This window comes from Phocoena phocoena, chromosome 3 (assembly GCF_963924675.1).
Source record: "Phocoena phocoena chromosome 3, mPhoPho1.1, whole genome shotgun sequence".
NCBI classification, from domain to species: Eukaryota; Metazoa; Chordata; class Mammalia; order Artiodactyla; family Phocoenidae; genus Phocoena; species Phocoena phocoena.
Genome location: NC_089221.1, coordinates 43,265,387 through 43,377,795, shown reverse-complemented (window position 1 = coordinate 43,377,795; position 112,409 = coordinate 43,265,387). Strand labels below are relative to the sequence as shown.

The following is a 112,409-nucleotide window of genomic DNA, read 5'->3' as shown; positions in this document are numbered from 1 at the left end:
GATAACATTTTCTCACACACAAACCAAGTGAAATACCTAATTGAAAATGCCTAAGGCAAAATAAAGCAGAATGAGAACTTGGATCCATAATAATAAAAATACCATCATGAAACAATAAGAGACTGGTTACATAACAGCAATAGTTAATGCCCGTTATTCAAAAGCTATAGCTAGTCTCTCCAAAAAGAACCATTTTGATTGAAATGAGTATAAAACTTAAAGGGAAAATTTTTTAAGTTTTTCAGTGAAGAATAAATGTGTTCTTTGAAAATTAATTATAACGGTAATAGCATTTTTTTTTTTTGGCCACGCGGCATGTGGGACCTTAGTTCCCCAAGCAGGGATCGAACCCGTGCCCTCTGCAATGGAAGCGCAGAGTCCTAACCACTGGACCGCCAGGGAATTCCCAGTAACAGTATTTTTAACGTCTAACTATTCACAATGTTGTCTTAATTTTCTCTAATTCTTAGCCAAAAGACATGCCTTTACAAGTTCTAAAAGCATATTGGAAAGGTAGGGAGGCCCAACCATGTAGGCTGACATTCTCAGTAATTGAATAAATAAATAATTACGGGTGCTAAAGCTTAAACTGTTATTCCAATACAGGATTTTGCATTTAAAAATCTTATCAATATTAAATATTGAATATTTTATGTATATAAAATATTTTAATTAATTGTAGCTATTGCTTGCTTCCTTTATAGTGAGAACACTCACCTATTATTTGTGAACTTTTTTTAGGCCTTAAGAAAAAGCAACAGGGCTTCCTTGGTGACTCAGTGGTTAAGAATCCACCTGCCAATGCAGGGGACACAGGTCCGAGCCCTGGTCCGGGAAGATCCCATGTGCCAGGGAGCAACTAAGCCCATGCGCCACAACTACTGAGCCTGCGCTCTAGAGCCCACGAGCCACAACTATTGAGCCTACACACCACAACTCCTGAAGCCCATGTGCCACAACTACTGAAGCCCACACACCTAGAGCCCATGCTCCGCAACAAGAGAAGCCACCGCAATGAGAAGCCCGCGCACCACAAGGAAGAGTAGCCCCCGCTCACTGCAACTAGGGAAAGCCCACATGCAGCAACAAAGACCCAATGCAGCCAAAAATAAATAAATAAATAAATTTAAAGGAAAAAAAAAAAAAAGAAAGAAAAAGCAACAGTACTAAGTTATACCCAGAGACAAAGCTGGAAAAATTGCAGAAGAAAAAAGGCTTGAGGACCAGTGATCTACTTGCAGAGACAGCAGCATGGACAGTAATAGAAAATATCACCTGGTAAATGTTGTAATTACAGTAGTACAAGGAGAGCACAGAGCGTCCATGGAGAGGAAAGAGCTGACAACTGGGGAAAGCCAACAAGCGTTGCCAGGATGATGATAATGCCTGTTTGTCCTCCAGTGCCTTTTCCACTTGCCCTCGCACAGCAGAGAACCACCACATGTGATGGCTTGTTGGTAGTAAATGCGAACAAATGTGAGGTGCCTCCCAGGAACTCAGAAATAAGTTCAACTGAGAGTTCAACCAGCAAAATCTGTGCACAAAGGCTATCCTAGTTAACTGTGGGAGTAAATCAAGAATGTATTGGTAAAAGGGTAATTGAAGAACTTGAATTCTCTCCAAACTCCATCCAAGGAAGCCTGGGTATAAACTCAAGAGAGTTGGATCTGGAAAATCAACATTGCCATTTAGCTGCTTGAATCTATTCAACTAATTGTATCCTAAATGGAAGGAGATTTGGGGAACAGAAAAGAGAGGTCACCACAGAATGTAAAACATTGATGGTTAAAGAAGACAAAAGTTGGCAGTGTTCATCCAGTACGATCCGTGGGAGGAAATGATGAAGTTTTCTGTTGCTGGAGCAATATACAGTTGACCTTGAAAAAAGTGGGCTTTAGGGGTGCTGGTTCTCCACACAGTCAGAAATCCACCCACATAACTTCTGTCCATATACGTGGTTCCTCCCCATCCAAGGTTCCACATTCTTGGATTCAACCAACCACGAATAGTGTAGTACTATAGTATTTACCATTGAAAAAAAGTCCACATATAAGTGGACCCACACATTTCAAATCCATGTTGTTCAAGCGTCAGCTATACTCTATAAGAGGGCAACTTTATAGACCTCAGACTTCACCACAGCCTTGATGAAATATACCTCAAAACCCAAAATCTCCATGATTGCTCTGATTCTATGAAGCCCTTTCCGGTTACTAACTTAGCAGAAGGGGAGACCCTGAAAAAAGAATATAAGCCTTCTTCTAGTCATTAGAAAAGACTATCCCGCCTTTGTTTAAATATATCAGTATCATGAAGTCTTACATGAGGTGAATCAACCCTCCCAAATCTGAGCAATTCTGGGTGCAGCCAGACTACGGGCTGTAGAAAATTCACAAAGATTATCCTGTGCTCTTAAGGAGAAACATCAAACCATTTCCTTCATTGCCTGGGTTATCAGCCCTAAACTTTTAAAATGCAGCAGCTGTGAATAACTGGTCTTCACTAAGAGGGCACCTCCTAGAAATATACAGTTTCTCATTAGTGGTGTCTCATTTGAATACAGCATTTAATGGAGTCCTGGAATTCTCAAACAATGCTATGAATATTCCATGCTGAACCAAAGGACTCCTAGAATATAAAGTGATGCCACTTAAGTAATTTGTGGTGTCTTATCTTCAAAGTCGGAGCTACTGTTTGGAGTAGAATGACTGGAAATAAATCCAAGTAATTACTGCTGGCTATAGCAGTGGCTAGAGACAAGGTAAGAGCGAGAAAACAAAGGAAGAGACACTGCCCCTGCCAGCTGACGTTAAATTATCCCTGCCTCCCCACATCCTGTCTCATATGACCGAAGCAAAAGCAATGGCATGGCTGTTCCACTCTCTAGCATGCTCCCATTACACACACAAACACCCCCACCTACCTCAGCTGTCCTTTGGCAATTCAGTTCCCGCTCAAGGCTGTGTCCTGGATGCTGTTTTATCTGATTTCACTTGTATAAAAATGTATCACTATGTGATTTTTCCCAGGGCTGACCTTACTTTCACTCATTCATTCATTCATTTATTCATACATTCACTCAATTAATGTATGTTGATACTCATACTGTGCCACAAACTATGCGGAGTGTGGGATTGGTCTTTAAAGGATGAGCAAAGGAGTAGTAAATTCTAGGGAGAGCAATACACTTTTACGTTGAATCATACAAAACTGCTATTTTCATAAGTCTAAAACAGTCAAATATTGGCAATTTCAACCTAATAAATAATATTATCCTTTCTTTTTGGATTATGTACCTTGCCCAAAATGAGATTAAGAGCTATCAACATGGTGACGATAGTTGGCAATACTGTATCGTATATTTGAAAGTTGCTACAACAGATTTTTTTTTTGATGTGGACCATTTTTAAAGTCTTTATTGAATTTGTTACAATATTGCTTCTGTTTTATGTTTTGGTTTTGGCCGTGAGGCATGTGGGATCTTAGTTCCCTGACCAGGGATCGAACCCACACCCCCCGCCTTAGAAGGTGAAGTCTTAACCACTGGACTGCCAGGGAGGTCCCATGACAGTAGATCTTAAAAGTTCTTATTACAAGAAAAAAATTCTGTAACTATGTATAGTGATGGATGTTAACTAGACTTATTGTGGTGATCATTTCACAATACATACAGATATCAAATTATTATGTTGTACATCTGAAACTAATATAAGTCAATTATATCTCAACTATTTTTTAAAAGAACTGTCAGATAACTACATTCAATTTCAAAGTCTATAAACCCATTTGAGGTTCAGGGTGCTTTCACACAATGAACATTTTGAGACAGCCAACAGCAAGATTGGCAAAAACACAACCATGACAATAGTGAGAGTCTACAAAGTGCTGATTACATTACAAACTACATCTGTCCCTCTTAAAATCTCTGCAGAGCTGGTATTATTACCTCCACTTTACAGATATGGAAGTTGAAGCTCAGTAATATTATGTAATCAGTCCAAAAATCTTATAGTTTGTAAATGGCTTAGCTGGATTTGAACCTATGATTGTCTTATTCCAAAGCCCAGACTCTTTCCACCAAAATTAAGCAGTAACTATTAGTGATTTAGTCTCCCTCAGTCCTCCTGCCACAAAACACCAATACACACAAGGATTTTCCTCTGAACCTCCTAGGTCTAATTTTCTATAGCCTAGAGTTTCCAGAAAGTTAAATCCATTATGTTCATATATTTTCCCCAGCCCCTGACCACTGTCCTCCATGATTTCCCACTCCAGTTCCAGCATTTTAAAATATTTACTGCCAAAAGATTAGATTCCCTGTAACCATCACAACCAGTCTAAGGTTAATTCTGACCCATAATTTTACTGAAGAAAGCAGAAAAACACCCTTACATAATAGAAGAGACCTAATCTGCAAGTGTTTGGGTTATCAAACTCTGCAGCACTCACCTCCCTGTATCAGATGGTGTCCCACAGATGTCCAGCTGGTTCAAAGGATCTGAATCAAACGTCTCTGTCCCCTACAGCACAAGTGAGAACAGGGAGGGTGGTCTGTAATTTATCCACATAGAGCTATGTGAATATTTCCTCTCTGGTTGTCCAGGGGCTTTTCCTTTGCTTTTAAGCCCAGCCCAAGCCAGGGTGGCACTTAACCCACTTATGCTGGGAAGCAGAGTGCATTATTATAACTTAAAAAAAATCACTTCTGGGCTTCCCTGGTGGCGCAGTGGTTGAGAGTCTGCCTGCCGATGCAGGGGACGCGGGTTTGTGCTCCGGTCTGGGAGGATCCCACGTGCCGCAGAGCAGCTAGGCTTGTGAGCGATGGCCGCTGAGCCTGTGCGTCTGGAGCCTGCGCTCAGCAACGGGAGAGGCTACAACAGTGAGAGGCCCGCGTACCACAAAAAAAAAAAAAAAAAAAAAATGCTGGAACCTACCAAAAAAAGATACACTACATCCAAAGACAAAGAAGAAGCCACAACAAGATAGTAGGAAGGGCACAATTATGATAAAATCAAATCCCATATCCACTGGGTTGGCGACCCACAAACTGGAAAGCAATTACACCACAGAAGTTATCCCACAGGAGTGAAAGTTCTGAGACCCACATCAGGCTTCCCAGCCTGGGGGTCCAGCAATGGGAGGAGGAGCCCCTAGAGAATCTGGCTTTGAAAGCCAGCAGGGTTTGATCACAGGACTTCCACAGGACTGGGGGAAACAGAAATTCTCTCCTGGAGGGTGCACACAAAGTCTCGTCTGCACCAGGACCCAGGGGGAAAAAGCAGTGACCCCATAAGAGACTGGGCCAGACGTACCTGACAGTATTGGAGGTTTTCCTGCAGAGGTGAGGGGTGGCTGTGGCTCACTGTGGGGACAAAGACACTGGCAGCAGCAGTTCTGGGAAGTACTCACTTGTGTGAGCCCTCCTGAAGGCCACCATCAGCCCCACCAAACAGCCTGTAGGCTCCAGTGCTGGGTCACCTCAGACCAAACAACCAACAGGGCAGGAACACAACCCCACCCATCAGCAGACAAGCAGATTAAAACTGTACTGATCACAGCCCTGCCCACCAGAGGGACTAGACCCAGCTCCACCCATCACCAGCCCCGCCCACAGGAAACTTGCACAAGCCTCTTAGACAGCTTTATCCACCAGAGGGCACACAGCAGAAGCAAGAAGAACTACAGTCCTGAAGACTGTGGAATGGAAACCACAATCACAGAAAGTTAGACAAAATGAAACAGCAGAGGAATATGTCCCAGATGAAGGAACAAAATAAAACCCCAGAAAAACAACGAAGTGAAGTGAAGGTAGGCAACCTTCCAGAAAAAGAATTCAGAATAATGAGAGTGAAGATGATCCAGAATCGTGGAAGAAGAATGGAGGCAAGGATCAAGAAGATGCAAGAAATGTTTAACAAAGACCCAGAAGAACTAAAGAACAAACAGAGATGAACAAAACAATAACTAAAATGAAAAATACACTAGAAGGAATCAATAGCGGAATGACTGAGGCAGAAGAACAGATAAGTGACCTGAAAAACAGAATAGTGGAAATCACTGCTGCAGAACAGAATAAAGAAAAAAGAATGAAAAGAAATGAAGACAGTTTAAGAGACCTCTGGGACAACATTAAACACATCAACACTTGCATTATAGGGGTCCCAGAAGGAAAATAGAGAGGGGACCTGAGAAAATATTTGAAAAGATAATAGCAGAAAACTTCCCTAACACGGGAAAGGAAACAGTCACTCAAGTCCAGGAAGCACAGAGAGTCCTAGGCAGGATAAACCCAAGGCGGAACATGCCAAGAGACATAGTAATCAAATTGACAAAAATTAAAGACAAAGAAAAAATATTAAAAGCAACAAGGGAAAAATGACAAATAATATACAAGGGAACTCCCATAAGGTTATCAGCTGATTTCTCAGCAAAAACTCTACAGGCCAGAAGGGAGTGGCACAACATATTTAAAGTGATGAAAGGGAAGAACCTACAACCAAGAATACTCTACCCAGTAAGGCTCTCATTCAGATTTGACAGAGAAATCAAGAGCTTTACAGACAAGCAAAAGCTAAGAGAATTCAGCACCACCAGACCAGCTTTGAAACAAATGTTAAAGAAACTTCTCTAGGGGAGAAAGAGACTAGCAACTTAAAACAATATTGCACATATAAAGATTGCTGCATCAAAAGCTCGTGGGAACAGCAAAGCCAAAAGCTACAATAGATACACACACAAAAGAGAAAAAGCAACCCAAACAACACTAAAGGTGGTCATCAAACCACAAGAGAACAAAAGAAGGGAAGAAAAAGGACCTATGAAAACAAACCCAAAACAATTAAGAAAATGTAAATAGGAACATACATATCGATAATTACCTTAAATATAAATGGATTAAATGCTCCAACAAAAAAACACAGACTGGCTGAATGGATACAAAAACAAGACCCACTGTCTACAAGAGACCCACTTCAGACCTAGGGACACATACAGACTGAAAGTGAAGGGATGGAAAAAGGTATTCCATGCAAATGGAAACCAAAAGAAAGCTGGAGTAGCAATACTCATAGCAGACAAATTAAGCTTTAAAATAAAGACTGTTATAAGAGACGAAAAAGGACACTACATAATTATCAAGGGATCAATTCAAAAAGAAGACATAACAATTGTAAATGTATATGTACCCAACATAGGAGCACCTCAATATATAAGGCAAATACTAATAGCCATAAAGGGAGAAATCGACAGTAACACAATCATAGTGAGGGACTTTAACCTTCACTTTCATCAATGGACAGATCATCCAGACAGACAATCAGTAATGAAACACAGACCTCAAATGATACATTAGACCAGATGGACTTAACTGATATTTATATAGCATTCCATCCAAAAGCAGCAGAATACACATTCCTCTTGTGTACATGTGGAACATTTTCCAGGATTGACCACACGCTGGGCCACAAAGCGAGCCATGATAAATTTAAGAAAACTGATATCATATCAAGCATCTTTTCTGACCACAACACTATGAGATTAGAAGTAAACTACAAGAAATAAAAAAAAGAAGTAAACTACAAGAAAAAAACTGTATAACACAAACATGTGGAAGCTAAACAATATGCTACTAAACAACCAATGGATCACTAAAGAAATCAAAAAGGAAATAAAAAAATACCTAGAGACAAATGAAAACAAAGGCACAATGATCCAAAACCTATGGGATGCAGCAAAACCAGTTCTAAGAGGGAAGTTTATAGCAATTCAATCTTACCTCAGGAAGCATGAAAAATCTCAAATAAACAACCTAACCTTACACCTAAAGCAACCAGAGAAAGAAGAACAAGCAAAACCAAAAGTTAGTAGAGGGAAAGAAATTACAAAGATCAGAGCAGAAATAAATGAAATAGAGACGAAGAAAACAATAGCAAAGATGAATGAAACTAAAAGCTGGTTCTTTGAAAAGATAAACAAACTTGATAAAACTTTAGCCAGACTCATGAAGAAAAAAAGGGAGAAGACTCAAATCAATAAAATTAGAAATGAAAAAGGTGAAGTTACAATGGACACCAGAGAAATACAAAGGACCATGAGAGACTACTACAAGCAAGTGTATGCCAATAAAATGGACAACCTAGAAGAAATGGACAAATTCTTAGAAAGGTACAATCTCTGAAGAGTGAACCAGGAAGAAATAGAAAATATGAACAGACCAATCACAAGTACTGAAATTGAAACTGATTTTTAAACTCCCAACAAACAAAAGTCCAGGATCAGATGGCTTCACAGGTGAATTCTATCAAACATTTAGGGAAGAGCTAACTATCCTTCTGAAACTGTTCCAAAATAATTGCAGAGGACAGAAAACTCCCAAATTCATTCTATGAGTCCACTATCACCCTGATACCAAAACCAGACAAAGATACCACAAAAAGAAAATTACAGGCCAATATCACTGATGAACATAGATGCAAAAATCCTCAACAAACTACTACTAAACAGAATCCAAAAACACATTAAAAGGATCATACGCCATGATCAAGTGGGATTTATCCCAGGGATGCAAGGATTTTTCAATATCCACAAATCAATCAGTGAGATACACCACAACAAATTGAGGAATACCTACCATATGATCATCTAATGGATGCAGAAAAAGCTTTTGACAAAATTCAACACCCATTTATGATAAAAACTCTCCAGAAAGTGAGCATAGAGGGAATATACCTCAACATAATAAAGGCCATATATGACAAACCTACAGCTAACATCATACTCAATGGTGAAAAGCTGAAAGTATTTCCTCTAAGATCAGGAACAAGACAAGGATACCCACTCTCACCACTTTTATTCAACATAGTTTTGGAAGTCCTAGCTACAGCAATCAGAGAAGAAAAATAAATAAAAGGACTCCAAATTGGAAAAGAAGAAGTTAAACCATCACTGTTTGCAGAAGACATGATACTATATATAGAAAACCCTAAAGACACTACCAGAAAACTACTAGAGCTCATCAATGAATCTGGTAAAGTTGCAGGCTACAAAATTAATACACAGAAATCTCTTGCATTTCTATACACTAACAATGAAAGATCAGAAAGAGAAATTAAAGAAACAATCCCATTTACCATCACATCAAAAAGAATAAAATACCTAGGAATAAACCTACCTAAGGAAACAAAAGACCTGTACTCTGAAAAGTACAAGATACTGATGAAAGAAATTGAAGATGACACAAACAAATGGAAAGATATACCATGTTCCTGGATTGGCAGAATCAATGACTATACTACCCAAGGCAATCTACAGATTCAATGCAATCCCTATCAAATTACCAATGGCATTTTCCACGGAACTAGAACCAAAAAAATCATAAAATCTGTATGTAGACACAAAAGACCCTGAACACCCAAAGCAACCTAGAGGAAAAAAAAAAAACAAAAATGCAGCAGGAGGAATCAGGATGCCTGGCTTCAGACTATATTACAAAGCTATAGTCAACAAAACAGTATGCTACTGGCACAAAAATAGAAATATAGATCAGTGGAACAGGATACAAAGCCCAGAAATAAACCCATGAATCTACGGTCAATTAATCTACAACAATGGAGGCAAGACTGTACAATGGAGGAAAGACAGCCTCTTCAATAAATGGTGCTGGGAAAACTTGACCGCTACATGTAGAAAAATGAAATTAGAACATTCTTTAACACCATACACAAAAATAATTCAAAATGGATTAAAGACCTAAATTTGAGACTGGACACTATAAAACTCTTACAGTAAAACAGGCAGAACACTCTCTGACATAAATCACAGCAATATCTTTTTCAATCTGTCTCCCAGAGTAATGGAAATAAAAACAAAAATAAACAAATGGGACCTAATTAAACTCAAAAGCTTTTGCACAGCAAAGAAAACCATAAACAAAACGAAAAGAGAATCCACAGAATGGGAGAAAATACTTGCAAATGACGTGAATGACAAGGGATTAGTCTCTAAAATTTACACATAGCTCATGCGGCTTAATATCATCAAAACAAACAACCCAATCAAAACATGGCAGAAGACCTAAATAGACATTTCTCCAAAGAAAACATACAGATGGCCAAGAGGCACATGAAAAGATGTTCAACATCACCAATTGTTAGAGAAACGCTAATCAAAACTACTATGAGATATTACCTCACACCAGTCAGCATGGCTACCATCAAAAAATCCACAAGCAATAAATCCTGGAGAGGGTGTGGAGAGAAGGGAACCCTCCTACACTGTTAGTGGGAATGTAAATTGGTATTGCCACTGTGGAGAACAGCATGGAGGTTCCTTAAAAACTTAAAATAGAGCTATCATATGATCCAGCAATCCCACTCTTGGACATATATTTGGAGAAAAACACGGTCTGAAAGAATACATGCACCTCAATGTTCACTGCAGCACTGTTTACAATACCCAAGACATGGAAGTAACCTAAATGTCTATCGACAGAGGAATGGATAAAGAAGATGTGGTACATATATACAATGGAATATTAGTCAGCCATTAAAAAGAATGAAATAGTGCCATTTGCAGCAACATGGATGGACCTAGAGATTGTCATATTGAGTGAAGTCAGTCAGAGAAACAGAAATACTGTATGATATCACTTATATGCAGAATCTTAAAAAATGATACAAATGAACTTATTTACAAAACAGAAACAGACTCACAGACTTAGAGAATGAACTTATGGTTACCAGGGGGAAAGTGGGGGGAGGGGAGGGGTAGTTAGGGAGTTTGGGATTGACATATACACACTGCTATATTTAAAATGGATAACCAACAAGGACCTACTGTATAGCACAGGGAACTCTGCTCAATATTAGGTAGCAACCTAAATGGGAAAAGAATTTGAAAAAGAATAGATTCAGGTATATGTATAACTGAATCACTTCTCTGTATACCTGAAACTAAAACAACATTGTTAATCAACTATACTCCAATATAAAATAAAAAGATTTAAAAATAACAACCATATTAATAGTTTGGTGAAACAATATTTAAACAGTGTCTAAGAGGTTTCATCTTGTCCAACAGGCTAATTTTGAGATGTTAATGCATCTCTCTTATGTTTCCTTCCTTCCCCATTATAAGCAAGAAGACAGGACCCTTGTTATTTCTTTTACTCGGGAATGTGAACAGGCTGGAAATGTCCACTTGAAGTCAATGACTCTTCCAGTCTTTAGGGAGGGCTCAGATTAATGGGAGAGGTACCTCAAGGAAGGGAGAAGAGAGTGTCTAGAGAGGCAGCAGAGAATAAGAGGAAGAAAACCCCCACCCAACCCCAGACCATGGAGAGGTAAAGGATTTTCTAGGTTTCAAGAGTTTGATCTGAAGGGCTTCCCCAGGACTTTGGTGGTGCTCACGAACCTGGAACCTCAGCATAACTATGAGTTTATGTGTTGGGGTGAAGGTGATCCCTAATAATGCCTGAGATCAAATTTCCTGCCATTCCAACAGGATAGGGACTATCAGATTCAGGCTGAATTTTTAAAGTTGTTATATTACTTTCAAGAGTTATGGAATAGGAGTCACACCCCTATGTGTTCCAATTTCCAAACTGTATATCATTCATGTAATAATTTACATTCTGTGGTAGACAGCTTCTCAAACGTCTCCCATTGGAATTTAAATTGATGCAGCCACTATGGAAAACAGTATGGAGATTCCTCAAAAAACTAAAAATAAAACTACCATATGATCCAGCAATTCCACTTATGAGTATTTATCCAGAGAAAACAAAAACAGTATTTCGAAAGGATACATGCACACCTATGTTCACTGCAGCATTATTTACAATAGCCAAGATACGGAAGCACCCTAAGTGTCCATCAATGGATGAATGGTTAAAGAAGATGTGGTATAAATATACAGTAAAATACTACTCAGCCATAGAAAAAGAATGAAATTCTGTCATTTGAGACAACATGGGTGGACCTTGAGGGTACCATGCTAAGTGAAATATGTCAGACAAAGAAAGATACATACTGCATGATTTCACTTGTATGTGAAATCTAAAAACAAAACAAACAAAATTCACAGATACAGAGAACAGACTGATGGTTGCCAGAGTGGAGAGGAGTTAAGGGGAGGGCAAAATGGGAGAAGGGGATCAAAAGGTACAAACTTCAAGTTATAAAAGAAATGAGTCGGGTTTCCCTGGTGGCGCAGTGGTTGAGAATCTGCCTGCTAATGCAGGGGACATGGGTTCGAGCCCCGGTCTGGGAAGATCCCACATGCCACAGAGCAACTAGGCCCATGAGCCACAACTACTGAGCCTGCGCGTCTGGATCCTGTGCTCCGCAACAAGAGAGGCCACGACAGTGAGAGGCCCACGCACAATGATGAAGAGTGGCCCCTGCTTGCCAGAACTAGAGAAAGCCCTCGCACAGAAACGAAGACCCAACACAGCCAAAAATAAAAATAAATAAATTAAAAGAAGGCTCAACATTTAAAAAAAAAAAAAAGTCATGAGAATGTAATGTACAGCATAGTGACTATAGTCAATATTGTACTGCAAGTCTGAAAGTTGCTAAGAAAATAAATCTTAAAATTTCTCATTACAAGAAAAAATTCTTTTAACTTTGTATGGTGACAGAGCATAACTACACAGATTGTGATAATTTCTTAATGTATACAAATACCGTATCATTATGTTGTACACCTGAAACTAATATACTGTTGTATGTCAATTAGACTTCAATTAAAAAAATAAAAATGTCTGCCAATCATCTTGCCTTTTGTTATTCATGCTCTGTGTAATGCTCTCTTGAGTGTAGGTTGGAATCGGTGAGTCACTTCTAATTAACAGAACACAGCAAAAGTGATGGGATGTCACTTCTGTGATCAGGTTATAAAATTTTAACTTTTTTCTTTCTCAACTCTCTCCTGCCCTCTCACTTGCTCACCCTGATGACACTAGTGGTCACATTGTAAACTGCGCTATGGAGAGGCACATATGGCAAGGAACTCACAGGGCAACCTTTGATAACAGCTCGTGAGAAACTGAGGTCTTAAGTCCAACAACCTGAAAGGAACTAAATCTTGCCAACAACCACTTGAGTGAGCTTGGAAGCAGATCCTTACTAACCAAGTCCTGAGATGACCATCCCAGCCAACACCTTCATTGCTGCTTTGTGAGACACGCAGAACCAGAGGACCCAGCTAAGTCATGCCCAGATTCCTAACCCACAGAAACGGTGAGATAATAAATGTTGATTTATGCCTCTCAGTTTGGGGCTAATTTATTATGCAGCAATAGATAACTAAAACAGATTTCAAGAGAAAAAGTAGAAAAGAGAATGTGCTAATATACATTTACCTATAGGTGATATTTCTATAGAAAGTAAAATCTAGCCAGTGCTTCTTAAGCAGCGGTGCACATCAGAATAACTCAGGGCTAAGAGGAGTGTTAGAAGACAGAAATATACAGAAAAGGTAAAATGGGGTAATAAAAAATAAGGAAAATGAAGTCCATTTTTTTCCAATGAGATTCCACTGCCCAAGCCTCTGGTTCAGTCCATAGCAGGTGAGGCTGTCAGAGCCACTGTCTCAGGATTTCCTCTCCTTGTTACAAAACGGCTTTGGTTCACCACATTTCTTATGTGGTCTTTCAGGATCCTTTGGCTTCCTGCTATCTACCAGTTGAATTTGGTTTCCAAATTGCATTAAAGATAAATGCAGGGGCTTCCCTGGTGGAGCAGTAGTTAAGAATCTGCCTGCCCTTGCAGGGGACAGGGGTTCAATCCCTGGCCTGGGAAGATCCCACATGCCGCGGAGCAACTAAGCCCATGCACCACAACTACTGAGCCTGCACTCTAGAGCCCGCGAGCCACAACTACTGAAGCCTGCATGCCACAACTACTGAAGCCCGCATGCCACAACTACTGAAGCCTGCACGCCTAGAGCCCGTGCTCCGCAGCAAGAGAAGCCACCACAATGAGAAGCCCGAGCACCACTATGAAGAGTAGCCCCTGCTCGCCACAATTAGAGAAAGCCCATGCACAGCAACAAAGACCCAATGCAGCCAAAAATAAATAAATAAATAAAAATTTTTAAAAATTTAAAAAAGATAAATGCAAGTGAAGAGGGACACTGTTGTGATATCATCAGAATCTTATCCCCAGTCCTTATTCCTAGACAGGCTTAGCAGTCAGATTTGGGGAAATGGCTCCAGTTGGATCCTTAAACATTCCACAGTTTAATTAGTTTGTTCTGCCCTGGCAGAGGTTGTGAAACAGCTCATGGCAGTCCTGACACAGAGTAAAGTGAAAGTTTCCTTTCATATGTGTAGTCTCTTCAGGACTCCCTCCAGTTAGTGAGACCCATGAGCTAGTGAAATTAGTAAAGTCTCATTTTCAGTCATATCATGTTTCCCAAAACTACTAAGCAAGATTTCAAGTCATTCCCAGAAAACCTTGGCATGGTTAGAGGTGCTAACAATCCCTAGAAAACACTAGTGAGTGGGGGAAAAAAAGAGGACATAAGACTTGACAGTTAGGTGTTTTACTACTTTGACCTTTACAAGATAAGGACTTTGGGCCAAAAAAAGAAAAAGGAAAACTTACTCTTCTCAGGTGACTGAGAAATAATTTACTTAGCCATGGGAAGCTCTCATAATTAAATACGGAGGAACAATCATCAAAGAAAAATTAGACATTGGCCTCTCTGCTTCAGAATGTCCATTGTATTCCCTTCTGATTCTATACCCTACACCTCAATCTATCTCAACAGAACATGTTAGGACAGTCTAAAACAGAGATGCCAAAGACATAAACTGCCAAATTCAAGATCTTGTGTAGGAAATGTTTAAAAGAAAGATAGGTAAGAAAATATAAAAAGATATTGTATCTCACCAAGATTAAGACTTTTTGATTCTGTACTTGCTTTTTTTTAAAATTGAAGTATAGTTGATTTACACAATTATATTAGTTTCAGGTGTACAACATAGTGATTAACATTTTTATAGATTATACTCCATTTAAAGTTATTACAAAATATTGGCTATGTTCCCTGTGCTGTACAATATAACCTTGTAGCTTATTTTATACATAATAGTTTGTATTTCTTAATCCTCTACCCCTGTCTCTCCCCACTGGTAATCACTAATTTGTTCTCTATAACTGTGAGTCTGTTTTGTTATATTCGTTCATTTATTTTTCAGATTCCACATATAAATGATAACATACAGTATTTATCTTTCTCTGTTTCAATTATTTCACTAAGCATAATATATTCCAGGTGTTAAAGATATGTTGTTGCAAATGGCACAATTTCATTCTTTTTTATGGCCAAGTGATATCCCATTGTATATATATACCACAACTTCTTTATCCACACAGCTGTTGATGGACAATTAGGTTGCTTCCATAACTCGGTTACTGCAAATAATGCTGCTTTGAACACTGGAGTGCATATGTCTTTTCAAATTAGTGTTTTCCTTTTACATACCCAGGAGTGGAATTGCTGGATCATATGGTATCTCTAGTTTTTAGTTTTTTGAGGAACTTACATACTGTTTTCCATAGTGGTTGCACCAATTTACGTTCCCACCAACAGCATAGGAGGGTTCCCTTTTCTCCACATCCTCACCAACACTTGTTATTTGTAGACTTTTTAATGATAGCCATGACATGTGTGAGGTGATATCTCACTGGGTTTTGATTTGCATTTCCCTAATGATTAGCAATGCTGAACATCTTTTCTTGTGCCTGTTGACCATCTGTATGTCTTCTTTGGAAAAATGTCTATTCGGGTCTTCTGCCCATTTTTTAATTGGGCTATTGGGTTTTTCTGATGCTAAGTTGTATGAGCTATTTATATATATTGGATATTAACTCCTTGTTGGTCATATCATTTGCAAATATTTTCTCCCATTCAGTAGGTTGTCTTTTCTTTGTTGATGGGTCCCTTTGCTGTGCAAAAGCTTTTAGTCTAATTAGGCCCCATTTGTTTATTTTTGCTTTTATTTCTTTTGCCTTAGGAAACAGATCCAAAAGAATATTGCTACACTTTATGTCAAATGGTGTTCTGCTTTTGTTTTCCTCTAGGAGTTCTAAGGCTTCAAGTTTTATATTTAGGTCTTTAACCCATTTTGAGTTTATTTTTACATATGGTGTGAGGAAATGTTCTAATCTCATTGTTTTACATGTAGCTGTCCAGTTTTCCCAGCACCACTTGGTGAAGTGATTATCTTTTCTCCATTGTATATTCTTGCCTCCTTTGTCAAAGACTAATTGAACATAAGTGTGTGGGTTTATTTCTGGGCTCTCTGTTCTGTCCCATTGATCTGGGAGTCTGTTTTTGTGCAAGTACCATACTGTTTTGATTACTGTAGATTTGTAGTACAGTCTGAAGTCAGGAAGCGTAACACCTACAGCTTTGTTCTTTTTTTCTCAAGATTGCTTTGGGTATTCAGAGTCTTTTGTGGTCCCATATATATTTTAGGATTATTTGTTCTACTGTGAAAAATGTCATGAGTATTTTAAACAGGGATCGCATTAAATCTGTAGATTGCTTTGGGTAGCATGGGTATGTTAACAAAATTATTCCAATCCATGAACATGGGATACCTTTCCATTTCTTTGTATCATCATCAATTTCCTTCATCAATGTTTCATAGTTTTCAGGGACTTCCCTGGCGGTCCAGTGGTTAAGACTCCATGCTTCCAATGCAGAGGATGCAGCTTCAATTCCTGGTCAGGGAACTAAGATCCCACATGCCCTCACACATGGCCTAAAAAAAAAAGTTTTCAGAGCACAGGTCTTTCACCTCCTTGGTTATGTTTATTATTAGGTATTTTATTCTTCTGATGTGATTTTAAATAGAATTGATTTCTTGCTTTCTCTTTCTGAAAGTTCATTACTAGTGGCTAGAAAAACAACAGATTTCTGTATAGTAATCTTGTATCTTGCAACTTTAATGAATTCATTTATTACTTCTGATAAGAGTTTGGTGGAGGCTTTAGGGTTTTCTACATATATAGTATCACATCATCTGCAAACAGAGACAGTTTTTCTTCTTCCCTTCCAATTTGGATGACTTTTCTTTTTCTTGTTTGCTGTGGCTAGGACTTCCAATACTATGTTAAATTAAAGTGGCGAGAGTGGACATTCTTGTCTTATTCCAGATTTGAGAGGAAAAGCTTTCAGCTTTTCACTATTGAGAATGATGTTAGCTATGAGTTTGTCATAAATGCCCTTTATTATGTTGAGGTATGTTCCCTGTATACCAACTTCAATGAGAGGTTTTTTTATTGTGATTGGATGGTGAATTTTGTCAAATGCTTTTTCTGAGTCTATTGAGATGACCACGTAATTTTTTTATCCTTCCTTTTGTTAAGGTGGTGTATCACACTGATTGATTTGCAAATATTGAACCATCCTTGAAGCCCTGGAATAAATCCTACCTGATCATTGTGTATGATCCTTTTTATATATTGTTGGATTTGGTTTGCTAATATTTTGTTGAGGATTTTTGCATCTATGTTCAGCAGAGATACTGGCTTGTGATTTTGTTTTTTCTCTGTAGTGTCTTTGTCTGGATTTGGTATCAGAGTAATACTAGCCTCATAGAAATGAATTGGGGGGTGTTCCCTCCTCTTCAACTTTTTTGGAATAGTTTGAGAAGTATAGGTATTAGTGTTCTTTATGTGTTTGATAGAATTCCCCTGTGAAGTCTTCCAGTCCTGTACTTTTGTTTGCTGGAAGTTTTTAAAATTACAAATTCAATTTCACTAGTGATTGGTCGGTTCAGATTGTCTATTTCTTCCTGATTCAGTCTTGGAAGACTGTACGCTTAAAGAAATGTGTCCATTTCTTCTAGCTTGTCCAATTTGTTGGTGTATAACTGTTCATAGTATTCTCTTACAATTTTCTGTAGCTCTGTGGTACCAGCTGTTATTTCTCCTCTTTCACTTCTTATTTTATTTGGGTCCTGTTTTTTTCTTGATGGGCCTGGCTAAAGACTTATCAATTTTGTTTTGTTTTGTCTTGTTTTTCAAAAAAACAGGTCTTGGCTTCACTGATCTTTTCCATTGGTTTTTTTTGGGGGGGGAGGGGCTCTTTTTCATTTCCTTGTTGATCTTTTTTTTTTGCGGTACGTGGGCCTCCCACTGTTGTGGCCTCTCCCATTGTGGAGCACAGGCTCCGGACGCGCAGGCTCAGCGGCCATGGTTCACGGGCCTGGCCGCTCCACGGCATGTGGGATCTTCCCGTACCAGGGCACGAACCCGTGTCCTCTGCATTGGCAGGCAGACTCTCAACCACTGCATCACCAGGGAAGCCCTCCTTGTTGATCTTTACTATTTCCTTCCTTCTACTGACTTTGGGCTTTGTTTGTTCTTCTTTTTCTAATTCCTTTAGATGGTAGGTTAGGTTGTTTGAGATTTTTCTTGTTTCCTGAGGTAGACCTGTATCGCCATAAGCTTCCCTTTATAGACCTGTTTTTGCTGTGTCCCATAGATTTTGGAAAGTTGTGCTTTTATTTTCTCTCAAGGTATTTTCTGATTTTCTTTTTATTTCTTCATTGACCCATTGGTTTTTTAGTAGCTTGTTGTTTAGTTTCCATGTGTTTGGGTTTTTTTCCCCATTTTTCTTACTGTAGCTGATTTCTAGTTTCATACTGTTGTGGTCAGAAAAAATGCTTGATATAATTTCTATCCTCTTAAATTTGTTGAGACTTGTGTTGTGGCATAGCATATGATCTACCTTGGAGAACGTTCCATGTGCACTTGAAAAGAACGTGTATTCTGCTGGTTTGGGGTGGAATATCCTATAGATATCTATTAAGTCCAACTGATCTAATGTATCACTTAATACTACTGTTTCCTTGTTGATTTTCTGTCTGGATGATCTGTCCACTGATGTAAGTGGGGTGTTAAAGTCACCTATTATTAATGTTAATTTCTCCCTTTACATCTGTTAACATTTGCTTTATACATTTTGGTGCTCCTATGTAAGGTGCATACATGTTAACAAATGTTATATCCTCTTATTGTATTGATCCATTTATCAATATATAATGACCTTATTTGTCTTTTGTTATAGACTTTGTTTTAAAGTCTATCTTATCTTACAAAAACAGAAACATAGATCAATGGAAGAAGACAGAAAGCCCAGAGATAAACCCACGCACCTATGGTCAACTAATCTATGACAAAGGAGGCAAGGATATACAATGGAGAAAAGACAGTCTCTTCAATAAGTGGTGCTTGGAAAACTGGACAGCTACATGTAAAAGAATGGAATTAGAACACTCCCTAACACCAAACACAAAAATAAACTCAAAATGCATTAGAGACCTAAATGTAAGACCAGACACTATAAAACACTCAGAGGAAAACATAGGAAGAACACCCTTTGACATAAATCACAGCAAGATCTTTTTTGATCTACCTCCTAGAGTAATGGAAATAAAAACAAAAATAAACAAATGGGACCTAATGAAACTCAAAAGCTTTTGCACAGCAAAGGAAACCATAAACAAGACAAAAAGACAACCCTCAGAATGGGAGAAAATATTTGCAAATGAATCAATGGACAAAGGATTAATCTCCAAAATATATAAACAGCTCATGCAGCTCAATATTTAAAAAACAAACAACCCAATCCAAAAATGGGCAGAAGACCTAAATAGACATTTCTCCAAAGAAGACATACAGATGGCCAAGAAGCACATGAAAAGCCGCTCAACATCACTAATTATTAGAGAAATGCAAACCAAAACTACGATGAGATACCACCTCACACCAGTTAGAATGGGCATCATCAGAAAATCTACAAACAACAAATGCTGGAGAGGGTGTGGAGAAAAGGGAACCCTGTTGCACTGTTGGTGGGGGTGTAAATTGATACAGCCACTGTGGAGAACAATACAGAGGTTCCTTTAAAAATAGAATTATCATATGATCCAGCAATCCCACTACTGGGCATATACCCAGAGAAAACCATAATTCAAAAAGACACATGCACCCCAATGTTCATTGCAGCACTATTTACAACAGCCAGGTCATGGAAGCAACCTAAATGCCCACTGACAGACGAATGGATAAAGAAGATGTGGTACATATATATAATGGAATATTACTCAGCCATAAAAAGGAACGAAATTGGGTCATTTGTTGAGACGTGGATGGATCTAGAGACTGTCATACAGAGTGAAGTCAGTCAGAAAGAGAAAAACAAATATCATATATTAACGTATGTATGTGGAACCTAGAAAAATGGTACAGATGAACTGGTTTGCAGGGCAGAACTTAAGACACAGACGTAGAGAACAAACGTATGGGCACCAACGGGGGAAAGCCACAGTGGGGTGGGGATGGTGGTGTGATGAATTGGGCAATTGGGATTGACATGTATACACTAATGTATATAAAATTGATGACTAATAAGAACCTACTGTATAAAAAAGTAAATAAAATAAAATTCAAAAATTAAAGTCTATCTTGTCTTATATGAGTATTGCTACCCCAGCTTTCTTGTCGTTTCTACTTGCATGAAATATTCTTTTCCATACCCTCACTTTAATTCCATGTGTGTCTTTAGCTCTGAAGTGAGTCTCTTGTAAGCAGCATATACATGGGTCTTACTGTTTTATCCAATTAGGCACTCTATGTCTTTTGATTGGAACATTTGGTCCACGGACATTTAAATATACTTATTTCCATTTTGCTACTTGTTTTCTGGTTGTTTTGTAGTTCTGTTTTCTTCTTTTTTAGTTTCTTCCCTTGTGGTTTGATTATTTGCTTTAGTGGTATGCTTGTTCTTTTTTCTCTAGCTTTTGTGTATCTATTGTAGGTTTTTGATTTGCAGTTACCATGGAGTTCATATGTTGACCTATATCTACCTGTTTTAATTAAACTGGTAGTCATTAAGTTCACACACATTCTAAAAGACTTACATTTTTTTACTCCCCATTCCTGCATTTTTGTATTTTTTATGTCATATTTTACATATTCATGTTTATCCCTTTTTTGTAGTTATAGTTGATTTTACAATTTTTTTATCTTTTAATCTTTGTACTAGGTTATTTAAAGTGATTCACAGCCTTTACTATGTATTTGCCTTTACTAATTGGATTTTTCCTTTCCTATAAATTCTTACTTCTTGTTGTAGCCTTCTTTTCCACTTATAGAAAATCCTTCAACATTTCTTTTAGGGTTGGTTTAGTGTTGATGAATTCTTTTCATTTTTTTACTTGTCTAATAAGTTCATCTTCCAATTCTGAATTATAACCTTACTCAGTAGAGTATCCTAAGTTTCAGGCTTTTTCCCTTCAGCACTTTAAATAAATCATGCCACTCCCCTCTGGCCTGCAAAGTTTCTGCAGAAAAATCAGCTGATGGCCTTATGGGAGCTCCCTTTCAAGTGACTCTTGTTTTTCTCTTGCTGCCTTTAGAATTCTAACTTTTTGCCATTTTAATTATGTCTTATTGTGGGTCTCTTTGTGTTCATATCTTTTGGGGGACTCTGTGCTTCCTATATCTGGATATCTATTTCCTTCTTCAGTTTCAGGAATTTTTCAGCCACAGTTTAATCAAGTTACATTTTCAGTACATTTTTCTCTCTCTTCTGAGATGCCTATAATGTGACTATTAGTATACTTGGTGTTTTCCCACAGGTCCCTTAATCTGTTCTCATTTTTTTTCTTTTTGCTGTTCTGATTGGGTGATTTCCCTTATTCTATCTTCCAGATCACTTATGTGTCCTTCTGTATCACTTTAGTCTGCTGTTCATTTCTTCAAGTGTGTTTTTCATTTGTTATTGTATTCTTCAGTTCTGACTGGTTCTTTTTTACATTTCTACTTCCTTATTAAAATTCTCACTGTGTTCATCTACTCTTTTGCCTAATTCAGTTAGCATTTATTACTAATGCTTTTAACTCTTTACCTGATAAATTATCGTTTTCATTAGTTTTTTCAGGGTTTTTTCTTTTTCTTGTTCTTTCATTTGAAAAAAAAAATGCCTCTTTCTCATTTTGCTTAACTTTCTCTTTTGAAATTAGGTGAACCAGTTACCTATCCCAGTCTTGCAAGGGCGTCCTTGTGTGGGAGCATGCCTATACTGTCTGCATGTGCCCGGTGGCTTTCCTGGGAGAGCTGGACCTGAAGTGGTCATGAGTCACGTCTTACCCCAGGGTGTGCTGGCAGCTATCACCTTGGTGGGAGGTGGGGCTGGAGATGGAGGGGTTAGAGTCAGAGCCAGGTGTGAGCCAGGGCATCTCCTCTGCTCAATGCAACATCATTCTATTGGGGTCAGGGGCAGGTCCCAAACTGCTGGAACGAAAGGCCTGAGGGTCAGGTCTGAGCTGGTTCTGTTCCTTCTAAGTCTGTGCTTTCCCCCTCCCAGCATCAGCACCTTTACCCCAGAGGGGAGCAGTGCTGGAGCAAGAGGGACTCAAGTGAGTGATGGGAGTTGGTGACTGGTGCAGGCCAGGGTGCACACTGGGGCAGTCCCAGCACACCAGAGTTCCACACCACTCCCGATCTGTTGCCCCCATAAATGCCAGTAATGCCTGCCCTCACCCCATATGGGTGCTGTGCTGGGTCTGAGCCACTCCATCCCCCACAACTGTGTACTCTCCTCAGAAACAGCAGCCTTCACCCTAGTGGGAAGCTGCACTGCAGAGCAAGAGGAGCTGGAGCAGGTGCTTGGCACCGGCCGGGGCATGCACTGAGTGGTCGAGGGAAACCAGCCTAAGTCCCAGGCAGTTTCAATCTACATCCTCTGCCTTGTTTCAGGAGTAAGCAAGCATGTGCATGCTCTTCGTGAGCCAAGTCTAGTTTCCTAACAGTTCTATTGTTAGTCCCACTGGTTTTCACACCAGCTAAAAGGACTTGTCTTCCCAGTGTCAGACCTCAGGGCTAAGGCACCCAATACACGGTTTGAACTGTTCACTCCCCAGGGAGGATCTGAGCCCACATAATCCTGCTCCTCTTCTGTGTCTCCTCCCAGGGACACAGGTCCTGACCTGACCACTTTTCTTTCCTTCCTACTCTACTCCATGTGGATCTTACAGCCTTGGTTACATAAGTCTGCCAGTCTCCAGTTTGTTTTCTATGAGAATTGCTCCACATGTAGATGTATTTCTATGTGTTCATCAGGGGAGGTGAGCTCCATATTCTCCTTCTTGGCCTTCTTGCTCTCTGTCTGCTGGTACTTTCTTGATTTTTATCCAAAAGCATCAGTTAGATCACAGCTGTTACCTGGATGATGTCAACTGTAAAATGCATTCTGATTTCAAAGATATTAAAACATGAGGAAATGTCCCTCCTAGAATAGATGAGAGTAGTGTCAGGTCCTGAGAATAGAAGTATTTAGATTTCATATGTAAGGAGTCCACCTCCCAGCCCAAAAAACCTGACTTTTCAGGCTGACCATAGGCAATTACAAAGGCTTTCCCTGGCAGGCTTCACAGGAGAAAGAGGCCTTCTCCATATCAGATTTGGTACAAAATCAATACACAATGCATTGCCATTTCTGAAAGTTGTTGCATACAAGGACTCAGGTCCCCATGGATGGCCATGCTCTTACACACATCTGCATTCCTGGCACAGGCGTCTCTATTTGGAAGTCTTCCTATGGTGGAAAACTTGAAGACAATTTTCTTCACCCGACTCAGTACTTTCCCACTCCTAGCTCTTCCTTCTTCCTTCTCCCAGCCCCTAGGTCCATAAATCTCCAGGTGCCTTTTGTTCAGGGCTCCCTGAACAGTGAGACAACCCCCAACATCTGTGCTGATCCACCTGACCCTCAACCAGTAGGCCATTCCATAGGGAAAAGTGGAACAGAGGGAGTCTTTCTTTAGTTTAGACCCTTGTTTATACAAACTCAGTAAGTGATTAACGACTTGACTGTCATTTTCACTTTGGCTTGTTGTTTAATCCAGTACTCCCAATACCTGACAGCTCAGCTCTCTCTCTCCGCCTCAGCCAAGCTGCTGCCACTACTCAAGTCAAACAGAATGCAGTAAAGCAATTTGAACACAAACCATGGGAACAGTCAGGTTCTTAAGAAGTCTATCAGCCAGGATTTCCACTTGTTTTCTGTGTACTCAAGCAAATGTTGAGGAACTACTACTCATTAAACACTGAGAACACTGAGTTGGCATGGCTAGATATGACATGACATGAGTCAAATGGGAAACAATTCACAACACTGTAGATATATATTTGGATGACAAAATATTGGGGTCTATGAGAAAAGAATCCAGGAATGGGAGGAAGCATTATGAACTATAGTAACCAAGGAAGGCTCTGTGGAAGAAGTGTGAGTAGAGCACCAAACTAGTAAAATTTGCGTAATTAGTGGGAAAAAACATAGGGATGTTAAAACATAAAACTCCCATTCTCAAAGAATATAGTCCTTTTTTCACACTATGGAACATTGTGCAAGTTAGATTTTTGTTGTTGTTGTTGTTAAATTAGATGTGTCTGCCCCTGTAACAACAAAATAGTTTCCTCTGCCGAGCAACACAGAATAGGATGTATGATTATTTTTCAGAATTAAAACCTTAATTATTTTGACTTCATTCATCTTCCTTTAGCTTATATTCCCCAAATTCAAACCAATGAAGTACAAAAAGATCAGACTGACTATTTTCCCCCATAGTTGTTTAGCTAATCCACTATGTGGCAATTAATATGAATTTGACCAGAGTTGCCAGCCACTGGAGTGGAAAGAGGCATGCTCCAAAAATGTATAGCCATTCTGGCCTAAATAGCTCCACACTAAATGCTTATTAGGAATAATTAAATTTTGGAAACAAAGACGTAGCTTTGGAAGCCTGGCTTCCCTCCAGCTATTCAATTAAATTAGTTTATTTATTAAGTCTCACTTTCAACTCTACCAACTTTAAAATAGGATATTATTTTCAAACCACAAATATTTCCTGAGCACTTTCTCAGTGCCAGGCAGAAGTCCCTGCCTTCCTAGAGCTTACAGTTAACTTAGTCTAGACTTTAGAGTTGCACTGTCACTAAAGTAGCCATAGCCACTAACCACATATGGCTACTAAGCACTTGAAACATAGCTAGTGCAACTGAAAAACTGAATTTTTAAAAATTTTATTTTACTTAATCTAAATTTAAAACCTGAAACATGATTCAGCTACTGGAAAACTTAAGTATGTCTAGAACAACTTGAGTATGTGAATCTATATTGGGTACATGAATCATAATTTGCTATATTCAGTATAGTTTATAAAATCTAAATATCGATCCTAAGTATTTCCAATTGAAAACAGCATCCAAATTGAGATATGAGGTAATTATAAAATATATACTGGATTTCAAAGATTTAGTACAAAAATGTAAAGTACCTTAATTTTTATATTGATTACATACTGAAATGATATTTGGGATATATTGATCACATATGTGGCTCACAATATACTTCTATCAGACAGTACTGCTCTAGAGCAATGATTTGCCCAAGGAAGGCTTAAAAGCAGGGCTACTTAGGAAGCTCTACTGCACCTCACCTCACACTCATTTTCTTTCTGTTCCCTTCTTTCTTCCCTTGTTTTCTTCTCCCTCTCTTCCTTCTAACAATGATGTGCACTGGACTCAAGAGCTAGAAAGATTGCTGACCCAGGGTTTAAATAATTCAAGGCAACCGCTTATTCGTTGACGATTTTAATTACAAAAGATCAGTGGAATGACTTAGCAACTACAATATATTAGGAGTATCTTAGTAGCTCAAGGGAAAGGTGTGAAAGAAACAACTTTGCATTTCCCCATGGACAGTCTTAGAAGTAGTGTTCTAATAAGTCACTAAAAAATACTTAAACACTTTTTTAAAGTTTTAATATCAAAAAGTCCTGAAATATTAATGAAAGATAAATTTTGTTACCTTATCCTAAATTACATTTCATAAATGTAAGATATTACATAAATAAAATTACACTGGATAAGAGCTTTCACCAAAGCATTTTAAGCCAGCACAAAGTGGGTTTATTAAGTTATCATTATCTTTTATGGTCACTCTCCCAACTCCTACAGCACAGGCAGGTTGCAAAAACACAGAATGGGGAGGTATCTTATTTAATATCTTCTTAGCAGTTTACACAGGATCCTTGCTACTTGAAACAAATCAAGAATTTAGTCTTTGTCCTGAGTTTAGTACAGAAATCCAGTGACTGTTCCTAAGAACATCCCATTTCACCAGTATTGGCAGAGACTGCTAGCTGATTCCCAGTTACCTGGGTGTACAGAAAAGGCTACTTTACCTAGTCTCCCTTACAATTAGATGTGACTAAATTCTCAACAGTGGAATGTGAGAAGAGGTATATATGCCATTTCCTTGCCTAATCCATAAATATCTTCCATATGTGCACCTCTGCCTTCCCCCACCCACCTCTTCCCCTTTTCCTGGTTTGATGAAGAGAAGCATAAAGACCTTGGAAGCCATGTACCAAAGATCGCAGAGCCACATGATGGAAGAAGCCTGAAGTCCTAAGTAACAATTTGAGAGGCCACCTACCTTGCAGGAACACCCCTCCTTGGATAGTTAGGTGAGCAAAAACCTACTTCTATCTTGTTAAGTCACTGAAGTTTTGGGAGTTGTAAAAGCAGCTAGTGTCATCCTAGTAGATATAATCAGTGACTCAAAAAAAGATAAACCATTTCACAATTCTTGGTGTCACCACCAAGCAGCAAGATAGCACCCCACCCCTTGATTCCACCTTTTCTCCACCCCTCTTACCACTCCCAGGTGTACTGTTGCCAAGACTGTGACCAGGTAGACATGTAAACAGGTGAAGAAAGAATGAAATAAATGACCGACACATGAAAAGGTGCTCGACATCACTAATCATCAGGTAAACATAAATTAAAACCACAGTAAATGGTTAGAATTTTAAAAGCCAGCAATACCAAAAAATGGTGAGGATGTGAAGCAAATGGAACACTCTTACAATGCTGGTAGCTATAATAAATGATTCAACCATTTTGGAAAACTCTTTGTCTGTTTCTAATAAAGTTAAACACATACCTACCCCATGATCCAGCAATTGCACTCCTAGGTACATGCCTAAGAGAACTGAGGGCTGTGTTCACCAAAAGACTTGTAGTAGAATACTCATAGAAGCTTTATTTATAGTTTTTAAAAACTGGGAACAACTCAAATGCTCATCAACAAGAAATTGGAAAAACGATTTATAGTATATTCACATGACAGAACACCACACAATAAAAGAGACCTACTGATACACACAACATGGATGAATCTCACAAATACTATCCTAAACAAAACCAAACACAAAAGAGAGCGTACTATATGATTCCATTTATATAGAATTCAGGAACAAATATAATTTATGGTTATAAAAATCAGAATAGTGGTTACCTCTGGGCAAGGGAGTTGAGTGCAAAGGGACAAGAAGGTGATAGAAATGTTACCCATCTTGATTCACACAATGGTTTTAAGTATATGTAAGTAAAAATTTAAGCCATACACTAAATATCTGTGCATTTTATAATATGAAAATCTTATTTCAAATAAAAAGATTAAAAAGTTAACCTGTCCCAAAGCACACAAATAGTAAGATGTTGAGCTTGGGTTCAAACTTAGGTCAATCTGAGTCTTCTGACTTGAGTAGGGTTCACTTTCCTACCCAATTATATACAGAGAAAACTACAAGAAGACTGTTACTACTTATTTTAAATATGTGATTAGCATCATTCCCTCTACATATTTCATTCATAATATCCATATTATGATAAACTGTACTTATTTTGGCACCAAAACGTTCTGTACTTCAAATGCTGGTTTTAACTTTGTTGCACTATAGCAGCAGTAATTCTGTCTACAGAATTGAAATAAATGACTGAATCCAAACTTTCCACCATCCCCCATGACTAGTAATATAGTAAGATAATTCAGCTGAAGAACAAACATGTTAAAATTGTCAGAACCTGCACTGCATTTAACTGGTACAAATGCATTAGTTGATTAGTATCTGTAGATGCTCTGGTGGTGGAGCATCCTATGACTGATGAAACAATCGATAGATGAGATATATAGTAAGATGCAGAAATAGTCAATTAACAAGTGTCACTCATGCCCCTGTGATATTTATAAGCAATTCAAGCACTATAGCTGCAAATGTGATCTCTGACATATTTCTCGAGAATCAACTATTTATTGAACGTTGATATATCAGCTAGGGACTTCCCTGGTGGCACAGTGGTTAAGAATCTGCCTGCCAATGCAGGGGACATGGATTCGATCCCTGGTTTGGGAAGACCCCACATGTGGCAGAGCAAGTAAGCCCATGCGCCACAACTACTGACGTGAGCCACAACTACTGAGCCCGTGCACCACAACTACTGAAGCCCATGCACCTAGAGCCCGTGCTCTGCAACGAGAAGCCACCGCAATAAGAAGCCCGCACACTGCAACAAAGAGTAGCCCACATGCTGCAACGAAGACCCAACGCAGCCAAAAAATAAAATTTTTAAAAAAAATTTTTAAAAAGATGTATCAGCTAATTCAATATTAGAATATGAACATAAAAATACAAGTGCACCAGCATTTGGCTATGATACCCTGCATTCTTACACAAAGCTGCCTCTTTAAAAGTATTTTATTGTAACTGCATACACTGACTGTGTGCATCTTCATTGGGTGAACACCGAATGAAGAAAAATCCAGTTACTGTCTTTCTTTTATATAAAAGCAAACTGAGGCATAAAGCAGATCACTGATAGTGCTAGGCAACACCAAGTCAACATTAAAGCCAGTGTTAAGGTTACTCCAACTAGTTCTTTATAATGAAGCATCATACCTACCTTGTCACACAGGAGCTTCTCATCCTACACATACAAGTTTTTGAGTATTTTAAACTGCTCTTATCTCTGTTGAGAATTTACCCCCCACATGGTAACCCCCTCCCAAAACTAAGGAGAAAATCAGGTTAAATAGATATAGCCAAGACTTTGGGAGAATTAACAAGTTCATATACACAGAAGGGGAGAAAAAGTTGGGTTTTGTTCCTGAATGCTGAAAAAGAATTCTACAAACACATGAGACTCCAAATCCAGAAAATACTGACAGCAGAAAAATATCTTTCAAGGAATTCTCACATGCAAAATCCCCCAGAGAAAAGATTTCAATGTCCTACGCTGATAATTTGGCAGTCTCCTAAATTACAGTAAAATAAGTAATGAGTCGCTTAAAGGATTAACCTGAATCGCCAGACCCCAAGCTCTAAGACAAATCATTTGCTCACCGCAATTTCCAGCCTCCGCAGTGTTTCAGCACGCTAACCCTGCTGTTTCCCCCACTCCAACCCACACCCACCCACCCCCATTCTCTCTTCACGAGGAATTCCTCGGGGCACCACCAACTGTCTCTAAAGCAGGAGTCATTCAATCTTCGGTTCTGGGGCCTTTCGCTGGGTCTACGAATGGGTTTTACATAGGTTGATAAATCCCCCGGGATTTGAAGTAAAACTTGGGTCGATAACCTACGCGGTCCAAAGTGATTAGGAGCTGCGATTCTAAAGGGAAGGCCGGAGGAAAGCCCCGCGGTGCCAGCCCACCACGCGCGAACGCCCCACACTCACCTGGACTTGGTCAGCCGGAGCTCCCGGCGGCAGGGACGCCTTCGTAACAGCTGCTCATCGCCGCAGTCCCTCAGATCCCTTGAGGCCAACCTCCGGCTCCGCCCCGGGGGGGAAGGCTCCTGCCGCCCCACGCCCCCAGTACTAGTTGGCATTCCCCAGCCGAGGCCGCGGAGAGAACGCTGCCAGGTCCGGGAGAGGAAGGACCACCAGGTCAGGGCCGCCCCCGGGGGCCGCCTCCACGAGCTGGAGGCGGGACGCAGACGAAGCTGCTTTCCAGCACTGGCTGCTTCGAGGTGGCCACGGCCGCACACAGCCATCTGGCCGCCAAGGCTTGGCTCTCTGCTGGCCGGATCGTAAAACGAGCGCCTTATCTCACCACCAGCACCGTGGGACATAATACGAGTCCATTCTGGACTTTTACAAAGGAGGTACTAGGTTTCCTGTTCTGCGTGGGGTACAGCGGGGAAATCTAAAGCCTACATTGAACACAGACAACCCCTGTCGACCACAGCATCATGCACGCTGTTGTGTGGCTGAAATTTCAATAGTGCCATCTTAAACATATTTAAAAATCTATAAAGAGCACACAAACCAAACAACATGAAGAGCTGTCTTCTCCCGAATTAGGGGACCAATAAAGAGATTATAAAAACAGCTCAAAGTGTAAAGCTAGGGGAAATGTGGAAGGGTAAACTTATGCTGCTGCCCTATGATGAAATGTTATCAATGCTGAAAAGTTAAATCAGAAAACGAGGACTATTCTACCCCAAGACCCTAACAGACAGATGCAGTAAGTCACGTACCCAGTACGAAATCAGGACCATTCTTCATCTTTATCCCTTCACTGGTACAGCTAATACTTGCTATTCCACATTTTGAGCTTCCCACTTTAGTTTGAGCTTCCCACTTTAGGCCAGAACCTTTGACTCCTTAAAATGCAAAGAATTCAATAGAAGAAAATCTAAGCTTTATTATTCACATCTCAACTTATCCCTTCTCTTGAGAGGAGGCCTTGATGAACAGAGTTAGAGAGAGAGGAGAGGGCACTAGACTCTAGGGGTTGGGGGGAAATGCACAAAAATGAACAGATTACTGAATTTGACTAAAGCCAGCATTCAATATACATACAACTTAGAAGCTGACAAAGGCTTAAGATTTCTGATGCCAAGCAGCAGGAAAACAAATGCTTAATGCAAAAAAAAAAAGATTTCTCAGGTTAAATTACAAGGATTAAACAAGTATTAGTAAAGCAGAACATTCATTATTAAGCAACATTTAGAAAAACAAAGTAAGATTGGAAATAAAATTGCTAAAAATGTTTTAAACGCGTTTAAAGATGGTAAGTATTCTACCACAACATAAGCAAAAAGATGAAAAAACATGAACGATAGGAGATTTAGAGATTAATTTTGCAGTTCTAGCAAAATTAATAGAAGTTCCATAAAGAAAGAACAGAGAAAGCTTAGGAAAAATTATCAAAGAAATACAACACACTCCCAGGGATCTGCAAAGCACACCAAGTACTCGCCAAAATTAAAATGTCCATTCATAAAAGTTAACACCACCAACATATTTGAGGATATAGCTTCCAGACAATACTAACTTTGAACCCAGAAAGGTAATAATATGATGAAAAGGGCATGTTTCTTCTCCCAACAAGAAAAAAGAAAGACAATCAAACTACAGGGTAAATAAATTGCTCTAAGAGTATGGCCCAAGGTTAAAGCAAACTGGTATGTGAAATGGTTTTGATAAATTTTCACTTGACCCTGGCATTTATAATAATTATAATAATTCTCCCTTGAAACACAGAGGTGACAAAATTGGAAAAATAGTAAAGATAATCAGACTATGTTAACTGGCCCATTCAGAGAACAATATTTGTATAATGTAAACCTTGTCTATTGATTTCCAATTTTAGAATCAACCTGTAGATATAACAAGGGAGACTTTTTGTTATAGAATAGAATGCAAATATTAACTTTGGAAATGTAAATGTATAGTTTACAGATGCTGTAATATAAAAACAGAAATAGAGGGAAGGAAAAGGGTGCCTTTATCAATCATCTCACAAAGTGTACTTCTAACTATATTAAAGTTACGATTTTTTTTCTTCTTTTGCTTTCTTATTTTATATACTATATAAGATGATGATTACCGCAGTAATCATTTCACAATACAGTGTAAGCCAAACCATTATGCTCATTATGCACCTTCAGCTTACATAGTGATGTATAACAATTATATCTCAATAAAACTTGAAAAACATAATAAAGTTACCAAGGAAGTAAGAGTGAGGTGAGTGACCTTTATCTATCACACACGAAGTCAATAGAAGTCTGAACTTGGTGAGACAAAAACAAAAGATATGATGGCAACCATTGTAAATGATTAAAGGTATTTGTGGGATGTGGAATAGCAATTTAGAAAGGCAGAGGCGGGCTTCCCTGGTGGTGCAGTGGTTGAGAGTCCGCCTGCCGATGCAGGGGACATGGGTTCATGCCCTGGTCCGGGAAGATCCCACATGCCGTGCAGCAGCTGGGCCCGTGAGCCATGGCCGCTGAGCCTGCACATCCGGAGCCTGTGCTCTGCAACGGGAGAGGCCACAGTGAGAGGCCCGTGTACCGCAAAAAAAAAAAAAAAAGAAAGGGAGAGACAGCAGAATATTGCTTTCTATTATTAGTCTTTCTATAGAATTTTATTTTCTAGTCATATGTGTATCCATTACTCTGATATTTTTAAAAGAACTTATTCAAATCTATACCTAGAAATAAGGAAAGTAACTGAACACTGGAACATTTACAGTTGGTTTATAATGATGGTAGGATCATGTATGATTTTCTTTCTCTTTTTACATTTGTTTCAGTAATGCTATTATGGTAAATCTGACAAATCAAGCAAATTCAAAAAAGTTTTAAGGCAATCAGGCTATGACCAAGAAGCTCTTTGAGGAAATGAAAAAAAAAAAAAAAGAAATGACTTATAAATGCTCTTTGTAAACAAAACAAACTGGAAATTAGCCTTTCCCAGAAGTGAGATTAACAGTACAAGTTAAATATTTCCCCTTTTGTTTCTTTCTTCCAGCTTGTGGGATCTTAGTTCCCCTGACCAGGGATCAAACCCAGGCCCCTGGCAGTGAAAGCACAGAGTCCTAACCACTGGACCACAAGGGAATTCCTGGACCACAAGGGAATTCCTGTCCCATGTTTTTTAAAACTGAACCTCCCTTTTTGAGTTGCCTGTTCTTTGCGCATTGGACTAATAGAATTCCTAAATATCCACATATAAATAACTATACACTGATAATCCACTGTAGTCACAGTAATACTTTTCCTTGTCTACTGTTTAACCCTTTTACATAAGCAACTAATTCTTTTGTGATCAAATCTGTTTGTTGTTTCCATCATGATTTCTGTCCTTTGAGCTTAATGTCAACTCTCATTCCCAATTCAAAGGTTTAATATTTAACTGTATTTTTCTGTAGTTGTAATTTTTTATGTAATTCACATAGGGCTTATTTTTAATATGGCATGGGGTAGGCATCTAACTAGTTATCCCAACAGAATCTGTTGAATATTCCACTCCTCTTTTCATATGTGATGCTTCATTTATTAACCAAATTCCTATAACAAGACATATATGTTGGGGAAATGTTGCTCTGTATTTTAAGCAATAAAAACATACATTTGAAACTGGTTATTTTTGTCCCCCTAAATATTTACATCTCACTTGTTTTATGTCCTAATGTTTTGGCTCACTCATTTAATGATTTATTAAGAATTTCTTACATTCTAGACATAGTAAGTTTAAAATATATAATGGTAAATGAAAAAAACAGAGTACTTTCCCTCAATATTAAAATATCAAAAAATTATAACAGTGAACAGCAGTGTTTTTTATTGATATAGTTTGAGTTCAAAGAATGACATTCATTATTACATCTGTGTATTAATGTATATTATATTCAACTTATATGACTTTTTGTTCACTTCATTGGTTTCACAAGACTCAATAAAATTTCAAAAGACAGGAGTTGAGAACTATGACCTGTAACAAGAAAAATTAAAAGTGCTGTCGGAAAACTTAGGGGGAAAAGAGTTTCATCCTTTATTTTCAAGGAATGTCTATATAGTATAACTACAAACAGTTGTATCATTGAGTACAGAGCTCACATTGCAAACATTTAACTATGTTCATCACGTATCTGATGATATAAAATCAAAATTACTTTTAAAAGCTTGTCTATTTGTCATGAAAATCATGTCATTATATTTCAGTGACTCACTACTGTTTAAAGGCTCCTTTTAAGTAAAAATAGGACTCAATAATTTTTAACCAAAAGTGTATCGTTTGTCCTGTTTGTTATAGGATCAATAAACACTATACTAAGACATGGCATTTAGACATAAAATACGTCTAAAACTCCTGAAGAATACAATAAAAATAAGCAAGACATTTAGAATGCTTTAATCTTTCCAGTTAACACCATTTGTATCAGTAACTGCAACGTTGTAAGTTTTAGCATTTCACATAACTAGTCAGCAAGGATGTCTTTTTAAGGGTGGGAGTAAGAACAGAAGACAGGAGAAACAAGAGTGTCAGGTTTCATACTTCTATTAAAAAAACAAAACTATTTTCTTCTCCGCATCAAAACTGTACCACAAACTTGAAGGTTGTTTTAGCTTTAATCCCATGACTCATCATCTACTGGATTAGGAGCTTGTGAAGAAGAAAACCGTGCTGTGTTCAAAGAGCTCTTGCCCTGGTAATTCTTTAAAAACAAACAAACAAACAAACAAACATTTAATTTTATGTAGCTTTAAAGTTATACTGCCTAGACTGAGATTCAAGCTTTCTACCATGTCTTCCCCAAATATATAAAAAATTTCATTCCAACTGACTCCAATCCATTTGAAAAACGGTACGTATAAACCTGGAAAGTCTAAATGCACAGAGGATTTCAAGAAAACTTTAAGCCAATAGTTTTGGCAAGTGGAAAAACAAAGCTCTTCACTTCAATGAATAAGCATAAATATTTAATGATTAGTATGCTCACTGTTTCTGTATAAAAATGATGTTGCCTATAAACTGACAACAGAAAAGATATGCAACCACACCTCTATTATTTTCTTACTTAATAATGTGGTCAGAATTCAAAAAATAAAGAATTCCTACAAAAATCTCAGAAGATCCCAAATTAGAATTTAAAATGCCAGCAGAATTGGGAAAGGAAGGTGTCTGAGCATAAATCTCAAACTCACCTTTAAGACCAAAACTATATAATATGTATATAAAACTTTTAGAGAACTATTATTTTTCCAGGGATGAAAATAATGGAATAGGTAAATTATTGAATGTTATAGTTACTTCACAATAGCACAACATTTACAAAGAATAACTAAAAGCCAAGTTCTAAATTTTTCCCTTCAACTTACCTTTCTAGTATCAATTGATACAAACATATTTCCTCTTGTACTACCACTGAAGCCAGTAACATATATACTAAAGGCCATTTCTTCCAACCATGCAGGAACATCCTGTTGAGCCTTTAAAAGAAAAAATTAACTTCATATACAACATGCATAAAGTCTCAAAGACTGGCACAGCTTACTTTTCCTTAAAATACATATATATAAAATGTCCGCTTTCAATGACAAGGTAAGAACACTATCTATTAAGTTTTTTTCTTTTTTAAACATCTTTATTGGGGTATAATTGCTTTACAATGGTGTGTTAGTTTCTGCTTTATAACAAAGTGAATCAGCTATACATATACATATGTTCCCATATGTCTTCCCTCTTGCGTCTCCCTCCCTCCCACTCTCCCCATCCCACCCCTCCAGGCTGTCACAAAGCACCGAGCTAATATCTAATATCCCTGTGCCTTGCGGCTGCTTCCCCCTAGCTATCTACCTTACTACGTTTGTTAGTGTGTATATGCCCATGACTCTCTCTCACCCTGTCAAAACTCACCCATCCCCCTCCCCATATCCTCAAGTCCGTTCTCCAGTAGGTCTGCGTCTTTATTCCTGTCTTACCTCTAGGTTCTTCATGACATTTTTTTCCCTTAAATTCCATATATATGTGTTAGCATACGGTATTCGTCTTTTTCTTTCTGACTTACTTCACTCTGTATGACAGACTCTAGGTCTATCCATCTCATTACAAATAGCTCAATTTCATTTCTTTTTAAGGCTGAGTAATATTCCATTGTGTATATGTGCCACATCTTCTTTATCCATTCATCCGATGATGGGCGCTTAGGTTGTTTCCATCTCCGAGCTATTGTAAATAGGGCTGCAATGAACATTTTGGTACATGACTCTTTTTGAATTTTGGTTTTCTCAGGGTATATGCCCAGTAGTGGGATTGCTGGGTCATATGGTAATTCTATTTGTAGGTTTTTAAGGAACCTCCATACTGTTCTCCATAGTGGCTGAACCAATTCACATTCCCACCAGCAGTGCAAGAGTGTCCCCTTTTCTCCACACCCTCTCCAGCATTTATTGTTTCTAGATTTTTTGATGATGGCCATTCTGACTGGTGTGAGATGATATCTCATTGTAGTTTTGATTTGCATTTCTCTAATGATTAATGATGTTGAGCATTCTTTCATGTGTTTGTTGGCATTCTGTATATCTTCTTTGGAGAAATGTCTATTTAGGTCTTCTGCCCATTTTTGGATGGGGTTGTTTGTTTTTTTGTTATTGAGCTGCATGAGCTGCTTGTAAATTTTGGAGATTAATCCTTTGTCAGTTGTTTCATTTGCAAATGTTTTCTCCCATTCTGAGGGTTGTCTTTTGGTCTTGATTATGGTTTCCTTTGCTGTGCAAAAGCTTTGAAGTTTCATTAGGTCCCATTTGTTTATTTTTGTTTTTATTTCCATTACTCTAGGAGGTGGGTCCGAAAGGATCTTGCTGTGATTTATGTCATAGAGTGTTCTGCCTATGTTTTCCTCTAAGAGTTTGATAGTGTCTGGCCTTACACTTAGGTCTTTAATCCATTTTGAGCTTATTTTTGTGTATGGTGTTAGGGAGTGATCTAAACTCATACTTTTACATGTACCTGTCCAGTTTTCCCAGCACCATTTATTGAAGAGGCTGTCCTTTCTCCACTGTACATTCCTGCCTCCTTTATCAAAGATAAGGTGTCCATATGTGCGTGGGTTTATCTCTGGGCTTTCTATCCTGTTCCACTGATCTATCTTTCTGTTTTTGTGCCAGTATTGTACTGTCTTGGTTACTGTTGCTTTGTAGTATAATCTGAAGTCAGGGAACCTGATTCCTCCAGCTCCTTTTTTCGTTCTCAAGATTGCTTTGGCTATTCGGAGTCTTTTGTGTTTCCATACAAATTGCGAAATTTTTTGTTCTAGTTCTGTGAAAAATGCCAGTGGTAGTTTGATAGGGATTGCATTGAATCTGTAGATTGCTTTGGGTAGTAGAGTCATTTTCACAATGTTGATTCTTCCCATCCAAGAACATGGTATCTCTCTCCATCTATTTGTATCATCTTTAATTTCTTTCATCAGTGTCTTATAAGTTTCTGCATACAGGTCTTTCGTCTCCTTAGGTAGGTTTATTCCTAGATATTTTATTCTTTTTGTTGCAATGGTAAATGGGAGTGTTTTCTTGATTTCACTTTCAGATTTTTCATCATTAGTATATAGGAATGCCAGAGATTTCTGAGCATTAATTTTGTATCCTGCTACTTTACCAAATTCATTGATTAGCTCTAGTAGTTTTCTGGTAGCATCTTTAGGATTCTCTATGTATAGTATCATGTCATCTGCAAACAGTGACAGCTTTACTTCTTCTTTTCCCATTTGGATTCCTTTTATTTCCTTTTCTTCTCTGATTGCTGTGGCTAAAACTTCCAAAACTATGTTGAATAAGAGTGGTGAGAGTGGGCAATCTTGTCTTGTTCCTGATCTTAGTGGAAATGCTTTCAGTTTTTCACCATTGAGGATGATGTTTGCTGTGGGCTTGTCATATATGGCCTTTATTATGTTGAGGAAAGTTCCCTCTATGCCTACTTTCTGGAGGGTTTTTATCATAAATGGGTGTTGAATTTTGTCAAAAGCTTTCTCTGCATCTGTTGAGATGATCATATGGTTTTTCTCCTTCAATTTGTTAATATGGTTTATCACATTGATAGATTTGCATATATTGAAGAATCCTTGCATTCCTGGAATAAACCCCACTTGATCATGATGTATGATCCTTTTAATGTGCTGTTGGATTCTGTTTGCTAGTATTTTTTTGAGGATTTTTGCATCTATGTTCATCAGTGATATTGGCCTGTAGTTTTCTTTCTTTGTGACATCCTTGTCTGGTTTTGGTATCAAGGTGATGGTGGCCTCGTAGAAGGATTTTGGGAGTGTTCCTCCCTCTGCTATATTTTGGAAGAGTTCGAGAAGGATAGGTGTTAGCTCTTCTCTGAACGTTTGATAGAATTCACCTGTGAAGCCATCTGGTCCTGGGCTTTTGTTTGTTGGAAGATTTTTAATCACAGTTTCAATTTCAGTGCTTGTGATTGGTCTGTTCATATTTTCTATTTCTTCCTGATTCAGTCTTGGCAGGTTGTGCATTTCTAAGAATTTGTCCATTTCTTCCAGATTGTCATTCAGTTTTAAAAATTAAAAACTGGGGCTTCCCTTGTGGCGCAGTGGTTGAGAATCTGCCTGCCAATGCAGGGGACAAGGTTTTGAGCCCTGGTCTGGGAAGATCCCGCATGCCGCGGAGCAACTAGGTCCGTGAGCCACAAGTACTGAGCCTGCACGTCTGGAGCCTGTGCTCCGCAACAAGAGAGGCCATGATAGTGAGAGGCCCGTGCACCGCGATGAAGAATGTCCCCCACTTGCCGCAACTAGAGAAAGCCCTCGCACAGAAACACAGACCCAACACAGCCATAAATAAATAACATTTTTTAAAGAACTTAAAAACTTACATCTGACAGTACTTTCACTAGAGGCTGTGCTAAATGGCCATCTGATTCAGGATCAAAAAAGGAAATAGCTCTGCCAGTATTTCCACAACGACCAGTACGCCCAATTCGATGAACATATTCATCAATGGTAGAAGGGAGATCAAAATTGATAACATGCTGAACATTTTCAATATCCAGCCCTCGGGCAGCTACTGAAGTAGCAACAAGAGCTAGGCACTTTCCACAGCGGAAATCTCCAAGGGCTTGTTCTCTCTCTCTCTGTTCTCGATCACTTGAAAGAAGATAAAAGTATGTATTAGGACAGCACTTAAGAAAATTATTTAAAAGAAACATTGAAGTTCAACACATAAATTTCTTTTTAATAACAGTAAAAAATAGCAACATTTAACATTAATGTCTACTTCGTACATACCAAGTATTATACTAATTCCTTTCAAGTCATAATTTAATTTGATTCTCATAATAATACTTTGAGGTTAGGACAATTAACCCCATTTGCAGATGAGGTAAGGTGACAGCTAATACACAGAGCCAAGATACAAACTCAAATATGACAAACATCAAACCTTACCTATTAATAATCTCTTTCTAGTCCTGACAAAAAATATACTACTTGATCAGAATGCCACCTCAAAAACTGCTGCTTTTTGAGTGTGGGTGGGGGCCGGGGGCCCGAGAGGTTCCACCACCACAGCGCTGGGAGCCGTAGTGGTTCGAAGCGGGGCTCAACATGGCAGAGAGAGAGGTGGAGTCCAGCCCCCGAAAGAGGACCAAGATGGAGGTGGTGCTCTTACCTGAGAAGAAGTGGGGTCGTTGGCATGCCCTGATGTATGAGAAAGATTTTGGCAACTATGAATGTCATTTTCTAGTCTAGCCCCTTTACCAACATTTAAGAACGTGGAAGAGTGTGACAAGTTTTGTCATATTAAGGATGTACCCAAACAACCTGCAGAGGCAAAGCCAATTCCACATAGTTGTTGAGTGCCTTTTAAAGTTTGTCTTGAAACTTTTCTTATTTAATTGAGTGATTTTTTTTTCAGATGGAGAATAATACAGTACTGTCGATTGAGCAGTAAAAAAAGAAAAAAAAATTGCTGCTTTTTAAAGAGCATAATCTCCGAATTCTATATATTCACTGATTAATCAGAAAGATTAGATTCAGCTGAAGAAACACCTAGCTCTAACTATCAAAGAGCCTTTTAAATAGATGTCTTGAGAAGTTACCAATCCTCATAATAAGAAGTCTAAGACACACCTTTAACTCGCCCATCCCCGCCACTTGGTTCTTATAAAAACTTAAAATGAAGATGAAGAATAACAGTTTAGATCTTGAGATCTTAATTCTAGGATTTTATACTAAATATACTGACATTTCTTAACAAATGACAAACATAGTTACCTCCTTACTAGGAAATCATATCAATCTACTCACCCATGAATACTTGTTGTTGATATTTTTTCTTGACAAAGAAAAGTGGCAATAAAATCTGCTTTTTTCTTGGTTTCAACAAAGACCATAGTTCTTTCATCTCCTACAAGACAATGAAACAATGATTAACATTCAAACTACAAAATTAGGAAAAGAAAAGAAAAGGGTAGGGTGAGTAGGAAACTGTCTCATCCACCACTGTATTCCTAGCACCTAGACTGAGGCCTAATAGGTAATAGTAACTCAAATATTTCCTGAATGGATGAATGTCAAAGATAGAGAGACAAGGACTTTTTCCTACTTTAGGACTAAAAAAAAAAAATCAGCTTGCCCTTTGCCTTCCTAAGCCAACCAAGAAGTAGAGACTTAGGGAAAGATAAATGATATCTACCTGCCAACTCTTAACAGTTCCACAAATTTGTCTCAGGCCCTTCATTTCCCTCTCTATAAATAAATGCCTTTGTTCTTTACTTCCCAAGATCATAGAATCTTTTATTCTACCTTGACTACCAGAGGTATTCATAATAATGGCATCCAACCCAGGGCTGACAAACTCTACAATATTCCATGTTCCAACATTATCTCTTAATTCAAACCCCTTAATCCCCAAAGTATCTTATATATACAGAAAATTATCCCAGGGCCTTAACGCATTAAAGAATATTTACTTGTTATTTTATAAGTACTTAATTGGCTGAAATTCAAGCATGAGCCAGAGACATTTCCACACAAGGAACTTTTCTATAAAATGTTAGACAGGAAAGATATTTATAGCCTTAAAGTAAGAAGGTATTACATTTCATAATCCCACTCCCCCATCTTCCTATGAGCTGGCTTCATTTATTCAACAAATATTTAGTGCCTAGTAGATGCCAGTAACTATTCTAGGTGTTGAAAACACAGCAATAAAACAAAGCCCCTGCACTCACTGTGGGGAGGCAAATAACAAATATTATGCATTAAGTCTAAAAAAGAAAAAAAATCAGAATAAAGGGCCCAAGTGGACTGATGTACCCTCTCTAATTAGATGACATCTGAGTAGAGATATTACTAAAATAAGTGAACTATTCAGATACCCGAGGAAACAGTATTACAAGCCAGAGGGTAAGAACAAATATAAAGGATCGGATCTAAGGTATGGGTGTTCTTGGTGTGCTCAAAGAAAAAAAAAACAAAACAAAACAGAAAAGAGGTCCCCATGAGGTTTTTATGTTCTAGGCAGAGGGAACATCAAGAACAAAGGCAATGAGGCAGAACCATGTCTGCTATGTGTGGGGAATAGTAACAAGCAAAGTGTGCCTGGAATAGGTGAGCAAGGGAGAGCAGTAGGATTTGAAGACAGAGGGGTAATGGAGGCCATATCATGAATGAAGGGCCTTGAAAACCATTGAAAGATCTTTACTTTGAGAAGGGAAGCCACTGGGTTTGGAGAAGAGAAGTGGAAAGATCTGATCTTTGTTTTAACTGAGCAGCTGATGGGTTCTGATATACTTTTTATTTTATTTTATTTTTGCGGTACGCGGGCCTCTCACTGTTGTGGCCTCTCCCGTTGCGGAGCACAGGCTCCGGACGCGCAGGCTCAGCGGCCACGGCTCACGGGCCTAGCCGCTCCGCGGCATGTGGGATCTTCCCGGACCGGGGCATGAACCCGCGTCCCCTGCATCGGCAGGCAGACTCTCAACCACTGCGCCACCAGGGAAGCCCGGTTCTGATATACTTTGATGCTAGATAGAAACAAGAGGATTTTGCTAACAGATCAGATGTGCACACTGGAGAAAGAATTCAAGGATTCCTCAGATTTTCTGTCTGAGCAACTGGAAGAATGGAACAAACACTAAGTGAGATAGGAGGACTGTAAGAAAGGAAGGTTTAGAGGTGATATTTAATTATCAGTAAATCACAGATATCTATTAGACAACCAGGTAGGAAATCAATAGAGCAACTGATTCTTACAGTAATAAATGAGTTATATCCTTGAGACATAGTCATTTTATTTATCAGAGAGTAATGATTTTATGTTTTATCAAAAATTACCTTTCAATCCAACAAGATGCCCAATGCCAAAACTGATAAATTTGATAGTCAGTTACCTAATACTACTATGCAGCTTAAAGCCTCGATTTCATCTTTTCTTGGTTCCCACTGTGAATCCCAAATGGTAATAAAAAATTTAACTCCCCTGACACTTCTCTAGTTTTTTTCCTCTACTGATTTGGTATTTTTTCTCCTTCAGACAATAAGCTATACCCCATTGGTGGCAGCAATAATGCAAATTTAGTTTTATAAGCAGACTATCTGGTGATCTTTGTAAATGGATTAATGAATTATAGTTACATATTTTGTTGCGTGAAAAATAATAGACAATTCATCTTGTTAGCCTTTTTTGACTATTAGTCCATTGTGAACTAAAATCAATTAAGAATCTAAAAAGAATTCTAGCTTTGGTAGTTAGATTGCAATTTTTTTGTATTTCTGTGTTTACTCTTTACCTGTGGCTGAAGTGGTAGAAATGAAGCTATAAGCTCTTCATGTACTTATAATTCAGAAAGGGCTTTACCCACCACTATGTATAAGCATTATGTTAATACTCTATGGAGAGTATTAACAAATTATAAAGTCTCTTAAAGGAGCTCAATTCTGATTGGTTTACAGAGATAAATTAGAGAATTTACAGAGATAAATACTCCTAAAATTCCTGGAAAATAAAGAAATTGACTCATAATACTTTAACTATATTAAACTTAAAAAAATTCTTCCTATAGGAGCTAAAGCAGAAATATTTTAAGATTCCAAGTTCCCATAATTAAGTGAAATCTTTGGTAAACAAGACTAACTTACTTGGTTTTAAAAATACAAATGTATTTTCTCGAATTTATCAGTGTTAAGTAGAAAACAAACATGTATCTTATTTTACTTGGGTTTTTCTTAATGTATAGAGATTTGCCAGTCAAAATAACTAACATTCTCCATAATGTTTTGTTTAAGTGTATGAAAATGTAAATCTGTGTTCAACTAAACTGACTATTCAACACTATCTACCGTTTTGTATACTGTCATCTGAAAGATAATTTCCAAGATCTTTGGCTTTAGATAACTTAAAATAGTAGACTATATTGAGTTAATTAACTCAATAATCACTGAATATAGGATTGAATTCTCAAACATTAATTACTAAACATAAGTTTATATCCTTTTGCTTGTTATTTTTCATATACTATAGAGAGGCAATATCTTTGAGTCATATTAATGAACCTACTCGGGCTTCCCTGGTGGCACAGTGGTTGAGAGTCCGCCTGCTGATGCAGGGGACGCAGGTTCATGCCCCGGTCCAGGAAGATCCCACATGCCGCGGAGCGGCTAGGCCCGTGAGCCGTGGCCGCTGAGCCTGCGCGTCCGGAGCCTGTGCTCCGCAACAGGAGAGGCCGCAACAGTGAGAGGCCCGCATACCGCAAAAAAAAAAAAAAAAAAAAAAAAAAAAAAATGAACCTACTCAATTTTGCTACTTTAAGTGTAAAAGAATATGTGTGGTGTAGAAAGATATATGTGTGGTATAGAAAGTTCATGAGCTCTGGTAGTCAGCTACAATGTTTGTGTATGACATCTCTCAACTGTCCATCCCTGCCTCTAGTTTACTCTCTGAAATAGAAGTTACTACAGTTAAAGTAATTAACATAAGTGGTTGAGACTACACTTGGAGTAACAGTGACCAAGAAATATAAACCATATGTGTGTTTGTTTTTCAAGAAAAGAGCAAAGATGATCACTGATGAGCAAACCCTTAAGGGTTGTCTGTGTCTTTTACTGTCTTTATTTTTTTATACCTCTATTGCAACTGAGAGCAATGCAAATGATTCTTATCAATAAAAATACAAATGAAAATTTTCCCTCAAATGTAATTGATTATTGCTTTGTGGATGCTGACCACTTTTGCATCTATTTGTAAATCCATCTTAGCTTTCCTGATATCCTACACATAAATGTGTTCTTTGGGGACTTCCCTGGTGGTCCAGTGGTAAAGAATCCGCCTTCCAATGCAGGGGACACAGGTTCGATCCCTGGTCGGGGAACTGAGAGCCCATATGCCGTGGGGCAACTAAGCCTGCGCACCACAACTACCGAGCCCATGTGCCTCAACGAGAGAGCCCACATGCCGCAAACTACAGAGCCCATGTGCTCTGGAGCTCGCACGCCACAACTAGAGAAGAAAAGACCCGCACGCTAAAGAGAAGCTCACGTGCCACAATGAAAGATCCTGCATGCCTCAACTAAGACCCAACACAGCCAAAAAAATATAAATAAATAAACATAAATGTGTTCTTTGAATTCTCCTTAGAATTGGCTGTAACATCTTACTAGCTCCCTTTGTAATTAATGAGCTCAACAAAATCTTTGACACCTGTTCATTTAAAATTATGAAAAAGACAGATGGTATATACTACTAGGAAATAATGAAACCTACACACTTTAAAGGCAGAAGAGGAAAGCTAGCAGATTTAAGTTAACAATTAGAAAAAGAGGTAATTATATGAACAAAAATATGTAAAATACTAGGATATATGGCATGACATTTCCATGCAAAGTAAAAAAAAAAAAAAAAAAAAAAGGCCATATTAGAAAATTTTATTTCAAGGCACAAACTAAAGCTATCTCAATCAAAGAAATACAACTATCTATTGAAAAAAAAATTTTTTTGAGGGGAAAGAGATAGATTTCTCAGCAACATTGTGAAGGAACAGAACTAGATCTTTAAAGTCCCTTCTATCTCCAAAATTCTTTGAACTATGAATACAGGAAGCCTTAGAGAGCAGAAACTGGGAAGTAGAAATACAACAAAGATTTCACTTTTAGTGGAGTAAACAGAGCTTGATGTAGATATGTTACTCTTCCTTTCTATTTTCTAAAACAAGAAAATATGTATTTCTGCTGGAATAGTTTTTTGTCAAACACTGTTCAAACAAAGTCTCAAATTCTTCCTATTTTTAACATTTATGGAGAAGAAAGGATTATACTGCTACATCACTTACCCAAAATATCGAATCATAAAAAAAAGAGCTTTAGAGAAAGAGGAAACAGTGAAAACTTATTTATTTAACTTATGCCAAATAATGTTTAAAGTCATTTCCAGAAGTCATTTTTGTAAAAATCAAAATCATAACAAAAGATAATTATATCAATGTAAGGTACCTATGTTTCGTAGAATTTCGACAAGTTTTTCTCTTTTTGAGTACTGGCCAACTTGGAGAATGGTCTGCTGAACATCTCTACATGCTCCACCCACTTGTCCAACAGCAACAAACAAATAATCCGACTTTAAAAACTCCCCAGCCAACCTTGAAAGACAAGAGAGTATTACTTAACTTATCCTCTTCCATTAATACTCATAATATTCACTGGATTCCTGCAAGTGTTACCTCAATATTAATAAGCCAGATTATAACAGCTATAATAAGAGAAGGTGGATACTTACATCATCCAGTACTACTTTCAAATATCAGTATTAAATGTTAAGATTTTGCAAAATACTTAACAACTACTAGTGAAAAAGTCTGTGTCAAATTATGGATAAGTAATTTCAAGTGGATGTGCTCACCATACAAAACTATATAAAACGTGTATATAACAATAAAAAAAAGTATGCTAAGTATCAGACTACAAGCAGGAATTTTTTTATTAAAAATTAAAATGTAACCCTACAACAGAAATTCTGTTTTTCATTCATTGCTTTCATGTATGTTATTTCTAGAAGTTGTTTCCTGAAAATATTAGTTGTCAAATTAGTATAATTCAAATGAAGTATTAGAAGCAAACCAGATCTTAAGTCAGTGCTTTTTGTAACATGACAAACATAGAAAATGATAATATTTGTACAGCATAACTGGGCAAAAAAATGAGATGATGTGAAGAGACTAGGGGCCAGGGCCACACCAAGTTGTGGAGGCTCACCCCAAAGGTTGGGGGTATCAGCATCTTGACACACACACAACTCACTGACAGCATACAATTAAGAAGCCCTGCTCTAGATCACCCAGGAACATGGAGTAGGGAGAAGAGGAATTGCCAATTACAGAGCAAGTCTGGAAGGAAAAAAAGGGAAGGTCATGTAGCAGTCATGTATATACTCTCCTATGTAGCAGTCCCTTACTTTCTAGCCACCTCCTAGCATATCAAGAAAATAGTTCAAACTCAGTAAATCCATAATCTTAATAAATCACTGCTGCTTCTCTCTCTTCATCTGCTCTCTTACCATAAAAGAAAAACACTGTTGATATACTACCTCTAGAGACAAGAACCCTCTCAAACCTTGATATCATCTGCAAGTCTTAATTGTCAATCATCCTTTACACTCATGAAAACATATTCTGAGTGCCTCGTGTCAGGCATACATGGTACAAGGCACTGCGTGTATAAAGATGAATGTGATGGTCTCTGCCTCTGAGGTGCTCATATCAGGTAGCATAAATATAATTGTATTAAAAAATAATTACTATAATCTAAAATATTTATATAGGTTAATATTTACGTATTTTAATTATTTAATGATTTACTATAATAATCCAGTGTTACAATAGTTAATATCTATTGAACCTAACTACATTCCAAGAAACATGAAAAGTGTTTTAAATAGTTTCTTTCACAAGATACAGGATTCTTTCACAAGACTGGCAGGAAATGGATGAAATGATGTCTGTTAAAGAGTCTTCAAGTTTGAAGCTCGATCTAAGGAAGCAGCAAGCAAGAATGTGAAAAAATGATGACTAGGGAAAGGCACTCAATGCATAAGAAGACACAAGATAAATAATGAGGAGAAACAGAATTTGGCTTGTGTGGCTGATAGGAAATAGTCTAAATAAGCCAGAAATACATCGGTCCAGGTAAAAAAGTGGTAAATGAGGCAGAAGTTGTCTTGTGTAAAAGAATTTGAAAGTTGGTTAGTCTGTGGAGATGGAAAGACATGGGAGGGTTTATCTTAAATAAATGGCTATAAAGATCAGACTTTGTTTTGGAATTTTTACCAGCATAAAAATGAAACTACAGGCAGGGAGACAGGTTAGAAAGAAAGCTACTACCAATGAGCAGAGGGAAACTGAAAAGGACCTAAAATAAGGTGGGAAATAAAGAAACTAATGAATTTGAAATATTTTAGAGATAACTGCCAAGTTGAACACTTTTGAAGGGCAGAATTAAAGGACTATGAGGGAGGAATCAACATGATTCAAAGAACTCTGGCTGCCAAAGACCACAATGCCAATAAGGAAAACTGGAAAGGAAAGAGGGAGCTGAAGAATAGGTTCAATTTTGAACTTGATGAACATGAGTTACCGGTTAATTCATCTAAGAGGAAAAACAATCCTAAAGAGTTAAATCTAAAAGTCTGGAGCTGAGGAGAGAGATTAAGCATACAAGTAATAATTGGGTTGTTTGTTTTTGATATTAAGTTGTAGAAGATCTTTACATATTTTGGATATTAATCCCTTATGGAACATATCATCTGCAATTATCTTCTCCCAACCAGTACATTTTCTTTTTGTGTTTCTTCATGGTTTCCTTCACAGTACAAGACAAACAATCCAATTTTTAAAACTGGGCAGAGGACCTGAATAGACAGTTTTCCAAAGAAGACATACAGATGGCCACCTGGCACATGAAAAGATGCTCAATATCACTAATCATCAGGGAAATGCAAATCAAAACCACAATGAGATACCACCTCACACCTGTCAGAATGGCTATTATCAAAAAGACAAGAAATAACAAGGGTTGGCAAGATGTGGAGAAAAGGGAACCCTTGTGTACTGCTGGTGGGAATGTAAATTGGTACAGCCACTATAGAAAACAGTATGGAAGTTTTTCAAAAAATTAAAAATAGAACTATCGTATGGAGCAATTCCACTCCTGGGTATATATCCAAAGAAAATAAAAACACTAATTTGAAAAGATATGTGCACCCCAATGTTCACAGCAGCATCATTTACAATAGCCAAGACATGAAAACCTAGGTTTCCATCAACAGATGAATGGATAAAGAAGATGTGGGGTATACGTATATGCAATGGAATATTACTAAGCCATAAAAAAGAATGAAATTTTGCCATTTGCAACAACATGGATGGACCTGGAGATTATTATGCTTAGTGAAATAAGTCAGAGAATGACAAACACTGTATGTTTTCACTTATACGTGGAATCTAAAAATAAAAGAAAGGAACAAATATAACAAAACAGGAATAGACTCACAGATACTGAGAACAAACCAGTGGTCACCAGAAGGGAGGGGGCTGAGAGAGGAGTAAAGGAGGCGAAGAGGATTAAGAGTTACAAACTACTAGATATAAAATAAATAAGTTACAAAAATGTAATGTGCAGTACAAGGAATATACTTCATATTTTCTAATAACTTTGTATGGAATATATTCTACAAAAATACTAAATTACTACACTGAGCACTTAAAACTAATATAATATTGTAAACCAACTATACTTCAATCAAAAAAGATACAGGTATTAAGTTTGGGAGAGTAAACAGGTACAAGTGCAAGCCAAGGAAATGGATGCTTCAATGGTTCAGTGAATATGTAGAATGAAAAAAGTGGACTTTAGACAGAATAATAGGCAACTTGTAACATTTAAATGCAGACAGTAAAGCAACTGAGAAGTCATCAAGAACTCAAGAATATAAACAACTCAAGGTCAGGAACTCTATCCTATTTATCATATAGCCCCAGGGCTTATAATCAAATATGGCTCATAAAAAGTCCTCAACAAATACTACTGACTGACGGTAGTATACATTAGTCATTTGGGCTGGCCAATATCTGGCCAAACACTTCCCTATTTCAGGGTAAATTAAAAAAATAGATGGGACTTCCCTGGTGGCACAGTGGTTAAGAATCTGCCTGCCAATGCAGGGCATACAGGTTCAACCCCTGGTCCAGGAAGATCCCACATGCTGTGGAGCAACTAAGTCAGTGCACCACAACTACAGAGCCTGTGCTCTAGAGCCTGCATGCTTCAACTACTGAGCCCGCGCACCTAGAGCCCGTGCTCCACAACAAGAGAGGTCACCACAATGAGAAGCCCGCACACCACAACAAAGAGTAGCCCCACTCGCCACAACTAGAGAAAGCCCCACGTGTAGCAACGAAGACCCAACACAGCCAAAAAACAAAAATTAAAATTAAAAAAAAAAATAGAGTGGCTTTGTAGCAGCAGCAGCAGCGGCGGCTGGTCTCCAGCATCATGAGCGGCTTCAGCAGCAAGGATCACACCACACCCTTCACCCTCGAGTACTGAGTCTTCCTCAAAAATGAAAAAGGACAATATATATCTCCATTTCATGATATTCCAATTTATGCAGATAAGGATGTGTTCCACATGGTGGTCGAAGTACCACGCTGGTCGAATGCAAAAATGGAGATTGCTACAAAGGATCCTTTAAACCCAATTAAACAAGATGTGAAAAAAGGAAAACTCCGCTATGTTGCAAATTTGTTCCCTTATAAAGGATGTATCTGGAACTATGGTGCCATCCCTCAGACTTGGGAAGACCCAGGACACAATTGTGAACACACCGGCTGCTGTGGTGACAATGATCCAATTGATGTGTGTGAAACTGGAAGCAAGGTATGTGCAAGAGGGTAAATAATCAGGGTGAAAGTTCTGGGCATACTGGCTATGATCGATGAAGGGGAAACTGACTGGAAAGTCATTGCCATTAATGTGGATGATCCTGATGCAGCCAATTATAATGATATTAATGATGTCAAGCGGCTGAAACCTGGCTACCTGGAAGCTACTGAGGACTGGTTTAGAAGGCACAAGGTTCCTGATGGAAAACCTGAGAACCAGTTTGCTTTCAATGCAGAATTTAAAGATAAGGACTTTGCAATTGATATTATTAAAAGCACTCATGACTACTGGAGAGCATTAGTGACTTAGAAAACTGATGGAAAAGGAATCAGTTGCATGAATACCACAGTGTTTGAGAGCCCCTTCCAGTGTGATACTGATGCTGCCAAAGCCATTGTGGATGCTTTACCACCACCATGTGAATCTGCCTGCACAATACCAACAGACGGGGATAAGTGGTTCCATCACCAGAAAAATTAAGGAAATTTCTCTGGAATACAAGTTGATATTGCTGCATCCTATTCGTCTGAAAGCATTAGATGCAAAGCTTTAAATTTATAGAACTAATCAATCAAATGCTGCTGTGACCAATGCAATATATCCATACTGTTATCCATCTAAAAGCATCTTTCATATCAACTAAGATAACTTCCTGCTTAAATATCAAGACAGTTGTAGTTTGGAAGTCATCTGTCAATAAATGTCCAAGATAAGTACGTACTGGATGCATATGTTTGCCACGTGTTAGGAAATAAATAAAAATAAATTTTAAAAAATTTTATTTGTTTATTTATTGTTGGCTGTGTTGGGTCTTCATTGCTGCGTGCAGGCTTTCTCTAGTTGCGGGGAGCGGGGGCTACTCTTTGTTGCGGTGCACAGGCTTTTCATTGCAGCGGCTTCTCTTATTGCGGAGCACAGGCTCTAGGTGCTCGGGCTTCAGTAGTTGTGGCACGTGGGCTCAGTAGTCGTGGCTCGCGGGCTCTAGAGCACAGGCTCAGTAGTTGTGACGCACGGGCTTAGCTGCCCCACGGCATGTGGGACCTTCTCGGACCAGGGCTCAAACTCGTGTCCCCTGCATTGGCAGGTGGATTCTTAACCACTGCGCCACCAGGGAAGTCCCGGAAATAAAATTATTTGGTTGGAAAAAAAAATAGGCAGCAGGAATATTACCTGCTAATTAGGTAGGTATTTACCCACCTAGTATTAATTACCTATGATGATGATGGGAATGTAGATACCCCATTTCAAATTTAAGACACCATTTAAATATAAGAAACTATTCTTTTATGTACCACTAAGAAAGAAAAAAATCCTGGCAACTGGGCAAATGCTTTATTACGATTTAGACTTTTTCCTCAGTAAAGAGCTCTTTTTAACTTTATACAAAGACTTTTAAAATCATCTAATATACAAATTGATAGTGTTTGACCCCACATAACATTCTATCAGACCAGGGGATCCACTTTCAGCAAAGGTGGTATTGCAGCAGGTGCACAACCATGGGGTCCATATCATACCACAACACCCAGAAGTTGCCAGCCTGACAAACTGGAACCGTCCACTGAAAGGACAGCTAAAGGGACAGCTTGGAAGTGATTCTTTATGAGGATGGAATATCATTCAGTAGGAATCAAAGATCTTCATGTGGTACATGGGTCTGTGAACCAAGGGATACAAGCAAGGGTGGTCCACATATCATCCATCACTTCCAGTGACCCACATGGGAAATCTGTGCTTCCTACCCCTACTACAAGTATAGGTTCTGCAGTTTTGGAGGTCTTGGTTCCCAAAGAGAGAATGGTTCCACCAGAGAAAACAGGAAGAGTCTTACTGAACTGTAAGCTAGAGCTGCTGCATGGGCATTTCAGGTTCCCTGTGGCCAAGGGATCAGCAGGCAGGAGGTAGAGTCACCACTCTAGCAGGAATGTGTCATCCTAATCTCAGAACTCACAGACCACACAGTACGTGGTATGATACTCAAATATCTGTGGAAATTGGTATATAAATTTTCCAACACAAGCACAATTTCCCCAAGCTCTATTATTTGGTTTGAGGAGAAGGCACAACAATAAAAATAATTTCATTTAGTAAGCACTTATTAAATCCTAGCTAGGTGTTGCACTCATGTGCTCGCTCTCTCTCTCCCTCTCTCTCCCTCTCCCTCCCTCTCTCTCCCTCTCCCTCCCTCCCTCCCTCCCTCCCCCTCTCACACACACACACACACACACACACACACACACACACACACACTTTAATAAAATGTGATGCTAATGTAAAGCCAGGAATTAAGGTAAGAAACAATGAAAAATAGGGTAAACTTCCTGGAAATACTTCTAAACTACCTATGTTACAATCTTAAATTTAGGATTAAATGAAGTAAATCTCTCAAAAATAAGATATTCACAGTATTTCTCCTGCTATAAAAGCATCAAGTACATAGCAACTACTTTTAAGAAGAAAAAATTTACCTTTGAATTTCTTCTGGAAAAGTTGCGCTAAACATAAGGGTCTGACGCTGTTCCTTTGATGGCATTCCTGGGCAGGAAATTAACTTCTTCATTTCTGGTCCAAAACCCATATCCAGCATGCGATCAGCTTCATCCAAAACTATATATTTGACTTGTCTGAGACCAATCTTTAAGGATATTTTCAAGGGTGAGGGCAGAGAATGCATACTAGTTAATGTACTAAACTAAAATATTCTCTACAACTCCAACTATTAATATATTCTTAAGGATGAAGATTAGAAATAAATGCATAAAATGAAGAGAACTGTTATGTTTAGGTACTACTATCAGTGTTCATTTCAGTTCTCAATTTTGCCTTATGTTATAAAACATTTTATAAGAAAGAAACCAAAACATCTAGATCAGTACTACACAATACACCTTTCTGTAATTACTTAAAAATTCTGTATCTTCACTGTTAGCCAGTAGCCACATGCAGCTAATAAGCACTTGAAATGTAGCTAGTGTGCCTGAAGAAATGAATTTTTAATTTTATATCACTTTGACATTTAAATAGCCACATGTAGCTAGTGACTACTGTATTGGACAGCACAGATCTAGACTATATTATCTGATAAAGTCAGACTCTTTAATGTAAGAAATAAAATTTCTTAACAGCATGACATATTCAAATGTCTTGTAACTGCTAAACTCATTTCTAACTCCTTTAAACCCTTAATAAATCCCCCATTCTCTAATCACTCAGGAACAACTGGGAAACTTTTCTAACCTATCATGGATACTTAGTGCTAAAAACAGACACACATTTGCAAAAAGAAAACAAGTTATTTTGGTACCCCAGGGAAGATGTTTAATCAAGGTGGATTTCTCTGGATACTCTTAATAAGTATCCTAAGAAAAGTCCCTTTATGCAGAAACAGCATGTTTTGAACAATCCCTTTAGAGAAGGGCCTTAAAAAAGCAGATCAGAGTCATGAAAGTGAACTCAAAATATTGATACAGAGATGTAATACTGTGGTATGTGAATACCAAAAAGAAATACATAGCCCTAAAATCTCTTTCTGAAGACAGAAAATTAATAGTCCTGGATAATATCACTCCCACACCTAAAACAGAAGACAAAATTACTGATGCCACAAAGGCTTTCTTTCAGGAAAAAAAATTTATTTCATCAAGACATATATGAAACTAGATAAAAGCACTTATTACATTTCTCTCCCAGTGTAGTGGGGTATAGGATACAGATTCTGGAATCAGATCCAGATTCTAACCCTAGCTCTATCACTTACTAGAGCTAACTGAGAGGTTTAAAATAAATTACATAATCTCACTAAGCTTGTTTTCCCAAGTATAAAATGGAAAATACTATTTACCTCCTATTTTCATTATTTTAAGATTTATATGAGAATGCATTCAAAGCATCTGATGGGGGCCTAATATATAAATGGTGCTGTAATAAATATATGTATCTTTATACCAATCTCTCTCTTCCCCAAACAAAAAAAATTATTAATCAATACCACAACTTTGTTATCCCTCTAGAGCCTACCTTTTCTTTACGTATGATATCCATCAGTCTCCCAGGAGTAGCACATAATATATTACAGCCTTGTACTATTTGTCGAATGGAATGCCCCAACTGGGTTCCCCCATATATAGCAACAGCTCTTACACAAGTCCTATTAACAATAAAAGTAAATGTCGCTTTCTAGTTACTTGAAAATTAGCCATTTGTTCTAACAAGATGTAAAATGAAATCCATAAAGGAAAAGCTAATACATTCAACATAATTTTTAAAATATTAAATTCTTCCAAGAAGCTGAAAAGCTGTGAGAAAAAAATATTTGCAACCTGTCTGATAAAGGGCTCTTCAAAAACAATGATAAACATGACCAACACTCACACAATAAGCCAAAAACATGAACAAATGGTTCATAGAAAATACAAGGTTTTTAAACACTTTAAGTTCAACATTACTTTTAAAAGCAAAATAAATGAAGACTAACGACATTTTCCCTCAAGTATGATAATACCACGTTATCCAGGGCATAGGGAAACTGGCACTCAGGAGGATAAACTGATACAACACCTTTCACAATTTTAGTCTCTATTAAAATTTTAAAACATATCTTTTTCCCAATAAATTCACATCTAGGAATTTTCCCTTCAGATGTGTCCCCACACATGGGTAAAGATGACTGTAAAATAATATTCACTACTAACATTATTTTTAGTATCAAAAGATTAAAACCTATCTAATTGTCTAACAATAAAAGACTTAAAATTATAGCCCACCCATACAAAGGAATACTGTGCATTCATAAAAAGGAGTACAGTTCTAGAGTAAGCATTAGCTCCAACATACACCACTTTTAAAAAACAGGGTGACAACAAGCTTAGTATGCCACCATTTGTTGAGAGAATTAAAGTGCATACATGTGCACCAGCTATTTCTACAATAATTCACATAAACTGTTAATAGTGTGTAAACTCTGAAGAGGAGAATTAAAGACAAACATTGATACTTTTCAGTTTTTTGCCACAAAAATGTTCCAACAAATATCCATGTACTAATATTCATTTTGTGCATAATTATCTGAATTTATCATACATATGCTTTCGCTTTTTAAAAAAGAAAACTGTTATCTTTTACTTGATTTAAAAGCCTGAAGTTGGGACTTCCCTGGTAGCACAGTGGTTAAGAACCTGCCTACCAATGCAGAGGACATGGGTTTGAGCCCTGGTCCAGGAAGATCCCACAGGCCACAGAGCAACTAAGCCCATGCAGCACAACTACTGAGCCTGTGCTCTAGAGCCCACACACCACAACTACTGGAGCCTGCGCGCCTGGAGCCCGTGCTCTGCAAAAAGAGAAGCCACCACGATAAGAAGCCCGCACACCACAACAAAGAGTAGCCCCCGCTCACCACAACTAGAGAAAGCCCGCGCACAGCAATGAAGACCCAACACAGCCAAAAATAAAATAAATAAGTAAAACTTTTTAAAAATTTACTGGAAAAGCTTTTAAAAAAAAAGTAAAAATAAAAGACTGATGAGCAACATACTACATGGGGATCAGCAAGAAATAAACACTGGTATAAGCAATGTACACCTACTTTTTCCAAAAGATCTGTCAAGCTTGACATTAAAGGGATTTTAATAATTTTAATTTTTTCTACTCTCATTTTAAATAAACTGATTTATACAAAATAAAAGGTTAAGCTTCTATACAGAGAAAACTCTAAAAAATTGTAAAGAAAAACACTAATATCCCAATAGATAAACTGGTAGATAACAAATACATAATTCACAAAAGAAAATGTATAAAGCGTTCAACCTCTCAATAACCAAATAAATGAAAAAAAAAATGAAGATACCTATGGTGGTTTTAAAATATGTACACAAATTCTTCAATACTCCTTCCTTTAAATATAGATCCTAACTCCGCTCCTCCATAGGTGTGTACAAGGCTGGCTTCATAGGTGTACAACCTGTGCAGTTATACAGGGTCTCAAGCTTAGAAGAGCCCTGTGCTTGGTTTAATGCTCTATATTTGCTGCTTAAAATTCATAATTTTTAAACAAAGGACCCTGCATTTTCATTTTGCACTAGTTCTAGCAAAATACATAGCCCGTCCTGAGTTTGGGCTAGACTTACTGACTTGCTTAGTAACTAACAGAATATGGCCAAAGTGACTGCAACTGTTTTATAAAAGTCATAGCAACCTCCTCCTTGCTCTTTCTCATTGACCATTCAATCTAAGGGAAGCCAGTTGTCATTTCCTAAGGACAATCAAGCATCCTTACACAGAGATCCAGTCAAACCTTCAGATGACTGCAATCCTAGCTGACATCTTGTCTGCAACCTCATAAGTGATCCCAAGTCAGAAACACCTAGCTAAACTGTTCTGCAATTCCTAACCCTCAGAAACTGTAAGATAATATTTATTGGTTTTTTTGTTTTGTTTTGTTTGTTTGTTTTTACGGTACGCAGGCCTCTGACTGTTGTGGCCTCTCCCGTTGCGGAGCACAGGCTCAGCAGCCATGGCTCACGGGCTCAGCCGCTCCGCGGCATGTGGGATCTTCCCAGACCAGGGCACGAACCCGTGTCCCCTGCATCGGCGGACTCTCAACCACTGCACCACCAGGGAAACCCGATAATATTTATTGTTTTGAGCAACTAGGTTTTAAGGTAAGCAGCAACAAATAACTAATACCAAATACTGGCAAAGTGTGTAGTGAAAGTGGCATTCTCATATACTGTTGGTAGAAGGCAAGCTTTAAAATAAGTCCATATTCTTTAACATTAAATTTATAAAAATACTTAAAACATAAAAGTAGAAAAAATTTATATAGCAAGCTGTTCATTACAGCAAGAATTATTTTTATTTATAGTAGCTCCAAATTAGAAACAACCTAAATCCCCCAAAATAGAGAAATAAAATACATACACATGGGCAATCTTAAAGTCATTAAAAATTAGGTCTGGTTGTTAAATAAGCAGTTATCCATTTTATTAAGTTACGTGTAAAAGAACAGAAAATTATTAGGAACACCCTAAGTTCATTTTTTAAACATACATTTAAAAACTACCAGAAGACACATCAATATGTTCACTATTGTCTTATCTATTTCTATTATCATCTAATTTTTAATAAGAATGTTTCTTTTTAAAATAAAGAGATTCCATAAACAAGATTATGAAAAAGTAAATTTCAATCAATTACATGAGTGCATTCTTATTCATGCACTGTGTTCTTCCCAAAATAAGTAAGAAAATTCTCTAAAGAAAAACTTGTTTGTGAGTGGCATTCTAGATGTACTTACCCAAAAGAAAATTTTCTGGCTTCCAAATAGATCTGACTGATCAATTCTCGGGTTGGTGCGACAATAATACACTCTGGTTCCTGCAGCTCTTTAAAACGACTGGCAGTTACTCCATCACGCATCATATGAGCCAAAATTGGCAAGAGAAAAGCTGCCTAGAAGTTAAATTCCATAATTTACAAATGTATAGTGCATCATCCTTCTCCCTATGGCAACCTATTCCTCATGTCTTCATATCCTTTAGCTTCTTCTTTCATCTTTTTGGTAAATTTAAGATGAGAAAGGAAAACTATTTTTATTTCCATGAGTTTTTAACATTTAGGTCTTCATGCTCATATTATACAATATAAAATGTCTGATAATGTTAATCTACCCTATGAAAATATCTTTTGTTCTTTTTTTAAAAAGCACAGCCACAGATTCTAAATAAACTTATTTTTAGAGGTTAATGCAGCATGCAGCATTCATTCTAAATGACTCCCTTTGGGGTAGAAATAAAATTATCAGAATGCATGACATAAGTGGTCCACGAGCAGAGCAAAACTTGGGAAATCATTCATTTGGATTACTAAACATATCACCCTTATTAAAGTTACATGTGGCAAGAAATTTTGTGCTATAGTTTTCTCACTAAAAAATAAGACACTAAAATCTACCTCCAAAACCACATGTAAGTCACACAACAGCTGCTGTATTATACAACTCACTTATTTTCCCTTCAACTCTACTATGGAGGCTTTTTAAGACTAATACAGTATGCACCAAGAGTCTATCATCCTGGAAATGACAGTCTTTAATACTCATCTCATGGAACCCTATTTAATAGACAAACCCCACAGTTTAGTCCTAAGACCAACCTGGTCCCATCAGTTCTTTTAGAATTAGCATAACCGGAGGTCACTTCATACTAAGGATCAGGTACAATACCTACAGCTATTTCTCATTCTCTTGACTCCAAAACTGTATCAGCTGTATTACATAAATTATTTTTTACCTTTCTCTGTGGCTTATAAACTTTGGTGCTTTGACCCTCAATCATTTTGTTTTAGATATTATGTTGCACAGAAAAAGCTGACCACACTTAGAGATTAAAAATCTATGAACTACTCTGGAAATAGTTCAAAATTCTTTCTTCAGAAGCACACAAACCTCAATAAAACCAGAAATCAGAAGCAAACACACATGAATATTTATGACAGTTCACTGAAATCTTCTACTTGGGAAGAACCAAAGTTCAAAAAGTAGCAGTTTGAATATGGGACAGAATACATGCAGGAAAGTGACTTACAGTCTTTCCAGACCCTGTCTGAGCACAAGCCATCAAATCTCTTCCTCCTAGTATAATAGGAATACTGTATTTTTGCACAGGAGTAAGCTTAGTATAACCAGCTTTAGCAATGTTGCTATTCAGTGTCTGACAAAGATTAGCTTCTTCAAAAGTCTAAAAAAAAGCAGGTGGCAGTGATTAAATTCCATATATCATATACAGGTCATTCCATAAACATATTCTATTTGAATTAGTTTCAAGTTGTTAATTCCACTTTATATACTATGTTAACTTTACAAATATGCCCCCACTCAAAAGTAGTATCCAGAACCTGTATGTTATTACTTGATAGAATTAAGGAATATTCCGTATAGACAGTGGTTCTAGAAACTCTTTTCTGTCCCCTTAAAACCTGTGAGATACAAATAACTCTAATCAGTAAAAATGGTTCATTACCAACAAGGGACTCTGGGCTCCCCCACTCTTTAGAAAACCACTCCCCTAAGACACACTTTCTCACACACTTAGGAAGCAGAAATCTTGATCTCTAGGAAAAGTATCCTTTTTAGTGAATTTAAATAAAGTTCTCATCCTGGTTTGGGGAGGTGGGGAGGAAATATAGTACCCTCCCTTTCAACATAGCAATTAATTCTAATGTAGATGGTAGTCATGGTTCTAAATTTCCAACCTAAGACATTAGAGAATAAGACAAAATTTTTGTATTCTTTAATACCAACTTAAAGAAATGCACTAAGTTTTTAAAAACCGAAGTTTGCTACACAGTCATTATAGAAACAATTATTACACTGACCAGAATTGCTGGTGGTACATCATGTCCAGATACTTCTACAAGAATAGCATCATATTTGTCAAAGTTTATGCCTGTCTGATAATGTGCAAAGATGGAGTTCTCATCCTCAGGTGGAGGAGGTGGTATGTAGGTCACTTTTGGTCCTTAGAATTTAAAAAGAAAATTTACATTACAAGGACTAGAATAAAAATAAGAGGGAAAACATACAAAAACTGACAAACTCAAATTTTAAATACTGTAGTAATTCCCAATGTTTACCATTAAAGTTTTCACTTCAAATTTTAAAAAATTAGCTCTGTTTTTAAATATTCTGTATTTGCATTAAAATGCAACATACATTCATGTGGATCACACAAAAATTAATATACCTTGAGTGTCACCACTTTCTCCTCCTTTAGCTTCTGACTTCCAAGAATCTTAAAAGGAATCAAATTGAAAAACAGATAAATGTTTTTAAAAATCGAAGGGTAAAAGAATGCTCACTATAAAAATCAAATACCTTATCTAAAGTAAAACTTACTCTTTCCAGAGCCTGTAATTATTTCTTCATTTAAACCTTTGTAACCACCTATTAAAGAAATCCACAAGATACAGTCAAGATACAAGATACAAGACTATGCACATTTTTCTTTTCATTGCTTATCTTCAAAAAGTTCTGAAAATGCATAAAGTCCCTTCGTACAAATAATACTTGAGACAACTAAGATAAATAGAACCCTGAACATTTTGTTTCCTTAGCATTCAACATACTGATTTTATGCAGATTACACTGTTATAACATATTAGTATTCTTTCGTTTAAACTGTTATGTCTCTTTCCTAATCCCTATATTCCTCAGCAAAGGAATATATTTTCTAAAAGGAACTAAAAATCCATCTTTGTTGGGATGTCCCCACTACAACCCATAGGTTCTATGATTTGCTAGGACTCAGAATATAGTCATAACCATGGCTGTGACTTATTACACAGAAAGGATAGGGAGCAAAATCAGCAAAGGAAAAAGGTGTACGGGGAAAAGTCCAGAGAAAACCAGGCAACCAAGCTTTCAAGAGTCTCTCCCACTGGTATCACACAGGACAAGTTGTGACAACATGTTGGAAATGCTGTCTACCAGAGAAGCCCATTAGAGGTTCAATATCCAGGGTTCTTATGAGGTGCTAATAATGCAGGAACCTTCTGCCTGGCATGTACCAAACTTCCAGACTCCCAGAAGAAAAGCAGGTATTCGGCATAAACCACACAGTTGTACAAACTGTTTAGGCACAGTGAGCCACTCACACCAGTTAAGAGTGGTGAGAACCCTAAATCCAAGTTCTCAGAAGCCAGGTAAGGTCCAACCTTATAAGCAGGACTTTCAAAGAACAGCAGTCAGGTCTGCCGTGTTGACTCTTTTCTATACACTATCTTTCTGATCTTTAGACAAGGAGTCATCTATTGTGCCACTTTCAGGTACTACCACAAAAAAAGAACAAGGACTGCATTAGATTTGAAAGGCTAACTAGATATAGCATCTTTACATGTGAGCTAATTTTCTTGTCCTGTACGTCCATAGGTCTTGAAATCCTTTTTCAAACAACATCTGAGCATTTGTAGAAGATACGGTTTAGCCATTAGTAATCTTTTTCTATAGTGGAGAATCCAAGAATCCAAAGGAAGGAAGTGGGGACTAATAATGATCACTAAGAATTTTTCAGAGGCATCAAACAAGCTTTATGGTTTTACTAGTCTGGAAAACATTTCAACTTTTATGTGACATTTAAATATTTTTAACTCTGAAAAATTTTTTCATAGTATAAAATCATCTATACTGAACTTTCTTTATCCCCTATGTCAAGCCAAATAACTATCTCATAAGAAAAAACATTATTTTAATAAGAATTTATACATATAGATTACATCTCAATCTTTAACATCTGCATGGTATCTCCCATTTTATGGTTATATCATTTATTAAACAGACTGATGAGTTTTTAGGTGATTTTCAGTTTTTACTTATTATAAATGAAGCTGCAGTGAACACACTTTTACATGTATTGAGCAAATACACCTACAGTATGTAATTCCTATAACAGAACTGTTGGATTAAAGAGTAGTAGTAAACAACTCCCCAAAACTGGCTGTGCAAATGCATACTCCACAAAGTGTATAAAAGCAGCAACAGTTACCTTTAACTTCAAAAATTAAGCTTCGATTACAGTAATTTTAACCACTTACAGGTAAACCAGATAAGAACTCACCTCGTCCACTTCCACTACCACTTCTGCTTTGATAAGTGTCACCCTTACCTGTAAGGCATTGTTTTACAGAAGATTTAGAGAAATCACAGCTCCTCCTCAAGCACATAAACCATATAGCTATTTCTTTTCAAATACTGAGTAATTACTCAGGATTCTAGTCCCTTAATCCACCCATCTCTTAATTCTATACTTAAACCTTTTTCTCATTTGAACATGTTGTTTAAAGACTTCATTTTTTTTAGGGCAGTTTTAGGTTCACAGAAAAATTAAGCAGAAAGTACAGAGATGTCCCATATACCTCCTATCCCCACACCTGCATGGCCTCCCCCCATTATCAACATCCTCCACCAAAGGGGTAATTTGTTACAATTGATGAACCTACACTGACACATCATAATCACCCAAAGTCCATCATTTACATTACAGTTCACTCCTGGTATTATACATTCTTTATGTTTGGACAAATGTATAATGGCATGTCTCCACCATTACAGTATCATACAAAGTAACTTCACTGCCCTAAAAATCCTCAGTGCTCTGCCTATTCATCCCTTCCCCCAACCCCTAGCAACCACCTATTTTTTTCACCCTTCTTCTTATAGTTTTGCCTTTTCCTGAATTTCATATAGCTGGAATCATACAGTATGTAGCCTTTTCAGATTGGCTTCTTTCACTCAGGAATACATACTTAAGGTTCCTCTATGTCTTTTCATACCTTAATAGCTCATTTCTTTTTAGTACCACAGTTTATTTATCCACATTTCAACATTTTTTGTCAATAATTATGTTCCTTTTTTTCACTTTCTCCTCAAATCCCCTAGCTCAGAATCCTTTCTTTGAAATCAAAGCAAACTTCATTTTCCTTCCTCTAATTAAAAGTATAATTTATAACTCAAATTAACTGGTAGATAAGAAAGAAGAAATAATTCACAGAGCACAAACTTTGTAAGGGAGGCAAAACTGTCCATGTATTTTTGCCTACAAATCTAAAAAGCAGAGAAAATCATGAGCCAATCTAGTACACTTAAACATATATATTAGGTTTATTAATCCTAGAGCTAAAAGCAAATGTGAATGATTCATATTCAGTAATAAATTCTATTTCTCACCTACACCAGTTAATGCTAATCTTCTAGAGCCAAAAATGCCACCAGTGTGCTGGGTCCCCTCATCTTGTTCATATTTGCTATCTAGATTTACAGATAATAAATTTAGATTATGTTACTTTTAAGAAGCTTTTAAATCATGCAGCAAAGAAAAAAAATCAACTTATGGTGCCATAATTTAAAAAGATGCAGAATAATTTAAATTTAACAGGAATCACAGTATTTTTCTAAGAAGCACACAAAAGGATTTCTCCACAAATTATTTCCTTCAATTACAAATTACTTCCTTAAAATTTTTATTTTATTAAAATTATTTTATAAAAGTAGTTAGGGTCAATACTACACTAAAATATGATATAAGCAAAAGTTAAATTACCTCTGAAAAATAGCACGGTTACTGCCCCCAGAAATTTCACATTACATAATCTCACTGCTTATTCTCCAGAAAAGCACCCCTTGCACCCACAGTTCCCAAATCAAACTTTATCAGTCCTGAAGAGCAACCCTCCAGATCCCTTCACTATTTTTAAAGTGACAATTCACTAATCCACTATACATCTATTAAATCATTATTACAATTTATGTTTTTAGCTTCCACTATTCTGTCCTCCTCTGTTAAGTGACAAATGCATTCCAACAGTGACTTCCGAAAACAATACCTTAGCACCAAGGAATGATGACTGGTAGAATTTAGGTAGAAAGCCACATTGGTATAAAAGAAGTATAATGGGACGCAGAGCCACAGAGAAGGCCACCTATTTGTAAGGTCAGCCATCTTTATCAAAGCTCTAAAATGCTTCACAGTATGTAATATTAAAGAAATGAGTCACACACACTGGTAAAAAGATTCATATATTCCCACTTAACCTGTAAGGAATTACATGTGTCTAAAAAATAATATTTTATACAATATAAGTGATTATGTACCAACCACTATGCTTAACTATTCTCATATAATCATCATAACAACCTTATATGATAAGTATTATTTTTTATCATTTCTTTCGTAATAAATGAACACACTATTTGCAATCCACCACTAACTTGGACTTCCTAGAACAAATCCTCCACAGCAACCTCGGAAAATACCTCTTCCACCTCTTCTGGATGACCCTGAAGCTTCTGAATCATTTCCATCTTGACAGCCTATAATATTAAAACATACACACAAAAACAACACAAAACAACAAGAAAGAAATACCGGGGACATGGTGGCCAAGTTAATTCAAGTCTTGCATAATTCAATGACTTTAATATTTTAAGCCATTAACAGATAGTTACTAAAAAGAAACGCTGTATGTGACCTATAAAAGTTCAACTTCATTAGTATAAATAGATATACTACAGTATTTAAAAAACCTGCTACTTGCTTTGGGAATAAAAACTAAAAATGACTAAAAGGAAAAAATGACAGTTGTAAAACACTCAAAGTTGCCACAACTGCACCATTAACGGTATTTCCACAATCCATGGAAAGAAAAAGTACTTACCATAAGTTTAGTGAGGTTACTGAACCTTCAATATACAAAAGTTAATTGTATTTCTATACACCAGCAAACAAAATGAAAACTATTAAATGGTATGTATCACTGATATCAATGAAAATGGCAAAGTAAGGGACTCCAAATGCTGCTACTCCAAAGAAGAAAAAAAATTGAAAAAACTGTCAGAATTAACATTTTCCCAACTGAAAATTCAACAAGGACTTGCATCAACCCAAAGAACATTTTTTTTTTAAAAAAGGCTGATTCTTGGTAAGAGCAGTGATTTTGACCACAAGGCTATGAGACTAGATATCAATTACAGGAAAAGATGTGTAAAAAATACAAACACATGGAGGCTAAACAATACACTACTTAATAACGAAGTGATCACAGAAGAAATCAAAAAATACCTAGAAACAAATGACAATGGAGACATGACGACCCAAAACCTATGGGAGGCAGCAAAAGCAGTTCTAAGAGGGAAGTTTATAGAATACAATCCTACCTTAAGAAACAGGAAGCATCTCGAATAAATAACCTAACCTTGCACCTAAAGCAATTAGAGAAAGAAGAACAAAAAAAACCCCCAAAGTTAGCAGAAGGAAAGAAATCATAAAGATCAGATCAGAAATAAATGAATAAGAAATGAAGGAAACGAGAGCAAAGATCAATAAAACTAAAAGCTGGTTCTTTGAGAAGATAAACAAAATTGATAAAACATTATCCAGACTCATCAAGAAAAAAAGGGTGAAGACTCAAATCAATAGAATTACAAATGAAAAAGAAGAAGTAACAACCGACACTGCAGAAATACAAAGGATCATGAGAGATTACTACAAGCAACTTTATGCCAATAAAATGGACAACCTGGAAGAAATGGACAAATTCTTGGAAATGCACAATCTACTGAGACTGAACCAGGAAGTAATAGAAAATATGAACAGACCAATCACAAGCACTGAAATTAAAACTGTGATTAAAAATCTTCCAGCAGGGCTCCCCTGGTGGTGCAGTGGGTGAAAGTCCGCCTGCCGACGCAGGGGACATGGGTTCGTGCCCTGGTCTGGGAAGATCCCACATGACGCGGAGCGGCTGGTACTGTGAGCCATGGCCGCTGGGCCTGTGCGTCTGGAACCTGTGCTCCGCAACAGGAGAGGCCACAACAGTGAAAGGCCCGCGTACTGCAAAAAAAAAAAAAAAAAATCTTCCAGCAAACAAAAGCCCAAGACCACATGGCTTCACAGGTGAATTCTATCAAACATTTAGAGAAGAGCTAACACCTATCCTTCTCAAGCTTTCCAAAATATAGCAGAGGGAGGAATACTCCCAAACTCATTCTACAAGGCCACCATCACCCTGATACCAAAACCAGACAAAGATGTCACAAAGAAAGAAAACTACAGGCCAATATCACTGATGAACATAGATGCAAAAATCCTCAAAAAAATACTAGCAAACAGAATCCAACAGCACATTAAAAGGATCATACACCATGATCAAGTGGGGTTTATTCCAGGAATGCAAGGATTCTTCAATATACTCAAATCAATCAACGTGATACACCATATTAACAAATTGAAGGAAAAAAACCATGAGATCCTCTCAATAGATGCAGAGAAGGCTTTTGACAAAATTCAACACCCATCTGTGATAAAAACCCTGAAGAAAGTAGGCATAGAGGGAACTTTCCTCAACATAATAAAGGCCATATATGAGAAACCCACAGCCAACATCATTCTCAGTGGTGAAAAACTGAAACCATTTCCACTAAGATCAGGAACAAGAAAAGGTTGCCCACTCTCACAACTCTTATTCAACATAGTTTTGGAAGTTTTAGTCACAGCCATCAGAGAAGAAAAAGAAATAAAAGGAATACAAATCAGAAAAGAAGAAGTAAAGCTGTCACTGTTTGCAGATGACATGATACTACACATAGAGAATCCTAAAGATGCTACCAGACAACTACAAGAGCTAATCAATGAATCTGGTAAAGTAGCAGGATACAAAATTAATGCACAGGAATCTCTGGCATTCCTATACACTAATGATGAAAAATCTGAAAGAGAAATTAAGAAAACACTCCCATTTACCATTGCAACAAAAAGAATAAAATATCTAGGAAAAAACCTACCTAAGGAGACAAAAGACCTGTATGCAGAAAATTTTAAGACACAGATGAAAGGAATTAAAGATGATACAAATAGATGGAGAGAGATACCATGTTCTTGGATGGGAAGAATCAACATTGTGAAAATGACTCTACTACCCAAAGCAATCTACAGATTCAATGCAATCCCTATCCAACTACCACTGGCATTTTTCACAGAACTAGAACAAAAAATTTCACAATTTGTATGGAAACACAAAAGACCCTGAAGAGCCAAAGCAATCCTGAAAATGAAAAATGGAGCTGGAGGAATCAGGCTCCCTGATTTCAGACTATACTACAAAGCTACAGTAATCAAGACAGTACAATACTGGCACAAAAACAGAAATATAGATCAATGGAACAGGATAGAAAGCCCAGAGATAAACCCACACACATATGGTCACCTTATCTTTGATAAAGGAGGCAAGAAAATACAGTGGAGAAAAGACAGCCTCTTCAGCAAGTGGTGCTGGGAAAACTGGACAGCTACATGTAAAAGAATGAAATTAGAACACTTTAACACCATACACAAAAACAAACTCAAAATGGGTTAAAGACCTAAATGTAAGGCCAGGCACTATCAAACTCTTAGAGGAAAACATAGGCAGAACACTCTATGACATAAATCACAGCAAGATCCTTTTTGACCCACCTCCTAGAGAAATGGAAATAAAAACAAAAATAAACAAATGGGACCTAATGAAACTTCAAAGCTTTTGCACAGCAAAGGAAACCATAAACAAGACCAAAAGGCAACCCTCAGAATGTGAGAAAATATTTGCAAATGAAGCAACTGACAAGGCATTAATCTTCAAGATTTACAAGCAGCTCATGCAGCTCAATAACAAGAAAACAAACCCAATCCAAAAATGGGCAGAAGACCTAAATAGACATTTCTCCAAAGAAGATATACAGATTGCTAACAAACACATGAAAGAATGCTCAACATCATTAATCATTAGAGAAATGCAAATCAAAACTACAATGAGATATCATCTCACACCAGTCAGAATGGCCATCATCAAAAAATCTACAAACAATGAATGCTGGAGAGGGTGTGGAGAAAAGGGAACCCTCTTGCACTGTTGGTGGGAATGTAAATTGATACAGCCACTATGGAGAACAGTATGGAGGCTCCTTAAAAAACTAAAAATAGAACTACCATACAACCCAGCAATCCCACTACTGGGCATATACCCTGAGAAAACCGTAATTCAAAAAGAGTCATGTACCAAAATGTTCATTGCAGCTCTATTTACAATAGCCAGGACATGGAAGCAACCTAAGTGTCCATCATTGGATGAATGGATAAAGAAGATGTGGCACAGGGCTTCCCTGATGGCACAGTGGTTGAGAGTCCACCTGCCGATACAGGGGACACGGGTTCGTGCCCCGGTCCGGGAAGATCCCACATGCCGCGGAGCAGCTGGGCCCATGAGCCATGGCTGCTGAGCCTGCGGGTCCGGAGCCTGTGCTCCGCAACGGGAGAGGCCACAACAGTGAGAGGCCTGCGTACCGCCAAAAAAAAAAAAAAAAAAAAAACAAAAAATAAGATGTGGCACACATGTACAATGGAATATTACTCAGCCATAAAAAGAGACAAAATTGAGATATTTGTAGTGACGTGGATGGACCTAGAGTCTGTCATACAGAGTGAAGTAAGTCAGAAAGAGAAAAACAAATACCATATGCTAACACATATATATGGAATCTAAGAAAAAAAAAAAGGTCATGAAGAAACTAGGGGTAAGACAGGAAGAAAGACACAGACCTACTAGAGAATGGACTTGAGGATATGGGAAGGGGAAGCTGTGACAAAGTGAGAGAGTGGCATGGACATATATACACTACCAAATGTAAAATAGATAGTTAGTGGGAAGCAGCCGTATGGCACAGGGAGATCAGCTCGGTGCTTTGTGACCACCTAGAGGGGTGCGACAGGGAGGGTGGGAGGGAGGGAGAGATATGGGAACATATGTATATGTATAACTGATTTACTTTGTATAAAGCAGAAACTAACACACCACTTTAAAGCAATTATACTCCAATAAAGATGTCAAAAAAAAAAAAAAGGCTGATTCTTGGTAAGAGCAGTGATTTTGTGGCATATTTTAACTTACCACAGTCCCATTCCCTGGCAATTCCACTTCTAGACATATACCCCAAAAATGCAAAAACAGCGACTCAAACAGATAACTGTATATTAATGTTCACAGAAGCATTATTTAAAACAGCCAAAAGTAGTAAGAAACCCAAGTGTACATCAACAGATGAATGGATTTTAAAAAGTACAGGAGAGGCCACAACAGTGAGAGGTCCGCGTACCACAAAAAAAAAAAAAAAAAAAAGTACACATACAATGGAATAGTAGTATTCAGCCATAAAAAGGAATGTAGTTTTCAGTTTCGTATCTCTGTCTTAAGTACAAATTGTTCCAAAACATGGTCCTTACCGCCTCTCTTGGAAAACCCTCTGTTCCGTGTTTGATTATCTTCACGGTCATTGTTAGACTCTTGAATAAAAATTTAACATGTGAATAGCATCTAAATAATTACTTTAGTATTTACATTAATGTAGCATCTAAGGAATAGCACTGTCACAAGAGAAATTAGTAAGAAAAAATAAAAATCTTTATAAGTTAAAATATGAACATTTTAATTTTTAAAATAATTGTAACCACAGAAATACAAAGACATTACTCAGTCAATTCCCTATACAAATCACCTAATATATCTAAATATTAAATGTTAAGCGTGTAATTTGTCAAATTCTGAGCATAGCCAAAAAATAATTTCGTAAATATCAGTTTAACTAGAAACAGTTTGAGAAATATCTAACCATTAAGTAGTGGGGACCTCAGAAATGCATGACTATTCTTCTTATAATGTCATTATTTCTGTAACTTGCCTTTCTTAATAAATCTGAGATGTCAGTGTTTTTTTAATATATGCAAACTTTCTCCCATTCATCTTAATGGAGAAATTGGGGGATATCCTGGTTTTCTGTTTTTAGTGACATTATCAAGTAACGTTACCAGGGTTTCTAAATAGTGGTATGAGGATCACTACACTGAAGGCTGCCTAAAAATTATTAGTAAGTTGGAAAGAGCCCACCCCCAGAGATGTTTATTTTGAACGTGCAGAGTGACAGCAAGGAATGATTTTTCTAAATTAAAAAATTATAACTTTTAGTAATAACTTTAAGCTTTCTAGAAGATTCCAAAAAAGCCATGTTTGGGAAATGCTGAGATGGTTTCAAGGGATCTTTGTACATATCACTAACGTTTAGCACCTGAGAACTTTAGGTCCCAGTGATGACACAAATGGCTGAACAGGTGAGAAGCTATCAGTTAAGTTTCTGCGCAAAAGTACTAATCTACTCAATTAATATTGTTTTGTAATAAACAATGGCCCAGAGCTCTTGTTGCAGGCTCCTATTTGAGCTGACATCAACAACTGACAAATATTCCTGAAGAGCCATCTAACATCAAGACAACTTTCTTAGAAGCAAGATATAATATGACAAGCGTGCTGAACGGTAAAGAAAGAATTTTGGAAAGATTCTTGGAATAATAATTCTGGAATAATGATGATGTTAGCTAATATTTATTGCCTTACAGAAAAAAAAAAAGCCTATGAATTAATCTGGGGCCTGACAAGGAGAAAAAGGTCTCATATAATCTTTGGCCAACTGTTCTGAAACAAGCCCAAAGCTATTTTTACCACACTGGGAATTAAAATAGGCTGATGACATTAGCAGTTGGGTGAAGGGTACAATTACATTAGAAGAAGGGTGGAGGAAACCCTCTGTACTATTTTCGAAACTTCTTTTGAGTCAAATGATTTCAAAATTAAAAAAATAATTTCTGTAGCTTAAAAAATAAAGCCAAGCGCAAACAAAAATGAGACGATGATCCCAAGATCAGTTATAATCTATTAATTATATAAAAATAATAGTAATAACAACAAATAGAACTTAGTATCTGTCTGGCACTGCTCTAAATGAAGTCTGTTTTAACTTTTTAAGTCCTCACAAAAACCTTACAAGGTGGGTATTATCCTCAAATTATAAACAGAGAAAAAGAAATACAGAATTTTTTAAGATAATACAACTGACAGGAGGAGCATCTGGGTCTCAAATCCAAGGTGTCTGAGCTCCTTATCGCTATACTATACCAGCTAGGGGACATGAGATTGCAGAGAAAATAACCACAAAACACTCTATACATCTGTGTGCAGAGAAAAAGCTTCTATAATGATAGCAAAACCTGCTCCTGGGCTTGCCAACAACTGTGAGAGTGAAAGAAATTTTTAGGAATATACACAGTTTTTTAGTTTAGGCGAACTAAAACTGAGAATAGAAGTAAATAAGGAAAGGAAGGGTGGGGGGGAGGGACAAGAGGGAAGAGATATGGGAACATATGTATATGTATAACTGATTCACTTTGTTATAAAGCAGAAACTAACACACCATTGTAAAGCAATTATACTCCAATAAAGATGTTAAAAAAAAAGAAGTAAATAGATCAAAGGAAGAAAGTAGACCATTTTGGAGGACAGAAGTTCTCTCAAGTGCTGTGAGAAATTGGAATTTGTGCTCAAAAGCACTCTGGCTCATCACTAAAGAGTCAACTGGGGAGGAAGGAATGTCTTTGGTGAGTAGAAATGATCTTGAATACTAATTAAAAGTTGGAAAACTAGGACAAGGAGAAATGGAAAAGGATAAAAATGGTGATGTTTTTCTTCTCTCAAATATTAGTTTGTTACACATGTTTTCATTAAAACAGGATAGGAGAAAAAGCAGACAAAAGCAGGGAGAATGAGACTGACAGTAGTTTGGAGAAGCAGTCTTAACTGATATATTAAAACCCCACCATGTTCCAAAAGGGTTTTAAGGTGATCAGGTCTAGGTTTGGTTTTGATTTTGAGAATCACAGTTAAGATCAAGTTTCAAATATTTAATGAAGATAGATGACATTTACTGGTTACCATGTATGTGTCTGGGACTAAGCTTTGTGCTTTTACACACATTCTCATTTAGTGTGCCTAACAAGCTATAAAATGAATGGTCTCCATTCTACAGAAGAGGAAATTGCGGCTCTGAGAAATTAAGCAACTTGCTCTATGTTATTCAACTAGCAGATAGCAGAGCAGGGACATGAAACAAAGTCTGGAACTCCAAAGTGTATTATGTTATAAAGATTCCATAGATCAGTGGTTACCAAACAAAAGAGGCATCAGAGTCACCAGGGATGCTTTTTAAATACAGGTTCCAAGGCCTCACCCAAATCTACTCAACCAGGCTCTCCTGGAAAAGTAATGTTAATTATTGTAGTCTACCTTATGGTAACATTACTCTATTCTCATCATTCTCTGTATTCCTCCAAACCAGAGTGTCAGTACCTTTGACAGAAACGTCTTTGATTTCAGCAGTGATCCACAGTCTCATGAATCTGAATAAAGACCTACATGTCTCCAACTACATTTATATATGAAACTGGAATTCTGATTCATTTTTTTTTTCAGGCTAAAACCATTTTATTTTCCCACCAGTGATGTGATATAATTTTTATAGTACTCACCAGCATTTGATGTTGTCACTATACTTTAATTTTAGTTATTCTCTGATATCTCATAATGGTCTTAATTTGCATTTCCCCAATGGCTAATGATGTTGAGCATCTTTTCATGTGCTTCTTTGCCATGTGTATATTCTCTTCCATGAAATATCTGTTCCTGTCTTCTGCCTATTTTCTAGTTGGATTTTTTTTAAGTTGTTTGGAGAGTTCTTTGTATAGTATAGATACAAGTCATTTGTCTCATATGGGATTTTCAAATATGTTTTCCCACTGTGTAATTTTAGTTTTCATCCACTTAAAAGGATCTTCTATGAAGCATTTTTAACTCATTTTGATGAGATTCAATTTATCAGTTTTTGCTTTTATTGATCATACCTGCAGTGTCAAGTCTAAGAATTATTCAGCTAGTTCTAGATGCCAAAGATTTTCTATTTTTCTAAAAATGTCCTGCTTTTACATTTAAGATTATGATCCACTTTGACTTAATTTTTATGTAAGGTGTGGAGGTTTAGGTTAAGGTTCATTTTTTGTTTGTTTGTTTTTATTGAGGGATGTCCAACTGTTTCAGTACCATTTTTTGAGAAGTCTATTCTTCCTTGATACCTTTTGCACTGCTATCAAAAACAAGTTAAATGCATTTATGTCAGTCTATTTCTGGGTTCTCTATTCCATTCCATTGATCTATGTATCTACCCTCCATCATTACTGCAAAATCTTGAAATTGGGTAGATTAATTCCTCCTGTTTTAATCTTCCTTCACAAATTGTTTTAGCTATTCTTTTTTTTTTTTTACATCTTTATTGAAATTCTGATTCTTGACTTGCTCTTTCTACTATCCTCTTTTTCTTAAGGAAGCACAGCATTCAAAAGTTGCACTTTATAGATTAATTAAGGCAGGTGACAATAGGCCAAATTAGGATGGCTGAACTCTTGGTTAAGGCTCTGGCTATAGCTGCTTTATAAAACGGGTTTAAATAAAATAGAACTGGAACAGACTAAGATAATTAATCTTAGTTTCTCTTTAGCATGTACTCTGGACACTAAATTCTTAAAGTCACTACAAAAAACAATGAACTTACCTCTCCAGAAACCAGAGCTATCACCTTCTTCAAACTTGTTATTTGAAAAACCTACAAAAAATATAAAATTAAACTTGCACATTTCTGAAAACAACAATTACCTATACCTTTGTAGAAGAAAGAAAGAAAGAAAGAAAAAGAGAAAGAGAAACATAGAAACAAAGAAACACTCTCTTTACAGGGACTTCTAGTTTTGATGCCCCTTTAAAACAGTATAAACCACATAAACTGTATATATAAATAGTGAATGAGAATTCATACACATTGTATGACAACTTCTTCCTGTGTCAGTTTATAAAATACCAGCCAATCTTATATTACCTCAAATGTCATATATTCCTCTATATGTACATGGCTGTGTGTGTGTATATATATCACTATAACCACTATGTACTTTCTATTCAAAATATAAAAACTTTTTAAACTTTATAAATTAACTTGTAATCTCTTCATCTGCTGGAGGACAATACAACTAAATTATAATCCAATATTCAATAATTTTCCCCTTCTCAATAACAAGGAAATTCTGCCAACTTCTTTTTGTTTATAAAATTTTAAAGAAACAATCTTTCATCAAGCTCTGCTTTCAAATTTCTCATTTAATAAAAACTTGTATCTCCAGATTTATGCATCTCTGGAGCATATAGATATATCTCTAAAATTCATTTTAAAAGCATCCATCAAAATATTTTATAAAATTTTAAAAATTTGAGCCTTAATAAAATGATCTTTACTGCAGAGATACTCAGGGAATAATGTAAGTTAAAACTAATGTCAGGGCTTCCCTGGTGGCGCAGTGGTTGAGAGTCCGCCTGCCGATGCAGGGGACACGGGTTCGTGCCCCGGTCCAGGAAGATCCCACATGCTGCGGAACGGCTGGGCCCGTGAGCCATGGCCGCTGAGCCTGCGCGTCCAGAGCCTATGCTCCACAGCGGGAGGGGCCACAACAGTGAGAGGCCCACATATCGCAAAAAAAAACTAATGTCAATATGCAATGCCTATCAATTAGTATCTAACCTAAATAATAAAATACATTAAATTATGGCTTTGGTACTACAGAGACCAATCAGTTACTGTTTGACAGATGTTAAATTTATATGCAGGGACTTCCCTGGTGGCACAGTAGTTAAGAATCCGTCTGCCAAGGCAGGGAACACGGGTTCGAGCCCTGGTCAGGGAAGATCCCACATGCCGCGGAGCAACTAAGCCTGTGTGCCACAACTACTGAACCGGTGCTCTAGAGCCCGCGAGCCACAACTACTGAGCCCGCGTGCCACGACTACTGAAGTCCGCACGCCTAGAGCCCATGCTCCGCAACGAAGAGTAATCCCTGCTCGCTGCAACTAGAGAAAGCCTGCACAGCAGTGAAGACCCAACACAGCCAAAAGTAAATAAATAAAAAATAAATTAAAAAAAATATATATATGCAAAATGTCTACATATCAAGTCATTTAACATCTCAGGTTCAACAAACCTATATACCCTCCAGCATTAAACCTCTTGGAAATTTAATACCCAATTAGCATATAAAAAATAAGTACCCTTTGGCCTCAATATATGATTGGATGACACTTTTTCCTTGAACAGATATGTAATTTCAAAATAAAGATAATCCCTACAAAAAGACTATATATCACAAAACTTGAATTTTGAGTTATTTTATTCATTTAAACATTTGCAATCTTTGAAGTTGGTTCAGAAAAGGATTACATTCTACTGCCCTCTACAATTGCCCCTTCCCCTCCATACACCTCTCCCAGAAAAGTCAAGTGCTGGGTCTCCAAAATGCTTGAGAAAGTCTTCCACCTACACACTACTGGTCTCGATCTTAAACTCTTACCTAAGTTCTACTTTACAGTTTTTATGGGAAAAAAATGTAATTTCAAAGCTTCTACTGGTTCTTTGCTCAAGTAAAGATGGCGACTCAGATTCACCTTTGGAAGTATAAGATAGATCTCTTGCTTGTGGGAGCAGGGAAAGCAAGTCATGAGTATAGTAGAAAAGAACTGGGGTTCACCTGTGGGGTAAATCAATTTGAAGAGATGTTGCAGCAAGGAGCATGGCTATTAAAAAGAAAAAAAAAAGCGAAATAGAGTAGCAGACACATCCAAAGCAGCAACTGCTGCTCTAAACTATGACTAGGAAAGTGAAAGCACTCCCTTGTGATCTCCATAAAGTCTTGGGAAAGGCACACACTTTCTATGTATATTAAAGGGAAACAGAATTCAAAGACTATAAAACTTGGGGTCACTTAAGTTTTGATTGTAAGATATCATAAGCAGGTTACCTCTGTTTCCAAAACTCCTTCCAACTCTAAAGCCACCCACTGTGGATGTATTCTCTCTTGTATTAGACTCGCCAGGATCTGAAAAAGTTCAGAGAGTGTTAAAACTCTTCAACATACAAAATCAAGTGTGCCATCAATAACTAGGAATTAAATGAATCTGTGGGTTAAGGGAACTCCCAAAGACAGGGAGAGAGTAGTACAGGAACTTATAAAGATAAAATACACCTGCAACTTTTTAAAATCATTAAATTACACCAAAGTAAAAACAAATATACTATTGGTGAAATACAACTGTCTACTAGGTGTTATTTTACTAGTGACCTTTAATCAAGAAATTCAACTCTGATTTTCTATATATTGAAACCTCACCCTGATAGCTATTTACATTATACCCCTATGTGAAAGTCATTGCTACTGAAAATTTTACACTGCTGTCCTGTAATTATTCTGTTACTTATTCATTTTTCTAGTACTTCAGTCGCTCTCAGTCTTTCCACTTTTTAAAATTAAAATTAGGAAGGGACTACATAATAAAGAAAAAAATGCTATGAATACCACTCCCCTTTACCTCCCACCCCTCCACAGTATGTCCTCATATCAGCCTTATTAGCTTTATCCCCCACTACAAGGCTCTGAACACCCAACATTTTAATTCATAAAACAACTTCCCATACTCCACATTGTGAACTTCTAATATCTTCTACCTTCCTACATGCTGTTCCTTCAGCATGACATTCCCTGCTTTCTTATTTTTCCTAGCAAAATTCTTTTCACTCTTCAAAAGCCGGGCTCAAAAGCCACCTCTTCAGTGAAGTCCTCCTTCAGTCCTCCAGCCATAGTCAATCCTTCAGTCACATTCCCACAGCACACTATGTGTATCTCTTTTTTAGCAATATTTCTTTCCATGTGTTTCTCTACCACTAAATTAAGAATTTTGAGGGCAGAGTTGCTATGGCAAGCAGCACAAGTATTTAAAACAAAAACTTAGAACAGACATCCAAAACAGCATAAACTGCCACTTCAAACTATCATTGGGATAACTATCATTATCTTGTGATCCTCATAAACTGTCTTACCTCCATCTGTAATATCCTAGTGCAGAGGAGTTAAGGGATCTGTGAAACTCCTAATGCCAAATGCAAAATTGCATATATGCAACTATCAGTATTTTTCATCAGATTCTAAAGAATGTGTGATTCAGGAAGTTAAGGCTTTTTGGGCCATACTTCACAGAAGATAAAAAGCTAATCAATATATATGTTAAGCAATTAAGAGTCAATTTCAAAACCATGTGACTAGATATGCAAGTTCTGAGAATATCACAGAGATTGAAAATAGCGAAAATGTTAAATGGATCATTCGGGAAAGGGGTTATACTCATGGGTCTTCTATGAATTTCCAGGATTATAGGTAGTGTTAAAGATAATTTTTTTTTCTTTTTTTCTTTTAATTTTATTGGAGTACAGATGATTTATAATGTATTAGTTTCAGGTGTACAGCAAAGTGATTCAGTTATACATACACATATGTTTATTCTTTTTCAGATTCTTTTCAAAGATAACTTTTTAAAGTATTAACATTTACAAAGAGTTTTGATCAGAAATTTAATGTATTTCAACCTACAACATATGGAATTAACAATTTATAGTAAAGTCTCTCTCAGTGATGGCTTCCTCATTTAAAAAGGCTTTATTCAACAATGTTTAGAAGTCTTCATCAAAAAGTATTATAACCCATTCTAAATTAGGATTTTAAAATATATCTAAATATTAAATAGTTCCCTGAGTATAATATCAAGGTATTTGTATTTCTAATCTTAGTAGTATAGTAGCAAACAAAACCCACACTTCAACCTCTTAGCACAACTACATGCTCCAAATCATCAACGACTCTTACTTAATATGCAGGCTTAAAAACCAAAATGTATATAGGCATATTTAACAAATAAATTATTTCCATTAGTAGCAGAAACATGTCAAAACATAAAAGTTTACATTTATGTTAACTGTATCTAAAAATATTAAATTTTCCAAATGGCAAATGAAATACACGCATCAACCTTTAGTTTCCAATGAATAAAAATATCTAGAAGGACTGACGTTTTTCAAAAAATAATAATAAATTCAAAAATAAGTGTCATGTATATTTAAAACTGCCAATTAACCCTAGCTTACGGCATCCCATAAAAGAAATAAATTTATTTAAAAATCCATATGACCATTTAATTTGAGGTTCTAATAATAAATATTTTGTTGCACTATAATAAAACATAGTGCAGAATATTTTCAGCATTTTAATATCAAATGGACTGGAGGAAGGTATTTTGCTGGGTCATTATCTGTCATATCTAGCACTGGTTGTTCTAAAAGTAACAACAAAAAATTCCAATTTTTGGAAAACAACCTCTTAATATTAATGAGCTAACAGAACTGCTTTCCATACTTCCTCTTCTTGAGAAATATAAAACTTAAGAAAGAAGTCCTTCACACCATAATCTTTGGAGCTTTTACAAACATTCCTCCCATGCCAATTGTTGGGAACAATAATCACCAACACCTGAAGAAGCTCTGGGAAGCAACTCTCTTTAACCAATCTATCTAATCAATTTAACTACTGCCTACTATCTTAAAAAAAGTAAAGCAGCGGGCTTCCCTGGTGGCGCAGTGGTTGAGAGTCTGCCTGCCAATGCAGGGGACATGGGTTCGTGCCCCGGTCCGGGAGGATCCCACGTGCCACAGAGCAGCTGGGCCCGTGAGCCATAGCCGCTGGGCCTGCAAGTCCGGAGCATATGCTCTGCAGCGGGAGAGGCCGCGGCAGTAAGAGGCCCACGTACCACACACAAAAAAAGTAAAGCAGCAAAAAATAACAGACATCAAAAAAAAAAAAAAAAACTCATTATCCCAACAAAGTCTACTGTACACTAAGTTATAAAAGATTTTACCTTGCACTAAACAGCCATAAAGGCCTCTATTCATTCCACTATTCAAAACTATTTAACAGAAGATTAAGGAAAGATACTTACCCCTGTTTCCCAAACTCCTCCCAGCAGCAAATCTGCTTCTCATGAAATGATCTCTTCGAGAAGATCCATCATCCATTTCTAAAGCAAATAACATTTGAAGCAAGTCAAAATAACAAAAAAAATACCTTGGTGGTAAGCAAACTTTAAACCTTCTCGAAGTGCCATCCACATGGTAAAGGAAGAATTTTATATAGCACTAAGAAAGATGAAAAGCCTAGTAGAAAAATGGGCTATGAATAAGAATAGGTAGCTCTCCAAAAGAAAGAAAGAAAAAAAAATTGTCTCTCACTCATAATTAAAGAAATTGGAAATCAAAAAAAGGATATAATTTTCTCAACCACAACTGACTGGAAAACAGTTTGCTAATACTGAGACTAATCAAGGACATAGCGAAACAAGCACAAATCATATACAATATTGAAACTATAAATTGGATCAATCTTGATCCTGATTTTAAAAGAAAATACTTTTTGGAAGTATACTAGTATGATTTTCCCTGTGGATATACTCAGATGGTAACAGATACACACAAAGATGTTTTTATAAGCATTGTCTATAATAGCCAAAAAAAAAAAAATCAAAGGAGAACAGGTAAATTACAGTCATTCACAGAACACTGTGCACACTCACAGAACTAAAAACATTAAAGAAGTTGACATTCAACAATAGAATGTTCATAAAAACTGGCCACATGGAAGGCCAAAATGCAAATTCAACAATTTCAAAAATCAATATCATATACACAAAATTCTCTAATTGCAATGCAATCAATTTGGAAGTTACCAAAAGAAAGACAAATACTGTATATTTTCACTTATATGTGAAATCTAAAAATCAAAACAAGCAAACAAATACACAAAACAGAAAAGAGTAACAGATACAGAAAACAAATAGTGGTTTGCCAGATGGGAGAGGGGTGGGGGAAGGTACGAAATAGGTGAAGGCGATTAAGAGGTACGAACTACCAGTTATAAAATAAATAAGTTACAGGGATGTAATGTATAGCACAGGGAATACAGTCAATGTCTTATATTAACTTTGTATGGTGTGTAACCCCCAAAAAATCAAATCACTGTTATATACCTGAAACTAATATGGTATTATAACTCAAGTATACTTCAATTTTAAAAAATTAGAAATTATTAAATACCAAAAAAACTTGATTAAAATCCTCTTACATTTGGAAATGTATTTCTAAAACACTTCTATATAACATAGCGCAAAGAAAAAAATTACAATGGAACTTTAGAAATACTTAGAATTGTATGATAAAAATGACATATATCAGAACTTAAATTTTTATACCAAAAAAAAAGGAACTCAAAAAAAAAAAAGAACTCAAAATTAATGAGCTAAACAGCCATCTCAACTAATAGGAATGTTAGAAAAAGAACAAAATAAATCACACAAAAGTAAAGGAGGAAAAAAATGGTAAGAGCAGAAATTAATGAAATAGGAGAAACACACATATAATAGCGGCTCAACAAAACCAAAACCTAGCTCTTTAGGAAACCAATAACCCACTTTAGGATGAAGGACACACATAGACTGAAAGTGAGGAGATGGAAAAAGATATTTCATGCAAATGAAAATGACAAGAAAGTGGGGATAGCAATACTCATATCAGACAAAATCAACTTTAAAACAAAAGCCATAAAGAAAGCTAAAGAAGGACACTATATAATGATAAAAGGATCAATACAAGAAGAGGATATTACACTCATTAACATATATACAGCCAATATAGGAGCACCTAAATACATAAAACAAATACTAACAGACATAAAGGGAGAAATGGATGGGAATACAATAATAGTAGGAGACTTTAACACCCCACTGGCTTCAATGGACAGATCTTCCAGACTGAAGATCAATAAGACAACAGAGATCCTAAATGACACAATAGAACAGTTAGACTTAATTGATATTTTCAGGACATTATGGTCAAAATATATACATACACAACGGGAGAGGCCACAACAGTGAGAGGCCCGTGTACCACAAAAAAAAAAAAGAAAAAACATCAATAAAACCAAGATCTGGTTTTTTTTTGTTTGTTTGTTTTTTGTTTCTTGCGGTACACGGGCCTCTCACTGTTGTGGCCTCCTCCGGTTGCGGGGCACAGGCTCCGGATGTGCAGGCTCAGCGGCCATGGCTCATGGGCCCAGCCGCTCCACGGCATGTGGGATCTTCCCAGACCAGGGCACAAACCCGTGTCCCCTGCATCGGCAGGCGGACTCTCAACCGCTGCGCCACCAGGGAAGCCCAAGATCTGGTTTTTTTGAAATGATAAACAAAATCAAGAAACCTCTGGCCAGGCTCACCAAGAAGAAGAGACAGAGGACCCAAAATAAACAAAGTAAGAAATGAAAGAGGATAAATACCAACTAACACTGCAGAAATACAAAAAAAAATAAGAGAATACTATAGACAATTATATGCCAACAAATTGGACAACCTAGAAGAAATGGACAAGTTTCTAGAAACATACAGCCCACCAAAACTGAATCAAGACAAAACAGATAATTTGAACAGACTGATCACTATAAGTGAAATAGAAACTGTAATTTAAAAACTCCCTGCAAACAAAAGTCCAGGACTGGATGGCTTCACTTCATTGGTACAAGAACTTGTACCAATCTTTCTCAAACTCTTCCAAAAGACTGAGAAGAGGGAATACTCCCAAAGTGATTTTATGAAGCCACCATCACCCTGATACCAGACAAAGACACTACCAAAAAAGAAAATTACAGGTTAGTACCTTTGACAAATATAGATGCAAAAATTCTCAACAAAATATTAGCAAACTGAATCCAAACAACACATAAGAAGGATCATACACCATGATCAAGCTGGATTCATCCCAGGGTCACAAGAATGGTTCAACACATACAAAATCAATGTGACACACCACATCAACAAAACAAAAGACAAAAACCACATGATCATCTCAATAGACTCAGAAAAAGCATTTGATAAAATTCAACATCCATTCATGATAAAAAAAAACCCTTACCAAAGTGGGTATGGAGGGAACATACCTAAGCATAACAAAAGCAATTTATGACAAACCCACAGCCAACATAATACTCAACAGTGAAAAACAACACCTTCACACTAAAATCTGGAACAAGACAAGTATGCCCACTCTCATTCAACATAGTATTGAAAGTCCTAGCCACAGCAATCAGACAAGAAAAAGAAATAAAAGATATCCAAATTGGAAAGGGAGAGGTAACACTGTCATTATATGCAGATGACATAATATATATAGAACACCCTAAAGACTCCACACAAAAACTACTAGAACTGATAAACAAATTCAGCAAAGTAGCAGAACAAGATTAACATACATAAATCTGTTCCATTTCTTTACACTAACAATGAAATACCAGAAAGGTAAAGTTTAAAAAAAAAATCCCTTTTCAAATCACATCAAAAACTCCTATAAGAGAACACAGGCAAAACATTCTCTGAAATAATCTTACCAATGTTTTCTTAGATCACTCTCCCAAGTCAATAGAAATAAAAGCAAAAATAAGCAAATGGGACCTAATCAAACTTACAAGCTTTTGCACAGCAAAGGAAACCATAAACAAAATGAAAAGACAACCTATGGACTGGGAGAAAATATTTGCTGATGATGTGATCGACCAGGGATTAATTTTCAAACAGCTCATACAAACAACTCAATAACAAACAACCCAATCAAAAAATGAGCAGGAGACCTAAATAGACATTTCTCCAAAGAAGACATACAGATGGCCAATAGGCACATGAAAAGATGCTCGGGGCTTCCCTGGTGGCGCTGTGGTTGGGAGTCCGCCTGCCGATGCAGGGGACGCGGGTTCGTGCCCCGGTCCGGGAAGATCCCACATGCCGCGGAGCGGCTGGGCCCGTGAGCCATGGCCGCTGAGCCTGCGCGTCCGGAGCCTGTGCTCCGCATTGGGAGAGGCCACAACAGTGAGAGGCCCGCGTACTGAAAAAAAAAAAAAAAAAAAAAAAAGATGCTCAACATTGCTAATTATCTGAGAAATGCAAATCAAAACTATAATGAGGCATCACCTCACATGGGTCAGAATGGCCATCATTTAGAAGTTTACAAATAATAAATGCTGGAGAGGGTGTGGAGAAAAGGGAACCCTCCTATACTGCTGGTGGGAATGTAAATTGGTGCAGCCATTCTGGAAAACAGTATGGAGGTTCCTTAAAAAACTAAAAATAAAGTTACTATATGATATAGCAATCTCACTCCTGGGCATATATCTGGAGAAAACTCTAATTCAAAATGATACATACACCCCAATGTTCATAGCAGCACTATTTACAATAGCCAAGACTTGGAAGCAACCTAAATGTCCATCAAAGATGAATGGATAAAGAAGATGTGGCATATATGTACAATGGAATACTGATCAGTCATAAAAATGACTGAAATAATGCCATCTGCAGCAACATGGATGGACCCAGAGATTATCATACTAAGTGAAGTCAGAAAAAGAAAGACAAATATCATATGATATCCTTATATGTGAAATCTTAAAAAAATGATACAAATGAACTTATTTAAAAAACAGAAACAGACTCACAGACATAAAAACAAACTTATGGTTATCAAAGGGAAAAGGGGAGGGAGGGATAAATTAGGAGTTTGGGATTAGCAGACACAAACTACTATATATAAAATAGACAACAAGGTCCTAGTGTATAACACAGGGAACTATATTCAGGATCTTGTAATAAACTATAATGGAAAAGAATCTGAAAAGAACATATGTATGTATATATATGTATAACTGAATCACTTTGCTATATACCAGAAACTAACACAACATTTAAGTCAACTATACTTCAATTAAAAAAAAATTTTTTTTAAAGAAACCAATAAAGACTTGCCAGAGTGACAAATCACTAGAAGTCTGATGGAGGCAGGGGGAAGGAAAAGAAAGAAAAGACATAACTGAACAGTATTTGGAGTTTTTTTAAAAAGGAAATAACCTCAAAAACAGCGGGAGGTGCTGTTAAATGGATATAAGGTTTCAATTATGTAAGATAAAAAAGTTTCTAGAGTTCTGCTGAACACTGTGCTTGTAGTTAACAGTAATACTGTACACTTAAAAGTTTAAGAGAGTAACTCTCATGTCATATGCTTTTTACCACAATAAAATAAAAATTACCATGAACAACTTCATACTACTAAACTTAAAACTTACACAGAAAAGTTCCAAGAAAATTAACTCATCAAAACAGACTCAAGAAGCAATAAAAACAAACAAAATTGTCCTAAGAAACTGAACCAGTACTTAAATCTCTGCATCACACCTAAATGTAGTTTCACAGGTGAATTCTACCAAACTCTCAAAGAACAAATCATTCCAATGTCATACAAGTCCACCAGAAAACAGAAAGAGGAATTATACCCCAACTCATTCCACAAGGCCATCGTAATTTTGATATGACAAGACAGAAGAAAATTATAAACCCCTCTTACTCATAAGTAGATACAAAATCTCAAAAACACGTATTAGCGAATCAAGCCCAACAATAACTGAACAGATAAAACACTATGACCAAGTTGGGTTTATTCCGATATGCAAGGGTATTTTAACATCAGAACATCTAAAAAGGTAATTAACAACCTTAACAGATTAGAAAAGAAAAAACTAATTATCCCCACAGATTGAAGTAAATAATACAATTCAACACCACTCATGACTGAAAACATATACTTAGCAAACAAGGAAAAAAAGAGATGTTCATGGCAGCTTTGTTCATAACAATAAAAAAGGAAACAACTCAAATGTGCACCAAGAAACGAATTAAAATATGTGGTATATAGTCACACAACAGAGTTTTACATACACTGTGTTCTATATTATATAGTATTATATATATGGTAGATTCACACAGCAGAGTATAATTATAAATGAACTACAACAATTGGCAACACAGATAAAGAATAAAGAAAGAATACTGAGTGAAAAATCCAAATTGCGGAACAAAAACTATTTATGGTACAGCACCATTTTTGTAAAACTTAAAGAAGCAAACTTAAATATAGTGTTTGGGGAGACATACGTATGTGATAAAGCTTTTTTTTTGAAAAGGAAGGGAAAGAACGCAGGATGGGGACTGGACAACAGAACAGGAAAATGATACATAAACAATATAACAATGTTAATAGTGTTCTTAAAAATGGGTGGTAGTTCAAAACATTTATGAAGCTTTATAATTTGCAAATGTGACATTTTTAATATAGTAGGTTTATTTTATGAAAAGTCCTTCAATAAAAGTTCTATCAATAAAATAAAGTCACAAGGTAACAATTATTCTTTGAATTCTTACTGTCACTACTTGCCACATATTAGGGTAAAAAAAAACTTTCAAAAATAAAAAATGCTAAAAGACATTTAAGTCACATATCCCTCTTCTGTACGTTCCTCCTCTAGCATCACAATTCATACTAGTTTCCTTCTCTCTTGATTAGGCTAAACATTTCGTCAAGTAACCTAAAGGCTTCTGAGTTCCAGGTAGTAGTAAATAGGTAAAGCTCAGATGCTCTCAGATGACGGAAAGCTCAAAGCCAACTTAAGAAGATCTATTCAAAAATCTAACTGCTCCGACATTCAAGGGACTCCTCATGAAGGAAGTACCAATTTCAGCATCACAGTAAGAAGTAGCTTTGCTTTTGGTAAAGAGAAAAGGGAAGGGGACATTACAAGGACAAGAACATTCCAGGCAAGGACACAGCCAGAAAAATTAACAATTTTCCAAACACTAGTTTCTAATGTTTGCCAGGCTCTCCCCAAATATACAAGATGAGAATAGCCATGCCTTAGCTGGCTCAAATTTTAAAGCTATGCTGTATAATACAGTAGTGCCTAGCCACATGTGACTATTTAACTTCAAAATGAATTAAAATTAAATAGAATCAAAAATTCAGTTACTCGGTTGCACGAGTCATGTTAGTCATGTTTCAAGTGCTCAACAATCAAATATAACTTGTAGTTCAACAGCCAAATGCAGTACAACTAGAGAATATCTGCATCCTTGCAGAAAGTCCTAATCAGCACTGGTCTAAGACTGGTAGTTCCCAAGCTGTATCACTAAGACATAAATGGAAAAAGGAATAAAGTACTCACTCATTCTCTATAGTGAATCAACATATAAAGCAAATGTTGCAATGGTACTCAAATACATAAGAAAGCAACTTGTGTATAAGAAATGGCAAGCCCTTAGAGTCAACAGGAAATGTTTTAGGCTCAAGAAACAGACTAACATACCTTTCAATCAACTAAAGTTTCTGTATACTCTCCCCAAGATTTCCTGTCTCTGTTAGAAATCAGAATAGTAGTTACTCCTGACAGAGGGATTGTACCTTGAAGGGAGACACAGGAGGGCTTCTAGGGTTCTCCTATAATGCATTGTTTCTTGATCTGGGTGCTGGTTACAAGGGAATGTTCAGCTTGTAAAACTCCAGTGACCTGTACACTAATGATATGTATATTACTCAATTAAAAATACTGAATCTGTGTGTACACTATGCTTCAACAAAAAAAAAATTATTTAGTTAAAGAAGAACCTGGCCTGGCGTAGACACTTCTGTGGACAAATTCTACTAAACTTATAAAAATCAGGTAATTTCCATGTTCCAGAGCTTATTTTTCTTTTAAATGAAAAGCCTGAAAACAGAATCAAATGAGAACAACTTAAGAAAACTACAGGCCAATCTTTTTTCTTTTTTTTTTTTGCAGTACGCGGGCCTCTCACTGTCGTGGCCTCTCCCGTTGCGGAGCACAGGCTCCGGATGCGCAGGCTCAGCGGCCACGGCTCACAGGCCCAGCCGCTCCACGGCATGTGGGATCTTCCTGGACCGGGGCACGAACCCGCGTCCCCTGCATCGGCAGGCAGACTCTCAACCACTGCGCCACCAGGGAAGCCCCAGGCCAATCTTATATAATTCAAAAAGTGCTAAATAAAACACCTAATTTCATCCAATTCTGCAATAAAATAACTATATTTATCCAAGGAATGAATTTATCCTAAAAACTTATCCTAGGAACATGAAGTTAGTTCAAGTTAAAAAAAAAAATCCAATTGATATAACCACTATGGAGAACAGTATGGAGATGCCTTAAAACTAAAAATAGAACTACCATATGACCCAACAATCCCAACACTGGGCATATACCCAGAGAAAACCATAATTCAAAAAGACACATGCACCCTAATGTTCACTGCAGCACTATCAGCAACAGCCAGGACATGGAAGCAACCTAAATGTCCATCAACAGAGGACTGGATAAAGAAGATGTGGTACACATATATATAATGGAATATTACTCAGCCATAAAAAGGAATGAAGCGGGGTCATCTGTACAGACACGGATGGACCTAGAGACTGTCACACACAGTGAAGTAAGTCAGAAAGAGAAAAACAAATATTGTATATTAACATATATGTGGAATCTGAAAAAATTGGTATAGACAATCTTACTTACAAAGCAGAAATGGAGACACAGATGTAGAGAACAAACATACAGATACCAAGGGGGAAAGGGGGAGGTGGGATGAATTGGGAGATTGGGATTGACATATATACACTATTGATACTCTGTATAAAATAGATAACGAATGAGAACCTACTATGTAGCACAGGGAACTCTACTCAATGCTCTGTGGTGACCTAAATGAGAAGAAAATCCAAAGAAGAGGGGATATATGTATACATATCGCTGATTCACTCTGCTGTACAATATAAACTAACACAATATTGTAAAGCAACTATACTCCAATAAATAAATAAAATCTAAATAAATTAATTTTAAAAATAAAATAGAAAATCCATTTATTTCCCTACACTAACATATTTAAAGAAGAAAAACAAAAGAAATCAGTAATTCCAAAAAAAAAAAGCACTGGCTAACTTTCAACTGCCATTCCTGAACAAAACTAATAGTCAAGCAGAAAGGAAAGAAACTTCCTTGGCATGAATGAAAAAAAAATTAACAGAAGCCTAAAGCAAACATTACACTTTAATTATAAAAAATGTGGCGCATTCCCACTGAAATGAGGAAAAGCCTAAATGCTTGTTACTTCTACTACTATTCAATGAATGGTAGATTTGTCAAGCGCTTCAAGACAAAAAAAAAAAAAGAATAAAATTGTATGAGATGAAATCTGCATCAGACATCATGAGGGAAGAGAAAGAATGCTTAACAGATGGTTCTGGGAAAACTGGGTTGCCATATGCAGATAAAATGATCTCTATTTCACACCATATTCAAAAGGATGGATTCAACTGTACACTTAAAAATTGTTAAGATGAGAGAACTTATTCAACTTGATAAAGTATAGCAAAAAAAACCCTATAGCTAACATCATACTTAATAATGATTAACTCAAAAGTTTTCCCACTAATATCAGGTATAAAGCAAGGACGTGCCCTCTCATCACTCCTTTTCAACATCATACTGGAAGTTCTATCTAAAAAGTATACATATTGGGAAGGAAGACATACAACATAATACTCTTTTTTCACAAATGACACGATCATCAATGTAGACAACCCAAAAGAACTGACAAAAAAACTTCCTGGAATTAACGTGCAATTTCAGCAAGGTTGGAGGATACAAGGTTATTACACAAAAGTTAACTGCATTCCTACACACCAGCAATGAACAAGTAGAATTTGAAATAAAAAACACATTACCATTTACATTAACACCCCAAAAAATGAAACTGTTGGGTGTAAACCTAACAAAATATGTAGATCTATATGTGGGAAACTATAAAACTCTGGTTAATGAAATCAAAGAAAAACTAAATAGACTGAGAGATAACTCCACATTCATGGATAGGAAGACTCCATACTGTCAAGATGTCAGTTCTTCCCAACTTGACCTATAAGTTCAATATCAATCAAAATTGCAGCAAGTTATATATTTTGTGGATATCAACAACTGATTTTAAAGTTTATATGGAAAGACAAAAGACCCAGAATAGCCACCACAATATTGAAGGAGAACAAAGTTGGAGGTCTGACACTACCCAACTTCAAGACTTACTATAAAGCTATAGTAACCAGGCCAGTGTGGTATTAGCAAAATAACAAAAGATCAATGGAACAGAACAGAGAGCCTAGAAATAGACCCATATTAATATAGTCAACTGATCTTTGACAAAAGAGCAAAGGCAATAAAATGGAGCAAAGAAAATCTTTTCAACAAATGGTGCTGGAACAACTGGACATCCACATGATATTAAAAAAAAAAAAAAAAAAAAAGAATCTAGGGCTTCCCTGGTGGCACAATGGTTGAGAGTCCGCCTGCCGATGCAGGGGACACAGGTTCGTGCCCCGGTCCAGGAAGATCCCACATGCCGCAGAGCGGCTGGGCCCGTGAGCCATGGCCGCTGAGCCTGCGCGTCCGGAGCCTGTGCTCCGCAACGCGAGAGGCCACGACAGTGAGAGGCCCGCGTACCGCAAAAAAAAAAAAAAAAAAAAGAAGAGAAAAAAAAGAATCTAGAGCAGACCTTACACCCTTCACAAAAATTAACTAAAAATGGATCACAGACCTAAATGTAAATGCAAAACTATAGAACTCCTAGAATATAACAGAAGAAAATCTAGATGACCTTGAGAATGGCAATGGCTTTTTAGATACAACACCAAAGGCATAATCCATGAAAGAAATAATTGATAAGCTGGACTTCACTAAAATTAAAAACTTCTCTGTGAAAGATATGTCAAGTAAATGAAAAGACAAGCCACACACTGGGAGAAGATATTTGCAAAAGACATATCTGATAAAAGACTGTTATCCAAAATAAATAACTCTTAAAATTCAACAATAAAAAAACCCAATTAAAAAATGGGTCAAAGACCTTAACAGTCACCTCATCAAAGAAGCATATAGGGCAAATAAGCATATGGAAAGATGCTCCACATGACAGGACATCAGAGAAATGCAAATTAAAACAATAAGATGCCACTATATACCTATTAGAATGGCCTATTATACCTAATATACCTATTATATATATTAATATTCTAATATACCTATTAGAATGGCCAAAATCCATAACACTGACAACAACAAATGCTGAGGAGGATGTGGAGCAACAAGAACTCTCATTTATTGCTGGTGGGAATGCAAAATGTTACAGACACAATTTGGAAGACAGTCTGGTTGTTTCTTACAAAAATAAACATACTCTTAACCATACCATACCATGAATGGGTGGAGCATGGAGGATTTTTAGAGCAGTGAAAATATTCTGTATGATACTATAATGGTGGATACATGTCATTACACATTTGTGCAAACCCACAGAATATACAACACAATGAGTGAACCATAATGTAAACTATGGATTTTGGGTAATAATGATGTGCCAACGTAGATTCATCAATTGTAACAAATGTACTACTCTGGTGGGGGAGGTTGGTAGTTGGGGAAGCAGAGCATGTGTCAGGACAGGGGGTTTATGGGAACTCTATACCTTCCCTTTAATTTTGCTGTGACCCTAAAATTGCTCTAAAAAGTAGTTTTTAATCATTTTTTACCTTAAAAAATGATTAAGACAGTAAATTTTATGTTACATTTATGTTACCAAGATTTTAAAAAAAAAGCCCTCCACTATCACTGAAGACCCATGGCCCAAGTTGACGAGAAAAACCCTAACGTCAAAGATTCTTTTTTGTGAGCCCTGTATGTACACTCATACTACATATACTATGTCCTGATTTGGCACCCAAATAAATATGGCCATCATGAATTTTTTTTTAAAAGTACAGATTCAGATGAATAAAATTTAAATGTGAAAGGTAAAACTCTAAAGATAACTTAGGTGGTTACTTTTTTGACACAGAGGTAGGGAAAAGCATCTTAACTAAAAGTGCAAAAGCAAATCAGAAAGCAAAAAAAAAATTAATTTAATGGCTTTGAATTAAAATTTTTGATCAGTAAGGAATATCATGGACAAAGTTGATAGATAATAAATGGAAGATATTCACAATGTCTAAATCAGAAAAAAAGTGTAAAATCTTGAACATACAAAGAATGCCTGCCAATCAACAAGAGGAAGAAAGCAAACCCAATAGAAAAATGGACTAAATATATGATAGGCAACTTACAGAAGTGGAAACCCAAAAAGATAACATGCATGCATATGAAGAGACAGTTAAGCTAATAAATAATCAGATAAGCGAATTTAAAACAGAGATTTTACTATATACCCAATAGGCTGGCTAAAAGCACAAGACTGAATAGTAATGTCAACGGAATGTAAGAACCCTCAGGTCCTACTTGTGGGAGTATAGACTGACATAGCTATTCTGGAAAGCAATTATTAAATATTTAATCAAACTAAGTATTTATACACCCCATGACCCTGTAATTCCTCTCCTGAGTCCATTACCCAAAGAATTCTCACTTAGACCCATAAAGGGACATGTAAAAGAATGTTCATCCTTGTGGTGCTGGAGGGGAATAAGAGGTAATTACAGTGTCCATCATGGGGATAGGGAGGAGATAAAACTTGGTGATAAAGTATATGAAATACCATACAGTAGTTAGAAATAATGCAATCAATTAACAATTAGGAATATGTCATTAACATAGTGGTGGGGGGTAAGAAAAAATTATGAGATCTTCAGCACAGTAACATTTTTCTAAGTTAAAATTACAAGCACACAAAAAAATAGGCACACGTAACAACATATCTTTTAAAACACACACACAAAAAAAATGGCTGCTTCAGGGAAATAGAAGAATAAGAATTCCCTGACACTTCTAATAGCTAGTCTAGGAAGAATTCAAATCATTCAAAAATGGGTATAAAAGAAATCAGCAAAGGCAGCACAGGATCTGTTCAATACAACAAGGAAAGAGAGAGGAGGGAAGGATGAAACAAGAAATGAGAGCTTAGAAAACTTAAATCCTCTAGAAAAGCACAACATGATTCCTCTCTAAGAAAACTGCTCTCCCCAACAAAACAGCCTAGCCCTGGCCCAATCACTTAAGAGTAGAACCCATCAGTCAAGAAGCTGTGTCCAGGCACAGGGTTGAGTTTTTAATGTTCCACTTTTAAATACAAAAAGGCAGGCAAGGATCACCAGACTTTTGAAGAAAGTCACCTAAATGAAACAAAACAAACACAGGGAAAAAGAAGTCTAAGAACCAGCAAAGGGAACAGAAATAACATTCAAATGAAATTATAATAATCCTCAGAGAAAAAAATAAGAAAATAAGTAAAGGGTATGAATTTCAGATTTAAAAGGCCCACTCACTGTCTATATACACTAAGTGTATAATAAATAAAAAGTTCCACATCAAGTTACACAATCATAAAATTTTCAGAATACAGAAGACAAAGTAAGATCCTAAAAGCTTTAGAAGAGTTTAGAAAAAGTCATATACAAAGGACCAGAACTCAGATTATCAAACTAAGCAGCATCACTAGTATTTCACATACAATGAAGCAATTATAAAGTTTTGGGGGAAAATTATTTCCAACCTAAAATGTTACTCAAAGTAGGAATCAATCTTCTGTTTTTATGAATCAATTATGAAAGTAAAGATATTTGCAATCTCTCAAATTTCTTTCCCATGCTTCCTTTCCCAAGAAGCTGCAGGAAAATGGGCTCCACTGAAGTGGGGAGGCAGGGGAATCAAGATAGAAAAAACATGGGATTCAGGGAAAAGAAAGGTGACACACGAAAGAGGTGAAGGGTAATTCTTGGGATGAGAGGCTAGAGAGGCAAGTCTATCCTGGAGAGGATAGAGGAATCAGGAAAAAATGAAACTGATAGATCACTGTATACATGATAGAAACTAACCATGAATATAGCCTGATGCATATTCATGCTTAGAAAGATGTGTTAAAAACTATGAACATAAATAGATATGAATAAATAGCTGTGCTTCTGGCAGAGGGTTTTGAAGTAAATTAGCAATAGAAACACAGATCAAGTAAACAAGGTAATGATTAACTCTAGTAAAAACAAAACAGAAGATTGAATAATAAAGGAAATGCAACCATAATATATTACATGGTTCACGTATGAATGACATATACACAGCCATGATACAAAAACTGAGTATAGCTTTTTATGCAAAAAGTGTGGTAACTATTAGGAGAGTGCGAAGGGAAGAAGTGTGAGTGGAGTATATAGGGGAAAGGTGGGGAGCTAAATATTGGTATCGGAGGAGGGTTGGATCCAGGACCCACCACCTAATCCCCTCCACCCACCCCCTACCCCCAAGGATACCAAAATCCCTGGGCGCACAGGTCCCTCATATAAAATGGTGTCATCTTTGCATATAACCTAACATCCTCCACATACTTTAAATGATCTCTAGATTACATATAATACCAAATACAATGTAAATGCTATATAAATAGTTGCCAGTGGAGGGCAAATTCAAGTTTTGCTTTTGGGAACTTTCTGGAATTTTTTTCCAAGTATTTTTCATCCATAGTTGGTTGATTCATGCAGAAATCTAAACAATCAGAGTTGAAAGACTGTCAACAGACACTCGTGGTTAAACCTGAGAGCCAAGATTTCACTTCATTTTCTTTCTTTTCACAACTATATTTAAGTTTTTCCACTATTTTTTTTTGCAATAAGAGTATGTAGGTATTAACTTAGTATAGCATTCATTGGCCTAGTATGTATTTCTGTAATAAGGAAATCTATTTTCATGAAAAAAATATTTTACTTAAAAAAGAGCTACCAAAGTATTTGTTATCCAGAAGGTGAGCAGGCAATCTATATTTTTCATTATTTGATTTTATATCATTAGCCTGAACATTCAAGATCTAATGCTAAGAACAGTCCAGGGTTTTAGTTGGTGGCTATTTCAATCTAGTTTACTGATGATTTCACTACAAAGTCACGTTATACCTTAATATACTATAGACCCAAACTTTCATTCCCTTACAAAAATTCTTTGACACCTCACAGAACAAGGTTTCTCCTGATTACGCAATGATCTATGCATATAGATGTGTTAAGAAGTATAGATTACTTTTACCCAATTTTCTTTTCTGAATACTTCAAGTACACACACATGCATGTGGTTAGCCTGCTGCTGGGGTTTCAGCAGGCATAAATTTCATAAACTTCTGAGAATCTGAATATTCTATATTAAACCGATGCATTTAAATGTTTACAAAAGACAAATGCATCTTGGTAATAGCAAAAGCATTTCTTCTAAACTCAGCTTCCTTCTATCAAGAGAATTACTCTAAAAAAAAGAGAGAGAGAGAATTACTCTGAAATTAAGGTGAACATGGGAATTAAATTTGCTTTAACCCAATGAACTCTGATTCTCAAACTCCCCTTCACATTTTAGAAACTACCTCTCCACAGGTTTTTTCACTTTGGGACAGGCTTCAGTGAGCCAGTAGCTTCCTAGACTATAAAATGTTTTACCTCATCCACTAATTTTTGATGAGAGAAATGAAACTACCTGGTGTCACCAGGCCCTCTCTTGCATCAGAGTAAGACTTAAAAGTAGTAGTTACTCAAATTCATAGAGACTCACAGTAAATTCACAGTAACTCAAATTCATAGAAAGTAAACAGTGATTGCCAAGAGCTGAGGAGACGAAGGACTGGCGAGTTATTGTTTAATGGGCATGAAGTTTCAGTTTGGGAAGATGAAAAAATTCCAGAGGTAGATGGTGGTGATGGCTGCACAGCAATATGAATGTCCTTAATGTCACTGAACTGTACACTTAAAAATGGTTAATACAGTTAATTTCGTGTTACGTGTATTTTACCACAATAAGAAAAACTGAAGAAAAATAGTAGAACTAGCATTTCAGCCTGCTTTGGACTTCAACAAAATGAAACACTACTGCCATAAGTTTAACTTCCTAGCCCAGGTCCTACCACTTCCACCCATCTTCCCATCCACATCAACTTTATAAAATATGTAGGTGAACCAGATGGAAATAAGTGGTAGGAGAAAACAACAGCTCCCTTATCTTGATTTGTTTCTCTTATTTGCCTAGGACCTCCCCTAAATTTGTTTTCAGATCCCAAAGAAACTCATATTATCTAGATATGAGTTGGGTTTAAACAGTTATCCTGACAGGTCACCACCACTGCAACCTGCTTCAACACCTTACAGAGTCCAATCTCCTACTGCCTTATATCAGGAATCCTGACAGTTCCCTAAGCAGCCTGAAAGCCAAACATGCAACTTCCAGGTTGGGCAAACGTTTTACAGCAAACCTACTAAATCAAAGGATACACTCTGTAGCACTACACTCTCTCCTGTCTCCTTTCCTTTAGCTGTAAGTGGCCCCCAACCCAAAATATTCAAGCCAGAATGAATTCTCACTAGAAAACATCCTCTACAAGACATCTACTAGTCAGCTCCTCATCCACTGGATGAAGCCCTTAACCTAAAAACGGTTTTACATTTTTGCCTTAACACATACCTGACAATGAAGCCAGAGTCCTGTTAAAAGTGTCTCCATTTGCTCCAGAAGAATACCTATCCTGTAAGAAAAAAGAAAAGACTAGTTTTCTACTTTGAATAATAAAAATGTGTAATCTATCTCACAAATATTACAAAATTTTAACAACTGGGTTTTGTTCAGAACGAAACAATTATAGAATGTAAGATTTTCTGAGTCACTGCATGTTCCTTTATTAATTACTCTAAAACACCACCACTTTAACATTGTACGTATAGCGTATTAATATATCACTTAAAACACTGGTCAGCAAACTACAGCCACAAGAGAAATCTGGTGGGCTACCAGTTTTTGTAAATAAAGTTTTACTGGAACACAGCCACCCTCAGTTCATCTAGGTATGTCGATGGCTGCTTTTGCATTACAATAGCAAAGTCGCCACAGAGACCATAAGGCCTTCAAAGTTTAAAATGTTTACTACCTGGCCCTTTATGGAGTTTGCTGACACCCAACTTCAAATAAAACTTTAGCCACCCTACTTGAAAAGTATAATCAAATACTATTATTATATAACTACAATAACCAAAGTAATACATGAATAAATCAATACCTGCCAATACACAATATAGGTTACAGAGTTCAGTATTTTACAGTATACTCATCAAATCTGTACAGAATAAAGTAGAGCACAGAAGGAGAGTGGTAGATAACAATTTCTACAGTAAAGCACTACAGAAATTTATTTTTAAACTTCAATTGTTTTTATATGAAGTGAAACTAATGTACTCACATTATTAAAAAAAGAATTAATTCTAAAGTAAAGAAAACCTCACTTATGCACTAAAAACAGTGTATCTACAGATGTATCTCACAGGTGCACTAAAAATCCAATGAAATGGTGGATGCCAGCTACAGGTCAGAATATTCATGGTTAATTTCAATCAAATTTGTCACAGAAATAGTTCAAGATTGCCTTTAATGCTCCCAAATACTGACTGTTCCATTTTCCCTACTTCAGTCTCAAAATTTATTCGCTATTAATACATATGCATTATGCTTGCAATGGTGTAACGACTGTTGGACTCAGAAAATTCATAGCTAAATGTCAAGTTAATTTTGGAACCTTCCAACATTTATCAGGGTATTCCTGGGTTAATGACAACATGAGTAACATTTTTCTCACTTCCAACTCCTAGGATGTCCTTATCATCATTAAATCTTTATTTCCTCTCAAACAAGCTTCCTCTACTTAAGGCAAAACTTTTGAACAGAGCTCTGAAATTCTTGCACATCAAAATCAGAATTCAATAATTTAAAAATGAAAAGTGACCTAAAATTTACAGATGATACTTTAATTAACTGATTGCATTAGAAGAATCACAATATTTTTTCAAATAAATTCCTTTAAATAAACCCAAAGCTGGAGGGAGCGTACCAAGGTAGGTCTCTTCAGGTAATAATTTTATCTAAAATTTCTTTCACAAAAGACACTAAATGACTTTAAAAACTACCTTTATAAAGCTCGAAAGTCATCCAGTTATTTTTCCGACTTATTAAAAATAGACAATAGAATCCTGGAAATGGCTTGGGCTACAGTAAAAAGTTCCAATTTATGATTACCATAGACATTAAAACAAGAAAAGTAATCCAGTTTTCCCTGTTTAAACTGAAACCCTGAAGACTTCTTTCTCTTTTCTAGTGGCCAAAGTATTACTGGTTGAATAGAGCCCCAAAAAGGGCTGGTTTTATAAGTGTTATAACACTTTCAGCATTATATAACTGATAAAAAAGTAATGAAACACTCTGGCACCAAAGAATCGAAAAATTACTATTATTAGACAATCTTCAGACTGTGGAATTTAATGTCCCAAATACATTCCAAGGCAAATTTTTAAAAAAAAATTTTTTCAACAGAATTCATCTTTCATCATAAAAAATCCTTAACCTTTTTCATTACCTTAAAAATAAATTAACTTCATATTTCCTTCCAGCTATTGCATCACTTCTCTGCTCCTTTGTAGGCAAAACATCTTGTCTACAGTTGCTGCCTCCACTTTCTCATATTCTATTTTTCCTTCAAGCCACTCTAGTCTAGCCTCCATCCTCACCTCTGCTCTGAAAAAGCTTATAATAAGGATATTATGTAATAAAATTACTACTTTTATGTTTCATCCTACCAGAACTCTCAGCAGCATTTGAAACAACAGACTCTCCTTCCTCTTTCCAACATTCTTCTCTGGCTTAAGGAACACACACTCCCCTGGTTTTCCTCTTGCCCCACTGGCCACTCCCTCCTCAATCTCCTTTGCCAGCTCCTCCTCTAACGTTCCTTTAAAGTTGGAGTGCCCCACAGTTCATGGCACAGCCCTCAGTCTATTTTACTCTATCTAACTTTACCCAATCTCACAGCTTTAAATCCCATTAATATATAGGTAATTCCCAAATTTGTATCTATAGCTCTGATCCCTCTCCTAAGCAACAAATTCATATTATCTACTGACTGGCATTCCTACTTACATGTTTTCTTCGGTATCTCAAAATGAACACAGCAAATTCAGGATTCTTGATTTTTTTCCCCTCCCAAATTTGTTCATCTTCCACATATTTCCCATTTCAGTAAAGAGCACCATCATCTATCTAGTTGCTTAAATTTAAAAACCTGGCATCACTCTCTCTTTCATTCCCCATATCCAGCCCATCCAGTCCTATCAGCTCTATGTCCACCACTATCTCCAGGGTCCTTTCCCTCTCCTTTTCTCTTTCCTTCTTGGATTTCATTTTCTACCAATCTTGTCTTATCTCACTGTGCTACAGCCATACTTGCTATAGCAGATTGAATAATGGCCACTCAATGATATTGTCCTAATTCCTGAAAGGTGTAAATGTTATCTTATTTGGAAAAAAGAGATCGAGCAGATATAATTAAGAATTCTGGGACTTTCCTGGAAGTGCAGTGGTTAAGAATCTGCCTGCCAATGCAGGGGACACGGGTTCGTGCCCTGGTCCGGGAAGATCCCACATGCCGTGGAACACAACTAAGCCCGTGTGCCACAACTACTGAGCCCACGTGCCCTAGAGTCCGTACTCTGCAACAAGAGAAGCCACTGCAACGAGAAGCCCGCACACTGCAACTGAAGAGTAGCCCCCGCTTGCTGCAACTACAGAAAGCCCACACGCGGCAACGAAGACCCAACGCAGCCAAAAATTTTAAAAAAAAAAAAATCTGAAATGAGGAGATTACCCCAGATTATCACAGTGGGCTCTAAATGTCATCACAAGTGTCCTTATGAGAGGCAAAGGGTATTAAGACAAACACAGAGAAGGCCTGTAAAGACAGCAGAAAGAGAGGCAGCCACAAGCCAAGGACTGCCCATAACCACTAGAAGCTGGAAGAGGCATGGATTCTCTCCTAGAGCCTACAAAAGGAAGACAGCACTGCTGACACCATGATTTCTAACTTCTGGCCTCCAGAACTGTAAGAGAAATTTTTCTGTTACCGTAAGCCACCTAGGTTGTGGTAATTTGTTACAGCAGCCATAGGAAACTAATACATTGTACTTCCTCCTGTTGCCCTGATACCCCAAGTTTGTTCCCTTCTCTGGATCTTTACACATCATGTCCTACTGGGACTCCTTCAGGTCTCCAGCTCATGAGTCATAGTCTCAGGGAAGCTTTTCCTCTCCAAGTAATCTAAATCTACCCCATCCCAATATCTATCTCTCTCTCTCTTTCTCTCTCTTTCTCTCCCTTTCTCTCTCTCTCTCTCTCACACACACACAGAGTTTCCTGATTTTTTTCATAGTATTTTTCACTCTATATTTGATTTTCAATGTGTTTATTCTGTGTCCCCCAGTAAAACAGAACATCCATGACAGTGAGCCCCTTATCTATCACGTTCACCACTCTCTCCAGCACCAAGTATGGCTGAAATAAAAATGTGCTGGGACTTTCCTGGCAGTGCAGTGGTTAAGAATCTGCCTGCCAATGAAGGGGACACGGGTTCGATCCCTGGTCCGGGAAGATCCCACATGCCACGGAGCAACTAAGCCTGTGTGCCACACTACTGAGCCTGCGCTCCACAACTACTGAAGCCTGTGCGCCTAGGGCCCGTGCTTTGCAACAAGAGAAGCCACCTCACCACAACGAAGAGTAGCCCCTGCTCACTGCAGCTAGAGAAAGCCAGCAAAGCAACAATGACCCAATGCAGCCAAAAAATAATAATAAAAATGTGCTGAATGAGTCTCAGGTCTTAACATTACCTTATTTTTAGAACACTTAGCTATAAAATATTTATAACCTCTTTATCCATTCAAATGAACCAACTGAGAAATTTCAAAATGTTTTAAACATAAGGGTTCTCACAGGTAGCTACAAATAATCTATTTGCATTTTGATGAACACATTTCTTTTTACCTTATACGTACTCATTATTTTCAATTCTGGAATATCTTACTTTTTTTTTTTTTAGATCTTTTGTCTTTCCAAACAAATGAATACTTCCATTAACATGTTAAGTTGTTTTTTTAAAAACATGGTAGGGTTTTGATCTCAATTGCTTGTCAGGTCTGCTACTCAAGCGAACTTATAGCTGGACAGCTTATGAACCTTGAAGATGCCTCTTCCCTGTCCATTCAGTGACCTATACAGACAGTTCATGTGTTTCTTCCCCAGCCCTTTAAGGACCTTTGCAAATATCCTCCATTTTATGCCCAGAATACCCTGAAATGCATCAGAGTACTAAATCAACTTGTACAGAATACCAAGATCTCATCTCCTATTCTAGGTTCCATGTCAAATAAAGCTACATTGTCCAAATAAACTGACCAGATAGGTTGCATCAGAGAGCATGCCATGTAAAATTTTAATTTTGAACAAAATACATCTCTCCTCCTATGATCTAAAACAGAAATTAAAGCCCCCAAATACAGACAATACCATCCTCCATCCCTTCTTCTGATTCATCAGTCCCAGCCAGATCAGCCCCATTCACATTCCCAGTTGAAGTCTGGTCCCTTCTTCAGTTTCTCCAGCAATTGCTGCATGGAGTCATCTTCTAGAATTAATGCAGCTCCTTCAGCACCTCCAGAGCTAGAGAACTCCAACTCTGAGTGTCTTGTATCACACACAGACCTAAGGTTCCAGATGACCTATCATGTCACATAAGAAAGAGCAAATCACCTCAAAATAGAAACAATAACCAAAGTCCAGGAACAAATGTGTCTGTTGCAAATGCTTACAATCTAAGCCCTAATTTCTGCATGTGACAGCATTTTCCAAATAAAAGTTATTTCCCCAAACAAAAACATTTAGCAATCAAAACTCACGTCGACGTTATCAACTGCAGACTATACCACAAACCTACTGTGAGGACAGAGTATATACAGAGAAAAAAGGAAGAAAACGAAAGACTCTCTGGTTTTAGGTTCTCGTGGGCATCAGCCAATCTCCACCAGTTCATCGGAATCCTTTGGTCATAAACTGCCAATCCTCCTTCAAGAGGATTCACTTTTCTCTATCCCCTGGACTAACTCGACCAACATTTCTACCACCATTGCAATCTCTTTAGCCTTCTCCTCAGCCTTCTCATACTTTTTTGTCACTCTGCCCTTGACTCCGTCATTTAGATTTGGGAGATGAGTGAAAGCACTTTCCTGGGTTTTTATTTGGATGAACATATCATGTATCTCCCACAACTTGCTCCTATTCAACATATATGATTTTCTGTGCTCTTGAGTAAGAGACACAGTATCTTCCCACATCTCACTGATGACTAGCAGCAGAAATTGCTGGAAATCTTCCTCAGGCTCCAGCACATCAACTTCCTTAGGTCTGCCAACCCAACAATGTCCAACCACCACATTTTCCCCTGCTACTTCAGAACTGCAGTATGAACATGAACAAAGAAGCCATGAACTTTACTTTCTTATCTAAACAATTATTACAAACTTTGCTTTTACTGCTTAATAAAATAATTGTGGATGGACTAATTATCTCAAGCTGTTTCCACTTTAATCACAAGAGTATCTGCCTTTGAAATATGCCACAAAAAAGGCAAAAAGATCAGACAGAAGTGATCACTGTGTAGACTTACTCCCAGGGTCATCTAACAAGAAACATTACAACTAGCAAGCAAACCCAGCATCCTGTTACAGTCATCATACTCATCCATTCCACCACTCATCCCAACAAGTTTGCATGCAACATGCAAATGCCTAACCACTGGGTTTTCTGGACTGCTGTAACTGTTAACATTATCAAATTTCTCTCAACCCCACATCTTTTATTATTCTATCTTCAGGTGGTACACTCACTTCAAAAACTAGAATTGGGAAGTTCTGAGAACTACCAGAATAGTAGCCTGTTAGTTCAAAATTATATAAGCATGTATCAATATTAAATCTCCAAGTAAGGATCCTGAGAAGCATTCAGAAGAGGCTGATCACATAATAAGGACCTAGTGTATAGCATAGGGAACTCTACTCAATACTCTGTAATGACCTATATGGGAACAGAATCTAAAAAAGAGTGGATATATGTGTATATGTATAACTGACTCACTTTGCTATACAGCAGAAACTAACACAACACTGTAAATCAACTATACTCCAATTTTTAAAAATTAATAAAAAAAAGAAAAGGCTGATCACAGATATTGTTACCAATCTAAGATGGTCTCAGAGCCAATATAAATTGAACAAAAGGGAAGCCCAGCTGTCTCTTGAAATCGAAATTCAATTAGAACAACCAATCAAAATGGTGCCTTTAAAAGAAAATAGGCTGGGGGCTTCCCTGGTGGCGCAGTGGTTGAGAGTCCGCCTGCCTGCCGACGCAGGGGACACGGGTCCATGAGCCATGGCCACCGAGCCTGCGCGTCCGGAGCCTGCGCGTCCGGAGCCTGTGCTCCACAACAGGAGAGGCCACAACTGTGAGAGGCCCACGTACCGCAAAAAAAAAAGAAAATAGGCTGAAGAAAAGACCTCAGATTTTTCCTACATAAAAACGTCATGTATTCGTCCTTAGTTTCTACATTTCTTATTCCACCAAGGCAGGCAAACAGAGCCACTGACTGCACCATGTTCCTTCAAGTCAAGTAGGCCAAATAACTAATTGCTCAACCAGTACCAGGTGTTAAGTTTGCAGATAAGTGCAAAAAGTTTACTACAAACTGGCCCCACACAAATAGATACTAAGAATCATAAGGTAGAACTGTTAACATAAATTAATATTCAACTCAGTATGACCAATATCAAGAAACAAAGTATGTTACTGAATAGCACAAAGATTTCCAAAAGGTAAATCTGGAAGCCTGACAGTTGACCATCCTCAATTTCAGACACCCTTTGCAATAACCATGCACAACATGCTACAGTGCAGTAAGTATACTGTTTGAAGAATACTTAGTGAAGACAAAATCTCAGAGTAAGAAAAAATAAAAATAAGACAAGTCCAAGTGGAAGAACATCTGTATCTGTGAGTTAAACTTTGTATTAGAACAAATCTGTTGAGAACCAGGGAAAGAAAGAACCATAAAATATTCTTTGACCAAGTCATTCCATTTTAGAAAAAAATACTCCCAAATTAAAAAAAAGAATAAACTCTAGATATTCATGACAATATTACAGTGGAAAGATAACAACATCTTAAATTCGCACCAACAGAAAATTATTTATGTTATGGTAGCTCTAGTCCATGAAATATTATATAACCATTAGAAATTATTTTTAGGAAATTAGTAATATGGAATAGTTAATGCTGAAGAGTGAAAAAGCTGAAATCAAAAATTATTATTATGTACTATCATTACAATCTATATAAAAACATGTTTGAGAAAAATAGAAGAAAATTTACTAAAAACAGAGCATTTGTGCTAGTGAGCAAGACTGTTAGGTGATTTTTCTCCTCTTTTCCCAATGGTGTTCCAATATTTTTATGATGGGAAGACTGTAAAAAGATAACATACAAAAGATGTTACTTCTAAAATAAGTCCCAAAACAAGAAACATGATAAATTCAGATTAACATCTTAGGTATTTTAATATAAACTTTATATACATACAGATCAAATCCAATTGAGACAAAGAATTACTTATCTTATGATTTGGGGTAAATTAAGAATTTCCACTAAGACATCACTTTGAAATAGAAAGTGTCAGAATTGACTAACATAAACACCAACTGGAAATTCTGAAAGGAAAAAAATCAACTTTTGGAGACATTTTCAAGTATGTAACACTTATGTAAAAGCAACCTGTTAAAATACACTATCTTCTAAAGTAAAGTCTGTTCACCTTATTAAGTCAATTTTCAAGTCAAAACTGAAATCCAAAACCCACTCCATAACCCCTTCTGAATTCCAATGTAACTCTTCAAACACCACTGAGAAAAAAGATCTGCTGATTTGTACATTTGAAGATCAAACTGATGTTACCATCTGAATCAGTCTAATGTTTTTATCTTGAGAGCCCTGCTTGTAGGAAACCAATTTTCAGAATTCAAAACATCAACCAAAATCAAATTAAATTTTTTCAGTTTTCTATATGACTGTATCTCAGAGACATTCAACCACATTAGCATAAGCTTGCTTTCACCCACAAGTCCTAAATCATCGAGATTTAAATTAAATTGTTAATATTATTATATACATTTTAGTTTTTAATTATCAAATTACCTCAGACTATTTTATTCTATTTGAGGCTTAGCGTGCCTCTTCATCATTCGCCATGAGATAGTTAATAACAATCACACCGAGATAAGCACAACAAACTGTAATTTAGAACTTTCTCACCACAGTGATTTTCAACTTCGATAAAATCTGCAGCATTTAATAACTGCAAACTTTGAATTTTATTACCTTCTCAAATACAGGAACATAGGAAGACATACGAGGTTTGATTATTTCTGCTTCCCAATCTTCATCTCCCATGGTGGCTTCCAGTTCTATTTTCATAAAAATACAAACATGCACATTTAGCCTCAATTAGAATCAGAGAGATCAGAATCGTATCTTTAAAAGCATAAACCCTCATCATTTCACCTATACCCCTCCAAACTACTCAACTAAGTGTTGATCCTCCCAAAAAGTTTTTGCAAAAAAAGCAATTAAGTTTTGTTTCTTCCCTAGAGACAGCATTTATGTCCATCCTTTTTCTCTTTAAAAATCAGTTGAACCACTTACCTAATCACTCTAGCAATCACCACATCCCCACTGATGCTTAGGCTTTCTCCCAAAATCTGTTGTTAGAATTTATCTTCTCCATCGAAGGGTCCTCAAACGTCTTATTGTATATTAAGGGGAGGGGACATTTTTCAGATACTACTCAAGGTTTCTCCCTTCACATGCCTCCCTTCAAAACTAGGTAAGCCTTTTAGCTTGAGGTTTTTGACTTAGTTTCTTGGGGGGCGGGGGGGCGGGGATCAAGGCCTCGAAGTTTGGCAGGGAAGGAAGCAGTGGTTAGGCGGCCCGAATACCTCCAACAAAGGACTGGCTTCGCCAAGGAGGATTTATACACAGTGTTACTACAACCATCCCTATTCCGAGAAAAAGACGAGCAGGGGCTGGTCAAAAAGGCTCCTTCACCTCCTCTGCAGGCCTCAACCTCAGACTTCGGGCACCCACGGTGCTTTTGGACCCTCCGGCAGAAAGCAGAATGACGCCAAAGGACGGCTTCAAACCCCCGCCCACCGCATCCGTCCTTCAGTCGGCCCAAAGTCTAGCTACTGGGAAGCCCAGAGGGTCGGGACGAGGCGCGTACGGGGGAGGGAAAAAGCCGCTGGCCCACTCACCTCTCCGCTGCTTGCTCTCCCAGAGTTCTCGCAGGCGCTGACGCCGCTTAAACGGCTGCACGTGCAGGACGCAGGCTGCGTCAGGTGCGCCCCTCCGACAACAAATGGCGCCAGGCAACGAGTGCCCTCAGCCAATCAGCGGTCAGGCAGACGCGCCGTCCCGCCCCCATCTCCAGCCTCTCCTACCCTACTTGTTGGCATTCTAGGCCGCAGTGGCTGGACCCATTAGGCTCCTCCCAGAGTGGTCCGTTAGGCCTAGGGTAGAGAGGTGGCCGTGCGCCGCTTGTCTCTAGATTCTTGGGTGGGGTCCTCAAACTGGAGTGGCTATAGAATTTCCGTATGCGAGAGCTGCAAGTCAAAGTTGAAAACAGGGCTTCCCTGGTGGCGCAGTGGTTGAGAGTCCGCCGGCCAATGCTAGGGAACACAGGTTCGTGCCCCGGTCCGCGAAGATCCCACATGCCGCGAAGCAGCTGGGCGCGTGAGCCATGGCCGCTGAGCCTGCGCGTCTGGAGCCTGTGCTCTGCAACGGGAGAAGGCCAGAACAGTGAGAGGCCCGCGTACCACAAAAAAAAAAAAAATTAGAGGAATAAAATGCCTTCTCACCTACCTCTTTAAGCGTCCTCTCCCCTTTTGCCTATTGCAGTCCCTGGCAGTTGGCCTATTTCTGAGGCGCTTGCTTCACATCCGGGGGGATTCCCGAGTGCTTCAACGTATGACTGAGGCCGGTGGAGGTGCATTCCTTTTCCTCCCAGTGAAGGCAGGGATGAGACTGTCACGCTGATGTCCAGAAAACTGTAAAGAAAGTAGCTTGTCTTATAGAGTTGGGGGTCCAACTCTTTGGGAAGGAGACGCTCTCTGATCCAGAAGGAAGAAGGAAATTCTGCTGGTGTAGGTCGTTCATCAGCGCTTGGATTTGTGGCCCACCTGTTTATATCCCTAGAGTTACTGGCCAAACTTAAGGGTGACTGAAGGTCATTTTGGTACTTATGTTCTCACCAATCAGATATTCTAGTTCTGCCCCACAAAAAGTCAGGGAAATCCCTCCGTATTTTCCCATCCCTCCAAAAGGCATAACAACGGTCTACTTGAAAAGTGTCATTTTCATTTTGGGTTCTATTTTCATCACTTTCTGTTCTCTGAATCTTTGAATAAATTCCCGAATACTTCATAAATATAAGTCCCAACACAGTCCAGCACTCAGGCACAGAGGTTGAGGTACCTTATGGGCACGCTTCATACTTTTCAGCTCTAGAACCACCATTACTGGTCTGTCTCTTCCGTAAAAAATATGTCAGGATTTATTTAGTTAGCACCAAACTTTGTCAGACTATTTTCAAGGTGAATTATCTTTTTTCTTTTTTTTGATGTGGACCATTTTTAAAGTCTTTATTGAACTTATTACAATGTTTCTTCTGTTTTATGTTTTGGTTTTTTAGCCACGAGGCATGTGGGATCTTAGCTCCCTGACCAAGGATGGAACCCACACCCCCTGCAATTTCTATTTTTAAACAAAATTTTCACATCATACCTTTGAGGCAGCTGACACTTTCAATCACTGTATACGTAAGGGGGAGAGACACAAATACTCTTTCTGGTGCTCTGAATTTGTACACAGGGTCCTCTGAGGTATTTTAACTCACTTTGAATATTCTTTCAAAATTTTTTATGTCACGGGAAAATACTTATTAAGTGAAAAGAGCAAAATATGAAATTGTGTAGATAGAATGATAACCAACTAGATTTTTTATTTTAGGAATGGAAAGTTTGGAGATATTTTCTAAAATGAGCATATTTTTAAAAACATTTAGCAAACATTCTCTGTTGCTAAATCTTGGAGAGAAGAGATTTTTGTTGCTTTCAATGAAATAGTTCTTTATGAAACACTCAATGTATATAATTTTTGAGAGCTAGCCCTGGTTAAGAAAAAGTGAATTCTGATGAGAACTGAAGTTCAATATTGAGGAAAGGATAAACAATGGATGAAAATAATGAAATTCAAAAATTGAACATAAACAGTGAAAAAGGACAAACAATTTAGTAAACACTTGCTCCTTAATGTGTGTCCCAAGAAAGTGAAGCCAGTATATTCCATTTTCTGGTTCCATCTAACAGATCTTAAATTAGTGATGGTATTAAATCACAACATAGGGAAAAGGCAGGGATTCATTCAGCTCTTAAATAGGCTTTAAATAAGCACCTACTGTATGCCAGGTACTATGCTAAATGCTATAGGTAAAATTAACCTATCAAGGGACATTCTAGTGAAAAGAATGGCAATGGCTAACGGAACTTAAAACCTTAAGATTCGTGTCTCAAAATTCCCTGGAAAGCTTATATACAGTTTCTCCAAATTATCTAAATCCCATATAATAAAGGTACTTGTTTCTCAAGTACCTTTAATTCAAACCAATCAATATGCCAAAGTGGCATATTTTGGGGTGCTCCCCTTCAGAGTATTCTGCAGCTGTACAAAGGAAAAAGGGTTATCTCTGTATATTGCTATGGAGTAATCACTAGGATATATTATTGGAAAAAAGCCAGGTACAGAGTAGGGTGTCAAGTATGCTAGCTTATATATAAAGAGATGTATCTGTTTATATTTTTAAAAAATGGAAGGATAAGCCAAATATTAGACTACCTATGAGATGAGAGAACAGGTTGAAAAGGATAAGAATGTGTGCCAGACGTCTCTGAGTGAGTGGATTTGATTGTGAAACCATGTGATTGTTATGCAAAACTATAAAACTAAATTAAATTGAAATTTAAAGAGCTATTTTAGAATTTAAAGCAAAAACCAAATACACTTAAATAAATGTATATTTATTTAGTGGCTTTTTAGTGGGTATTTAGAGTTAGTGGCTTAACCACACAGAAAAGAGTTATTTCAAGTGATTTAAAATATAGTAATTTGACCATATGTCCCTAGTGGGATATATCATAAGGCAAAAAGAACTGCAAAAAATAAACCAATTCTGTAATCATATTGTTGGTAATAAACTGGTACATAATTAAGTTAATATTGTTTAAGAATTAAGATTTTTAGTGTGAGAGAAAAGAGATTGAAATAGAAATCAGAGGTTAAGAAATAGCCCTATACTCTTAAACTTGAATTGGAAATATCATTATGAACTCATGATATATTATCTCCATAAAATAAAAAGGATTTCCTTACTCTGCCCACTGAAAAAGCATAGAAACAATGACAAACCCATTAGCAGTGCACATGCTAGCACACAGACTGATGTTGACCTGAAACAAAAACACTGCCAAATATTTCTCCAGCAAAGATGGGTTTATTCAGGATTAGCAGAGAATTGCAATTTGGGGTCCGCAACCATGCCAAACCACATGCAAGTCCCGGCATGGCAAAGGAAGGAGAACACTTTTATAGAGAGGAAGAGGACTTTTCAAAGCACCTGGCCAGTAAGATGGGTTCCTCACAGTTCTAGAGGAGTTCCCCAGGTAGGGATAACCTTTTCTAAAGAGACTTTAGCCACAGAAGAGGCCGTCTGTCTTCAAGGAAAGGCTTCAGTCCAGTGTGAAAACATACAGACCATAAATAAAACAAAGAGCTCATGGCTTTTCATTGGCTGAGTCCCTGCCAGGAAAGGAGTCTTTCTTCTTCCTGTTAGGTTCTATCACCAGAGCGTGTGAGAGCTCCCCCTTCTGGTCTCCCAACTCTATTTAATTGAGGTTTCTGTTTATTAATTTTTTACATTTTCCCCTTTTGATCAGGATTTTTCTCTGAAAGCACTGCTATCAAGAGTCAGGGTTTTTAGTTTCAATGGCTTTTTGTCCCTCAATGTCAAGAAGGACGATTCCTGGGTATAGTGTCTCACATCAGAGGGAAAGTGCACAGATTGGAAGCCTATTAAGGTCACATTTGAGTAACAAAGAGGAGGAAGGAGGACTCTCAGGCACTTTTTATCTAAAGTCCTGTTATCAAAATCATAGACATCAGAGATCTCCTGAGGCATTATGCCATCATCAAAGGCTTGGTGACAAACTTCCAACAGGCCTGGTCCAGATATCTTGGGAAAGCTGTCTTATCAGATGTCATCTGCTTCAATTCTGGAAAATCTTTACGTTCAGGTCACCAGATGATGTGCAGTTTCAGTTAAGGTTCGATGCTTTCTTTAGGTGTGTCTCATGAATCCAAGAGTCTATTCCTTGGAGTCTGGAAGCACAAGGGTTGTTTGGAGTACTTGATAGAGTACTTTCCAGCAAGGTTGAAGAGAGTTCTTCTGGATTCCGATAGATGAAATCTCCAGGTTGCAAGTTGTGATGCTTAAGGTCTTTGGCCCCCAAGGGTGCACTGTGAAAAGACTGATCCACCAAAACATGGTTATTTTTAATAGAAGCAATTAGGCCTTTGCAATATTGGAGTATCTCTCCTTTTATCAGTTGTAGCTTAAAGAAGCAGGAGACAAGTTCATTGGGTATACTGTGACTAGCTCAAAGGATGAGAGTTTATGAATTCCAAAAGGGGTGGATGTGAGGTTTAGAAGGATCACAGCAAGGCAAGGGGGTTATCCTCATGCCACAGGGTCCAGCTGTTGGCTATAATACCCTATGAGTCAATGGTGAATCCATGTTTTGGGGTGAGTACCCCAAGGGCATTCCCTTCCTTTTCATATACAACAAGGAAAAATGGAATTTGATAATTGGGAAGATCAAGGGCGGGTGGGTTCAGCAAACTTCTCTAAGACCTTGAGGCTATGTCATCCAATTCTTCCCATAAAATTAAGTTGTGTTGTTATTGTTGAGTAAAACGTACAGAAGTTTGGCCATAAGAGGGAAAAATTGGAATCCAATTTTAGCCATTAAGGTCTAGCCCAAGGAAACCTGTCACAATTTCAGCAATTACAAACTAGACCAAGAAAATCTCACAGTTGGCACTTAGTTTTGGGTTTTGGGAAACTAAGACACCACGAAGTCTATCTGGATCTAAGTGTATCCCTTGTTCTGATATCTGACGCCCTACATATCAAATCTGGTTTGGGGCAAACTGCCATTTTTCTTTGGTGATATTATGTCCCTTTAAGGCTAAAAGTTTAGCAAGTGGATGCTGTCTTCCTGTAAGGAGGCTTGAGAACGAGAGCAAAGAAGTGAATCATCCACTTGTTGCAACAAAGCAATATCTCTAGGGATCAACCTTCAGGATTTGCCCAAGAAATAGGGGCTCCGTATAACCCTGAGGCATTACAGTCCAGGTGAATTGGCTTTCTTGCGAAGTGAAGGCAAAAAGGTATTGGCTAGCTTCACCAACTGAAATACTAAAGACTGCGTTATATAAATCAGTTACAGTAAAGAATTTACTACCTAATAACGATGAGGGCTAGGAACAACAGAGATAACAATGTTGTTTGTTGCTGGGAGGTCCTGGACAAACCTCCACCCTTGGCTCTTAGGTTTTCTCACTGGTAAAATGGGAGTGTCTGCCTAGTACAAGGGATAATGAGGCATTGAGCCTTGTAATCTTCTATTATAGGCTTTACACCTTGAATGGCTTCCTTACTCTTAGGGTATCAATTAATTCTGGGAAGAGATTTTGAGGAGTCTCTCTGAATTGTAATGGGAAATGTGCTATGAATTTTACCAACATCATTTGGAGATTTTGCTCATAAGGAAAGTGTTAGCTGATTCAATAGGGACAAATGATCAGCGTTTCCAGAATCTGCTCTAGTATGGTCAGAGATGGAATAAAAGATATCAAAGGGTCATTTAATTCACTTGGTGGATTGCTTAGATGACTACTGTCAATTTCTATATTTTCCCCTTCGGGGAGAAAGAATACTGGCATGATAATTCTCTAAGAAGTCTTAGCCTAATAAGTGGATAGGGGCAGAGGGGCCAAGGAGAAAAGGATGAGTATCTCTCAAAAGCCCTAAACAAAAGGGAATAGGTTCAGAGACAAGAACCTCTTGAGGCTCATTAAAGATCTGCACTATTTGAACTGTTTTAGTACTTTGAGGCAGGGCTGTTTTATAGTAGCAGAACTGAGCAATGAGTGTAGCTCCCTTGTCAGTTAGGACTAGAAGAGATTTTCCCCCAATCTGGAGAAATGTTCCTTCAAGCCAGTTAAGAAGGAGGGTTGGGAAAACCACCTATAGTTCCTTGGAGCCCTGTCACTGAGAATTGGGAGGATGTTGGAAGACAAGTGCTTAATTTTGTAACAATCTAGAAACTAGGCAGGTTTTGATTATATTTAGGACCATTCATTTGCTGGAGTTAGAGATTAAGAATTTTGACTGTATTCCGTTAAGGTAACATCTAGAGAATGAGAGGGATGTTTTGCCAGATTTACTAAATCTGGAGTGAACAAAGTTTTCCATTCCAACCTGGTCATTTTTACTAGAAGGAAAAGGTCCCAGTTCCACCCATTAATAAACATAAGAGTTGGGGGAGAGGAACCAAGATGGCGGAGTAGAAGGACGTGCTCTCACTCCCTCTTGCGAGAACACCAGAATCACAACTAGCTGCTGAACAATCATTGACAGGAGGACACTAGAACTCACCAAAAAAGATACCCCACATCCAAAGACAAAGGAGAAGCCACAAAGAGATGGTAGGAGGGGCACAATCACAGTAAAATCAAATCCCATAACTGGGGTGGGTGACTCACAAACTGCAGAACACTTATACCACAGAAGTCCACCCACTGGAGTGAAGGTTCTGAGCCCCATGTCAGGCTTCCCAACCTGGGGGTCCGGCAATGGGAGGAGGAATTCCTAGAGACTCAGACTTTGAAGCCTAGTGGGAATTGATTGCAGGATTTTGACAGGACTTGGGGAAACAGAGACTCCACTCTTGGAGGGCACACACAAAGTAGTGTGTGCATCGGGACCCAGGGGAAGGAGCAGTGACCCCAGGGGAGACTGAACCAGACCTACCTGCTAGTGTTGGAGGGTCTCCTGCAGAGGTGGGGGGTGTCGGTGGCTCACTGTGGGGACAAGGACACTGGCAGCAGAAGTTCTGAGAAGTACTCCTTGGTGTGAGCCCTCCCAGAGTCTGCCATTGGCTCCAGCAAAGAGCCCAGGTAGGCTCCAGTGTAGGGTTGCCTCAGGCCAAACAACCAACAGGGAGGGAACCCAGCCCACCCATCAGCAGTCAAGTAGATTAAAGTTTTACTGAGCTCTGCCCACCAGAGCAACAGTCAGCTCTACCAACCATCAGTCCCTCCCATCAAGCCTCTTAGATAGCCTCATCCAACAGAGGGCAGACAGCAGAAGCAAGAAGAACTACAATCCTGCAGCCTGTGGAACGAAAATCGCATTCACAGAAAGATAGACAAGATGAAAAGGCAGAGGGCTATGTACCAGATGAAGGAACAAGATAAAACCCCAGAAAAACAACTAAATGAAGTGGAGATAGGCAACCTTCCAGAAAAAGAATTCAGAATAATGATAGTGAAGATGATCCAGGACCTCAGAAAAAGAATGGAGGCAAAGATCGAGAAGATGCAAGAAATGTTTAACAAAGATCTAGAAGAATTAAAGAACAAACAAACAGAGATGAACAATACAATAACTGAAATGAAAACTACACTAGAAGGAATCAAGAGCAGAATAACTGAGGCAGAAGAACGGATAAGTGACCTGGAAGACAGAATGGTGGAATTTACTGCTGCGGAAGAGAATAAAGAAAAACGAATGCAAAGAAATGAAGACAGCCTAAGAGACCTCTGGGACAACATTAAACGCAACAAAATTCGCATTATAGGGATCCCAGAAGGAGAAGAGAGAGAGAAAGGACCAGAGAAAATATTTGAAGAGATGATAGTCAAAAACTTCCCTAACATGGGAAAGGAAATAGCCACCCAAGTCCAGGAAGCAGAGTGAGTCCCATACAGGATAAACCCAAGGAGAAACACGCCGAGACACATAGTAATCAAATTGGCAAAAATTAAATACAAAGAAAAATTATTGAAAGCAGCAAGGGAAAACCGAAAAATAACATACAAGGGAACTCCCATAAGGTTAACAGCTGATTTCTCAGCAGAAACTCTACAAGCCAGAAGGGAGTGGCATGATGTACTTAAAGTGATGAAAGGGAAGAACCTACAAACAAGATTACTCTACCCAGCAAGGGTCTCATTCAGATTCGTTGGAGAAACCAAAAGCTTTACAGACAAGCAAAACCTAAGAGAATTCAGCACCACTAAACAGGCTCTACAACAAATGCAAAAGGAACTTCTCTAAGTGGGAAACACAAGAGAAGAAAAGGACCTACAAAAACAAACCCAAAACAATTAAGAAAATGGTCACAGG

General features: G+C 37.4%; 1 protein-coding gene and 1 pseudogene across 9 annotated transcripts; one reads left to right on the top strand and one right to left on the bottom strand.

The window, feature by feature from the left end:
• Positions 1-34,055: 34,055 nt before the first annotated feature.
• DDX4 (DEAD-box helicase 4) lies at positions 34,056-104,215 on the bottom strand. Of its 9 annotated transcripts, none has more exons than XM_065875541.1 (22): positions 104,140-104,215; positions 103,208-103,284; positions 94,379-94,439; positions 77,925-78,002; positions 74,903-74,980; positions 72,616-72,666; positions 68,411-68,470; positions 63,370-63,471; positions 62,329-62,409; positions 61,220-61,267; positions 59,503-59,550; positions 59,351-59,398; positions 58,983-59,125; positions 58,193-58,345; positions 56,905-57,059; positions 53,628-53,757; positions 52,079-52,245; positions 45,168-45,313; positions 39,987-40,086; positions 38,555-38,825; positions 35,044-35,154; positions 34,056-34,379 (listed from the first exon to the last, which is right to left on the bottom strand). In XM_065875541.1, exons 2-22 carry the CDS (start codon positions 103,277-103,279, stop codon positions 34,293-34,295), a joined length of 2,190 nt encoding a protein of 729 aa, XP_065731613.1. In that variant the 5' UTR covers positions 103,280-103,284; positions 104,140-104,215; the 3' UTR covers positions 34,056-34,292. The 9 variants fall into 9 exon arrangements, with proteins under 9 accessions (XP_065731613.1, XP_065731612.1, XP_065731618.1 ...); XM_065875540.1 differs by having other exon boundaries at positions 103,208-103,360; positions 104,140-104,181; XM_065875546.1 differs by lacking the exon at positions 68,411-68,470 and having other exon boundaries at positions 74,975-74,980; positions 104,140-104,175.
• On the top strand, positions 49,221-50,090 carry LOC136121636 (inorganic pyrophosphatase pseudogene; annotated as a pseudogene).
• Positions 104,216-112,409: the final 8,194 nt, after the last annotated feature.

What these genes read in the sequence shown, in the direction of transcription:
- DDX4 (XM_065875540.1), bottom strand. Translation starts at nt 103,303, where the DNA reads ATGAAAATAGAACTGGAAGCCACCATGGGAGATGAAGATTGGGAAGCA. An exon ending in ATGTACCACCAGCAATTCTG is followed by an intron (nt 58,346 to 58,982) that starts GTCAGTGTAATA and finishes GCTTTTTTTTAG; the next exon opens with ACTTTTGAAGAAGCTAATCT. An exon ending in TAGTGAAAGTACTGTCAGAT is followed by an intron (nt 35,155 to 38,554) that starts GTAAGTTTTTAA and finishes TTTCTTTTAAAG; the next exon opens with GCTCAACAGGATGTTCCTGC.